Genomic DNA, 144179 nt, shown 5'->3' on the forward strand with positions numbered 1-144179 from the left:
AGATTTTTAATAGCCCAGAATTTTTTTTTCTTTATTGGAATTGTCAGGCATATAACAGTATTTTACTTGAAAAACAAAAATAGTTTATTGCATACTGTGAATCTATCATAAAAAAACCCAAAACAATTTCCTCGTTGCACACAACCTAAGCAGAGCATAACAACAAAACAACTCTCAGGAACCTCTCCTCTGACCTTTTCTTTACAATCCTCTGTGTATTGACTCTATTCAATTAACGTTTACATTTGTTGCCCTGGAAAGAACAAATGTCAGTAGTCCAGATGTCAGGACCTGGAAACTGAGGAATGCAACTTCAACTGTCCAACTGCTTGCCCTCGATTAAAGAAATTACTATTTCAGATTGCTGTGAGACAAACCTGCTAGAATGATAACCCATCAATGATAACCTATATCAATTGCCACTTCAATTTGCCTGACTGGTCTTGGGGGTGTTTGTCAGCTTTTTTTGTGATGGGCTGGTTCTTTGAAGCATGACATATTTTAATTGCTGCCCATTATCTCAATGTTATTACCTGTGTGGCTTTCAGAGTTCTTTGAATAATAAGCAGTTGTTGAGGTCATTCTTTCCAACCAGAGGAACTAAACAAGTTAGCAAGTCTTTTTATATAAAGCAAAAGTTGTTTACTTAGTGTACAAGTAAGTCTGAAGTTCCTACTATTCTGAGTGGATATCAGTGTTTTACAGTTTTACTGATTAAATAATGTATGTTTTCATTGTGCTGCCAAAGGTAATAGCAGAGAGAAAATTTGAATGTTTCAAAGCATTTTTGTGTTGTTTCTGTCATACTATTTGAAAGTCTAATATTTAAAAAACTGATTTTCAAACAGTAATAATTTATTGCTACTGTGTGCAACACAAGTACATTTGATCTAATAATTCATCACTGCATGAAGAAAAAGAAAAACAGAACAATATTTTTTCAAGCAATGAAACACATTTGAATTAGTATGAGGGAACCCAGCTGAAAAGGAACAGACCTAAAACATTATATGACTTCTTGTGATACTTGAGCTGATTCAGAAGACAGTTCCTGTTTGGAAGGGCAAACCACCCCTTTCTCCTCATTCTTCTACCAACTTCTCCACAGAAGTTCTTGCAGAACACAATGAACTTGCCAAACTTGCTTGCTATGAGGTTAGATTTGTTCTGTTCCAGTCCAACACAAATTGATGAGAAGACCAGACTACTACCCATTTGGTAAATCAGCTATTAGATAAGCACACACGAAAGGAGAAATCCAAGTAATCCAAGCAAAAAAAAAAATCTTACACAGGAAGAATCACTCTCTTATTTTTAAACCATTACTCTTCAGTTCTCTGAGCAATTTGCAGCCATTGTAAATACAGAAATATTAAGAACACTTCCACAGCATTAAATTTTTATATTATGAAGGCATTTTTTCTCATGGTCACTTTTTTTTTGAGTCCCGCAAAATCAATACCCAATCAAAGCAGTAACCTCCTAAATTATTAAGCTGCAAATAGTTATATTTACACCCCCCCAAAAAAAGGCCAAACTATTTCGTTGAATCATAATTTCTGCTGACCCAAGCTCACTGTTCTATATGCCTGTTCTTACATTATACTTTATATACAGATTACTCTAATACCTGCTCTTTTTGTCTGCTTCCATATAGCATTTTAATGTAAAGCAGTACAGGACAGTGCTCTCATTTCTCCCTGCTATATCAGCCATTGCATAAGTACCTGTCCTGAGTTACAATACAGAATGTAATAAAAAAGATCTATTCTATCACCATCTGTTGAGGGTGGGGGCAGTGATCCTTATCTCAACAGCAGATATTCTGCTAATGGGCCATCCATTGAAACCAGGCAGGACATTGTTCTTTATCTTTTCACAACCCATCCTTCCTCCAGGGAGTCATTTTCTGCTAATGGCCCATTGAGTCCCACTGTGTGACTGATAAAATTACTGCATCCCATTGGAAGTTGCTCCAGCCAGGGGAAAGGGCCCAACATTTCTTACCAAGATATAAACAGAGGTTTTGGGACACTAAGGTAGCCCCTTTCTCCACTGGACTCCAGAGGAAAACCGGATTTCTCCACATCACCACTGAACCTCTGGAGGGAAACTGCACCTTCTACAGGAGCAGTGCTTCAACTGAATCACATCTGTCACTGCAAGAGGACTGCAACCACCATTGAATGGGACTGCTACCAACACCCTGCCTGATGGGGTGTCAGGTTGTACTCTGACTTTGTCAGGGTTTGGAGTTTGTTTCTTTGTAGTACTGTATTTCTATTTTAATTTCCCTAGTAAAGAACTGTTATTCCTAATTCCCATCTCTTTGCCTGAGAGCCTCTTAATTTCAAAATTATAATAATTTGGAGGGAGGGGGTTTACATTCTCCATTTCAAAGAGAGGCTCCTGCCTTTCTCAGCAGACACCTGTCCCCCAAAACAAGACAGTACCCTTCTCGGTTCAAGCCCTAACTCAATCGTTACCACATTGGTATAAGACACCTGTTCTTAGTCCTGTCCTTTCAAGTGACACAGATCAGTGACCAGCTTGTGTGCCCATTCAAAACACAGTAATAAAGAAATACATCCTCATTCATTGTAGGAATTACAGCTATTGTCAAAATTAATTAATCCACAAGAACATTACTTCAATAGCTGTTCTAATGCTGCAGTTTTAAACCATGAAGCAAATCTAGTAACTTACCTGCAATCCATACTTTGCATCAACAACAGACACAATACCTAAAAGAAAACATTAAAACGGAAATGTCTGTGGTGAAAGAAGCTGAAATAGGCTGAAAGCAGCCAACAGTTTAACAACTTACAAACCTGTAAAAGGTAACAATATCAGCACATTTACAACCAGTTACAATAAACTGAAAGTATCTGAACATTAAACTTGTTACCTAAATATTTTTTTATTCATTGTCATATCTGTGGTAGTAAAACGTCTACAGAACCAGGTGAGATAAATTCTTGCAAAGTAGATGCCCCATCTTCCACAAGAGTAAATTGGCTGAGACACGCTTTTACAGAAAATTGAAACAAATTAAGGGACTGACTGATGTATGCAGCCATTCTAATGTAAATGACCAGTAATTTGGAAGTCTCTGGCAGAAACTTAGGAAGTTCTTTCTTATTGAACTCAATGTTTCCTTCCTTGGCTAGATGAGTATTTCACAGACTCACCAAAACCTTAGTAGGGTATTTTTTAAAGCCAAAAAGTAATTTTTTTTCTACATTAAAAAAATGGTTCTTTAACTACATATTGTGAAGATTTATGTTTTAGCACTCTCAGGTTTTTACTGGAATACAGCAAATATTAGAGTCCACGAGTACAACAGGTATAGAAAGCCGAAAACAAAAGGCAGAAACATCCAGGTGTTGATGCGCTATAAATTCAGAAAAATAGGAAATCCTTTAGGAAACACTGTGTTGCAGAAAAAAGAGGGAAAAGGAAGAAAGAGGAAAAAAGAATGCTGAAATATTACTCCTAAATGAGGCTTTATAACATCTAGCTAATGAGATTTCCCCCCACTTACATCACAATCAAGAGCTGTCCATATCTGATCCCTCAGAAAAGCATTACACAACTTCTGTTGGATTTAGTGAGATTAAATATCTCACCGAGTAAATAAACAAGCATCAGAATACCAGGGATACCTCTGTGATCAAATCCAGCAGTGTGAAAACCAAGTTCATGTATTTCAGAACGTTTTCTGAACCCTTGCCTTAAAACACCAAGAATACATTACTGTAAATACAGATATGAAATGCCAATACACAGGAGAACAAGCTTGCACTTCTTACCATCAAGATAAATGTCACTTCCCAGTTCAGAATCAACCCAGAACATGGAGGCCACAGCTCCTAAGAAATGCAGCATATATACAGGTTCAAAATTGAGATTTTTCCAGTAAACTAACAACATTGAGGTATTTAATAGAAAAACTGTACTAGTAGTGCTAACAACAAGATCAGTAACTAAAGTATTTCCAGCACCTAAAACTGTCCACTTGAAGTGATACGATGCAGTCCTTCAAACACCACTCTGTATCAGACCCAAATACCTGTCAGTTGTTCTAGTGCTTATTCACGCAAGATATAGCAAGGACCACAACATGAAATTGTTTTCTGGTATCTATTGATTTTTTTTCCAAAAAGCTTAATAGTTTTCCAATTTGACTCAAACAGAATTTGTGTGTAACAGAGGCCAAATCAATGCCCTGTCTTTTGAAGAAAATTACTTTATAATGACAACTATTTAGCTTTTAGCTAGAAAGCACCAGTCTCCTAAAGGGAAAACTATTGTATTCCTGGTAAGAATTTCCTTTCCCTCCATCTACAACAGATTTTTTAATGTGGATGATTTAGAGAAAACTGTTTTGGATAGCTGTTGCTAACATGAACTCAAGTTTAAACACCTTTTTATAATAAATATTACTAAAGAGCATAGAAGGATTTTGTAAAATCTATTATTGCTCTTTAAGAAGAATACACTAGTCTGTTTCACAGCATATTTTAGGACTTCACAAAATATAAGGTCTATCAGTGTAACAATACAACACATCCTAACTATTTAGACTATTTAAAAGGAGGAATGTAAAACATTAAAAGTTCTGAAAACTTGTAGTTTCAGAGCATGCTTCTCTTAGATAAGTCCAGTGTCTTCTCGAGATGGAAATACAGGAAATATATTTTAGCTGGATTTCTAAGTTTTAGATTCAACTTAGAGTAAATTTAACAAACAGAAACCAACCAAACACACTCATACTTTGCACCTTAACCAATTCATTGGAGTCTATACAACCATCAAAGCATAGGTGCCTGACAACTCACCACTTTATATTACAACCGTCAAAGTGAACAAATAAGCACTGGCAAACTGGTGAGCAAATAAGCACTTCATAAAAACAGAATAATTATCACGGTTATGAAAATTGTGATGCGAACTACCTGGATCTGCCAAACCAGTTGTTTCTAACAATATATAGTCAAATTTTCCCCTCCTTTGCATCAGGTTCTCAATTGCTTTCACACCACTGTCCCTGTAAGAAGAAACAATTACATCTGAAGACAGAGAAAACAAGCTAAAGCATGTATTTAAATGTATTTTCTGATGCAGAACGCAGTACCAGTATCATCAAAGCAAAAGTCCTGAGTCAAGACATTTGCAGACTTACAGTCTACAATGAAAATTTAGTTATCTGCTGGCATAATACTAGGTAAATTTTAGTTTTCTGTTTCATTTTAGTCTGAAAATAGTATTTGCCTAATCCCACCAGATTAAAGATTTGTTTTCAAACACTGAACAACCTGTGAAGGACAGAAGGGTTGTGCAGATATGTAACTATTTGGTTTGGCAGCTGATATTACAGAAATAAGGGGTAAGGTAGAAGTGAAGTATGTTGCCCTGCTTTTCTTCCTCACCTACACCAAGATTAACACGTGACATTTACTTAAATTAGAGCGGACAAACTCAGCCTGAAGCAGAAATGTATAGCATTTATATAAGAAACCAACGTATATAAAACATAGCAGCAAGACAGCATTTCCATTTCTTACACCCCAGAACAACAGAATCCAATAGAGCTTCTGTTTACCACTTACTACCTATTACTATTTAAGGCAGAAGACCAGTTCTCAGGACAGACAGGCCACAACCCTTATTTACAAACTTAGCACAAACAATTCAGCAAAGAAACAAACGGTAAAAAACATGTCAAAGAAACAAATACTCTTGCTTTTCAACATGACCATCAGCTTCCAGATTTGGATACTGTGTTTCATTAGGTCACAAACGGTTTTCCATTTCCCCTTTTTGATGAATACAATACTGAAGTAGTAACCAATGTACCAAGAAAAAGAAAAGTAAGGACATTTGGAAACCTGAGTCATAGTTCCAGCCTACCTCAATCTTCAGCTCCCTACATGGAAGCATATAATAGAGGGATAGATCCCTGCTCCACAATACCCCACCAGTGTGTATGTTGGTATTTAGATTACCTTTCTGAAAGAAACTAAGTCCAAATCCAGTAAGGCAGTAAATAGGAAAAAAATTTCTACCTCCAAAGTTCCAATTGTTGTTTTACTTGACAAAAGAAGTCTCAATCAATTCTACTATCAGTTTCAGGAATCAAATCCTGGATGCCTTCTCCCTTTATCAATTCCCCACAATATCCACTGTAAGAACCTGTACAGTAGTCCTTACTTACTTTACTGAACAGCACAAGCAGCCATTTCTGAGCTCCAGCCATTCTTCGTAGAGTTCTCCCCCTTGACTGATTGCCAGAGATTTTTCCAAGGCACTTCCTGAAAATACAAGTAGTGCTATATTTTTAATATTCAATCTTGCATGACAATGCCTGCAAGAGAGAGATACGTCGATCAAACTCTTTTCTCCTGAGACCATGTTTCTGACATATTCTTAAGAAATTTAGAGTAACTCTTAAGAGTTATTTCCATTTGCTTGAAACTGAGAGGGACAAATGGAGGTATAGCACTTCCAACAGGGTGATGTATTTACTTACTTTACTCTGAGGGCCTACATCTATATGCAAAACAGATTAATGCATGTCACTATTTTATGAAAACCAGCAAAAAGACTGAGGTATGTTAATAACTTCAGTAATGGATTTAAACTCACAAAAGTCTTGGTTTCCAGCAGTTTTACGTACTTGTTGTTTTGTGGCAAAAAGAAAGATTTCTGCACATTTACATACCTTCTCCAAATTCATTCAGAATAACTGCTATTCTTTTATTATGCTGCTCTGTCAGTATGTAATTCAGAAGAGTTGTTTTTCCAGCTCCTAGAACACAAACCATATTTCTATCAAAATGTTGAAAAAAGACCCACATAAATTTTCAAATAAAAACTAAATACTAAAATGTTATGCATACACATGCACACTTCAAGCAAATTTCCACTAAAGAGGATTTTTCATTCTAATACCCTACAATTATTCTAATTATGCAGAAAGTAATTTGTAGATATATTTGACCCCACAGACCTATCAGGACATTAAATCTCAGCCTGAAATGACTCACATATTTTCCATTCATTAAGCGTCAGTACTTGATAAACTTGTAAGTTCAGTACTTGATAAACTTACAAGTTCCCGACTAGCAGGGCAGTCTTTTCCCACAAAACTAACTATTATGCTTCTCTTAAGAAAAGGCACACTTAATCTCCCTCTAACTGCCTTTTCTGACCAATTCTGCCATCAGTAACCACGGATGTGCTACTAACTGCCCTTAAACGGGGCATTGTTAAAAAACCTGATCACAACCCCTGCAACACCACCTTAGGAGCAGTTTCATCTCATGCACAAGATCACAGAACTGTCAAGGGTCGAAGGGATCTCTGAAGATCATCTAATCCAAAGCAGGTGACCGCTACAACTAGGGAACCTTCCTCACCTGTCCTTAAGAGTCTTTTTCTGCAACACTACGCAGTACAAAGTTACAACTTTCAGAACAGTGACGGCAATCCTAAATTTAACCAGATCTTTATGGTCCATAACTGTGTGCAGCACACAGCAACTACTCTGGTCGAGGGGTACGGGAAAAACACCGAATTTCACGTACTGCAAGGCAATCGGCATCCAACTGAGTCAAGCACGTTGCACTGTTCTGACGTTAAGCGGCCAAGAGCCATTTGTCAGTCATGACCTGAACGAAGAGGCCCCTGAAAGCAGAGTGGCAAAAGCAGCAAGGGGTGCCTACACTGCTGCTCAGAGTTGCCCTGCAAACGCACCGGAGCGGCCGGAGGGCCCCGCGCTGCTCAGCCGGCCCGAGGGGGAAGGCCCCAGCCCTGCAGCCCCGGCCCGCGGAGCCCGGCCGCTCGCCCGGGCCTTCCCTACCTCCACGCAGCCCCTGCCAAGCGCTGCTCCCGCGCCTCACCTAAGTACCCCGTGATGATCGTCACGGGGATCTTCCTGCCGGGACTGGCATCGGTCTGCTCCGCGCCGTCGGTGCCTATCGGGACCAGGTCGGGGCAGTCTTCGTCCTCCATAAGCGCGGAGGGCCCCGAGCCAGCCGGCCCCGCCACCGGCGCCCCGCAGGCGTCACGCTGCGGGCGTCACACTGCACGCACCGCCAGAGCGGCGTCACCGCAGTGACGTCACCGGCTGGTGTCACACACACCCCCAAGGGCCCCCCCCCCTCTCCCGCGCGTGCCGCGCAGGCGCAGCTCGGGGGCCAGGGCGGGGCGGGGCGGGGCGGTGTCAATAAAGGAAATTCTGGTGCGCGCGGTGCTGTGGTGTGCGGTATTTCAGTGCTTGTCTGCGGCAGCCTCATCGCTCGGGCAGCGATGTCGCAGACCACGTGGCACGGGAGTGTGCCAGACGTGTTCTTGAACGTCCCCGGGGAGGGAGACTCCACGCCCTCTTGGGAAAATCTGTTGCAGTGCTCAAGTCACCTGCACCGCACAAGTCCTTCCTCGTGTCCCGGTGGAACTCCGTTGAGTTTCTGCCTGTTGCGTCTTGTCCTGTTGCCTGGCATTACTGAGAGGAGTCTGGCTACACCCTCTTGACACCCTCTTTCGGATGCTGGTGAGGTCCCCTCTTCTCATGGGGCCGTTTCTTGGGTCTGCACAGGCCCAGCTCCCTCAGCCTTTCCTCATGAGAGAAACGCTCTTCTTTAATCACCTCTCTTGCTCTCTGTTGGACCTGCTCCAGCAGCTCCATGTCTCCCTTGTCCCGAGGAGCACAGAACTGGACACAGCACTCCAGGTGAGGGTCACCAGGGCTGAGTACAGGTGCAGGATCACCTCCCTCAATCTGCTCCCAATGCTCTTCCTAATGCCCCCCCGGATCCCACTGGATTTCTTGGCCACCAGGACACGCTGCTGGCTCATGGACAGCTTGTTTTCCACCAGGACGCCCAGGTCCTTCTCTGCAGAGCTGCTTCCCAGCAGGTCAGCCCCAAGCCTGGTTCAGACACACGGGAGCACTGAAGGAGCCCCAGTGTGAATAGCAAACACGGTGCAGGGTGCATGTGCTCTCATCTGTCTATAATCGAATAATCAGCAAGGTGAATGATTGCTTTCTCTGCTCTCTATCAGGGACTGGGAGAGGGCACATACCACTTGTAAGACACAACTATGGTTAATTAGAACAGTGTTCTGTGGGCCATAGGTTTAGCAAATGGGTAACACGTGTTCTATTTCTCCATGTCAGAAGGTGTAGCAGCAGTGGAGAGGCACAGAGAAGAGATTGGCCTGATGCATGCTGATACATGCACACACCTAAAACGCAGGTGGGGTTCTCTACTCTTAGTTAAGGTTTGGTAGCACTGGTTTGAGTTCTGTTATGGTAAAGTATGCTTGGCTTCATCTTGTTTGTCCATCTATTGACTTGTATAGTAATAAAAGTACTTAGAATTTATTCTTGATTCTTCCTATACTTGTGTAAGTTAAAATATTTAATACTGATTATATTTTATGAAATTCCGGTCTAAGTAGTTGGCTTCTCCTTTAGTCGTTTTAATTTTAACAAACATGTGAAAGTCTGGTTTAAGAAATTATAAAATAATTTATTTAATTCATTGATTCAGCTTGTCCTTGGAGATACAACCATTTTTATTCCAACAGAAATATCCACAGTATACAGACTGTTGATTTCTAGAGTTTTAGAACCAATGCATTATAAAATGTATTTTTTTGCATTCTTGTTTCAGTGACCCAGGTCATTGTCTTGTATGATACATCCTATCTTAGAGGAAAAATCTGATCAGCTTTTCAAAGCTATGTCTGCTAGAACCCTACCTCGTGGCAGATGTTTTTGCTGTCCTGGGATTGCACAGCTTTATAAAATGTTGTGATTAAAGTATTGATTTTAAAAAATTACAAGATTGTGTAAAAGAGGAAAAAGGCATTGGGAATGAGCAGTTTTGCATTGCAGCGCATGTTAAAAAATGGGTGTAAGTTGTCTTTCAAAATTACACTATTTGTAGTACTGAAATTTTAGTTACATGTCAGTGAGACATCTGGTATTGGGAAAGAAAGGTGATTAACCCAGTGTCATGGTTCCTTAAATGGTTCTGCTTTTCATCAGCTCATGTAAGACTGCTTATTATTTTTTTCTTTTGAACAAAATTAGCTAAAACAAATACTATAGTTTCTGGGTTTTCTTTTGGTTTAGTTAAAAGTTTATATTCAAATACTAGAATTTTCCTCTAAGTGTTAGCTGTCCTTTCATTTCTTCTGAACCGTGTAATGAAGTTTACTTTGTAAAGAAGATGTAAAAGCTGCATATTTTAGTGTGGTGGCAGCCAAATGAGCATAGCAAATTTAAATCTGGGTGGCACAGTTGGAGTGTTTTATTCTAAGGTATTTGTAGACAAGACATATAACATCAGAAAGAAGTAAGGTGTTGCTAGGAACCAAGAAGTTGTATTTAATTATTATTTTAGTTGGCTGCACTTGAAATAACTCCCTTCCCTAATACTGAAGATCTCAGTGCAAGCAAAGTCGTTTTAATGATGAACCAAAGACTGATTTTAATGATGGACTAAAGTGTTTAAGGGTTTAGAAGAGAATTAGGGAAGAAAATAGGGAATTAGGGAGGAAAATAAGGAAGCGCATTGCAACTTGCTAATTCCTGACAGAGTAGCAAGGGGAGCATGATCTGAGCAAAACAGCAGGAGAAGAAAGTCATTATGGCATGTCAATATTATGTTGAATATTAATCTTAAAGCACAATAGCCCTGTGAGAAAGGAAGTTCCTTTATGGTACTACTAGTCAGTATAGTACAATGTAGTTCAGCAGCTCAGAGAAAGGAATTGCAAATTCATACAATGATACCAGTTAACCTGCAAAACAATAAGAAAATGGATATTGAGTTCAGTCTTGTGATCTGAAAATATAAGCTGGTAGGCAGGTGCATAACTTCAGTGTGATTTGCATATTCCCCAGGGTACGTTTACTTCTTTCTTGTCTGTTATCTGTGTAACTCTTCCTATAATAAGTTATTTTCTTATCTGTACTTGCATTGACAATTTCTCCTGACAACAAGACCGTATTTTTCTTTGAAAAATGCAGAATATTCACATGTCATTTAGGAGATGGAAGATCTTACTTCAGCCAGTGCAACCACTTTTTAATGCTGCAGCTTTTTATGGCTTATGTTCTCAATACATGTTATAATGTGAAACTTAGTGAAACCAGGAGCATTAGAAAAAATGTATGGCTTATGGTAATATAAATATTTAAATATTATATAAATCATTTAAATAGCAGACCTCATCTAGCAAGTTGCCTCATTGTATGTAAGAAAATTATGCCAGTAAGGGAAAATTTTGTGAGTGTTGTCCCTGCTAGAGGTTCATTGTCTGTTTGAAGGTGAAAAAAGAAATGTTTCTGTTTGAGAAACTCTGATGTGAATCTGGCCAGTAGCATTTGTATTCTTCCAGAAGAATTTGCACAGACAAGTAGAAAAAGAAGATACGCTTTCATATAGACTGTTTTTCCTCTTTTAGACTCAAGTGTTTTATTTTGCAGCCTTTAAAAAAAAAAAGGCTGCAAAGTGATCTAAGTTCCCTTTCTTCTGTTTCACCAACATAAAACTGAAACTTAAACCAGGGAGTGCCTTCAAATTTTTTTTTAAGGGAGTTCATTATTTCATTGCCAATCTGTTTAAAACATTAGTAGGAATAATGGAAAATTACACTCATTTTTCTGAGGTTTAGTTTACTAAATTTCATATAACATTTATTTGTTTAAAGCACTTTTGACTAAATTACTTAGATTTTGCTGGATACAGTTGAGATCTGTGACAGAAAAAGCACTGAATTTGATGGCATGTTGACTTCCTTTAAGGAAGGAGCGTCTAGCTCCACTGGCTACATTACACTCTTCTGATGTGTTAGGAAGGTGGAATATGAGCAAATATTAACAGGCACTGTGTGTTCCTGGCAGGTATTGCAAACTCAGATCATCACAGTTTTCCTCTTGTGTGAGCCTCCAGATATTCTTATGGGGTAACCAAATCACATTTATTCGTTAATGAAGTTATATACCACAGGTGGTTTTTTTGCCAAGGATGCAAACTTTACATTAAAAAGCTACAGAGAAAACTCCCACTAACTCAATTGCTGGTCGATCAGCAAAGGTACATCCTTTACAAATAAGCAGGTGACACTTAAGCAGGGCTTTGTTAGGATATAGGCCGCAATTTTGTGGGATACAAAGTTGTATTTAACAATATTCATAGTGCCTTGGTACTCGATCATGCAGTAGCATTCCTCACTGCCAGTGAAGAAAAAAAAAAAAAGATGTTTGAAAATGTGTGCCTTAAAAAAAAAAAAAAATCCTTTGTAGGTGACATGTAGACATGCTGACATGCCAGTCATTTTTTCTTCCAGTGATTCTTTAGCCTGTAAACTCCTTCAAAACAATTTGCAGCAGTATCCATCCTGCCCAGGTACCCGTACAGAACCTGTGCTGGTATTACCACCACTCAGCTGTTCTTTGTGGCTGGGCCTGCATCTCCTCGGCTTGCCCAGGTACAGTATCCAACTAGCTATGGACCCAAATCATGTCAGGTGCAGGAGGAAGACCCAGTTATGGTGAGAGCATTTGAAGCCCAAGAAAAATTACAGGGAAGCATAGATTATGATTGATTCTACGGCTGAGGTGGTGAAGCAATGATTAGGACTACCATTTGGGATGCATGTGTGTGTGACACGAGGAAGGGGATGACGAATGGGGAATGCAAGCATGGTTTCCACTGTATCTAATGCAATACCAAATAGCAGCTACTGACATCCAAGCAACCTAGGTTTGGAAAACAACGGTCTGTTCTGAATTGCACAGTTTCCTTTAATTTAGATTTTTTTTAATGCCTTCACTGCAACCTGGTTTGATGTAATTTTTTTAATCCTCTGACTGGAAAGATCTTGTTTACTTCTTGTTATAAAAGAGTGTTTAGACTTCATTATCTTGTATTGGTAGGATGGTTTGTTGCAGGAATTCAAACAATAGTGTTTGTTTTGCAAAAAACTGGAGCACTCATACTGACAATATTGAATTGGATAAGATAGCTTAAAAAAAAATCACTTAATCAGCTTCTCATCTGGTAGTGCTCCAGTGAGTTAAAACCATGTAAACTTGCTTAATAAAAGCCCATACTTTTTTCTTCTTCTTTTTTTTTTCCTTTCAAAAAAGGCAATGTAACTGCTGACATAATAGACGAAAGGAGTATTTAATGAGTTTTGCTACTCTCATGCCAAGGTAGGGTTCTGATAATTCACCTAATCCAAAAGATGAGAACTTTAAATTATCCAAGTGTTTATTCTGTATCTGCTGAATATATGTGCTGGTTTTGGGTGGGGTTTGGTAGAATAACTTTTCTTCATGGTGGTTGGTATGAGGCTGTGTTTTGGATTTGTGCTGGAAGAAGTGTTGATAACAAAGGGACATTCTTGATACTGCTGAGCTGCACTGGCATAGCATCAAGGCCTTTTCTGCCTCTCACCCCAAACCACCAGTGAGGAGGCTGGGGGGGAACATGGAGAGGAGACAGAGCCAGGGCAGCTGACCCCAACTGACCATAGGAATATCCCAGACCACATGGCATCATGGTCAGCACAGAAAGCTGGGGAGAAGAAAAAGGGAAAAAAAAAAACGCCTTTCAGACTCATGACATTTGTCTTCCCAAGTCACATTACCCATGCTGGAGCCTTGTTTCCCTGGATATGGCTGAACACCCACCTGCACATGGGAAGCAGTGACTGAATTTCTTGTTTTGCTTTGCTTGTGTGTGCAGCCTTTGTTTTCCCTATATCATTGACTTTGTCTCAACCCACAAGTCTTCTCATTTTTATCCTTCTAATTCTCTCTTCCCTGTCCCACCAGAGTGTGAGTGTGAGACGTAGTTGCCAGCTGGGGTTAAACCATGACAACACCCTCTCTCTCAATGTATATATATACTAGCCAAAAGGTTAATGTTTTGGAAACTTTAATTTTGTGAGTCTCCTCAGGTATTTTTTCCTGCATGTGGCAAAACATTTTTGAGCAATCCTTTTGTCCGTGCTGACCAAGAATATATGAAGCTGAAAAATAAACAGTTGTGTCATTAATAAATGGATGTATTTGTGCTCATTGGTATGTTATCTGCATTTCTACTAGCTCTATCTCTATAGCAAGATTTACTAATCAAGTAAGGTCCCTATTTTATGCCACATGAGCTATTAATATGAAGCCTGGACTCTCTTTTGTAGCTTCAATGAAGTATTGTCTTGCCAGACCCAGTATCTATGGCATTCAGAAGTTCTTCTTGTCACCAACACATGTTGGACTACAGCTACCTATCAGTGTTTGTAACTAAGTAATATTTAAGTTTAAGTTACATATAGGTAAGTGGCTTTAGCTTTATCTTGGTGAGGTAAAGACAGGATGGGTGTGGTGGGCAAGTTCCATGCAATGAAGTGTCCAATTTATTCTTCCCAAAGCAAATATTTGTTAGGTAACAACATCCTATTAATAGTAAATTTTAATATCTTCTCTCGTAAGTTTCTGTGAACTATTACAGGTCTTGTTCTGCTGTAGATCCTTATGGGGTTCTTTTCCAAAACCATACCCCATATTTGTTTCAGTTTTTAAATTTTTATTTACCTGTGTTTTCTTAGACCTCTTTGGCATCTCTACATTTCCCTAGGGATCCTTAGCCAGAGGTTAACCTAGAGGTTAACATTCATATTTGAGACTACACATACTTAACAGTACTCTAAAGAATGGTGAATCCTACAGAGAAAAAGATAATTGTTAGTAGAACAATTTTAGGCCCTCACTGTTTGACAATCTTCAGCTCCTTGCCTCATATCCCACTGTTTTAATCAAGATTCCCTCCAGGTTACTGGAAATGGAGAGATAAGCTATGACTGCCTTTCAATGGGTGAATCCTAATGTTCAAATCCTAATACCATCAAAAAACAGATTTAATAAAAACAAGACAATCCAAAACTGAATTGCCTCTACTACCTCAGAATTCATCTGCAGACACCATGTCTGGCTTTTGTTTCCCCTTTAAAATGAAGGGTGAGTTCTCCTTATCTGCAGAAGCAGTGAAAACTGCATCAAGGCAAAAAGAAAAATGCTGTTCAGGAAGCATAATTTTGTAATCCAACCACCAGATACTTAATTAAAACGGCCTTTTTAAAAAGAAGTGCTGGTGACTAGAACAACAGTGCTGAGGTTTGTGCCAAGCTGAGCTAGTATGTGGTGTGGTACCTGTGAGTTTTTCTTACATACACAGTTTAGATAGAAGAGAAACACAGATCGGGGGTGCACACGTGTACTGTCAAAATAGTGTCCTAGATGAAGGGCTGCCATGTATTTACCTCTCACAACTTGCTGTCCTGCTTGCCCGAGCAGCTCCATCCATGCGTAGTGGGGCCAAAGGATGGTCCCTGGCTGTGTCTGGTGCCTGTGGGGCGGTTCTGCCCTGCTCCGAGCAGCCCTACCCAGGCCTGCCCCGCCTGATCCTGCTCCGCCTGGCAGGACGGGATGGATCCTCGGCACCCGGGGCCGGCCCGGCTACGGCGGCGGCGAGCGGCGCCCGCTGCTTCCTCGCCCGCCCCGCAGAGCAGCGCTTGACCCTTGGCGGGTGTGTATATGTGTGTGGGGTGTGGTAAGGCGGAGGCGCCTGATACTCGCACTGCGGTTTCCAAAAGAAAAAGGGTCGTGAGGGATGCTCGTGGATTCCCGCAACTTTGCACGTTCATATATGAACGGTGCCTTCCCTCCCTGTCCGTGCATAAGCGCTTGCCTTGCCCGCTGCTTCCCTCCAAAATGCCCGCGGGGTTCGCCTCGGTAGAAGAGGGAGGGGAAGTTGCTGCTTTCCCCCGTGCTGCGGCAGCCGCCGGGAGGGCGCAGGACGCCGGGCTGGGCGCTGCCGGCTGTGGGGCAGACGCGGCAGGGAGAGCAGCCGGCTGTGCGCTGGGGCAGATCCCTCCCACTCCGGCCAATTTCGGTGAGGAAGGTGAAATGCGGAAGTTGCCACCCAGAACTATCAGTGGATCGTCGGGTTTTTAGCCCGGAGCACGCAATTAAGAAAAATAAATAAATGAAATAAAGCCGCCCTTCGTGCGTACAGCCAGTCCTCGTCGGCAGCCGACAGCCAGGCTGCTCGCCCGTATGGCGACGTTACCTGCCGCAGACAGGAGGGCGTTCGCCCTGAAAATCAACAGGTAAGCGGCTTTGCTCGTACCTGGCAGCTGTCCCTCGCCAGTCTCAGCCCGGCCAGGACAATCGGGACGGCGGGAGCCGGCGGGCCGGCTCCTCCCCTGGAGACCCCGGGGCGGAGAGCCGTCTGACAGCTGCCGATAGCCGGGCTGGCCAGCCTGCCGCGGGCACGGCTCCGCGCCCCGCTGCTCCTGCGGGAGCTGCGGCCCCGGCTGCGCTTCTGCTGCGAGCTTTGCTCTGATCAAGGCACGAAACTGGCTCTGGGTCCGTGTCCTCTGGCAGGGAGGCGACGTCCAGTCTCATCCCAGGAGTTTCTTCCCCATCTGTTTTGTCCGAAGAAGTCCCGAGTTCTTTGGAGGGGCTGCTCGCTGGCGACGGGGTGGGGGACTGGACACAAGAAGTGGCAAAATTACCTGATCCCTCTAAATGACCACTCCTGGCAAATGAGGGGTTTATGTAGGGCATCCATACTGCAATGGCATACATCCCTGGGAATTTTTTTTTTTTCATTCTTTCATCTATGTAAAGTCCCCCAATGACTGAATATGTATTTACCTCCCACATTCCCTCCCTAAACCAAATAAGAGTTCAGCTGTTGGAACACCATACTCTTGAGACTGAACTTGCTGTCTGAAAGACTTTGGTGTCTTTTCCCAGGGAAGTTCTGACTCTCAGTTCGTCTGTGCTCTGTGGCAGCAGTAAGAAACCAAGACAATTATTTTCACATTGCTAGGTTAAAGGAAAAAACAGGCCTTCATTTCAAGAGTCTTGTCATCTGAGACAAAAATTGTGTTTCCAGGGTGTTGATGTAAGTACCAGGTACCTGAGTTTGCTGACACATAAAAGAACAAATAGCATAATGGTAATATAAACTGAGGATAAGTGTCTGTGCCAGAGAGAAAAGTATGCAGAGAAACTCCACCTCCTCAGCAATTTTTTGGAAGACATGGGGTTTGCAGTCAGGGAGGATAAAATTAGCTCCTCTGTGATGTGCCTTTCTCATGGCAGAATATGCATCAGTGTACCTTTCTGTATTCTTTGGGAATTTATTTTAAGTTTATGGTGGAATATTCTCGAGAGTGAGACACCATATTTGGAAGCCATCAGATGAGCAGCACATGAGAGGATCATGGCACAATTCCTGATCATTTGGAGACTTGCTTGAACAGAAATTATAACTAGCTGATGTTTACAGACCTTGAGTTATTTTCTTTCTTCCTATTTTTAGGGTCAGTTTTTTGGCAGCTTTCCCTAGCTTTGGTGATGGTCAGTGTTCATCTCTACTACTAAAGCCTACAAAGTAGTGGAGCCATAACAATCAGTTCAGCTTCATTTCACGAAGATTCACAAAAAGTTTGGTAGTAAGAGCTGTTGTGAAATTAAATTACTGTTATAATTTTTTAAAATATACTTTTCTTTTGATTCAATAGTAAAATACTATTTTTGTAGCAAGTTAAATATTGAAATCTATTAAAAAATATTCTGAATATGATTCCAATTTAAGAGTGTGCCCTTTTATTTTGTGAGCATGGATATTGTCTTTTGCACTTACACTTTACTCTGTTTTATCAGTATAGTAAATATTTTTTGGAAGGATATTTTGTTTCCCTTTCTTCAAAAAGAGCAGGACATTTTTAGATGTCTCCAATGCAGTTTTTACTGTTGACAGAAGAGTGCTTTTCACAAGAAGCATTTTTAATGTGGCAGTTTGGACTTTTTTAAAGTAATTTTCAAAATCAGAGGAATAATAAGTCAGTGTGTTAGGTTTCTTGTCTGTACACAAAGGGCTAATTTAGAGCTGTAAAAGTTTGTTTCTTTCTCTTCAGAGTTGTGACTTCTTCAAAATGTAACTTGTAGTGAAAGTTGAACATTACTGACAAGGCAATATTTTCAGGACCTGGTACATTGCCTCTATAATTACTTTGCATTCACTACAAATTTACATGCAAAACTCTGTCCTTTTTTGTTCACTTTATCTCTTGCCAGTGATTTATGCAAGCTATATATGGTTTTTAAGAGGACCAGCAGAATTTTAGGCTCTATTCTGGCTAAATATCAGCCACCTCCCTGATACTAACATAAGGTGTACCCTGGTGTGTTTGGTGAGCCATGTCAGACATCTGACCAACCTATGAACTGTGTTCTGTAAAAAATTAGCAATAACATGATATGAAATGTCTTAATGGTCTAATTATGATTTAAATTTAGTGTGAGTTCATGAGCACTGGACTTGCAGATGTTTCAGGAACAGCTGTTACATGACAAGCAGCACGTTTACTTAGAACTAGGTCAGACTTTAAAAACAGACCTTCAAATGCCTTCAAACTCTTGTATGCAACCTGCACACGTAACCATGTCTTCCTATCACTTTTTTCTTCCTTCCACCCATCTGGTGTCTGCTGCCCCAACCTGTTGCTTCCTGCCTTTTTTAATCCTGCAAAGACTTGCACATATGTTTTTAATGCATGCATGTCAGTAGTTCTTTCTGCTTTAACAGGATAGGTTTTATGAATAATGATGTTAATTTCCTGTGTAGAAGTGAAGGAACAAATTTTTAGTGTCCCTCAAGCCAGGCAGCTCAAAATCAGCATGAGACACAAAAAGCCAGATCATCCTTGCTGCATTTAATTCAAGATAGTAATTGGAAGATATCTGGATTGTGCAATGTAAGTGTGTCTACTTTCCAATCACAGTATTTATACCAAGGAATCAAGGAAGTTAAAAAAATAGTTTTGTAAACCACTGAGGAGGAAACAACTCACCATTGCGAGAATGTGGGCTCTAGTATATACCAGCTGAGCAGTGTAGATTTGAGAGACCAGAAAAACTGAATTTTAATCAGTTTGTCTTGGCAGTGTCTTAGGATAAATGCAACATTAACAGAAGAGATAGTCTATTTTTATTGGTTTTGTTTAGCTAGGGCAATTTACTGTCTTCTCTTTCACATAGGTCTTGCAGTAGTAACTGTTTGTTTTGACTTCAAGTGAAGAAAATTGTGCTTCAAGCACCTAGCTGGTCACCAATGCTCTACATCCAAAACCTTTCAACACACAAATTATAAAACAGAAGATTATCAAGAACAGCAGTACAACTCCCTAACAAATAACTTACGTTTCAGTCATGTGACTCTTGCAATAAAAACCCTCCCAATAGGTATTCTCCTCAACTGCCTCTACAGACAACTGTTACATATTACATAAGTAACACAAGTATTACATAAGACATTTTCAACATTCATTCCTGTAATTTAATTTCCTCATCCCTGAAATTGCCCAGTTGTGAAACAAACTTGGCTTTTCCTTTTCTTGTTTTATGATGTGTATTTAAGGATGAATACACATTCCAAACCCCTTGTTATTGGCAGAGATATCTTTCTCCAAATCAAATTATTCAGAGCCCCAACAAATCTGGCCTTGAACATTTCCAGTGATGGGGCATCCACAGCTTCTCTGGGAAACCTGCTCCAAGGTGTTACCACCTTCACAGTAAAGAATTTCTTCTTAATATCTAGTCTAAACGTATCCTCTTTCACTTCAAAATGAAAGGCTTCACTTTCTCTCTTGTCCTCTCACTACAGGTTCTTTTAAAATGTCCTTCCCCATAGTTCATACAGGTCCCCTTTAGGTACTGGAAGGCTTTGGGGTCTTCCCAGTGCCTTCCCTTCTCCAGACTGAATAAATCCAACTCTCAATGCATTTTCACAGGAGAGGCGCCTCAACTCTCCTCTGGACTCACTCCAAGGGGTCTATTTCCTCTCTGTGCTGGGACCCCAGAGCTGGATGTGGCACTGCAGGTGGGGTCTCACCAGAGCAGAGCAGAGCAGAGGGATAGAATCCTCTCCCTGCCCTGCTGCCCACACTGCTTTGGATGCAGCCCAGCACACATTTGGCTTTCTGGGCCTTAGGCACACATTGCTGGATCATGTCCAGCTTTTCGTTCAGCAGTACCCTCAGTTCCTTCTCTGGACAGCTGTTCTCAATTCATTAATCTCTCAGTCTGTTCAGGTATTGATGGTAGCCCTGAACATGTTCAATGTACTTGTCCTTGTTGAATTTCATGAGGTTCATATGAGCCCATTTCTCAAATCTCTCAGGGTCTCTTCCCTCTGGACAGATCCCTTCCATCAATTGAATCAAGTGAAGTGTTCAGCTTGATGGTGCACTCATTCCCACCATGTATGTCATTAATGAAGTTATTAAGCAGTATTACTTAAGGATAAGTATACTCACCCTTGAGGAGCAGGTCTTATTTCCATTTTGGACATTGCACATTTACCACAGATCAAGCAAGAAAGCTATCAAGCTAGTTCCTTCTCCAGCTAAGACTCCATTGGAGATATCTCTCCAATTTAGAGACAAGAAAGTTGTGGGGCACCACACAGAAATTCAAGTGGGTAACAGCAGTTGCTCTTCCCATGACCACTGATGCAATCACTACATTGTAGAAGGCTACTAGATGAGACCAGCACAATCTGCCCTAGGTGAGGTTGGGTGGCTGTCTTTAATCACCTATATATAGTCCGTGTGCTTCATTATAGCTTTGAGGAGAATCTATTGCATGACCTTATCAAGCACTGAGGTAAGGCTGACTAGCACTGTTCCTGGATACTGGTTTTGTTTGCAAACTATTTAATCTGGCTATAGGAAATAAATGCTGGCATATACAGGAATATCACTATACTTTTTTCATCTTTCATTCCATTTTTTCCAATTTTTCAGCTGACTACAACATGTGTTTCTTTTCAATTGTCCACAGCATTTATCTCCCATTTATGGGGTTAGATTTTAAACTGACCAAAGTATCTGCTCAATTCTTTCACAGAATCACACAAGAGTAGAGGATGGAAAGGACCTTTGTAGGTTATCTTGTTCAGCCCTTCTGCTCAAGCAGGGCCATTGAGACTTAGCTGCCTATGATCACATCCTGTTGGACTTTGAAGGCCTACCAGGTGGTAGACTCCACCCTCATGGGAAAAGGGTGTTTCACAGGGAATCCCCCAAGTTTCAGGGCAGGCCTATTGCCTCTAGTGCTGTCACTGAGAACCACTGAGAAAAGCCTGGCTCTGTCTTCTTTACTCTGCCCCTGTGTATATAAATTGATAAGACCCCCCGAGCCTTCCCTTCTCTAGATTGCACAGTCCCAGATGTCTCAGTCTTTCCCCACTGGTGAGATGCTCTGGTCCATCACCTTGGTCCCCCTTGGCTGGTCTCTCTCCAGTATATCCATGTCTCTCTTGTACTGAGGAGCCCAGTCTTGGGCAGAGAACTTAGGCATGTCTCACCAGCATCAAGCAGAGGGCAAGGATCAACTCCTTCCACCTGATGGCAATACTCTCCCCAGTACACCCTGGCATAACATTTGTCATTTTTGCAACCAGGACATATTGCTGGCTCATGTTCAACTTTGTGGAAGTCATAGTCTCCTAGAACCAATGTAGTCATGGTCCTCTAGGATTTCTGATGCTTTCCTGTAAAGCTGTTTTCCAGGCAAGTGCCTTCCAGAATACAGGGGTGCATGGAGATGATCCAGGTCCAGGGCTTTGCACTTGTTGAACTCCATGAAGTTTCCTTCAGTCCATTTCTCCAGTCCATTGAATTCCCTCTGAATGGCAGCATGACCCTCTGGTGGATCAAGAAGGTCATGCTGCGCTCTCCTCCCACTTCTGGGTCATCAGTAAACTTGCTGAAGGTACACTCTGCCCTGTCATCGAGATCATTAATGAAGATGTTAATCAGGATTGGATCCAGTATTGACCCCTGAGTTTTACTGCTAGTTTATACCCTCCATCTAAACTTCTTGCCACTGATGATCACCAGCTGTTCAGGAAGTTTTCAGTCTAACTCACTGTCTGCTCATCCAGATCATACTTCACCAGCTTTAGACACTATTCCTTTAGACAGATGAAGAACCCCATCTCTTTGCTTCAAGCTGTTTTTTCCCAGTTTGTGGCATTATTGTCTTTGTATTCAGCATAGGGAATAGATTGTACGTGGCTCTAAAGCAGGTGAAGACGGGAGAGAAGACAGGTTCCTCTGCAACTTCATCTGCTGCTCATAAAGACCAGTCCCCACTGCAGGCTCTGCACATAGATGCTTTACCTTCCACCTGCCCACTGTTTGAAATTAAGGCAGTTTGAAAGAGGAGAAAAGATTAAATAGACTCAATACCATGGTTTCATCCCTGCTCTATCAGTTACAAGTGCTCACAGCATGTGAACAACTAAACAGTTCTTAAAGGCTTCAGATGGCTCTTCCCTTAGGTATATTGACCTGTGTGTCATATTCTGGGACATTTTACAGGTACTCCTCCAGTATAAGTGAGAGATGTAAACTAGCAGAAGTGAATTTTAAATCAGTTAAATGAGTAAGCTGAAGAAGAAAGCAACATCGTGTGTCTAGATTGTGCCATAGGACACAAAAATAGATATTTTTGTTAAAAATTCATATAAGCGTCTCCTAATTTTTTTAAGGTAAGATTATTCAGGATGATACCTTTACTATATTTGGCATCATTGTGTCCATCACAAAGACTGAAAGCCCTTTCCTCTGGCATACTCTGCAAAAATTGCAACATTTAATGAGTAGATTCCTGTAACTTTCAGGAAGTAATGAAGAAATAGGAAGAAAATGCCCTTATAACTACTTTTCAGACAGTACCGGTGCCTTTGGTTATTCTCAGTGGCTTACTTTTGGGTTTTTTTTATTACCCTTTATGGAGTCGTCTGCCTGCTATACAATCAATGTGATAGTAGCCACTTAAGTAGGAGGTTAATGACAAACACAGGCCCACCCAGCCATATCTCTGTGAAAAATTACAAGTGCGGGAAAGATAGGCTCCATAATACAAGTGTAGGCTTTATCAGCTGGTAGGCAGCTGTAGAGACTGTGTCTTCATAGAACAGTTGGTCATGCAGCAGAACTGTTGTTACAGTTGAGATAGGTGTTACTGACAGCTAGGAAGCTCTCTCACTGCAGACAAATAGAGTTTAAAATATAGCCATCTATTTTCTATTACAGTTGTTTAAGCCCAGTATTATACAGCACTTACACATCTGTGCAGTCACTGAACTCAGGTGCAATAATCCCTGTTACATGATTAGAGTAATGGGATTTTTGCTTTTTCTCTGGGAGATGACTGCTGAGTTTGAAAGAGACTTTAAGTTTTGAGCAGAACAACTCAGAAAAGCATCGTAACATAATTTTTTAAGATCTTATGTCCCTCCAGACTTCAGACATTATATGCATGTGCATGGTGAAGCCTAGCCTGAAATTTCTCATGAGGTTCTTTTTTCATACATAGTCAACAAAATCTTAAGCTTACCAAAGGAAAATGTAGATACAAGTAAGAAACACTTTTGTGTCCACCAATGAATATTTCTTATTCATTGTTCCAAACAGTTGTCATTTTCATACATGAAGAGAAAACCAGCAATAAAGAGATATTTAATCTTATATTTTATACCTTCTACCATTTTCAGGTTTTATGGTAATGAAAAATTACAGTTCATAGGCACAAGTCTATATAGTTGTCCTTTTTTTCTATTCTGGCTTGACTATTTTTTAAATTTGGTTTGAGAAACCAGACTTTATTGTTGTCTGTAGCAGTAGGAGAAAGGGTAGTCTGTGAACAGGCTTACCTGACAACACAATTACACTAAAATTTTGCCATTGTAAGTGCAGTTACAGAAAAATAGGCCCAGGCCTAACCAGCTCTTGGGCCAAAGTCCCAAGACCTAAAAGTCCCTAATACCTTTCCTCATGAGTTTTGTACAATTATACTTGCACATGATGAATCACAGTTTTCTGAGCTTTGGTAATAATGGAGATCTTTTATAAGGGAGTCAACACACCTGGACTCAGTATTTTTCCCTAGTGTCAAGCAAACTGGGTTAGATAAGAGCATATATTATTTCAGTTGTCACATGATCAGAGCCTTAAAAAGATAATAGTGTCAAGACCTCATGTTTGGAACATTGAATAAAATGCAACATCTCTCCAAGCTTGAAATTTTCCAGATATATCAGCTTGTAATTTATGATATAAAATGTCTCACATAATCCACATATGTTTGTAAGAGTGTGTAATAACGAAATTTGTACATATAAAGACAACCAGCAGATACAAAAATATATTATTTTTAACAATAGTTTTTAATATATGCCAAATTTAGTGAGCCTTTGTATTTTTAAGAGCATGAGCAAAAGATCCAGCTTTCAAATGTATCTTAGATTCTGCTTTGGCTCCTGCTGAAGTTTAATCAAAATCTCTTGTTCTAGAAATAGCAATACCTCTTCATGTGCTTAAAAGAGAGCCAATTTTTTTTTCAGGCATATTGTCCTAGTAAATGATCCTACTTTTTCTAGTCCAACTTAGCTCTAAAGAAAAAGATGTTGTTCTAAGAAGTGGCTGGGGAAAAAAAACCCAAACCCTCATGTTTTTCCATATCAGGAAAGTCACACTGAAGTTCCATAAATCTGTGTTCTTAGGAAATGAGGGGCAAAATACTAACACAAATTATTTTTCCATTTCTGTCCTATTTGCCTTATTCCCTCCTCTGGCCTTTCATGTACTCAGTATTAAAGACCCTTTTATGAATATATTATTAATTTATTTGAAGTTGGCAGCCACATTTTTTGCTAGTTGATAAAAATAACAATTTTGACCTTGATTTTAAAAAAAAAAGAACCCTAAAGGAGAAAAATTTCCCTCAAATAACATTTACATATTCTTTATTTTAGTATTATTTATTACTGTTGCTAATGTCTGCTTTTTTCCACTTAGTAAAATGTGAAAACAAAGCACGAGAACTACTAGACTTGGTACAGGTTTTACAAAATTATAAGTATTATAGCAGCATGTTCTTAGTGAAGCCATTTGGATGCTCAGATAATACGCATTAGCTGTAATGTAAGTCTTTGCACATATTTAATGATCACTTTATTATGAATTCGTGGAACAGTGCAGACAAAACAAAAATCTAGAAGAGTAACATTATTCTATTGCTTTCAAATCACAGTATAAAGAGAGGGTGGCACGTACAATCATTACTGGCCTCAAAATTGCCATTGTAATTCTCATTGTCATTGTAAAGAATGTAAGCTTCTGGAAGACTTTTAAACAGTCTAGCATTAAAACAAAAACAAAAACAAAAAAACAAAAACAAAAAACTATGTCCTAGCTACAAAGTTTTGCAATGGAATATAGACCTGAGTAGTCTCCTGGAGGCTGTAGGGGCACATTTATTAAAATGTGTATTTTCAGATATCTCAGTTAACAGAAAATAATAAGGTAACAATGTGAGCTTTAGTACTCAAGCAGAGAGTGTTCTGAGCCAGAACACACAGATAATTGTCCTTAGATGAACTGAGGTTAATCCATTCAGAATGAAAGCTTTGTGTACATATTGCTGTATGATGGTAGATACTAAGGCAATGGGGACAATAAAAGAATTCTCATGTTTACACATGTATTTATCTTCTGTTAGCATTATTAATTAGCATCAAATGACATATTAATTACAAATTTTCTATTGCATATATAAACTATCATGACCAGTCTAAGTTTATAATAGGATGACAGACAACATTGATTTATACTTTCTGCTTTCCAGGAGGTACCACTAAACTATCATCTAAAACCTCACATCTAAAACCACTTCCATTGCAAGAGTTAACCAGTCAACAATGCATACACATTGTCTTCTCAAATGTTTTATCATAGCTATTCCTATTATCCATACAATGATTAAAAGCTGCGTAAAAACATTGTTCATCAGGACCAAATCATAGGTCTTTCATTTCTTTACATGACCAGGATTAGAAAATTATTTTTGTCAGTGCTTATGTCTCTTCCCGAGGGAGAAACAGAAAAACAGAAAGGCAGAGAAAAATCTCCATGAATAAATGTCATACATGACCTGGGAAAGAAATAAAAATTGAGCTCTTGCCCATTTTATTTTGTAACAAGCTGACAGCATAATGAAGTCAACAGTTTCCTCTTCTAGATTTTTTTCTTTGTTCCCACACCATCCCTTGTAAGAAGATTGTTGTTAAATTTCAACCATCTTGAATAGGATCTTTATTGCTGTAGCTGATATGGAGTCTTAATGTGGTAGACCCCAAAGTGGGTGTGTGCCAGAGGGTGTACAGCCTACCTGAGCCAACAAGGAAACAGCAGCAGTTCAGATGGACCACTGCTGTAAACAGTGACTAACAAAGTGGAGCTCTGGTGCCTTAAGGACTAATTAGAAACTTAGAAGAAAAACAGGCAGTTCCACTGGCAGTAAGAACAGGAGATCTAAGTGCGATTCCCATATTTGCTAGTTAAAGATCTGGATCATTGCCCAAAATTTTGTGTGTTTGCGTGTGGGAGTGAAAGACAGCGGTAGGTAATTGTTCCATTTTTCTCTTCTAGAACTTTTTAGTTGCTTGTTTTCAGTTGTAACTAGAGAAGTTTCATCTTAGGCTCAGAAAAGAGCAAAAGCTAGTTGTGAATTTTCTGTCAGTGTCAGATGAAAGGGATTACTTTTCAGGGTAACCAAGACTGAACATTTAACCTGTTGGTAAAAGTTTTCACTTTCTTTTTTTTTAAATGATTCTGCCATCCATGTCTATTTAAGTGTGCATGTCTTTGGGGATAGTTCTGGTACTCTCTATTTATTTATTTGTTTATTTTCACATTTCCTTGCTGTCTAATTGCGTATGCAGCTCTTGCAGATGACAATTTCAGTGTGCTGGAAGGGACTGTAAGATCATTAAAGATTACCCTTTCTACCTCTCCTCTAATAGTAAGTAATTTTGGAGAGCTTCATCTAATAAGCATGTGAAGCATACTTTTAAAACTAGGTTTTTTCTTATGAAGTTTCTGATTTTCAGTTAATAGGTGATCTTTAAATCTGTTCTCTTTCCCTTTTATTTTTAAATAGTTTTTCTCTGTCTAAATTTTCATATTATATACATACTAACAAAATACCTATTGTGCCTACTTTTAAATTACATATTTCAAAGACATATGTCATTGAATAGAGGTTACAGTGAAACTGCAGAACCTGCTTTATGCATTATAAGCATTCATATAATTTTAATTATATGAATGAACCAGCAATATTCAGCCATAGATCTAACATATGTTAGAGGAAGAAAATAAATGGCTGTTTTATCTTCCTTTCCTGATACCTCATCTGGGTCCAGCTAATAACCCAAATCTCCAAGCTCACAATCCTTCAATGAGCTCTGTCCTGAGAAACATTCCAGAATTTGACCTACAAGATGAATTTAATTTTAAGAACCTGCAGGTGTAGTCTGTTACTTTGGTTACACTGTTAATATATTATGCAAACTGTATGCTTTGCATTGGAGAGTATTTGTGAAATACAGACTATGCCTCAGCTGTTCCCTAGCAATTGCTGGAGGTTTATATCTACCTGTGGGACAGACACTAGTGAAATTGAGATTGAGAAGCACCAGTTTGGGGTTTGGGATTTGTTTTGGTTGGTTGTTTGAATTTGGCTACCCTCCAGTCCTGTCTGGGTGGATCAGGAAGTCTGGTGAGTTCCAGCTTTTTCAAGGATTGCACCAGAGAAGTATGTCATCATCATTCGAAGGTCAAGACATCACAGAGTGGAAAAATTAGTTCCAATTTATGTTATTTTTCTCTGACACTGTGATTCAGCCAAGGACCTAAAATCCAGGAAATCCTCAGTATATTATTATCTGCCATCTTTCTACAGGTTTACACTATCTTGTGAGTGTTGACAAACTGTGAATTCTGCAGTTATCTTTGTGGAAGTCTTCACTAAATATACACCTTTTTTTCAGCTAGTGAAGAGGAACAGCTATCTATACAAGGGATCAGTAGAGCTATTAACACTGCTGAGTCCCCTTGGTCTTTGAGAGGGTTGCAGTTGCCCAGATGCTGTTTTCCAGATAGTTCAGGGACATCATGAATGGATTCTTGTCACTGTACAATCACAAGATGGCTGCTTGGAATCACAGAATGGTTTTGGCCAGAAAGTACATTAAAGGTCATCTCGATCCAACCACCCCCTTTGTGGGTGGGGACACCTTTCAATAGGCGAGGTTACTCAAAGCCCCATCCAGTGGGTCCTTGAACACTTCCAGGGTCAGGGCATCCACGACTTCTCTGGGCAACCTGTTTCACCACCCTTCGTGTAAAGAATTTGTTCCTAACATCTAATCTAAATCTTTCCTCTATAAGGTTACAACTGTTGCCCCTTTGTCCTATCTCTATTTGCCTGTAACATGTTCCATTTAGGTAGTAAAAGGCTGTGATGAGATCTCCCCAGAGTCTTCTCAAGGCTGAACAACTCCAGATTTCTCACCCTTTGTAGGAGAGATGCTGCAAATGATCCTCTGATCATCTTCGTGACTCTCCTTTGGACCCTATACAACAGGTCCATGTTTATCGTGTGCTAAGGACCACCTAGACCTGGACTCAGTACCCCAGGCAGGTCACAGAAGAGTAGAGAGGCAAAATACGCCTCTCTCAGCCTCCTGGCCTCACTTCTTTAGATGCAGCCCAGGATGCAGTTGACTTTATTTGCTGTGAGCACACACTGCTGGGTCGTGTCCAGCTTTTCATCCAGGAGAACCCTCAGGCCCTTCTCCACAGGGCTGCTCTCAACGAGTTCTTCTCCCAGTCTGTGTCTGTACTCATATCTGGGACTGCCCTGACAAAGAGGGCAGCACTTCACACTTGGACTTGTTGAACCTCCTGAGATTCCTATGGACTTATTTCTCAAGTTTGTCCAGTCCCTCTGGATGGCATCCCTTCCTTCTGTTGTGTCAGCTGCGCTGCTCAGCTTTATGTCATCTGCAAACCTGCTGAGGGTGCATTCAATGTCACTCTTGATGTCATTGATGAAGATAGAGAAGAGCACCAGTTCCTTGTCTGCCCTAAGGAGCACCACTCCTCGCCAGCCTTGATCAGGAGGCTCCACAAGAGCCATTGACAGCAACTCACTGGCTGTGTCCTTCCAGCAAATTCCTTGTTCAGTGTATAATACATCCCTCATAGCCATGCCTCTCCAATCTGGAGATAAACTGTCATATGGGATAATGTCATGGAAACCTAGATACATGACATCAGTAAGTCTTTTGTTGTTGACCATTGCAGACACTCCATCATGTAGGGCCACCAGGTTGGTCAGGCAAAATTTGTCCTTAGTAAAGCTGTGCTGGCTGTCTTGAATCACCTCCTTAACACTGCTTCCATGAGGATCTGCCCCACGATCTTCCCAGGCACAGAGGAGAGGCTCACTATTCTGTAGTTGTCTGTGTTCCTTCTTTCTTCCCTTTTTAAAAATGACAGCAATATTTTCCTTTTTTCAGTCAGCCGGGATTTTACTGTCCACAAGGACTTTTCGAGTATAATGCAGGGTGGCTTGGCCACAACAACAGCCAGCTTCCTCAGGACACTTTTAGTGTCCTACTTCCCTTGCAGTGGAAACTTTGTTCCTACTAACTTATTAGAGCTTTCTTGCTTCAATTTAAGCACATTCCTTATTCTTCTTCCCTCTAGAGACGTGAACTGTTCACCATTTTCTTTACATATTGCTATCTTTTACATAGTCAAGGACAACTGCTGTATCCTGTCAGTCTCCCTTTTTGTGACTCAACAGGTTTTTTCACTCTTTCCTCCTGAGTCATCCTTGCCAAAATTTTTAGCCTTCTGACTGCTATCTTTTGAAGCCTTTTAAAATTGATTGCATCTTACTCTGTGTTGTTGTAAGTGTTTACATCAGCCTAAGTATGTCTCATCAACTTCTCTTAACAGAAATAGCATCAGTTTTTCCTCACCTGTTGTACTTTTATTGGTAAGTGTACCAGTATACTCTCTCACTATCTATTCTGTGACATGGCTATTTTTTTTAGTAGTTAATTTCACTTTTTGTATTTCTGCATTTGGGGTTTTTTTCTTCCTAAGTTTAGAAGTTTACACTCATTTTTATTTAATTTAGCTGTGCTGATTTTGGACTGTTTCTAAAATACTGGGTTGATACAATCCCCAGATTTTAGTCCTGTTACCTATATCGTCATCCATGTTGTAAAATAAAGTATGGACTGGAATTAGATTAAGGAAAAACTAAACTGCTTCTCATAGTAACATTTCCTTGCAATCTTCTTTTGAACTAATGATGACTATGCCTTGAATATGTTTTATTAACCAGCTGTGAGCTCTTTTGGAAACAGTTGTGATGATTCCATTTAGCCATTCTCTCTGCTTATAGGAATGTCACAAGGAACAGTATCAAGAGCCTCACTGAGCCAGTTAAACTATCACAGGAAAGCATGAGACTGGTTTTATGTGACTGCACTTAGATAAATTCATATTGTCTGCATATTGTCTGCACATCATCTCCTAATAATTGCCAATAATATACCAATAATTGCAGAACTTTTTGGACCAGAATTTACTGCAGTCCACATTTTCTAGTTGCCCACCATACACTTCATCATCAGACTTTTAATAAACAGGCATATCTAAGGTGATGTTAAGTGCAATTTCATGGTGCCCTTGCTTCAACCGAATGGAAACCACAAAACTTTTTCAGTGACTGCTTTTCATTTATCCGTAACCACTTGCCTTCTTTCCTTGTTTTTTAGCACACAGATAGACCATTGTTGCAGTCAAGTATGACTGTAGAGCTCTCCTCAGAATCAGACAGGCCTGTTGTACAGACAAGGGGGGCAGAAGTATAGCCAGGCATAGATGGACTGCAGCCTCCACAAAAGCTAAGACATGGCATGCCTTCAATGATTATGAACTACCATTTTCCTGAGGGTACACCAATGGTGCCCAGGGCAGCTCTTTGATCAGAAAGTATGTATGTGAGAGACAACAGCCATTCTGGTATTATCGAAGAGTCTTGCAGGACTTCTGTTTCCATCTTAGTTCTCAAGTTTTCAAAAGTTTCCATGCAGATCTCTGATTGTTATACCCACCTTTCTTCCATGTTGATGTGATTAACTTGTGCTTTTTGTTCTTTTAGCAGTTAGGACTTTCCTTTGTCTAATCCTAGCAAATCTAGGCAATAATTTCTGAGTTGGTTTAAACAAATTTTGCTGTCTTCTGTTATTCTTACTGTACTTTCTTCCTTTAGTTATTGCAAAACTGGGAAGTCAGTCGAATGAACTATTCTTATCTGAGAGTCACCATCACAGATTACAAGGTTTGTCATCCATTTGACTGATTTAGTTTGCAAGTTCTTTCTATTAGTGAGACACTGGAACTGATGTCAATGCTCTTGAGAACTGTATTTGCACTCAATCAGCTACATTTGCCCCAACTTTTACCAGACAGCAAATATGGCCCTTCATACATATGTGTGCTTCCTCTGTACTTCTTCCTTTTTTCCTGGTATTGAAAATTCATATAATTTCCTCTTTGAAGCATCTGGTAACCCCATATTGGATGTAATTTAAAGATGTCTTATATCATTGTTTACAGCAGCAACTTCTGCAACAGACTGCAACACAGTTTTCACATCTGCTGCTACTTCTGCTGTTTCCATCAGATACTTCTGCACAGGGTAGAACAGACTCAGTTTGCAGTAAAATAATAATTTTGAGTACAGTAATTTCATGACCATAAGGCGCACCGGACTATAAGGCACACCCCCCCCTGGAGTCGGCAAAATTCGCAACTTTGTAGATCATATAAGGCACACCGGACTATAAGGCGCACTTTTTTTTTGCAGTGAGGCTCCGCCCCCAGCTCCCCTTGCGCGGTTGCTGGCCGAGGCCCCGCCTCAACCCAGCAGCCATTGGCCCCTGGACCCGCTTGTACCCAGCAGGGGCGGTGCTGCGAGCCACTGGGCCCGCCTTCACCTGGCAGCCATGGGCCCCCACGCCCGCCTTCACCCGGCAGGGGCGGTGCCATGGGCCCCCAGGCCCGCCCCCAGCCGGCTGCCGTGGCACTGCCGGCTCCTCCCACAGCTCACAGCTCACACTTCCGGTTTGGCAAATTTCGCAACTTTGTCCATCAGATAAGGCGCACTGGACTATAAGGCGCACTTCCAGGTTTGAGGGAAAATTTTAGTCAAAAGGGTGTGCCTTGTAGTCGTGAAATTACTGTAATTTGAGTTTTGTACATGCATTCATTATCAGGTATTGTTTGTAGTGGGAAATTGAGAAATAATAACCCTGATAAACAAGTAGCTTTTCTTTGTAAAATAGGTCAGAAATAATCTACAGAATGTACACACTTCAGCACTTTCCCTACATGGCTTCTCACTTGTGTAATCATTGAATAACCTTTAAAACATCTTGGTTTTGATTTTTGGAATACCACTGATGAGTAGGAAATCCTCTTCCAAACGGCTCTCTTTACTTTCTCTATAATTCTAGCTTTGTTCTGTCTGGGATTGTTGCTGCCTTCAGATTGCAGCAACATCACACTCACACCTGGCATTACCTTTTGACCTAAAAGCAACTATTCTCATTTATGCAATTTTTATTTTCTAGGACAAGCCTAATACCTCTAATACTTTCAATACCTTCTGTCAAGTTCCTGTGGCTTCACATGAACAGAAATGTATTGAGTGAAATTCAGGGTTTTGGCATGCTCAAAGATGCAGTAGTGAGTGTCGCAGAATAGGTACAATAGTCATATGAATCAAGAGGCCACAAAGGAGAAAAGGTGCAAGCAAAACTGTCCTGTGGCATGTGGTAATTCTAAGATGCCTATTAATGCTTGCTGCAGTTGAAGGAGTCTCATGTGGAAGAGGGTGTCTTCTTACCTCTGTATTTTCCTTTTTCCCATTTGACTGCTCGGATGGGCTGCAGGCTATTATTTTTGTTTGAAATCTGCTTAACTGCATCTTGTTTCAAAAGTCTTGTCCTGAGCCCTTACGCTAAAATATAATGTAGGTGTTGTGTTATCATTTCATGGCTGATTATTCTTAAACTGATTTTTCTAAATCATATTAAACATTAATTGATTAGTTTCCATGAAAAATTACCACACTACTCTGCGGTATTTTCAGGCTCCATACATTATTATCACCCTGGGATTTCCGAAGAATTCAGTTCTGGTCTCTCTCTGCTGCCACAGAAATCAGTTAATTAGTACTTAAGAAGTTTTTTCCTCAAATGTTTAGCCAGATCGACAGATTTTTAAACTCCTTCTTTGGTTTGCCTTGGGCTTTTCAAGTAAAGTGCACTAGTAGTGTAAGTCTGGGCTTACACTGTTCAGTGAGTGGTCTTGTCCTGTTTTTATCCTTTGTTCAATTAAAAAAAAATATTCACTTATGTGATGTTAGTTTTTTCCCCTCTGCTTTATTATTGTATTTTTGCTTTGCAGAAATGAATCTGCAAGTACTGCTATGACGGTCACAATCACACTTTACTTAAGGCCAAGGTTATTGTTTCTCGCATAGTATTTCTCAGTTGTGAAGTCCACAATATAATGATAAAAAATCTCTTGGAAGAGTGGCAGAACCTTGGTTATATAGGAATGCAAATGAGATTTGCACCAACTACAAACTAAGAGGAGTCTAGACCATTATCAAAATACATTTCTAAACACTGGGACAGGAGACTAAATTGGCTAAATGCTGGAATTTGGAATTTGGAATTTGGAATTTGTACAGGGATAATTGTAATTATAAGGATTTTTCTCTGCTTAATTAAAGGCACTCCTCTGCAGAAATAAGAAAGCAATTTACTCTCCAACCAGGCTTTGCACAGTTCTGTCAACGAAGCTTAAGTACCCCTGGCTTTTCTACATGTAATCTGGTAAGTTCTGGGTTTATCTGCTTTACACAAGTGTGGTATGTACATTGCTTAATGGTTTTAGGGTAAATTAAATTATCTTCTAAGTTGTCTTGCTTTCCACTGGCTTTTACCTGAAACTGTTAAAAAATACTCTGGTGAGCTGAGGAAATGACGTGTTTCAGAAACATGAAACTGTTACTTGGAGCCTGGAATAGACAGTCCCTCTGCATATTACTATGAATCAAAGTTAGTAAGTGTTGGAGTATATTACATTCCTTCCCTGATGGAAACATTCAACTTCTTCAAGTAAATGCTTAGTGTGGTAATCCTTCCTCTTCTACCAGTTTTATATACTGAGCATGATTCCATGTGGTCTGAAATATCCTGTGCTCATCTGGGGTCGCCTGTCCTGTCTATGTCCTCTCCCAGCTTTTTGTGCATCCCCAGTCTCCTTGCTTGTGGGGTAGTATCAAGAGCAGAAAAGCCTTGGCTCCTTTTAAGTACTGCTCAACAATAATGAAAACAAATGTTATTATCAACACTGTTTCCAGCACAAATCCAAAACATAGACCCATAATATTTACTATAAAGAAAAATCAACTGTATTCATGCCAAAACCAGCACAGATCATTGAGTAAAGAGAAAAAAAAAAGAAAGGTAAATGCTCAACAATACTTAATGACTTAATACAGTTTCCAGAGCTTGCAGCAGGGGCAACATGCTGACTGTTTTTCAGTGCTGTAGAATGTGCATGTTAAGTGAGAAATGCTGAAGTATGTCCTCATTGGCATAGATATAATTGAGTCAACTGTTATATGTCTCCAAATCATGTTTAGCCTTTCACATGTTATCACCCTCTAAAGATGTCAGATCATATGACAGTGCCCTTATGACAAAGGGAAAAAATGCCAGATATTATTGCCTTTCGGGATGATGAGTATTCTGCAAACATACCATGCCGTAAATAAAACTGACTATGATTTTGGCACTCCCCCTGTCCCTACAGTTTTATTTTTTGATTATTTTTGTGAGGCCTGATAAGAAGAAGCAGGAAGAGTCTTGGTGCACCAGTGATTGTGAAAATCTAGATGCAAGTGGTTGCTTCCTGTGTCAGGGCCTCCCGCCACTACTCACTTCCTTAATCTGAAGCGCTGTGATCTTTAACTTGTTCCTTGTGGTTACTCAGCCTGACGAGGCTAGGTCCCTTCTGCACACAGACAACCGCTTGTTACACCAAAGAAAACTTGGTAGCATTTCATTTGCCAAGTATTACGCCGTGGCTGCCATTTTGTGTGTGCTGTCACAATCTACATGCCTCTAATTCATCATCCCTAAAAAGGTATGTTTGCAGTAATGATTTGTGGTGTTTTCTGTAGAAAATTGTTTTGCTTGCTTCTATATGTGAAAAGGACTGCTGGCTTCTTATTTAAGCCATTTTCTGTGTTTCCTTTGAAACATTGCACCAGTTGTTAGGGAGATCACTTCCCTCCACCTGCATTTACTTTTTACACTATTTTACATTTGTGTCTAACTTTCAATAGTCAAAAGCGCGTATTTCTAGCGATTAAAGGTTATTAACACTTAAACTTGAAGAAGAGGATACAATGAAATACAACAGATTTGACCTGTCAGAATGGAAAAGTGGGGCTTCTGAAAGGAAGTGCAATGGTTCATCAAAAATTAGATTGTATTTAGCAAAACTATTTTGCATGCAAAACATTATATATTCAGCAGCTGAAAAACTGTAGTATGCCTTTGTGTACTTTAAGCTGTGTTTTACTTTAATCTTCTGTGAATTGCATTTTTAGTAGATCTAAATATATCTTATACATAGTTCTATTTATTCTATGTTGCTATTTATTCTTATACATGTTTATATCTAAAAATTTCTATATAGACCTATTTACATATCTATACACTAACATGCTATGCTTTACCCACTGACCGTACAGGAAGTGAGCTTCAACCATATTATGCTGATAGTTAATTTTAAAAAATAGCAAATAAAGGTTTGCTATTTACTCATAACTGTTGATCCGCATGTTCAGCACTACACTGGTGTGCAAACCAGGGATAGTGCTTATACTAAAAACAGAGTAGCAGAGTATTTTTCTTTGGCTGACTGACTCATAATTTGATGGACTTGCTGGTAATGTTAAGTTTTCCCTTTGGCTAAAAAGAGCAAAGAAAGGGAAAGATTTTTCCCAGAGACAATTTTGAAAATTCAGTGGATGCCTTAAATGTGCAGGCAGAGGATCAAGCTTGGAGACTGTGTTTATGCAGAAACCAATATAGTTTCCCTATAAAAGGGGAACCTGGGGTAGGGGGTGGTACTTGTTCAGGTTCAAAGGTCTCTATTAAAATATTTGCAGGAGTATTTACCACATCTGTGTGGGTTTTTTTTAAACAAGTTTAAATTGGTTTGCTTCTCCTAGGTGTTTCCAGCACGTCTTCCAAGTATGTTTCACTTTCTGCACGATATTTCTGGATTTATGTTATCTGAAAAACTTCCTCACCTGTATTTCCAGAACACTTAAAAGGTTCCAAACCTTGTACTTGCTATTAATTGTTTTTAACACATTTTCTTATCTACTGTGGCTGATGTGGCATATTAAGTGTGTGCCATTTTAGTTCAGAGTTATTGGAGCTTTGCCATTATTAAGTCTGTATGCATGTTTCATAAATTGAGAAATTTCTCACTGTCCCATTGATCTAAAATTCCTGTTGTAGATGTAACAACGGTGTGCACTGGTGTCACTTCATGCTCTAGCAAAATTCCTGTTAACTTCCATGAAAGCCTTGCATGAGCAGGCCGCAGTATTAATGAGGAAAGACTTGCTGATTTTGACCCACAGATTTTTTGTGCAGAACACTGGAGTATAAGGAGGATAGCTTAAGAGCACATTGTATAGACAAAATAACATTGAATATAAAGGTGTGTTGATACCAGTGACATTGACTGCCTTCTTTTCCCCAAAATGCGTCAACAGCACCAGAGATATACTTTTTGCTGGCAGCTTCAAAAGACAGCTTTGTAAAAGATATCTGAGCTAATCAGTGCAATGCAATCCTTACCTTTTACAGAAAAGAGGATTTATTAGCTAGTTTTTGCTAGAATTCTTACTCACAGTAAATAAATTATTCCAGTGATATTATTCTAATGCTGCAACTAATTTTCTTCACTCTTGCAGTGATGAGGTGTCATCGGTCTTTCTGGAACACACAGAAAATAAATTATAGATTTTCTAAAGCTGTAGTTCTTAGATCTACTTTTTTCTTGTCAAGAAAATCAATGATAAGAGATTCTAGTCTCTGTACTCAACTGGACAAATATTGTATTTCCTAAAGAAATACAAGGTATTTTTACTTGCTACATAGCAAGTAAAATAATTTTCAGTTTTGTCTATACATAGAATAACATACATTTTTAATATATGAAGTCACATTTATTTGTATGTGGAACATCATCATCAAATCAAACAAGAGTTTCTGCCTTTGTTTTTTACTAAATAGATAAAAAGCAGACAGTTTAATGGCATGCATGAGTCATAGAGCTTGTACTTGTTTACCTTTTTCTGAGTGGACCTTCTGTTTAAGAATGGCTAATTAAATGTTACCAGATAAAACTGTTGTTCTATCAAGGTGTAATGCTGCACATTGTAGAAATGGGGAATATCTAAGGTTTGCAGTAATAACTTTAGTAGTTCCATGTAATCTTTTACAAAAACACTGCACAAACCCTTAAAAATTATGATAAATTAAGAACTCCAATAATGCAAAAGCCAATAACATTCAGAGATTAAAAATAGTAATTTTTTTTCTGATTTTGAATATATAATGTCCTCAACTTTGTTTGCAGTAGAAAGCACAGAGCATTTCTAATAGTGTCTTTCAGGCACAGCCCCTCAAATGAGTGCATCTTCATGATGGCAGCAGCCACAGTGCTTGCAGTTGGTCCTCTGCTCCATAACTTGGAGTATCTTCCAAGACATGGCCTTGTTATTCCTGGTGTGTTTTGTCTGCTGTCTCCCTCCATTGGCGTTGTCTGTCACTGCCATTTTGGTCACCTCCCTTATATCCTTTCTGGTTTCTAGGTTAGAAGTTTAGATGTTTGTTTCTGATGTAACAAATAATGAGACAATTACAATAGTTAAATTAATAAGCCTAAATTACACTATCAAGAAGAATCTTCTGTTGCTAAAATAAATGCTTCTTTATTTCTCATTAGCCTTCCTTTTATGATGCAGTAGACCCAGTAGATTTTGAAGGCTTCCTGATGACGCAGCTGAACAATTTGGACTTAGATCTAGCACAAGAACTTGGGGACTTTCCTGAAGATGATCTGGATGTCGTCTTTGCACCCAAAGAGTGCAGGACTTTGCAACCCTCTATGCCAGAAGATGGGTAAGGAGACTTTCTGTCCCTCCAAAATGCTGCAAAAATAAATTTAGTTTTGTATAGTTAAAAATGGTTTTGAAGATGTTGATCCAACATCACTCTGACACCCATCCAGTCATTACACAGTTTCTGAATTTCAAATGTTTGAACTTTGCCACTGTGCTTGTTAGCATACTGAAAATTATGCAAGTGTTTACACAACTTCCTAAGCTTGGTAGCAGCAGAAGTGAGGTAGACATCAACCGGCAAGAAGAGTAAAGAAGGACAGGAGGACGGTATGAAAAATAATTTTTGCAGCTGTGATGCCGGAGATGAAAGTTGATTCTGATCATGTTAGCAAGCACAGTATTGAGGTTTGGGGGGGTTCTGGGTTTTTTGCCAGCTGTGTGTTACATGGCATGGATCAGATCACTAAGAGTCTCTTTCTCGGTACCTCTCTTGCTGAAATGGGAGGAAACAATTCATACTTCACAAGGTTTGGGAAGGGGGCTGAGTGTTAATTTCTCCTGTAGAAGTCACATATGGGTTTAGGATGACATTGATTAAATAATTACCCTGTTTTCAACAGCTTAAATTAACTAGGTAGCATGTGATGACGCTGATGCTTAATGGTCCTGCAAATATTTAAGCTGGTTTGAAAAACAAGCATACTATGAGCAAGAGAACTTTTCAAAAAGATAAAATCCATCAGAGAGTTTTCCAATGTGGTATTAGAAAGTCTATGCATTGCATACAAAATACTCTTCAGGGACTGTTTCACTGTAAATGGTACTTTTAAGTAGAACTCCAGAGGCCTGTTGATTTTTGCAAGCAGTGGCAGTGAGATAAATGTGAAGTCAGCACCATTTAGCCCCAAACTGCTACATCTGCAGAGATTGCTAACCAAACAGTGTATTTGGGATGGGGGCGGTCTCCTTCCAGATCATCCAGGAAATGAACAGCACAGGTTATATTCAGTGCTGTGCTGAACCTCCTTGCTGAGGGACAAGTGGCCTTCCTTTATTTTTGTCTTGGCTCACAGGGTAGACCTACATCCCCCTCTGTTCCTGCAAAAGTTGCTACATGCTGCTCTAATTTTTACCAACCAGCTGTTCAAACTAGAGCTCTATATAACAGCAGTATTTGTTCGCTGCTTTCTGCCCAACACAACAAATGCAATGAGGCTAAGCAGGAAACACAGTTTGTGTGATTTTTGCCAGCTATAGACTAGCTGAGAACCCTCTCTCTAAGCAAGATTTCAGTCTGCAAGTGTCTTCTTGGCCCAGTGCTTCTCTCAAAAAGTTCAGGAGAACAAAGACAGTAGAGATGAGATGGCATGCTAGGCATCCCTGAGAACTCTTTGAATCACACAGCTTCTAAGGAATTTTCTAATATTTGCACAAAAGGTGATTTTCACTTGAAGTTACTCATGGAAAAAGTCCCAACAAATTATTCTTGTTTTTCTATGGATTTAGAGAGAATGGATGTGGGAGACAATGATTTTTTTTTTTTTTTTTTTTTTTTTTTACTTGAAGTAATCTCTCATTTAAATGAAGGGCAAAAATATTGAAATAATTACTCAACTTTTGAAATGACATCTAAAATAAGGCCATTTCTTACCTATTTCCAAGGTTACTTCCCACCATGCCTGTAACCTATTTGTTTTTCCAGTAGGAGACCATTCAGGCTCATGCTGTGCAGTCAGTTTTAAGCCTGATTTGCACCACAAAGTTATTAAGTGTTTTATAAGGAGTCTGTGACAAAGCTTAAATAGTCAATACTGACAGATATGCTTTCAGCAAATTTTTTTTTTAGACAGCAACTTGCCACTTAGCCATTCACATTGCTATCGTTGATATTAGTGTTTTTACAGAAAATCCTGGTCAAGGGTGCCAGGATGTGTTAGGGAAGATGAGAACACAGGAGGGGCATGCACCAAGGATTGGCCTGCAGGCAATAGAGTCTTTGATGTCTCTGTGCACCCAGAGCAGGAAACAGGTACCACCAACCAAACTGGGTTGATGTGCTGCCTGCCAGCAAACACACCTCCCACCTGCACCAGAGGCAGGAACCACTGAAGGCAGGGGCACTCACAGCCTGGCATCAGCCAAGGCTGTGTCCCACCACATCAGCTATTAGCTGGCCTTGGTAGCTCCAAAGAGTTCTGTGTGGAAAGTGCTAAAAAATTATCATACCTTTCACCTGTTGCTGTATTGAATGTGTATCATGTGATGTTCCTGTCTGTGACTGAAAGACTTGCAGTTCCAAATAGTATCCAGTCTATCAAGGAGCACTGACAACCCCCTTCATTAAAGGAGGCTTATTTGAAAAACAAAAAATTTAATTATAACATATTCTTAGAACTTAAATTTTGTTATGCTATCTGATTAAAAGCTCAATATGCCTTATTTAGATTTTTTTCTTTGTTTCTGTGAGAAGAGAAAATTGCACGTACCTAAAAACTATGTATTTGCAAGAGTCCAAGGGCTGAGGCCTCTAAAAATATTTTTATATCTTAAGACTTGTTATCAAGTTGTGAAAATCGCTAGGTTGGTTATGTTGTATAATTTATTTAATTTTACTGTATATTATAGCAACATCACTCTTATATTTATGAATAGATGGTGTGGCAAGTGGTTACTTCTGTTAAATGTATGTTTATACATTTATCAGCACAGTACCAAAAACCTGAATAATGGAATTCATGAAGTACAGGGGATTTTTTTAAACCTCAAACAATAGTTTAGCAGTAAAATAAATATACAGGAGAGGACTAACAGAGAGGCCTTTATCTGACTAGCATGTTTAGATAAATTTGTTTGTCCTGAAAGTATGACTTAGGAGCTGAAATATGTTGCTTTCTCCACAGGGTTGAACTGGACTCACATGTCAAAGATTGTGTTCAGACTTACATCCGTGAGTGGCTGATTGTGAATCGAAAGTAAGTGACATAAAACTAAATAAAATAAAAAATACATTGCATTTTACTTATCAGAGAGGAGATGTTTGGTGTTACAAGTAATCATAAAGTATAATGATTTTAGTCAGCAATTGAAGATAAGAACTGAGTTTCAGTAACATAAATAACTGTATTGTATTGTCTGAGATGGTGTGCATTGCCAAATACTTGTTGCAACTGCTTCTTAATTATCAGGCACTCTGGGAATGGATGGGAAGTTGATGGGAAGAAATTCACATCAACCCTCTGTAATGATGATTTATCTTAATCAAGAAAACTAGTACTGTTTGATCCCACTAAAAGGAAAGATAACAGGGATAAAGACTGTATTTGCATGCTCTTCTCTATTCATGCCCTGAAAATTCAACATGATTTGATTTCCAAATGTGTCTGAAAACTGAAGGTTTATGGGCTTTCCCAGCAGTGATTGAGTTATTCACGGGATTATCTGTGTTATACCCAAATTTACTATTTTACATCAATAAATTATTTCTATACTTGAGGTTAGTGTAATTCAACACACAGAGTTGGGCCTGTAGTCATTATAAGTGCTTAGTTTCCTTTCGTTTGGTTCATCATATTTTAATTTCATTTTATTTTATACTGTCCTATTCCATTTCATAGGTAAAATGTGGAGGGAGCTCTCAGTCAGTGCTCTCTGTTTCAGGGATGTCTGTCCCAGACTCTTAGGGAGGTCTGTGGGAAGTTTTGCCTCCTTCCTCATCACCTCATCCTGTTCTTCAGAAAGAGGTTTTTGGAGCTCTGTTGTTATCCGTAGCACTTCCTCTTATCCACTCCTGCACTCATGCCCAGCTCTTGAAAAGCAGAAGTGCTGACACGTTTGCTGCCATTTTGTTGTGCCACTTCACTCGCCCTTGTTACTCTGTGTTTTTTTGACATGATGAACATCAGCAACCAGTGCCTTGTGGGTTTACAATGATGATTCTAGAGGAATTTGCACTTTTTGACTGTGCAGCTTGTGCTCCTCAGTGGAGCATCTGCTGGGGGTTTTTAAGACACTTCCTCCAGGGGTGCTGATGAAATGGATTGAATTCTCAGAACTGCTCTGCAGTGAGTCACTAAAAGTAGGCTAGTGGGTTTTGTGGGCTCTCCTCCTGCACCACTCAGAGCAGAGGCACTAGCTCTTTCCTCCAGTGCTGTTCTGAGCATGCTATGAAGAGCCAGTGTGCAGCTTTGTTTGTGCACAGGAGAAGGGAGTGAGTAGTAAAGTAGGTGAGGTGAAAAATAGAACATAGCTATTTTTGCATTTATGTGTGCTGGTAGAAATGTGAATAGAGCCATAGAAATACATATATGTGGAAAGTTTTGCTGAGTGTTTCACTATTTCACTCATTCAGGTGAGGTAAATTTGCATTCAAAATCTTTATTGAGCAGTTGACTCTGTGGTAAACATGATGGTGGACTCTGCCAGAGAGCTGAGCTTTGGCAACTGTGGCTAAAAGTGCAAGCAAGTTATTAAAAATTGAGAAGAACAAAGCACTTCCAAATACGCTGCAATGTCACATGAATTGGTGGTAGATTGTTATTGGGAATCTCATATTATGCTTGGAGAGTTGTTTTTTCAAAACAGGCATGAGAGGAAGAAAAAATACCAAGATAGAAGTGAGAAGTAATTGTAGAGGGCTTTCCATCATTTTGAGAAAGGCTAGAAAAGCTGTAGCTGCCTACTTGACATGTGTTATAGAACAGGTTGCTGAATATATTCTCTAGTGAGCTACGGGTGTGAGTGACTTTGATCCATTCATGAACGTGAAGGTTCAGAACAGGAGATGGAGGAGCCTCCAGTGGGTGGCATGAGCAGAGACCATCCTCAGGCCCCAGGGTAGAGATGTATGTGGCACAAAGGCTGGGTGCAGCTGCAGTCCCTGTGGCCTTGTGGGAGGCTGAATGGGAAGCTTGTTCCTGTGCCTGTTTCTCTTTTCAGTTGTCCTTTGTTCTTTTTCCTCATCTGATTTTCTTAATTCAGTGTGTGCCCTTTAAATTGACATGTGTATTAAAACTATGGTTTGCCACTTGGTAAATTTTAATTGCTATAATGCTTTTCAAAATAAAAAGACAATATAAATAAAATTTCCAGGAGTACTTTAGGGGAAATGCTTCTCTAGTGTAGTTTTCATACCATAGGGAAAATGTGAACTCAAGTACATAAATTTCTCCATTAATCATTTGTTTGCCACCAAAGGTAGTGAAAAAATAATCTATACAACCTCTTTTGGATTCTTAAACTCATGCAGAATTTCTACCTTCCATTTTGGATAACTACAGTGGTTCCAAAACAAGGTCACATCCAAGGAGAGCTGGGATTGTCTTTTTATGACCAGTTTTCATTGCAGTGAACTGGCAAACGATTAAAATGCAAACAATTAAAATTAAAACACATCAGACCATATAATTCAGTTACTCCCAAAATGTAATAAAAAGGTGTCTCCCTGATCAATAATTGCTTATTGTGTCTTCTTTATGAAAGTACTCAGATGTTCAGTCATTTCTTTGGGAGTGTCACAGAAAGAAAAATGAATGAAGCAGGATGTTGTAAATAAGGAGATTGATTGCAAAAAGACTGTCACAGTATTTAGCAAATTGCATACTAAAGTGAAAGAAATAAAACTCTGGATGCATCTAACACCTTTTTTTCAGGGTACCTGCTGGTTTTTTTCCATCCGCCTGAAAAAATTAACTTGAAATTTGGGAGAATTTTTCAAAACTGCCAGCCTGGGGGGTTACATTGCAGCATAAAATTAGCCCTCTTAAAAATCAGGCATTTTTTTGTATGTGTAGATTGTTGCATGTGACTAACTTGGGATACTAGCTAGGTCCAGGATGAGAGCAATAAGAGCTTTGATGTATATAATTGAAGAAGCTAACCAAGAGATAAGTGATCCTGATCCATGTTCTTAAGGTCACTGAAATAATCACCATGTCTGATGAGGAGATCAGAGCAGATTTTGTACCTAGGTCAGGTTTTCCTGCTGTCTCAGGCTTATACTCTACAGAAAAATAATCTATTTTTTTCCCCCCTTTTAAACTATCCATAATATACATTATAGAGTTGCAATGGTGTGTTAAAACATGTTTAAGTTGTGAAATGTCACATTTTTGCATAAAAGCTGTGCTACACTGTTTTTTGCAGGACCATCCTTTCAGTTTTAAAATAAATTTTAATTTGTTTTCTGTTTTATTTTCCCTTAACGCCTCCTCCTGTTATCCTGGCTTTCTTGGGCCTCTCCATAATAGAAACCAAGGGAATTCGGATATCTGTAGCCTGAAAAACAAGGGATCCCGAAAAGATTTTCACAAAACGCTTCAGAAACAAACATTTGAATCAGAAACATTGGATTCCAGTGATGCAACTTTTCAGGTACATTTTCTTCACTTTGGAAAAAGTCATCAAATACAGCACCTTCCCCCAAAAGAAACCTATGATGTGACCTCCCCTTGAATGTTGTGTGCAGTTTTGGTCACTGCAATATAAGAGAGATATAAAGCTATTGGGGAGCATCCAAAGGAGGGGCACAAAGATTCTGAAGGGCCTTGTGGTGAAGCCATGAGAAGTGGCTGAGGTCACTTGGTCTGTTCAGCCTGGAGGACACTGAGGGGAGACCTCACTGAAGTCTACATCCTCTCCTTGTGAGGGAAGGGGAGGGGCAGGCACTGATCTCTTCTCTGTGGTGACAGTGACAGGACCTGAGGGAATGGACTGAATTTGTTTCAGGGGAGGTTTAGGTTGGATGTCAGGAAAAGATTCTTCACCCAGAGGGTGTTTGGGCACTGGAACAGGCTCCCCAGGGAAGCGGTCACAGCACCAAACCTGAGAGAGTTCAAGAGGCCTTTGGACAATGCTCTCAGGCACATGGTGTCATTCTTGCAGTGTCCTGTGCAGGACCAGGAGCTGGCCTCTGTGATCCTAGTGAGTCCCTTCCAGCTCAGCGTATTCTGTGATCCTGTGATCTGTGATGGCATCAAGCAGAGCACCATGCTTGCCATTAGGCCTCACGGCAGAGGAGGCATTGAGATCCTCTCTGCCAGATCACCAAGAGCCATTCTGTGACACCCTGGGGCCCAAGCCACAGCTTGGTACATTTTCTTGTTTTCCTACAGGCAGGGCCCCACCAGGTGCCTGCTGTCTCAGAGGAGGCCTCAAGGACCACCCTGGCCTGCTCGGACCTGGAGCTGCGCAGCCTGCAGCCAGACCCGCGGCTGGAGCACCTGCTGCGGCACGTCAGCGCCGAGGAGTTTGAGAGGCTCAACGAGGAGGCACGCCGCACCAACAGGCATGCCGAGCTCCTCGCCCTCTACCCCTCCGTCGATGAGGTGAGCCGGCTCTCCTGCTCGTCTTTCCCAGCTGGCTGTCCCAGCACACCTGAGGTTAAGGCAGATGAACACAGCACTGCTCTCAGTATGGGCCAAGCCACATGCTGGGGATATAGCTATGTCAGGGTGTCACATTCCATAGTAGCTTCTACTTGGGGTCCACAACTGCATATATTTGGTGTAAATGCCAGATAGGGGTGAGGAATGTAAATATTCAGAAATAATAAATCTGTTTTCCTTCATCTCTGGAGACATTTAACTGCTCACTGAGTGGGGGAACATGCTAGTCTGTAGCAGTGGCTCAGCTGCTGTCATGTAAATGTTTTATGCGAGTAAATGTTTTATGCGAGTGTAAATTTGCAATTGTTTCAATTGAGTATGACTGTTTAATGATAGGAAGATGCAGTGGAGATACGACCAGTGCCAGATTGCCCAAAGGAGCATCTGGGCAACAGGATTTTGGTGAAGCTGCAGACTCTGAAGTAAGTAATCCTTCACAAGCATTACTCACCATTTCTGAGTTAACAACACTGTACAGCTGCACATCTTGTTACACCACCACAGGTGGCGTATGCAGCAGCATTCACTGCTCAAGTGTTCTTTCTTAGTGTAGCAGAGAATTATTTACAGTAATTTCATGACCATAAGAAGCACTGGACTATAAGGCACACCCCCCGGTTGGCAAATTTTGCAACTTTGTAGATCATATAAGGCACGCCGGACTATAAGGGGCACCTTTTTTTTTGCAGCAAGGAGCCGCGCGGCACACAACAAAGTAACAAATTACTGGCAGGTGCTCAAATGGCAAACATTTTGCAAAGATCGGTGTAGCCTTTAAACATAGCCCCAGGCACCCTCGCCATGCAGCGGGCCCCGGCACTCCCGCCCGCCCCCGGCGCCGTCTGGCACAGCTCACGGCTCCCACTGCGCAGCTACACTGCGTCCCAGCTTCCACCCGGCCAGGGGCGGCAACGCTTCTCGCCACTTTCCCGCAGCGGCACTTCTTGCCGCTTCTCCCCGCTTTCCCACAGCGACAGCCGCGCCGCTTCTCCCCACTTCCCCGGGGCTGCGCCGCTTGTCGCCACTTTTCCACGGCGGTGCCGGTGGCGGCCGCGCTGTCTCGCACCGCCTCTCACTGCTTTTCTACAGCCGCAGGGGCTGCACCGCCGCTGCTTTGCCGCAGCCGCTTGGGCCACGCCGCCGCTGCTCTGATGCCGCCGCTGAGCGGGCTCTGCTCAGGGCTGTTGCAGGCTCACACTTCTCGTTCCCCCTGCACCTGGGCCGGGGCTGCCCAGCTTCTCATTTCCCCCGCACCTGGGCTGGGGCCAGCACCACCCAGCCTCTCATTCCTCCCGCCCCCCTGCCGGGAGTGGCACCACCCGGCTTCTTGTTCTGCCCGCACCCGGGCCGGGGCCAGCAGCAGCTCCCTCCCTCCCCACGTGACTCCTGCCAGCTGAGGCCGCCTGCTCCGCCCCCGTCCCCCCCCCCACCTCGCAACTCGGCACTGCCGCAGCACCGCCCTGCCATTGCAACTCGAACTTCCGGTTTGGCAAATGTCGCAACTTTGTCCATCAGATAAGGCGCACCGGACTATAAGGCGCACTTCCTGGTTCAGGGGAAAAATTTAGTCAAAAGGGTGCGCCTTATAGTCGTGAAATTACTGTATATATCCATCTTTACAGAAGTCTTTAACTTGCCTGGATGAAAACGAGTTAGAAGTGAATCCAAATTATATATTTTAAAAAAAAATTTTAAAAAGGGCAATTGGTGTCCCATACACTGCTGGACTTTCATTGCGGTTTAACTGCAACCAGCAGACAAACCCCACACAGCCATTTGCTCACTCCTCCAACAACAGGATCAGGGAGAGAATCAGAAGAATAAATCTGGAGAACTAATGGGTTGAGACATAGACATTTTAATAGGGAAAGCAAGTGGCACACTGGCAAGCAAAGGAAAACAAGGAATTAGCTCACAGATACCCAAGGGCAGACAGGTATTCATGTTCATCCATCTCCAGGAGAGCAAGTCCGCATGTAACATGACTTGGGAAGACAAACACCATCACTCCAGATTTCCCCCCTGCTCCTTTTACCCCCCATTTATATTCTGAGCACGGTGCCACATGGTCTGGAATATCCCTTTGGTCATTTGGGGTCACCTGTCCTATATGTGTCTCCTCCCAATCTCCCACACACCCCAGTCTCCTCATCAGCAGGAGGAGAAAAAACAGAAAAGGCCTTAGTTTTGGGCAAGCCTTGCTCAGCAAAAACATCTTTATATTATCATTTCTATGTTCAGCAAAAATCCAAAAGTCTAGCCCCACTCTGAAGAAAATTAATTCTCCCTCAGCCAAAACCAGCACAACTTCACAAACAGGAAAAAACCCCAACATACGATAATTTTTAACTGACCTCTGAGACCACCTTTCTGTCAAATTTAGAAAATATATTGCATGCAGTTTTCTACTCTTCTTTTCCTCTTGAAATAATCTAATATAACACACTAATAAAAAAAATCCTCAAGACTTTGAGAGAGCTGAAGTCTGGAGCTAAGTATTTCTATTTTTAATTAAAGTGCCAGTCAAAATATAACTCTTCCATTTTTTTAAATTATGGATAGCCATACGAGTGCAGTATCAATCACTGTCTTGTGTGTCTTTCCCTAACAGGTTTGATATAGAGATAGAACCTTTGTTTGCATGCATAGCTCTCTATGACATAAAGGAAAGAAAAAAGGTAAGTGTGTATACAGTATTTTTTTTTTTCAGTTGACCTGGGTTTTTTTATCCCCAGAGTAATAACTTAGGAAAACTTACAAAAAACTTGCTACCTTTTTACACATGCAGTCTGATCCAGGATCTTGTTATTCAGCCAGTCCCATGCTTGCAATTTTTTATTTTATAGTTGTAGTTACAACTTTTGACTTGTTTTAAAATAAAATTCGAAGCATTTTTGCTTTACAATATAATTTAATCCCTTTTTTCTTTTCAAGATCTCAGAAAATTTTCATTGTGACCTCAATTCTGATTCACTGAGAGGATTGTTGCGTTCTCATACACCCTCCATTGACCTGTCTACTCAGGCAAGATCAGCAGTATTTTCTGTCACTTACCCCTCACCAGATATATACCTGGTAATAAAGGTATGTTACAGTGCTAGTTTGACAGAAGTTCTGCCTGTTCACAGCTGTTTCTGTTGTCTGAGTTTACAGAACTGACAAACATGGCTTTTGTCTAGCTGAGATGAATTATGATAATTTTTAATACTAGTATGTGAGCAGATGTCCAGTGGTATATCTCATTCTCACACTAAGAAGTTATATGAGTATCCTGTGTACTGGTTCTACTAAGTATGTAAAATTTCCCATCTCTGCCTAAGGGAAATAAAAAATATGGTGAAATAACACACTTTCAAAAATTTTATTTACCTTCTGTGGAGGTTTATTTGCATTGGTTTAGTATACTTTGCATAATTTTGTTGCTTAATTCTGAAACTGAGATAGCCTGAACCACTTCATTTGGAATGTGTTAATTATCCTGATTTCAGTGAAAATTAAGTAGTAAGTGACTGACAGTGTTGTCACATATATATTTTCTGCTTTCTAACAAATGGAAGACTAGAAGGTTTAGTATCAGTTACTCCATGGAGACAGTTTTTAGATGTTATATACAGCTATATATCTAAAGCTATTTCAAATTTCTAAAGAAAGAACATATTTCTATTTGGATGATTTTTTTTCTTTAATAATCTTATTTTACTGCTTTTTGTAGATAGAAAAAGTGCTTCAACAAGGAGAGATCGGAGACTGTGCAGAGCCCTACATGGTTCTTAAAGAAGGCGAGGCTGGGAAGGTAAGTAAGTAACTGCAAAGAATATTTAGATCAAAAAATGCATGCTAAAAAAAATTTAAAAAGCAACCAAACAGAAAAACAAACAGAGAAAGAGCAGACCCTTTGAAATAGGATAGAATACCAAAAGCACTGGAGGAAAAGCCGGTTAGATCATCCATAATGCAAGCAGTTTGATGTCTGTGACTGACAGAAAGAAATCAGGAAAAGGCAAGGTGCATTATTATTACTGACCCCTTTGGAAATCAATACTGACAGAGTACTGCTTGAGTCATGAAGAAGGTAGGGGTGAGCAAAGGAAATGACTGAAATGTACTGAAATGTAGACTTAGCAGAAGTGCTTGTTCCTCAGAGACCTGGGAGTGATTTGGATGGGCAGATGGCCTGCTGTAGTGTGCAGCTGTCCAGTTCAGTACTGTTGTCCGTAGATAATGTGAGTTCTGTTCAAGGAATTTATGACCATTTACCTCCCTGCAACAGACTGACTGTGTTTTCTGGGTTTCTACACACCTCACCTTTAGAATATTGCTTTCAATAGAATTTTTTCTTGTATCTGATGAAAGAAGTAGCACCTGCTAATGTTTCTGGTGGCTGGTCGTTGTGGATTTGAGATTACTACAAAAAGATTGGTTTTCTACATTTCTATAATGCAAATGAACTAATTGAAAATAAATTGAAGTGAATGTACAAATCAAAACAGCTAGAGTTCTGTCAGTGATGTAGCAAAAAAATGTGAGAGATACCAATGCAAAATATTTACTGAACCATAAATATTTAACTTACATTTTTGTCTGTGGTAGCATTGCAATAACTAACTGAAACAACCATTATTTTCTTTATTTCAGACAAAAGAAAAGATTGAAAAACTGAAAGCACAAGCTGAATCCTTTTGTCAGAGGTTGGGGAAATACAGAATGCCATTCGCCTGGATTCCCATAAGCCTAACTAATTTCTTCAACGTTTCAACACTTGAACGAGAAATACAAGAAACTGAAGGTTTAAACGGTACTTGTCTAACTTTTCTAAGGCAAAATGACTCTTCAGTAGGACTGGGTATAGGAAACAATGTTATTCACTCTGGCATCAAAAGTGAATCACAAATTCCAAGTCATGTCTTGTCAGCTTTCCTTTTCAACCACACAAACAATTACAAATTGATTGTGTTGTCTCTGCATATTTATTTTTATGTCTGCTAAATATTCTTTCATGGTTTAGTCCCAATTTTCATTGAACACTGCCTTTGTTAAAGTAAAATTCCCTTTACCCCATGGAGTTAGCTAGCAATACTGAGCAATCAAGATAACAAACATCTTGGTTTGGTAGGCAGGACCATTGTTCAACGTGCTTTATAACCCATGAACTAAAAAAATATAAATAAACTTTTGCTCTGCAGCAGAAATAATGTCACTTAATAGGTGTGTCCTAGTATTCCACTATTTCACATAGTCTGAAGTAAAAGAAGAATGTTTTAGGTACTCTATCCTCTGATGTTGGTGAGATGTTCCTGTGGTTTTCCTGTGTATTCTGAGAATCTTTGTACTGCAGCAAAAAGCAAAAACAAGATGATTATACATTTAATTTCCCTTTGAAGGGAAAGGATCCAGTAGTGACAAGAAAGCAACACTGCTGCAGGCAAGAAGGCTTTCTGACAGAAGTTTCAACTCAGAGGACAACTATCCAACATCTAACTTCAAAACAATCTCTCTCACCCTTGGCACCTTCTTTAAACAGGTACTGGATTCTCTTTAGTTCTGATTTCTTAAGACACTTTTTATCTATGTAATATGAATTGCTACGAGCTGTATTTGTGTGGGGACAGAGGATAACTGCAGTCAAGTAAATAGTAACCCACTTGCTTTGGATGCCTCAAGGACACAGTACACTCCTGAACCTTTCTCCATTAGTATGGAGGTACTGATTTTTGTGTTTCTCTTGGTAGGAAGGAGACAGACTCAGTGATGAAGATCTGTTTAAATTTTTAGCTGATTTCAAAAGATCATCTTCCTTGCAAAGAAGAATTAAGACTTTACCAGGTACATAATGCATTTTGGGTGGAAGGTGTTACATGTATTTTTCTCCCTGAAACTGTTCTGTAAATTCCAGCCCCAAAATTTATTTGACTTGGGTTTAAAGCCTATAATATGTGCCTTTGTGGTACCTCCTGGGTTTCTGGTGTCTACCTGAACACAGATGATTTTGAATTTTTTTCCTAGCATGAATGACTATGGAGATTTAGATTTACCTTGATCTATTTTAATTATTTGCTTTTCTCTCTAATTTACAGTGTACCTACTGGATGTCGTTTGTTATTATTCAAACTGTTTGAAGACAGTTCTTTAAAGCAAATTTCTAGGATCCTTGCTATTTCCCTGCAATGCATTGAAATGGTTCATATTTTATAGTGAGAGATAAAAATGTGTACACATTTCAGCTTGATATTAGAGTCAGCATTAGTTAACAAAATAGAGGAGTACAGGAGCTACTGTCAAACACCTGACCTGATCAAGCTCCAACTGAATTTTTCTTTTTAAGTAAATTACAGTTCTACCTCTTCTGCATTGTGGAGGAACCTTAAAATATATGAACTGAGAGCAAAGCTGTTTCTCTTTTTTAGCTGATTGCCAGAAATGACAAGTCTGAGCTCCACAAACGGTTTTAACTTATCACAGCAGAGAGTTTAATTTGAAAGTGCGCTTATAGTGGGGTAAATGTTATTAGTATTAACTTTGTAACTGCTCACCACCGAAAGCCTGGCTTTCCTGTTGGGTGGTGCCTACTTTGGCAGAGATTACTTTGAGCAGAATCTGAGGGGGAGGGGGAGTAGGAGAGAGCTGTATTAGACAGCACACGTTCTGTTTGTCTCCCAGACAAAAGTTAAATTACTTGTGTGTGAAAGACACTGTAACATCAACCAGCATATAATATGCCTTCTTTCTTTCTATTTTCTTTGAAACAGTACAGGATAGACATAAGGAGCTCTATGTTGCCCTGATTATGAAGGGATGTATACAGGCTGCTTCCTCTGTATTTTTCTGTACCTATGCTTCCCTTTTCATACAGCCTAAGAACCAGTTCTTTTTTCTGCTCTGTTGCTGTGTAGTCTTACATATTGCTTTAATTTTTATTTTATACTGCTTTTTAAAAATATTTTTGCTAAGATTTTGTGATTTAATTTTAAAGGAATGCTGAAAGTGGAGATTTCCCCAGCTCCAGAAAACATTGGTTATTGTTTGACACCAGAACTACTCCCATTGAAGGCATTTTCAGAAAACCGTAATCGCCCTCACAAAGAGATTTTGGAATTCCCAATTAGAGAAGTGTATGTTCCCCACACCATTTATAGGTAAGAAATAACATATATTTTTTGCATTTCTTTTAAAAAGTGATTAAAATTATTTTTTCAGAAATAGAAACTAGAAATTTTTTTTAAAAGACTGAAGATAATGTGTTGGGCTGATGATTTAATTTTCCTAGCCATTATAAGATAAAATATCTGCAGGCTATTCCATAATGTGTTTCCTAATCTAATTGTGTTGTCTGTTTAAAAATTTTCTATAACATTAAAAAAAAAAAACTTTAACAACTGTAATTGACTTGGCATATATCTATCTATCTGTTTATCTATCTACTATCTATCTACTATCTATCTATCTACTATCTATCTATCTATCTATATCTATCTATCTATCTATCTGTATCTTTCTATTTATCTATCTATCTATCTATCTATCTATCTATCTATCTATCTATCTATCTCTATCTATCTATCTATATCTATCTATCTATCTATCTATCTATCTATCTATCTATCTATCTATCTATCTATCTATCTATTTATCTATCTCTATCTATATCTATCTGTCTATCTATCTATCTATCTATCTATCTATCTATCTATCTATCTATCTATCTATCTATCTGTCTATCTATTCTCTGTGATCATTTGGTTTTGGGCTTTTTTCCCCAAGTGGATTTTATTATAATTTTTAACACTTCTGGTAAATGTTTATGCTCAGTTGTTTCTATTGCTCAATTGAGTCATCTGAGTATCTGAGGAAATAATGTGTTGCTCGATGAACTTTTTAACTATGAAGGAGCACTCCAGGCTATGTAATTTAACTTCTTCCAATCTGTTCTGTTATGATTGTTTCAAGGTGATCACATTGCTCAGTAGCATGCAAGTGAGCAATTCCTGTCATTTATAAGAAATTTACATCAGAGGAATGTGTTTCAAGATATCTGTGCAGTATTTCATTGCCAGTGAGTGGTATTACAGTAATAGCTAACAGTAATTCTGATGGGGTGTATCACAGTATTATGGATACAGAAATAACTTGAAATAATGACTTTCATCTGACCATTGCGTTAGATATCTGACCATTGTATCAAGACAAGGGAACAATAATGCTTCTAACAATAAGAGTGGATTATTCTATTCTAAGGGGGATTCCTGATCCCTAAAACATTATCTAGATACTGTATTGTATTAGGGGCAAAAATGTGACTATCAGTAAGGAATCACAGAATGAAGGTGCAGAATAAAGTGATGTGAAGCTTATTCATTTCTTGCAGTGGAGATTAGCAAAGAGCCAGCTCTCCCACATGCTCACCTGACCCAACCCAGGAGGAGAGAAGGACAAAACTTGTGGTTCTGTACAACTCAGAAGTGCACTATGGCAAACTAATTTATTTCAGGGAGACGAAATAAATAGAACCTTCAAAGAAAACTAGAGATCTGTTTGGCTGTTGATGACGCCTGGATTTGTGTCTCAGCTTTAAAGGAAAGCAAAAAGAGGAAGTGGCAAATTTTATTTTAGAATAACAACTTGCAGTGTGGTGTCAGCAGGAAATAAGTAAGCCAGTTTGGCTATAACCTCATTAGAAATTTTGGAGCAGTTACTCCTGGGCTCTGCTGCAGTTCAGTGGTATTCAATCTCCTGAGAGCAGCTCACACCACCAGTACAGTAAAACATAGAGAGTTATGGTACTTCTGTCTTCTCTGAGTGTCAAAGATGGAGGTGGATGGTGGTAGAACTTTAATGGAGACATTTCTATAGGGAAAGTAGTTTTTGTAGAATTGAAAGTGGAAATGTAAATGAACATAAGCAAAGATGCCTTTTTTTTAGTTTAATGAAAAACTAAGACAGAATTTTAACTTTCCTACTCATTGTCTGGCCCCAGTAAGTGTCAATTCCAATGTGCGGTCTTACAGTGTCTAAAGGTCTGCTTTTGAAAAAAAAACATTAACAACTGCAATGTTTCTGAACTGTAACAATAGCTGAGTCTGCACAGAATATTCTCTCTTTAGTTCTCATCAGGTTTTCACTTCTGCAGCTGGACATAATGAATATCAAAGCCACCATGCCAAAAATTAATTTGCTCTATTCCTAAAGCAAATTCGTGTGTCTCCACACTATCATTCAATTTCCAGGATGTCTGTATTGAGTACATACATTCACATTAGAGGAAATGCTTGCTATCACTCAACAGTCACATTCTTACAGCAAGAGTTCACACCTTATATGCTTAACCTTTTAAGTCTCCCTTTTGATTTTCACCCTAAATAAAAGTCATGGCAACAACACAAAGTAGGATTTGTTCAGCCTAACTTGTAATAATGAAGACATCTATAAAGAGTAGTTGCCTTTATTAATCTTTACATTAATTAGTGAATCAATGGTAATGACGCTGCTGACATGCATAGTTAGGTGATGCAGGTCAATGAACATCAAGTCCAACTGTAACCTGGCACTGCTGCTACCACTAAACCATGTCCCTTAAGCAGCATATCTGCATGTGACTTCACAACTTCCCTGGATAACCTGCCAATGCTTGACAACCCTTTTGGTGAAGAAATATTTCTTAATACCCAAGCAAACCTCCCCTGCAGCAACATGAGGCTGTTTCCTCTTGTCCTATTGCTTGCTACTTGGGAGAATAGGCCAATCCTCATAAGGCTACAACCTCCCTTCAGGGAGTTGTAGGGAGTGATAAGAAGTGATAAGGCCCTCCTGACCCTCCTTTTCTCCAGGGTAAACACCCCCAGCTCCCTCAGCTGCTTGTCACAGGACTTGTGCTCCAGATCCTTCAACAACTCTGTTGCCCTTCTCTGGATGTGCTCCAGCACTTCAGTGTCCTTCTTGGAGTGAGGGGTTCAGAAATGAGCTCAGGATTTGAGGTGTGGCCCCACCAGTGCCGAGTACAGGGGAGAAATCCTAGCCCTGCTCCTGCTGGTCACACTGCTGCTGGTACAGCCCAGGATGCCATTGGCCTTCTTGGCCACCTGGGCACTGCTGGCTCATGTTCAGCTGCTGTCAGCAGCAGCCCCAGGTCCTTTTCCTGTGGGCAGCTTTGCAGCCACTCTGCCCCAGCCTGTGGCACTGCCTGGGGTTGTTGTGACCCAAGGGCAGGACCCAGCACTGGGCCTTGTTGAGCCTCACGTCATGGCCTTGGGCCACGATCCAGCCTGTCCAGCCTGTCCATGGAACCCTATGACCCTTTGCTTAATTTAACTGTCATGCCATTCTCATTGCTTAGTTTTCCACATGGTGAACACCATTTTGAGTCTGAGTTTAAACTAACTCATGAGGAGTAACTCTCAATTTTAAAAGAGCCAGATGCTAAGTGTTTCATTTTATTTCCTTTCTTCTAATCATCTGATCTTATTTAAGTGATTTGATAGCATGTAGTCATAGATGAGTGTCATGGTTTGCTAGGACCTTTAAGGTAATTTAATGTTTTCTAATTTTTGGATATAAGTCAGCAAACCATATTTTTTTCACCAGTGCTATACATGTAGACACGAGGGTGGGGGATGGGGAAGGTTGTCAAAGCTATTACAGAGGGATGACTTTTTTTTTTTTTTTTTTTTTTTTTTTTTTTTTTTTTTGTAGTAATAGCTTTTTCCATTGTGATAAGAAAAGTGGAGCCTTCTGTTATAGCCTTTGAACTCAGGTCTTGCAAGCTTTTTTTTTTTTACTGGTGTAATGCCATTTTTAAAAATGATGCTATTTCTGATTTATGCCAGAGAGATCAGCCAGCCCACTTTCTTTGTGCACTGTGAAATTGAGCACTTCTTTTTGTTGTGTACTTACATTTCTTTAATAAAAATATTTTCCTGAAAATGTCAAAACATTCCAAAATTTATTTCTTTCATACTCCTCTATTTTTAATAGAAAAAATAATATAATTTAAAGTTTGTTTGTCATTTTATTTTCCCATTAAATATAAATGAAAATGATGCTGTTTACTGCCAGTATGAAATGTTGGTGCTGAGGAAGAGGGATTTGTCACATCACTTCAGCAGTAACTCAGCTTAACCAGGCACAGGAAATCCTGTCTGTGATAGGGTTAGTACCTAATGCTTAGGGGATTTCTGGAGGAAGGGGAAAAAAACCCTTTTCTTTATGGTTTTGTTTCATTTAATTGCAAACCACTTAGCAATGTTCTCAGACTTGCTGCAGTCTGCTGTGTGAGCTGGAGGCCTATGCTTTGGTGGTAATTATTCTATCACATCCTTGACTAGTTTGGGTGAGGAAAGGTTATTGATGAATAATGGTATCTCACTCTGTGTTATTGCTCTCACAGCATTATTTACTCATCTCTGCCTCTCTGCCCATGGAATCCAAAGAGAGCATATCTACTGCTTGTGAGTCTTCTACGTGTGCTTTGGTCTAGTTTTAGATCTGTCCACCAACTCTTTAGATGATTCAAAAATTTAGCAACATCAGAAAATTCATTTGAACTATTTTCCAAATTATCCATCCTAAAATAGAGAATAGATGACTAATACACATTAGTCTTGAATGTGACATGTTGAAGTTCTGTCACTGTTCTATTTTCCTAGTCAATGGCTGACTAGAATGGGTTTCCATATTTGGTTATACATTTGTGATGTGTTTTTTAATTTTTAACCTTTTTTTTCCTGAAGACTCCCCACCAAAATTGTGAAAGAATCAACAAATATTGAAAAGTATAACTGTGGGTTCATCAGATTTTGTTTCTAGCACCGTAATTTTTAAATTGTTAGCTCATCCAACACTCTTCAGCTAAAGAACATTCCTGGTGTGTATGAGTAGGGACTATTTGCACATATGTTGAGTTTTGCTGTGTATGGAATTCTCATCACAGTCATAAATGAAGATGCCTAATATGCATGAAATGTTTGATGACACCTCACACAAGGTGTAATGAAGCAAAGAGAAGGATTCTTTTATGGGCACGTATGCACAAGCAATATTTACAAACACTGAATAAGAATGGTCACAGACTTGAAACTCTGAATACATTTTATTTTGACAGAGGATAGGTCTGTATTGCTTTGCCAGTGGGAAGTGATTAAATCACTGCTAAGGCCCATGAAAGTGTAGGAAGGTCAGCAAATTGACATGAGAATTGCCGTGTGGTGTCCTGTGCCAGGCTAAGGGGACTCTTAGCTTCCCCAGCAGGTAACTGATTCTGAAACTGTCTCTTATCACTCTTCTGGGTCATTCTCTGACCCACAGAAGCTGTCTGCATCTGTGCCTCACCCAGGACTCTACTGGCCTTTGGAACTGTATTCTCAGTGACACTGGGTGTTCTGCCATGACTTTTGTACACTCACACTGTCCTTTGAATAGCTCTTTTGTTTTTTAAACACATCTGACTGTATCTGGAGGTAGAGTCCTGGACTTTCTGCAGGGAGAGTGAGGGGAGAAATTTAATCATACTGACCAGCAGTATTTGCTGTGACATGTTGCTGTAATAGTTCTGCTCAGTGCAGAACCTTGGGAGAGATGCAGTGCCTTCTGGAGCCCACCACTTCCTTATGGGCATCCTAGCTGTCCTGTTATTTAAAAGACAGTTGTATTTGCTGTCCCAATGCCCCTGCTAAATGCCAGGTGAAAATGCTCCTTGTCTTTGCTTCCCCTAAGGCTTTTGGAGTGTATGGATGGAGTGCAGGTGGTAACACTAAGGCAGTGGTCAGTAATGGGTCTACTTTTCATGCCTGTGTGAGGGAGCATCTTTTCATCATCTTCTCACCTTCCTGCTTTAGACATCAGCCATCACTTTCATCTGCAGTATATCCAGAGTCCGCATTTGCCTCTGTTCTTCCTCAGTGCTGATGGTTTTAATACACATGTAAGCAAGATCCCTAAAACTGCTTCAGCATAAATGGCACAAGCTTTAGCTTTTCAGTCAAGTGCTTGCTGGAATAATGCTTCCTTGGTTGTGTAGTCAGCAGAGAGCTCTCTGTGTTTTTACATATCTTTCATCTCAAGTCACATCTAAAAGTAAAATCTAGTGCTCAGGTACATTATATAGATTTGTGACATCTTGTCCTGGGCTGCAGATTAATGAAGCAATGACTATATTATTCAGCCTTCCCTACATGTATTTCTTCACTTCTGGCAGATGTAGTATTGACAATATCCTTCATTTAATATGTCAGTCCCCCAAGTATAATTCAGTAGAGGTTACCAATATATTTTGCTCTTTCACTTAGCTTTCTTTAACATCATCTGGGAGAGAATTGGCAAAGCAAAACTTGTACAGAAGGTAGTAAGGAAGAGAGGGCATTAGTGTGACAGGGAGAAGTGCCATTCTGAATGAAGGGCAAGGCAAGTTAGAAGCTAGGTTTTTTTACTAAGGTTTGCCATGTGCCATGTAGCACATGTTGGTTGAAAAGAGTACCTTAGACTGTGTAACTGAACAGTACTGTCATGTTGTGATACGTAAAAAAAACCACAGTTTTCTGGGTCTTGGGATACAATAAATGGAATATGGACTGTCTGACTTAATGACGATATTCTCCAAGGCTACTTGACTTTTTCAGTGGTACTGAGGAGATACCTATGACAAGGACAGTACAACTCTGTGTGCAGCTTCTGACTGCCACAGATGAAGGAAATCATGAAAGCCCATGAGTAGTCCTCATTGTTTCTCGCTGAAAGCCAGCACATTTTCTCCAATACTAGTCTTACTCCTTAGACTCAGAGGACAAAGTGATTCTCAGTGAGAATCCTGTATCAGACTGGGAAAACAAGACAGTAGATAGACATAATTATGATTCCAGAACCTGTGCATAATCCAGGTTTACCTGAAATCTCAGATTTACCATAAAACTTCACCAGAGAAAAATCTTTCTATTAATATTTTGCTCTTCTACTGGAATTATACATCAGAAGATGACGTCTGCTGCCATATTCCCCACAGAAATTAAAGGTGCTTTTTATGTTTAGTGATATGTTAATGTATGGTAAAGTACTACACAGCGGTACTAGTAAACAGCAAAGTACACCGTATTTCAAAATATTATTCATGTTTTTACTAATAAGAGGTAGCTTGCAGAATTATTGTTTCAAAATTTCTTGTTTATATTTACTCAGGTTAATTGATACTGCTTTTTGGTTTGTATAACCTAGAAATATATACCTTTTTTTTGCTGTAAACTACAAATGTATGAACATTTGTTGTTGATTTCCTTGTTTTTATCATCTCTGAGTGATTCTTTCCCCCCTTCCATAATCTGATTATTCACATCTAGAAAGGAACTGCCTTCTCAAGAGATTCTTGTTTTTCATTACATCAAGCAAACAGAACTGTTTGCAACAGAACATAGCTTAGTGTATGTGAAACCTTAAACATAGTATATTCTATGTGTCACAGCAAATTACCTGTTCTTTGTGGACTCCTGAAATTGAGTTCTGACAAATATTACACTATGTAGGTGGAATTGAAGGACAGGGAGAGGAATTAGCAAAACACTGATTTATGCACTTAATTTTCAAACATGAATGCTTACCATTTACCCATTTTATTGTTCCTTATCTTTCTTCCAGGAATCTCCTCTATGTTTATCCTCAGAGGCTCAATTTTGCTAACCGGCTGGCTTCTGCAAGGAACATTACCATCAAGATCCAATTTATGTGTGGTGAAGACTCATCCTGTGCAATGCCGGTAATAAATGCTGAGATTTCTTAGCAGGCTTTTGTTTACATGCATTCATGAGAAACCTCTGAGGAGAGAAGTCATTGTTTACTTTCCATCACCACAGATTCTACTAGGGCCTCTAGGAAGCCTAAAACAGCTTGAGAAACTTTCATTCTCACCCTAAAGCAGGGCCATACTCCTTAGCCACAACTAAAAAGACTTGTGATTCTAGTGGAACCAGAGGCACATTGCTATCTCTTATCTAAATCTTTCTTCCCTATTTTCAGAAGAATGACATGATATTACATCAGTATCATGCTGGAATTTCTACAGATAAAATTCACAGAGCTTCAGCAACCTTTTAAGAATCATGTAGTCTATTTTCCAGGGTAACTCCTCTGCATGTACTATGTTTACTTACTTGTGTAAGTGCCCAGCCATTATGCTGAAAGGTAAAAGTTGGAATCTTCATTGCCTGAACACGGATGGATGCACTATCATGCAGTATAGGTAGAGCTTTCTATGTCTGAAACACACTGTGTATTAAGGCATGCATGTACACTATTAGCAGAGCAGACAGTCCTATCTATGTTCAGGTTATTCAGTATCTCTCACTGTAAGATCGTCTATTCACCAAGTTTCAGAGGTTCAGTTTGGAGTGTTCTAACCCAGACATCTGTGTCAGCCCAATTTTTTATATTTTCAAGACAATGTTGGCTACTTGAGAATGACATTGAGACAAAATCTGTGATTTTATGTGTTGGAAAATGCAAACAATTAGTGGAAAAACTACTTCGAGGAAACTTTAGTCCAGGGACCAAGGACTATCACGCAACCAGCCTTTATCAGTGTGCTGAAATTGTTTGGTATATACTTCACAGCCTTGCTCTACATAGCCTGTGGACCTGAAATTGGAACATCAGCAGTGTTTTCCAAGACACATTTCTTCTAGAACTAGAGCTGTGTCATGTGAATATAACACCTTTTACACAAGACTGCATTGTTGGTTTGATTAGGATTTGACAAATAGTTAGGACAGGCACAGTTTGTCTGCCTTCCTTCTCCACTGTAAGTGACCTTCTTCTCAATATATATATATATATATATATACTTGCACAATGCAGAGATCCTTGTCTAAGCTCATATCCCAGGGCTCACTTTAAATTATTTGATTTCAAGACCTTACCATGGACATGTGTCTTAGGAAAGCAAATCTAGCACCAGAAATGCCTATTTCTCTTCATTGATTTTAAAGGGACTTTGGACCTCTAAGGTAAGGTGAAATGTATCTCACCCTGAATGAGCAGGCTACAACTGAAAAACAAAACTTCTAAAAAATACTTTTTATTTAACTTTTTAGCACTTAGATAAAGACAGCGTGACAACATGTAAATGGCTTACAATAACTTTTTCCCTATGATTTCTAGGTTTTTAGTTCATGACTAAATAATGTGACATGAGGCAGTCAGTGACTCCAGAAATAATTCTGCTCCATTTTCCTGGTGTTTTGCCTGGAATGGAGCATGGGAAAGGTGATTAATAATAAGACATTTATGCCAACAAGCTAAGATAAAATTGAGGAATCATTTTAAGTCTTCAGATACTGTCTTAAAATTTATACAAAATGACGATAAATAAAAGCCGTAGTCCTGATTGCAGTTACTTTTCTATTCTTCTTAATGTAGGTAATTTTTGGGAAATCTTCAGGTCCAGAATTTGTCCGAGAAATATACACAGCTATCACATATCATAACAAGTAAGTGTTGTTACTGTTCATATTACTTGAGAAGTATTAATCAGATCTCTTTATGTAATTGTTACCCTTCATAGTTCATCAAGGAATACCGTTGTAAACATGTATGTTTTGTGCAATTTATCACATCTAACTAGGATTGCTGGATTCATTTGCATAAGTGAGTGCTGTATAAACGACCATTGCTTTTCTTGTTTGAAGCTTTTTAGTAGTTGCGAATATTCCTGCCATGAAGATTAAGGAGCAGGAAGCAGCACAGCTTTTAAGATCGTTCACCTCAATGAATTCATATATCCAAAAGAGCTGGAGGGACATTCTCATTCTCATGAATGAGAACTTGGGATTTAGGATTTGCAGAATACTTATACAAGAATTTAAAACAGAGATTGAAACCCAGAGATAGGTGGAAGCTGAAACTGTCCAGCTGTTACTGTCTGTTTTCTTCTGATTCAAAGCTGTAGATTGTTCATAAATATAACTTCCAGATTAATAATTCATAAAAATATTTCAATTCCATAAAAATGTGTGTGTATATATGTGTATACTTTGTTTAACTCAACTCTGTTTTCATGATTTTTTTGGTTTTATAACCATAGCATCTAAAAGCCAACTGGCAAATTTGCCTCTTTCTCAGTCTTATACTTACATTGGTAATGTGCTTGACTTTTTTTTTAAACAGATCCCCTGACTTTTATGAAGAAGTGAAAATTAAGCTGCCAGCAAAACTCACAGAGAAACACCATCTACTGTTCACATTTTACCACATCAGCTGCCAACCAAAGCAAGGAACATCTGTTGAAACCCTCCTGGGGTATTCAGTAAGTTCCATGTTATACATAAGAGTATATGTGGTGTGTGTGGGTGCACGTGTGTATGTGTCTATGCGTATCCCATGCAAACAGACTCTCTGCTTGTCAAGAATTTTGACATTTGTTCCCTTTCTGGTTATGGCAATACATGAAAACCAGTGGAAGGTCGTAGTGTGAATTCACAGAAAACAGATGTCGCCAGAGATGTGTTACATCCTCATCCTGTAATTCTACTGTGTTAATTGCCTTTGAACTTAATGAATTCACCTGATTCAACTGAAATATGCACCTTCTTTATCTTCATGTTGAGACTATCGTGTCATAGGTTAAGAAATGCATGCTGTAGCATAGTCTCTCTGACTTTTTTCTTTATCAAACAGTATTTTTGACTGGACAGGTTTTAATACAAAGGGAAAGAATTGAAGATGATGATGCTTCAGATTTGAAAATGTCCTAGATCTGTGGTCAGCAATTGAGCTGTGGAGCCGTACAAGTGCTTTCCATGTGTCCTTGCTATGAAGTTTGGAAAGCTGTTGTGTTTGTGTATTTTTGGTTGTTTGCTTGTTTGTTTCTTTGTTGGCTTTTGGGGTTTTTTAATCACACTACTGAGAATCCTTTCAAATGGTCTTTCTTTTATGGACAGTTACAGTCCCATCAATATCAGTGGGCTTGTTAAGAAATTAATTAGCTCAGGACCAAGATTTGACAGATGAGGACTAAACTTTCAAGTTTCTGTTCACCTAAATAAAAAAAAAATATTTCTCCCCTTTGACATTCAAATTGCCCAACCTCTTTCAGACTTGAATGAAAAATTAAATGTGTCCAAATATCAGTACAGGGATATCACGAGTCAGTCTGGCATGGTGACCATGAGGAAGATGTTCAATTTAATCTCAGAAAAACTTCAGCTGTTGATTTGCTTCAATACCAAGAATCGGGGTATTCAAGATACATGAATTTTTAAATAAAAATGTGGATTCCACTAAATCATTCTGATAAGATTTATTAGAAAAATGTGTGTCACACATGAGAAGCTCTGTGTTTGTTTTCTTCAAAAGAAATGGTTTGTAAAGCAGTCTTGTACATTTTTCTACAGTAGCTATCAGCTATCTTTGAATTTAAAACACAAAGAAATTACTGTTGAATAGGTTAGAGCAGAGAAGCTTGGGTCAATATCTCATTTGTTCTTTTGTTGACTGTATCTGACAAATTAAATAAATAGGTCGAATCATATATCATCAGGAATATTGCTGTGTTTTCATTTGTTTCAGTGGCTGCCAATTCTACTAAATGATCGTCTTCAAACTGGGCATTATAGTCTTCCTGTTGCATTGGATAAACTTCCTTTACACTATTCAATTCACTCTCCTGAGGTAACAAACAAAATTATTAAAAGATAGAATTCTCCTAATTTAGGAGAACAGCATAAGTGTTTTGCAAACTAACATTGCTGTTTGCTGGTAGGCAGTGCCTCCTTTTTTGCTCTTTAAAAGGGGAAAGTCTGGAGAAAAATGTTTTTGTTGGTTTTGTTTTTGTTATTGTCATTGGTGTTATTATTTTATATCATTATAGAGTTTTTTGGAGGTTAGCTATGCAAGCAAGTTTTTGTAAATTGTCCAATCAGGGATACATTTGTTTAGTGAGTGTCAAGAGAATAATTCAATTTCTTCCATAGGATAATTTGTTCTTTTATTCTGTGGCTTTGTGGGAGGGAGAGTAGAGGTGGAATCAGGTGGTATTACTGGAGCAGAAAACCATGCCCTCTCAGTAATCTTGGAATGTAGAAAACTTGTCCAGAGGGTTTAAACTGCATCACATCACCATGAAATGCCTTTGGCAATGCTTTGACCAATATCCCAATGCTTTAACAGTATCTCCTCAGAAGATGTACATTTACATGATCTGTGCTAGACATCCAGTTGAAATTTTCTAAATTTCCCTGTTCAGTGCATCGGCTTCTGTCCAAATGTCTGTGACAACAAGGAGATGCTTAGCTGTCATCCTCTGTGTTGCACTGAATTTGGATGTCTAAAATGAAGTGAATAGTGGGAATACCCTATAGACCCTTATGTAAACAGACTTTCTGTTTGAGCATTAAAAGGAAGATTATTCCTTTTTTTTTTTCTATCACAGAAAATTCCATCTCAGACACCGCCTATAAAATGGGTTGAAGGACACAAGGGTGTTTTCATTGTTGAAGTTCAAGCTGTGTCATCAGTTCACACCCAGGTAATGCGTCAGAAGTAATGCACAGCTGGTAGCTTCATTTCAAAGAAAATTCAGATGTTCGGGCCAATTTAGCAGGTTTATGAAACAGATGTTCAAGCCCACACAGTTTAAAAAAAAAAAATCAGGAGCTATGGAAATAAGCTGATGTGCTCTGTGAATTAAATCCATTGGTGAAATTAAATCTATTGGTAGAGGTGAACAAATAAGCAAGTCACATCAAGCAATAGGGAGCTTGGTGTTCTCTCAGCTCATCAGGGGTCTGTGATTGAAAGGTGCTGGCAGGGCACTGTGCCGATTTCAGCAGTCTGTGTCTTCTGTTCTTCAAGGCTGGTTCATACAATGTGTCCACATCTTCAAAGACATAGCACCTCTCCGCCTCTATGGACAGGTTATGCACCAGCAGTATATGTTAAGTAGCTCACTTATCAATGCCATGTGTTTGGGGACACCAGCTTAGTGCTGGGTGAGACCGCAATGATTCTGGCAATTTAAATGCCATAGTAAATTGGATCTTTGCCCATCTTAATGAGATGCTGGTTTGAGGCAGATCGGTTTTGTTTTGTTTCTGCTGCTTTTTAGTGGCTCTTACCTCTTATCCCATTCTCTCCATATCTCTGGTAAATATGTCCTAACAGCTGAAGGCCCTGTGTTTGAAGCAGGCCCATCACCCCTTTGCAGCATGTTTTCTAAATATAAGTAGGACATACTCATATGGCACATAACTTGTAGGTAGCTGGAACTCAGGTGTGAGTGATAGAGGATCTATAGACCTATGATGTGACAAGAGTTTTATCAGATAGAAAGAAAAGTCTTTTCATTAAATGAAAATCAGAAGCAATAAGTTTACTGAGGGCAATAGCAGTCTGAATTTGAACCAGATGAATAGGAGCAAACAAAGCACTATGACACGTGCTTTACAAGTTGGTCACTCAGACCAGCCACTACTGAAAGCCAGAAGGGTGAAAATCTTTCTTTTCATCACATGAGGTGGCACAATCAGGCTTTTCTTAGCCAGCAGTAGCCTGAAATATATCAGCTTTGTTAACTGTGAGTTCACTGTATTTGCAGGACAACCACCTGGAGAAGTTCTTCACCCTATGCCATTCTCTGGAAAATCAAGTGACATTCCCCATTCGAGTGATGGATCAGAAGATTACAGAGGCTTCACTGGAGCATGAATTGAAACTCAGCATTATTTGTTTGAATTCTTCACGCCTTGAACCTCTTGTCTTATTTTTGCATTTGGTACTAGATAAACTTTTCCAGCTGGCTGTACAGCCTATGGTCATAGCTGGCCAGACAGGTATTTACTGGTTCATGGCCTTCAAGAGGCTTTGCAAGCAACCTAGAAATGTGGGGGAAATGGTTGCTAAAATATTCAGGCTTGGATTTTGTGTTTAGGGTAGCACACTTCTCAAGACAGTTTCACTGCACAATTTAATCAGGCTTAACTGACTTGCTGCTTTTTCTCTTTCCCCCCTACATATAAGGCTCGTAGTCTCTGGTTGGGAGATACATTAAACTGTAGTAATTTACTTATCTGAAAATATAGGTCAGAAAATGGGTTATGGTTGAACTTTGTTTGGAATTGAGTTGTTTTGCAAGTAAAACACCAGAAAAATCATTATCCCGCAACTGACACTACTGTCTGCACCATATCCTCTTCCCAAATATCTCTAGACAGAGTTGAATGAGCACACAACCAGAGAATATAAAACTGAAGATTGATTTTTTGTTTTACTGACGTGCAAGTTGCCCATAACATATGTTAAGTCCGGAAGAATGGCATACTTGCAGACAATTGTGTACTTAATTTCCTATCATTCAGATAATCAACACTTGTAATTCACTACAATATTTGTGCTAAAGCCTGCTAGCTTGTCTGCTGCTGGACAATAATGAGACATAGTATTCTCAAGATGATATTTTATAGAAAATGTATGAAGGCTGCTAGAAATGTAATTAACAGTTACAGTCTGCTTTTATGTAGCACAAAGTGACAGAATAGAAGTGATTAGGTGGAAAGTCAGTGGGTCTGCTGAAGAGTGTTGTTTTGCTATGTAGACTTCAGGTCTGGTCAGGCATAGCAATTACTGTCTTAAACTCTGAATTGAACCTTGTAAGATTAGTTGTTGATAAAAATTAATTATGTTGTAGCCTTCAGTGCTAACTCTAATTATTGCCTTTATTTCACAGCCAACTTCTCCCAGTTTGCCTTTGAGTCTGTGGTTGCAATAGTGAATAGTCTTCACAACAGCAAAGAGCTGAGCAAGGATCAGCATGGAAGGAACTGCCTCTTGGCATCTTATGTGTACTATGTATTTCGTCTGCCAGACCCACAGAGAGAAGTGGTCAAACCAGGTATGGTTGGTGCAAGGGTTGCAAAACTATTTTTTTTCTTGATACATGCTGGTCAGCATAGTGCTTTTGAAAGAAGGACTTAAGGCACAGACCTGTAAGATAGCAAACACAACTTCTCAGACACAGACTGCACACCATTTAAGTGCTACACTCTTCTGATAAACCATTTTTCTCAGAAGTAGGTCAGGAATATCAGTGCTGCAAAGGGCAATATGGATTTAGCCTTCATAATCTCCATCCCTCAGTTATTAATTTAAGATGAGAGGTTGAGGTGTGAGGTTTCCACAGCTACAAGCAATGTTGTAGTTCACTGAAGATGGATGCAAGAGAGATCACCTAAACTGAATTTTTTTCTAGAAGAATTTTTCATGAGTTAAAATGGCCCTAAGATACCAATTTTTACTGATCTGCACATCGGTAAACTGCTTTCCATGTGAAGTAACCTACTGCTAAGTGGTATAGTGCCAAGCTCACCCAATATATCCTTTGCATTATGGATATCATTGTAGGATAAAATGCTCTATGACCAACAGGTTTAGACAGCTGATCGTTCTCCTCTTCTCAACCACGGTGAGGCCATGCCTGGACTGCAGTGTCCACCTCTGAACTCTCCAGTACAAGAAAGAAATGAACATGTTGGTCAGAGATGAGCCAAGGGCCACAAAAATGACAAAGGGTCTGTAACGTCTTTTCAACAAAGAAGGGCTCAGAGAGCTGGCCTCTTCACCCTGGAGAAAAGAAACCTCAGGGAAGATCTTCAGTGTACACTAAGAGCTGAAGGGAGAATGCAAAAACAAAACCTGGCTGTTTCCAGTGGCACCCAGTGACAAGATTGGAGGCAATGGGTACACACTGAAACAGAAAGAACATGAGGAAACAATTTCTCTGAGGGTGACTGAGCACTGGTACAGGTTGGCCAGAGAGGTTGCCCAAGCCTCTCACCTTGGAGATGGTAGAAAGCCACGTGGTTGTAGTCCCAGACAGCTGACTTAAGGTGACCCTACTTGAGCAGAGCGGTTGGACTAGATGGCTTTCAATGGGCCCTTCCAACCTCAACCGTTCTGTTATTCTGTTGCAATCATTATCCTAAAGCCGATAGGATTAATTTGATTAATTGATATGTGTTAAATGACTTACCACAAGCAGCTGTGCTGTGGGAGCTAAAGATATGTAGGCCTTTTTCTCTTTTGAATATTAATTTAGATGCCCCTTGAGGGACATTTCAACTGATGTTAGGATATGCTAAAATCTGTGAACTCACATACACTTGGGAATTCTTTGTCCTGGAAAAATAAGATCTGTGGTAAAACTGAAAACTAGATATCATTTAGTGAAATTCCTGATGGCAGTGCTCCCTTGGATACTTCAAACATGGTATTAAAGCATACGCGTTGAAAGTGGTGTTTTGTGTTCAGGTCTGTGAATATTGTCTTAATCTGCGGCAAATTAAAAAGAGCTGATGGCAAGAAAGAACTATTGTAATAGTGCTGCTACTTAGTTAGCTCTATTAATCTTTTGGTACTGCTTGTGCAATCACCCAGTGAGCTGTTGACTGGGGTAGTATCTGTAATTTGTCATTCCGTGCCTGGGTAGATTGTTAATGAAGCAGTTGGTAGTGGGTTTTTCAGGAGCTTTTCAAAAAGCTGGTGTTGCAACATCACTGAGCAAAACTGGCTTGAACCTCATGTTTTTCTCATATATGTCCTTTAGTGTTAATTCAAACGTCTCGCTGTGGCAGGTGGAGGCAGCAGTGCCATTTCAACAGAATCTCGTTACTACACCTTTGGACGCACTTCGGCAGTGTCTGTTGGAAGTAAGCTCCTGCAGAGCCGAGTGATAAGCTGCAGCAATCCCGACATCACTGTTACACAAGCTGCTGCTGATGAGGAGGTCAAAAGCATCATGTCATCCAAGGTAAGAGAAATAAGTCAAGTATCTGAAGAATGGTGTGGCTCAAAATCAGACACAGACCTAGATCTAGATTTCATCTAGACCAGACACAGATCTAGATTTCGTCTTTGAGGGTTGGATTTGCTCCTTGTAAATGTGCTGTATGTATCACCAGAAGCATTTGCTGATTTGGCATAGAGACGTTCTAAATCCCACTGCTAAATTCTGCTAATTTCTTACCAATGGAGAGCAAAAGCTTAGAACTCTATCTCTTGACTGTGGCTTAGACACTCTGTAGAGGCATTTGCTCTTTTTTGATATGCCTCACTCACCTCTTATTCCAGATATTTAAGTTCTGTTCACATCTGGTGACCTGGTCTAGTTCAAGTTGTAGAGTCAGTGCAGTCACAGACCTTTCTTCCTTTTTTTTTGTTTACTATTAAGCATTTTCCTCTTAAAAAAAAAATTTAAAAGTCAATTATATTACAGCTCCATAAAAGCAGCCCCATAGCTTTTTATCAGCTACAGTGCAGATGCCATGTGCATAATTTGCACTTGGGTCTTTCCAAATACTTCATTCAACCACAGAGTGAAATACAAGCTTCCTCTGTATTCTTGTCCACTGCTACATATACCACCAATGGCTTGCAGGACAGAAAGGTCAGCAACACCCAAGAGGAAGGATTTTGCTTCCCTGATTGGCACCAGATGCTTACTGATCTACAGCATCCCAGCCCATCTCAGAGCTTTATAAGATTGTGTGCAGCTGTCTGGGAAAACTAAAACCTGGAGTTTGCTACTCAGCTGGAATGAAAAGCTGGAGCTTTTTCCTCTGGCAAAAACAGGAATTTTTTTCCCCTGTGGTACTAGTTGCAGTCCTGGCAGAGCTCTACAGCAGTACATCTGATGAGGTCTGAACTGTATCTCCCCTTGCTTTTCTTTGAGTATTATATAAGTAAAATATTGCTTCTCATATAAGTTATTTTCAGAAATATTTTGAAGTACTTTCTCTATTGAATGAACATGTTCCTCTCCATCTAAAATGAATAGATATTGATCCTCAGCTAATTAAGTCAGAACTAGTAAGATACACAGGCTTTGATGATTTATTTGATTTCACATAGGTGCATATATATCCATCCATAGCAATTCTTAATAATGCAGATTTGAATTTTATTACTTTTACTGTAATGTACTGTGTCCTAAGGGAAAAAGAAAACCAAACCAGAGCTCAAGGCATTTTTCTGAATTAACACAAAATAAAAATGTTTGCTATTACAGCTTCATCAAATTGATAGATGTATCAATTTACAACTGGTTATTGCCATTTCACTGCCTATTAAATTGGCATAACTTTAATGGAAGGAAGACTTCAAGGGGCTAATTATTTTCGATGTAGAGCCAGGGATAAACTTACATCTTTTAAGTCGTGAACGGTATCCTCCAAAGTACAGCTGCAGTGCTGCCATTGGGCACGCGATGGCAGTGCTGGCATTTGCACCCTGCTGCTGCTGCTCCTGTGATGTGGTCTCCAGCCTTGAGTGGGAAGGGGGATGGCAAGAAGAAAGGAGGAGAACTGTTTAGATGAATGCATACCCTAAAAAAACCTCAAACAAACCCCCCACTGCGGGTGATTTCTTCTTTGTTAATTAGAGTAAGATACTTAAGAATTTATTATTATGTATTTCTTCCATCTGTGTCCCCCAGCCTGTGGATCACAGCTCCAGTAGGATGTCTTACTATGCTGAAGGAGCAAATGACATGTCAGGCCTTTGTGCCAGCACAAGACCATCCAATAAAAAGGTAGGCTGTGGCTATGCATGAGGGAGCTCCTTACAGAGCCTGGAGCATCCTGAGGTAGTGCTGGCAATTTGCACTTCGAAACGTGGAGAGGGAAGCAACAGAACAAAATATCAACCAGTTTTATCAGAGGAATTAGTGATGAGGTATTGAATCAGTGGGTAAACATTACTCACACTTTTTTGCTTCTGCTCCAGAGTCTTTAGATTCTTTATCCAGATTTAAACAAGTAGCAGCCTGTCTGGATCCTCCCTTTGCTTTCTTTCTCAAGGTCTTAGAGCCTCAGTTCGTTTCCACTGCCATTTACCCTTGGTTACATGTCTTTACTTGTTACAGTAAATTTATTCAGAAACATTTGCCTCCTCTTTCTTCTGTAAAGAATTATTTTCTTTGTCCCTTTTTGTAGCTTTAGAACCAAGCTTATTGTAATCCAGATTTGAATTTCCTGAAAGTTTAGATAATTGGGATTGTGTGTCTTGTGTTCAGATATCACTGTAAAAACTGTTGTCTCCAACTACAAATGTCAGTACAACATCTGCTGTCGTAATTGCTCTGTCCTTCTTTTCCACTACAATCTTACTTCTACCTTCTCTCAGAAAAACACCTACTTAGCAGGTAGTGGGAAGCGAGACTGCTCCCTATCATACATGCAAACAATGACCTGAGAATGGTCGAAAGGCATTTCCCTCTTCAGTTATCTATGATTCTGGATCCACAGAAAAATCAGTCTCAAAGTTTGTTACCAACAGCGTTCTTTAGATGTCACTGTGGTCAAATCTGCCTTCTGATGCCCACAAAGATGCCCACACATCCCCATCCAGCTGCTCATCCTCCAGTATGGAGAAGTTTCCCTCAGGGAAGATGTTGAAAATGAAAGATGAGTTGATTGGAAATCCATTTTTCAACAGTCTGTGTTTATTATGTAGCATTTCCATGAGGAACTGGCATTGCAGATGGTGGTCAGCACGGGCATGGTGAGAGAATCAGTCTTCAAGTATGCCTGGTTCTTCTTTGAGCTCCTGGTAAGACTCAACAGTGATATTTTACAATTAGGTAATGGTGGCATGTAGTAGGTGCTCCACGCACAGATTCAGATGCTGGTAACCTCTTCAGTTATTCAGTCCTGTGTAAAGGAGAGGTCTCAAATAATGAAAGTGTGACCAAAGAATTCTTTGTATTCACCCTGCTTTCTCAGTGTGCCAGTGATGGCAAAGTTCTTCATTAACTACATGAGCAGTAGTCCACAGCTCGCAACAGACTGAGAAACACTCAGACACCAAGCCCTTCCTTATTAGTAAGTATCTGTTCCTGTCTTTTCCATTATGTTAACTACATGGAACAGTGACAAAGCTCCACAAACTCACAGTTCTACAGAGGGCTGCGGTGATGCATATCAGTGGAAAAAATATTATGATTTCCTCTGTCAGCATGTAAACAATGCAACATCAGGTCAAAAAATAAGAATTCCACAGTGTCACTCCCTGTCTGTCATCATGAAGAGCAAAAGTTGCAAGCAGCAGCATTTCAGAACTGCAGATGCAAGGGGTTGGGGGGAGGGTGATTTTGAGTTCAGGTACTGAGAGTAGCCAGCTGCATGAATATGAACAGGAATCAATGTCTGTCTGTATTTGAGTCTTAGACCCTCTATTGTCATTGCCATGTAGGATTTATCACAGCAGCTCTGAGAAAATGAGTGATTAAATTGAGGGAAAATGAAGTAGGAAATCTTACTCTTACAAACAAACTTAAAGCAGTATTTTACCTCCAGTCTGGGCATTTTTTAAGTATTCTTTTTTCTGCTTGGCAGATCAAGAGTATGGCTCAGTATGTTCACAACATAGAGAAGCAAGATAACCCACGAAGAAGTCGGTTCTCCAATCGTTTCAAAGATGATATTACTACTATAGTTAGTGTGATTACTTCAGAGATTGCTGCACTTGTAGTCAAACCGCCCAAGGTAAGTGGATGAAATAAGCACTATGGATCCTTGCTTTCATCTTGTGTTACACTGAGCTACACTTAATCTCATTTCAGTATCAGCAGTGTTGTTAGAATTAAGCCACATGGACCTTAAGGTCTCACATGGACCTTAAGCAAGAGTTGTGGCAGTGTAAAGGGCAGCCTTGTGCTGTCTTTGCAGGCTGGTTTTGTTCTCTGTGGCTGCAGTGTGCAAGAAGAGAATTCCCTTTCCAATTGACAGGAAAGACTGGACACACATTTTCTAGAAATTATTTTTGCCATGCTAGCCAGCACATCAGACTGCAGCCCCAGCAGGACTTCTTCCTTTTATCCCCCTTTGCAGTTACCCTCTATCCTACTGCATTGTGTTTAATTCCTCATTTGACTACTCTGTAGCTTTGGGATATGCCATAGGAAGGCAGTGCTCCTCGTGAGTGTTGCAAAAGCCAGTGACAAGTCATTTAACATGTGATCTCCTTAAAGAGGCACTGGCCACTTGAAAAATTGAAGACAGGAACTAAGCCTTAAGTCCTTAATCCTTTCTACTTGTGATGCCTAAAGAAATACATATATTCCTCAACAGCAAGAAAAAGCTTGAAAAATGAAAAAGTGAATTGTAGCCACCCTTAGGTGCTGCACACCTGTTTTCACTAGTTCAGAGATGCCAGTACAGACAATCATTTTTCTCGGTCATCTGCTCTGTCAGTTTTGAGCATTAAATGTGTGCAGATCCCTCAGGCATCTTCACTAATTCCTCTTGGTGAAGGAGGCTACTGAGAGTTTATGATTTAAATTGGTATGTTTGAAGTAACTGTAGCCTCATTTTAGAGGGTACATGAAGGATTTTGTGATTCTTACTTGAGGCTGTGTGTCTGTGGTAATCAGGCAAATTCCAAGCATACAAGAGTTTAGCTGCTGGGTGCTGAACCCCACAAATTTATCTTACCAGTGTTTTGTTATTAAGTTTTACAGTTTTACTTAAAATTTCTGAACAAAATACTTGACATTCCATCAGCAAAGCCGGTGCAGGTTTTTCTTAATATTTTATGTGTTTTAAGTTCCTAAACCAGCATTCTCTGATGTTCAATCGGAAAAATTTTCATATGCAGTACTGCAGCCAATAGGCAATTTAGAACAGGTCTCAAATTCCATTTTATTGTTGTCTGCCTGAAGGGGCGCACAAATGAACTGTTCATTCATCCCATGACATTCCTCTGTGAAACAGTTGAAATAATTCTGTGCAATTTTAGCAAGATCATGTGAACTGGAGAACTGAAACAATCTTGTCCTGTATTTTCCCTGAGATGATTCTGGGAGCTGACCCTTGCACTATTTTTCATTATTCTAAAAAGTCTTCCACTTTTATGTAAGTTTTATACTCCTAACAGGGTGGTTTTGCTTTTTTTAAGGAAAGTGAACAAGCAGAAAAAATTAATATCAGCCTGGCATTTTTCTTGTATGATCTTCTTTCTTTAATGGATCGAGGATTTGTGTTTAATCTCATCAAACATTACTGTAATCAGGTAGGCACCATGCATGATTGAGATTGCATTTGGCTTACATGTTTTGTTCTGTTTATTTAGTTTAGCTATCAAGATTCCTTGAGTTGCGTTAAAGGACCAGATAAATTTCCTATTTCATATTGCATATGCAGTGATTTTAAAACTTCTTTTGATTTGTTATCTGCAGGAAAAAAAATTGAGTGGAGGTAAAAACTCTTTTAGAAATATCATAGCTTGCACTACTGCAAAACATCCATGAACCACTTTTTTTCCCTTACTTTTTTTACTTCCCTTAGCGGTAGGGTCTGCAGATAGTACAGATCAACTTTCTGACTCCTCCTGCTGAGTGCTGTAAGGACAGTATTTATATTTTAGGGAGTCACTCAAAATATTACATCTGTCTTCTTGCTTTACAAGTATCTGAAAATTAAAACTAGGGAGTATTTTCTTTCTGTTTTGTGACCTGTATGTGTGCAGGTCCATCAGGTATCTCCACAAATTTCTTCTCTGATGTCATTGTTGATAAGAAGGGAAATGATCCACTGGTGTGCTGTGTTGCTTAGCAGGATGTTTTATGACTTTGCCACAGACTCAGAGAAGTTAAGTTTGTTTTTCATTTTTGTCTGCAAAAGACAAAAATATTGTATATTTTTGTTTTGGGAGAAAAGAAGACAGAAACAATTTCTTATCTCTTGGGAGGTTGATAAGTCAGCTGGGGAGCAGGGAGAGAGACACCATCACTGTCAAACAAGCAGCTAATGTATGGAAATTAGTGAGCATTTTAATCAAAGGGCTATGTGTCTATGTCCTTTTCAGGGAGCAGAATATTTCACTACATGGTAATTTAAATAATACTAGCCCATCTCTTGACACCTTTTTGTTTGTTTTTCCTAGCTTTCAAACAAGCTGAATTCACTCTCCACCCTGATTTCCATGAGACTTGAGTTCCTGAGAATTCTCTGCAGCCATGAGCATTACCTCAATCTGAACCTCTTCTTCATGACATCTGCGTCTGCTCCAGCATCTCCGTCCCCCTCCTTGTCCTCCCAGGTGGTTGTCCATTAGATAGATATTGCATGAACATCATATGAAGCACATGTAGAAAATTACTTATATTGCTCTGTATTCAAATACTTAAGTTAGAATCAGCCACTGTTGAATCAGGAAGAAAAATTTCCCATTTGAGAAAAAGGTACAGAAAAAAAAAGGCTACAGGAGTACTGCAAAACTAGATCTACAGGAGTTAAAACTGAACACAGACACATGCTCTCCTGGAAACATGCACACAGAAAATGATTGTTGAGACACACAAGGTTTAAAAGGAACAAGGCTCTGAAGGCCAGTTTACAGGCACACCTTTATCCCATCCACACACAACTGCAAATAGTTATTTCAATATCTGTTTTGGAGAATTATGGCATGCAGCAGTGCACATTTTCAATGTGTTTGCCTTCTAATTGAACTTCTTACTTCCCAGGTGGAAGTAGATGGTACCATTATTTAAGTTAGTGACTGACACACTGCAATTTTCAATATCCTGGAACAGTGAATTTGTTGAGCCTTCATGTTGCTTGAAATAGGATTAGCATGCTTTCTTTTTCCAATAGAAGTGTTATTCTGGGTTTCTCCCCACCCCAGTAGTACAGATCATGCTATATCTTTGTCCATGATTTCTCTGTGGTTTTTTGAACAGTGTTCTTTTTATTTGAACTTCATGATTTTCTCTGTGGAAACACTCAGGTATCCTGAATAGACCATGCAATCTTCATCATATCTCACATATCTAGAAATTTTTCCACACTTGGTCTAGTACTGACACAGCTCTAGATTTCCTTAATGTCAGGACCTTCCATGATCTTCCTGACCACAGAGTTCACAAACATACATTAAAAAAAGAAAAAAAAGAAATTGCTGATTGTCACATGGCACACTTTTGCCAGTCTTGTGCTCTTCTCCTCTACATTCTATGCAGATGGTTTTCTACACTGGGGCAAAACCCCTATCAAAGTCTGCTCACATACCTGTTCTCCTCCTCAGTGGTCTCACAGAGGTCAGCACTGGGCTGAAGCACTTCAGTGCAATGCTCCATAATTGCCACAGTGCTTGGAGGCAAGGGGATGGAATTGAAATTAAAAATGATGGAAGGTACAAAAGCAGTCTGAGTAATGGAACAGTTCAAATTCATGGTTTCTTTTTTGAGTGCCATTGCCAAAGGATTGGTTGAATGCTAACATGTGCTACCTCTCAGACCTTAATAAGGGTTGTCACAGGTTTGTAATAGTAAATAATATTTTCTTGAAGTTTTTTCTGGTCCTAAAAGCAAAGCATCAAAGCCTTAGAGTCAGATGTAACAAATCATTTGCTTAATACTAATCCTGGATGCCAAAGAGCTAGAAATATGACTCTTCTGTTTATGGGTATAAAAAATATCAACATAGCTCTTGTGACTAGTTCTATCAAGTCAGAGCTTGGTCAACACCAATTTAATTAATCTTTCCTTTGAGCAACATCATCAACTCTTTTCTCCTTTAGGGGTAAACTACAGTGTGCAACCTGTGCAAATCAATAAGGCTTTTGTGGCCCTTGCATGACTTAATGCACTAGCTGACTGCCCTTGCCGTAATTTTGACCTGTCTACAGGAGTGCTGCCTAGCTTGAGTTAGACTTGCAGTAGAAATATGGTCTTGTGAATAAATCTTATGAATTTTTTTGAGAGAAGCCAAATTTGCTTAACTGGGTGCTCTACACTTGACATTATTTCACACAAGCGTAGTACAGCCTGTTTGTTTGAGTTGAATAGGAGTATATGGATCCAAAATATGGGGCTACTAGGAGACATGGAGTTCATTTGACCAGGTAGGAAGATAGCTGCTACAGTACTGATACTTCATATGTTTGGGCTCTGGGACTATTTCCAGGTGACTTACAGAAATATTGGAAGCAATACTGAAGAATATGAATTAAAAGCAAAATTTGGACTTATAAAACCCAGTGGCTGCAGTGGGGAGTAGAGTCTAAGACTTATGCTCACCTGAGAAAGGGACAAAAACATTTCAGGTGACCTGTGGCACACATCTATGATTGGAGAAGCTAAGAAGTTCACAGCACATATATAGCAGCAACTTTCCATTCCTGGGCTGGCTGTATATCAGTCACAGCTATAAGTTAGAGCAGTTTGAAGACTGGTCTAAATTATGCCAGCTGCCAGCAAGCTCAGCCAAGGATTTCCAGGGCAAAAGGAAACACTGTTCACATGTCTTTCCTGACCTTACTTCCATATTAGACATCGTGGAGGCTGAAGAAAGCACAGTGAACTGCTTCTGACACCAAAGTCCCTCTTAAAGTAGAGGCAGTTTCTTGCTTTGTGATAGATAATGGCTGCTATGCAACAATAAGAACAAGAATGGAGAAAATTCTGACTTTGCGTACTGTCCAAACTAATGAATACAGGGTTGGAATTTTACATCTCAAAAAGTGTGAAATTAGTTGCTGGCACAGAATGGAAAGGATGAGATTGCATCCTAGCAAGCAACTCATTTGAAATCATGCACAGATTTTTATTTCACACACAGATGACTTCCTCAAAAATGTCCAACCTTCCGTTCTCCTCTGTTAACAATATTGAATGTGACTATGATCTCTTTCAGAAACACTGGTTTTGGTGATCATTTTTTAACACTTCTAATATATTTCTGCAGAATTCCAGCTCCTGCTCTAGTTTCCAGGACCAGAAAATCACTGGCATGTTTGACCTCTCAGCCGAATACCGTCAGCAGCACTTCCTGACTGGCTTACTTTTCACTGAATTGGCAGCAGCACTGGATGCAGACAGTGAGGGGTGCGTATCCTAATTTGCAGATTTTAGAATGGGATCAGGTCACACTTACTCTTGGCAAGGCCATAGTTTGACTCCAGGACAGTCTTGTTTCCCCTACTCTTTTCAGCAAGTTCTCTGTAACACAACAGTGACTCAGTCATGGTTTTATCTGCAGTATACTCCTCCAATGAATAAAAATATGTATTTGTGGTGCTAGTGTTGGCTGAATAAACAAATAAACAATACAAAACTTCAGTTGCTTTTCCCTCTAAAACACCTCTGTCTTTGTCTTGAACTGAAGTGTTTAGCTAAACTTTGGCCAGAGTTTAATGCTTTCCCTTAAGCATCTTTCTTTAGCACAATGAATTTTTATGGGAAGTTTGAAAGTCTTGGGTGCTCTTTGATTGTGGTAAAGTGGCTGTGAGAGTTAAGATACCTATCGTTTGCAGGAAACATGAATCTCTGCTCAGAATGAAAGAGATTATCCAGTGCACATTGGTGTTTATTATTTGTTTCTTTCACCTCCTTTCTGTTTATTAAGTCTTTGATTTATAAGTGATTTGTGCATGATCTATGGATGGTTTCTGTGTTAACAGGATTAGCAAGGTGCAAAGAAAAGCTGTCAATGCTATCCTTAGCCTGCTGAGTTCCCATGACCTAGACCCACGTTGCTCCAAAAAGGAGGTGAAGATTAAAATTGCAGCTCTTTATCTCCCTTTGGTTGGTATCATTTTGGATTCACTACCACAACTCCATGATTTTACAAGTAAGACCTTTTTGCCTTTTAATTTTTTGGCTTCCAAGAGGGAGTTGTCTAAATAATTTATCAAACATAAGAGATCAGTCTAGTAAGGTTGAATATTTCTTTACTTAGAAGTAAACTGGATTTTTACAGACAGGAAAAACTTCATTGTCCTCACTTCATGAGGACATAGACCAGAGATATATCTGTAAGTATTCCTGCATATCTCTTGGTATAAGTTTTATGACCTTCCAAATAAAGCCTGCAAGGTCAGCAAGAAAAATTTAGCTCTATATACACGTAACTGCTTAACAGTAGTAAAAATACTGGTAGTGATACTGACATCATGTTACACCACAATTATAGAAATTGAATTCTCTTTTTCTATTTTTTTTTACTGCTATTACCATGATACCAAAATTAATTAATGAAAGGCATAAGCTTTGAAGAATATATCTTTGTCACTGGTTCTGAAAATATTTTGCATTCAAATGTCTTAACAAAAAACTTAATAATATGAAAATGGTATTTATCACTTTGAATTGGGTGAAGTGAAAACATTTACTATACATTGGCTAATTAGATCTCACACCATTCTTTTAATCCAAGTATTATCCTTATACCACAGATGAAAAGAGTTATTATGAAGAATCCCAGGTGTACCAATATGACTAGGTTTCAGAGTGTTTTCCTTTGAGAATCCGTCACAAGAGTCTGTGATCCCATTCTGAATATATAGGGTCCAGCTGATCACTTACTTCTCTGAAAAACAGTTTGCAAAACACAGAAGGGATACTCAGAAACAGACCAGATTGTTACAAACCTTAGGTATAAATAACTTCATTTGCTGAAATCTCTGGGAATAGAAGGAGTTAGGTGCCTGAAATAAAACTTGAAGTCAGCAGGCAATACTGGATCTGGAAGCTCTTAGCAGACTTACATCTTTGTTTAATATTACCATGTCTAGTTTCTGTGCTTATCCTCTTGATTGAAATTAACTAGAACTGGATGGTTCCAAGTCTTACAAAGCACTGGCTTGGCTTTGAACTTCAGAGATAATTTCATGTTTGCCAACACCTTTTATGTATTTTATGTATTTGAATAATTTGGCAGTCTTTACAGATAGCTGCAATTTCTCTTGCTAATGCTGTGCCTCTTTCACTTCTTGGTACATCAGCCAGACACTCACAGGGATGGAGGTGCCAGTTGTTTCGCTAGGTTACAGACCAGTGGAAAAGTGTGACAAATGAGCAGAAACAACTGGATTGTTCCTGAAGTTCCAATGGGGTATTTCAAATTTAGTTTCAGATATCCGCAGTGGAAAGGGTCGCACGGGAACCCCAGAAGAAGAAGATTCTTCAGGTGCAATCAATCAAAACGTGGCCCTTGCCATTGCAGGGAGTCAATTCAGCATCAGGAATTCTGTAATACCTCTGATGTCACTGGTATGTTCGCTGCTCTGCCAATCTCCTTTCTTCTGTCTGGTTTCATCTTCCGTTTTTTCTCCTTTTATCCTTTCTTGCCACAAATAGTTACAGTCATGAGAAACTGCATTTTTGTCTCCTGCAGCCCTTATGGATCCCTCATAGTCCTTCTGTCATCTTCTCCTATTCTCTTCTAGTTATTTAATTGGTATTTTACCATACATTTTTCACTTTTTTTCTCCCACATACCTATTTCCATTTCCATACCATTTCCAGATCAGCAAATGTCACTATGGCAGCCCCACAGTTCCAATCTCACCTGAATCCATGAATCTAGTATTCAGATGCTTGTTTTTCTCAATATATGGTCTTTCCTCATATGTTCTGGTTTTTTATCTACTATGCAGTTTGGCTGACACAACTGCATGGCAATAAGGAAGCAAATGGTTACAGAATCTTTTTTTACATTTTTATAAGGAAATTATTATACAAGCATGTATAAACTGGTAGCAAACCAGTAGCTAGCAGCAAACTAGTGCTGCAAACTGGTGCTTCTCTCAGTCTTTCACTTGCATTCAACTGGTCCTTTCACTAACTACACATACAGTGAAAATTACAATAACTATCACCTGAAAGAGGTCAAATTTACTGATGACCAGTCCTGAGATTCGATTCCAATAAAATTTAAATAAGATTAGTTCACCCAAATGACCTTCATCTCCTTTTTCTTCTTTCAGTTGACATTTACTTTATGTGTTCCTAGCCCTACAGACAGAGTGCCACATTAGGTCCTGATACTACTCGCAACCTTTTGATCTGTTTCCTCTGGATCATGAAAAATGCTGATCAGAGCCTAATACAGAAATGGATTGCAGACCTTCCATCCATGCAGCTGAACAGGATTTTAGACCTCCTCTTCATTTGTGTTTCATGCTTTGAGTATAAGGTAAGTGAAACCAGACATGTTGTCCTGCTTTGGATCAATTTTTTTTCCTTAAATTCCAGCTGTCCAGGGGAAATTTCTTATTGACAATGGTTAAATTAACACTTATCTAATCTAGACAAACTAGTTCAGATAAAATAGCTGACAATAGCCTTCAAGCGAAATGCTGCCAAAACTTTTGAGGAAGTGCTATGAAGGTGTCCTATGTAATTTAATTATTTTATTTTACCTGGGTATTTAAGGGCTATTTTGGTGGGAGTTATACCAACAGCTCCTGTAAGTACTAGACAGGACACAAAGGATGACTCTTTAATTAAGAGCCAGGACTTGATGGCAGCACTCTTCTCTCTGAGAGGGTCTATCTGAAATGGACCAAATAACCTTTTCTCTGAACTTTAATTTCTTTCTCTGTAGTACTGAACTACATCTTTGTTTCTAATTGCAGTAGATATTGTACCTCTTTCCTCATCTGCAACATTTATTAGACTTTATGTGTTAATCTATCATATTCATTGCTTTCTGCCCCCTCTACACATCTCTGCTGTTGTATTTAATTCTGGAGATGTAGCTTGGTCTCATGAACAAAAATTGAGGCATTAGTGTTGACTGCTTTAACTTTACTTTCAGGGCAAGCAAAGCTCCGATAAAGTTAGCACCCAAGCACTCCAGAAGTCACGAGATGTGAAAGCTCGATTAGAAGAGGCTTTACTGAGAGGAGAAGGAGCTAGAGGAGAAATGATGAAGCGCTGCAGAATACCGGCTGGTACTTCATACTCTTGTATCCCCATGCCTTTTGAGAGGAACTTAACTGGCTGTAGACAAAAATGAGTTTGTTGTGTTTGTGCGCACTATGCATTTTCATCCTTATCAATTTCACCCCATTTTCACCTACAGTCCACCCACAGTTCCTTTTCAGACAATTATTGGTTTTGCATAGATGAAAATATTCTTTTGGTGAGCTATCAGGCTTCACGTGTCCCCTTTTGTTTTAATCTCTCTGACATATGTTGCCCTCTTAGGGAATGACAGATCAGCAGGGGTAAATGAAAATTTGCGCTGGAGAAAGGAGCAGACGCAGTGGCGACAGGCAAATGAGAGACAAGATAAGTGAGTAATTTAATTAATGCATATTGTTTTTGTTAGAACCAAGCTGCTTGGGGTTTTTATGTTTTGCTCTTGCTCCTAGGATGTTTTATTACAAGACGAGTAGTTTCAATCCTTTGCCTCTTTTGTCAAAGAGAAAGAAAAAGAAAATGTTTATGTAGCAGAAATATCCATCTGTTTCTATGACACAACAAAGGGGTCACAAATACTAGAAGAAGAATTTTAAATAGCTATCTACACATTTTTTCCTTTTTATTTACAGTGTGGCAAACATTAGTTAGTGATAGAGTCATATCAAATAGATCACAGAAGCTTGCTAGATTTATTTTGGCTCCTCAGTGTATACTGTGCTATGGAATATATTTTGTCAAGCTAAGCTAGCTTTGACATGCTATGTTGAAATAGAGAACCTCTGTTAGCAGGAGACAGGGAAGATAATGCTTTGAGATTGTAGCAGCTGTTATAAGATATGTGTCATGCCAGAAAAGATCCAGTTAGCATGGTTCGTGTACAAAGCTCAGTGATTGCTGGAAATGGTCCCAATACCTGTGAAGTTCACTAAATTTGTTCAGTTCTTACTATAGCACTTAAGTTTTGGCAGTCCATTCTGGTTTTTGTTGCTTTCAGTTATTGTCGTTAATAACCATGTAACTTCCCTGATTTCCTTTCTCAGCCCTCCTCAGAATTACCTGTTTGTACACTAAAGGATAACTCTTTGCTTCTCTGGTTTTATTTTTGGGTAGACGAATGTAGCAAAGTACCTACATATTTTGAAGCACTCAGAAGTGTGATTGTGTCTTAGTTTGGTGAACAGGTGTTTGCTAAGAAAGGCAGAAGCTTCTTTTTGAAATGGAGAATGTAAACTCCTTTTCTCTAAATTACTATAATTTTGAAATTAAGGGACTCTCAGGCAAAGATATGGGAATTAGGAATAACAGTCATTTTCTAGGGAAATTAAAATAGAAATACAGTACTACAAAGAAACAAACTCCCAACACTGACAAAGTCAGAGTACAACCTGACACCCTGTCAGGCAGGGTGTTGGTTGCAGTCCCATTAAATGGTGACTGCAGTCTTCTTACAGTGACAGATGTGGTTTAGTTGAAGCAGTGGTTTTGTCAAAGGGTGCAGTTTTTCTCCGAAGGTCCAGTGATGATGTGGAGAAGTTCGGTTTTCCTCTGAAATCCAGTGGAAAAAGGGTTCACTTAGTATCCCAAAATCTTCATTTTTACCTTGGTAAGAAAGGCTTGGCTCTTCCCCATGGCTGGTGTATCTCCCAATGGGATGAAGTAATTTTATCAGTCACACAGTGGGACTCAGTGGGCCATTAGCAGAAGATAACTCCCTGGAGGAAGGATGGGGGATGCAAAGATAAAGAGCAATACCCCACTTGGTTTCAATGGATGGTCCATTAGCAGAATATCTCCCATGAAGATAAGGATCACTTAACAGATGGTGATAGAATAGATATTTTTGATCACATTCGGTATTGCAACCTAAGGCAGATTGTAAGGCTGCTGCTCCAACCACAGAAATGCACCTTCGGAACTTTGGCCAAAGTCACAGGATCTTTATTTTCAAGCTCTAGAGACCAGCCTCTAGCCAGGCAATAGCAACTTTTTGAGCAATTTAGGGAAAAGAAAAATGCCTGTTTGCATTTCTGGCATAGAAGGGAGGTGTGAAAATGCAGCTGCTCCTACGCTTATTCAGCTGCAGAGGAACAGTGTTCCAGAACCTGTCCTTAAGTCCATGTCCTTAAGCTAAGAATGTATCATGTGTTGCCTTACCACTATCTCCTGTCTTTTATCAATATTTCAGTTCTCTCTGAAATGGCCTGGGACACTGCTATATGGACCTGCTGCCTTTTGCTGTCAACAGACTCAGGAATCACCATTTTAAATTTCCTACATTAAACAATGCTTCTATGGCGCTGGGGCAATTTCCACTTGGGTCTAGTCTACTATTTTTACTTTTTTTTTAAATGGAATTGTCAGATCAGTTATCCGTTATTACATTTTGGAGTTTTGTGTCCTGCTACAGGAAATGCATTCAGAAATTACAGCATGTTTACTGAACAACTAAACATTAAGTAGTCATTTTGCAGATGACTATTAAGGAAGAAAAGCATCTATCCAAGCTATCTAGAGGCCTAATTTTCAAAAGTCTCTTTTGTGACTGTTCTTCTATGGTAGCAGCTTTCCTAATTTCACTCCATAATTTTTAAGAAACACTTCTGAACACTATTGTCATGGTTTGATCTTATGGGATCATTCAGAATAGTATGCATTTGTATTGGACATTATTTAAACAGCAGGTTGTCTAACTCTTGGGATACCTTCTGCTTACTTTAATTAGAGCTCCTTTTTGCAGGACGAAAGCTGAGCTAGACCAAGAAGCTCTCATCAGCGGAAACCTGGCAACTGAAGCTAACTTGATCATTCTTGATATGCAAGAGAACATCATTCAGGTCAGAAGTAGTAGATGTGGCTTAGTACCAATCCCTGCTCCTCAGAAGTCACTGGAAGCAAGATTACTTTTTCCTTTTATTTCTTGGACAGTGCAAAACATGTTGAGACTTTCTGTAAACTTGTATAGTCTTGAATAGAAAAAAAAATCATAGATAGGGAGGAGAAAACTTCATGCTTGAAAACCTGTTAGTAGAAAAGCATTTATCTGCTAGAATTCTGTTTTATTGGACATTATTTTCACATGACATGACTCATAGCACCTACTCTCTCCATTGTTTTGGTTGTGGATTTGATCAGAACATAGCAGTGTGTCTATATTTAGCCTAGGTGCTCAGGATATCAAGGGAAAGGATGGTGTTTGCCCACCACAGGATCAGTTCCTAACCCAAAATATACATGAAGGATTGGAGAGAACAGAAGCAGAGCTTCAAATATCCCCGCAGAAGCTAATTGAGCTTAAAAATGCAGTGGAGAGTCCTTGGAACTTGGAAAATGTTTGAGACATTTCTCTTCCTGGTCACTACAAAAGTGCTTTGAATTTTTCTGAAGCAGGTGTTAAAAATGAAGAAACTGCAAATTTTAAACTCCTGGATGTCTCATGGGCCAGGGAGCAGAGCTTCAATTCCTGTGTGCCAGTTCATTGCTGAATTACCTCAGACAGGTTTTTTTTTTTCCTCTTTCCCATGTAGGCGAGCTTTGCAGCAGAATGCAGAGATAATCTGTTGGGAGGAGTTTTGAAGGTCCTGGTAAATTCTCTTGGCTATGATCAGAGCACCACTTACCTGACTCATTGTTTTGCCACTCTCAGAGCACTCATTGCCAAGGTATGCTCTAGATAAACTTTTGTTTTCATTCTTCCAGTCAAATTAATAGAACAGCATTTCTAGAGCAGAGCTGTCTGCATTCACTTACCACTATTATTTGGCATTTATTAAATATATTTTGCATATATTAATACAAATTACTATCTATAGGGTTGTTACAGGATTTCTGCATCTGTTGTAAGGTTATTTCATTAACCACACAAGATGGAATAATTAAATCTGGATACTCTTGTGGGTTTCGCAGTCTACTTTTAAATATATATAAGATTTACTAATAAAAAGGTAAGCAATTCCACATACTTTATTTCAAATACATTCTGATTTTAATTAGGAATCTTAATGTCAAGGACTGCACAAGAATTCCATAAAGTCAAATTTAAATTAATGTATTAGCAAGACTAGTTTCCAGTCAGATAAGCAGCAGAGAAATCAAAACTCATGAGACATTAAGAGGATCATTCTAGGTTTCTATTTCTAAGATGGGTTTCAAAATTCTAAGTAGATTCTAAAACATTGACAGTTTTCATCTTTGTTCTTCCTGGAAAAAAAATCCTCATCTCTCTTCCACTTTTGTATCACCAATTAAAAAAACTCCAGGTCAGAAAAAACAACAACAACAAAGGGAAAAAAACCGTAACAAAGCAAAAAACCCCACAAACTTCAAAACATATATGAAGAGAGAAATAGACCCAAAGTATTTTTTTTTTTATAATAGCGGTCATACTGGGTTGGGTGCTTCATAAGAACTCTAAAATCTTTTTAAAATTCATTCTCCTACAAAGAAAAACAGCTCCAATAAGGAAGAATTCATGAAATGTTTGTTTTGCCTAAACTATTGTAAAATACAAATAAGAAACAGGATCCTCCTGTCCAATTAATACCTGTCTGCTCTTAAATGCAGATTGGCTGACAAAGTCTAATTACAGAGTAGATATCTGAATAGTTATGAAACTAATAATTATGTTTTCATTTTACTTTATCTTTAAAAGCTAACTTCCAATTACAGTAATGAATTTTGTGAAGCAATTGTTATTCTCATTGAAATAGATCTTGTACTTAAGCTGACTCGGTTCTGTATTTCATGAAGCAATCATTCCAATTATTTCTATTACACTGTAGGCATATAGATGTTATTTTACAAATAACATAAAACCCTGTGCCAGCAGGCTTGTAATATAAATTAGACACAAAACAGTGAGATAATGGACCGAAGAAAGGCTGAGAACTGGGAAATGGGTCTGCAAATTGGAAACAATGTCTTCTGTTTACTCACCCACCTTTATCCGTCCTGTGTATATACATATGGTGCCGGTGATCTGTGCTGTCTCTGCTGAGAGTTTGTTTGGACAGACATCCTACCCACTGAGTTTATTACCTACTATGTGCATTGGGAAGGCACTGTAAAGGAGGGTCTGGCATGAAAGCTTGGCAGTGGAGGTTTTGTGACACACCATAGGAAGAAGAACATGTTGGAGGTCTGGGGAAGGGAAATACTTGCATGCTTCATCAATCATTAAGTATTCTGAAAACAGCAAATCTCTATGGTTCTAAGAATTTTGCAATATTTGATGTTTTCAAAAACTCCTGAAGCCACCATACTCTGAGTTTATTCTATCTCTTTTTTTCAAAACACACGGGCTATTTTCAAACCCTTCTTTCCTGTAGAAAATCTTAAATATGGAATCTACAGCATTACAGGAATCAAAAGTCTGACTAAAAAGAAGTAGTTATATAGCTTGTAGTTTTTTAAAACTTTAAACTTTTTCTGAACCCTGTGACTTTTGTGCACTACAATAATGATGTTTTATGAGAGTAATAAATGTTTTCTTCTCTTTCCCTTAGTTTGGAGATTTGCTGTTTGAAGAGGAGGTTGAACAGTGTGCTGACCTGTGTCAAAGAGTTCTCCATCACTGCAGCAGCAGCATAGATATTACACGGACTCAAGCCTGCGCCACTCTTTATCTCCTCATGAGATACAGCTTCAGCTCTACCAGTGTAAGATTTTGAGGGCAGCCACCTTTTTTATGATCAGTTGAAACAAAGACTGAAGTTGCAACAGCAAGTGAAATGCATCTGCAATCACTGGTCTGCTGTTTCACACATTTGAGCCAAGAGAAGTGCTAAAAGGGGGAAAGTAGCTTTAATTATTTAATTATTGTTCACTGCTTTGATTCAGGAAACGTGACTTGTACTGCAGTATCTGTAAATGCAGCTTCAAACAGAGCAGCATTAGGCCTGTGACAACAAAGAATGTATAAGCAGCACTCTTCACGTTGTCTTTTTTCTTTCATTCCTGTGTCAGAACTATTCAGTCTAGTTCTATTCTAATGCAATTGCAACCTCAGTAGAACTCCTGTATAGTTGTATTAATGAGAATTCTTCACCAGCTTCTTGGTCTTAGCACTAGGCTCTGATTTTTACCACACAGAGCAAAATACATACATTATCCATGTAGATTAATAAAGTTCTAGCACAAAAGGATATGCATTAGCATTTTGGATAGCATCTGATCTTGCGCAGAATTGCCTCCGCTAGTTATTACTTTAAAAGCCTTGGATATGTAAAAAGTGTAAGTTCTGCAGAAGGAAAATGTACTGCAGACACACAATGATAATCAGGGGTGTAGTGCATCACCAACTGAATCTCCTAGAGGCCTTTCCCTTCCCAAATTTGTCTCTAGAATGTTTTTCCAGTCATTCTTCCTCATCTATTCCTGTGTGTGGCCTGATCCACACACCCGTTGGCCTGTGCAGAGGGGGAAAGGGGTGCTTCTGGCTTTCTCCTGTCTCAAGCAAGCATGCATATTTCCAAGAACGTTCTATCCCCAAAGTACAGACATGTCGGAATTAGGGATCTTTGGATTAAGTGGGCAAAACATGATGAGGTTTGCTGTACCAGAAGTCAGTTATGTGAACAGTGAGTCTACTACACTCAGTCTGGGCAGGATAAAGTGGGTTTGCTTCATAGAGGAGATAGATATGTGAACTGCAGTGCAGCCATCATTCTTTCATGGTTTTGTTTTTTCTTCTGGAAGAATTTTTCAAGAGTGAAGATGCAGGTGACCATGTCGCTAGCTTCTCTTGTTGGAAAATCACCTGAGTTTAATGAGGAATTCCTTCGACGATCCTTGCGAACCATCCTGGCCTATGCAGAGGAAGACACAGATATGCAGGCAACGCCATTTCCCATTCAGGTTAAATCTTTTATGGTATCTGTGGCTTTTATTAGGACCTTTCACATAAGACTGTGCTTGAAGCAAGTCCTAGATCTTGGTCTTCCAAAGCAATGAACATAAGGATGAAGAGGTTATTGCAGGAGTTTATGTCTAGCACAAAAGTAAGTGAAGAAGAAGTGCATATTATTTCATAAAATAAACTCTTAAGAATTTCCTCTGAAATCACATTACAGAAGAATCATGGTTTTGAGTACAGTTTGCTCCTAGACCCCAAGTTTCCCAAGATGGAATTTGATTCGTTGTGTTTTCAGACAAGTCCCATCCAGGACACTTCTCTCTTTTTACCAACTTGTAAGGTGTCAGCAGCAATAATGAAAAACATTTCACACACCTGTCAAATGCTTTGTTAAAGTTCTTAGAGTAACTCAGGGTGTGCTGAAGACTTACAAGAACATCTGGTTTCAAATCAAAGATCAACTAAAGCTGAACTCCATTAGCACATATGATTTTGTTTCATTCAGAAATGAATAGATCAAAGGATTTCAGCTCCTTTGGATTAATTAATATGTGTATGTGTAAGATTTGCTGTGTCAGCAGTCTTTGCTGCATTACATAGAGCTGAAGAAAACATCCTGATATTTCCTTGGGTAAAAGAGGCTTAAAGAGAGTAACATCATCTCATGCAGATGCAGTTGTTTTTCCAGAAGGAAAAAATAAACACCTGAGAATTGCACATTGATCTTTGCCTTGGTTCAGGTGGAGGAGCTACTCTGTAATCTGAACAGCATCCTATCAGATACGGTGAAAATGAGGGAATTTCAGGAAGATCCAGAGATGCTGATGGACCTCATGTACAGGTGAATCCATTTAGAATTGCTACTGAGAAAATTCTGCAGTGAGGTGAACTGAACGATGCATGTTAGGGACAAGCTGTGACAAACTATCTGTTCCTATTTTTGCACATTCCCTCTTTAGCAGAGTTGGTCTGTCACAGGGGTCCCAGGCTGCCGTTGTGAACCCATTGCAGTGCAGCCTGTGGCAGGTGGACATGGATTTGGGCAAGGATAAGAGTAAGGAACATTGAAGAGTCTTGGGTGCAGCAGTTTTACTTTCCTCCTAGCCCCTCTGTCTTTGCTTGGCACTGCTTAACCATTTATTTTGCTTTCTGTTTAGTGAATCATATAGAATGAGGACAGAAATGTCTTCTTCCTTTCAACCCAGGGGAAGAATTACAAAGGTATTTTTGTTATTTGAAAAGTGGTCATTCATACTTGTTTTTTGGCCTGTGTTTTCAGAATTGCCAAAGGATACCAGACATCACCAGACTTGAGGCTGACTTGGCTGCAGAACATGGCAGAGAAGCACACAAAGAGGAAGTGCTACACAGAAGCAGCCATGTGCCTAGTCCATGCTGCAGCACTCGTGGCAGAGTACCTGAGCATGCTTGAGGATCGGAGCTATCTCCCTGTGGGCAGCGTCAGTTTCCAGGTGAAAGGCTTTGACGGCGTGAGGCAGTGCTGGTGTGTGTCTGTTCTTGTGCTAAGCAAAACAGAGGTGCATGTATGAGCCAAAGGTTATATGGCAATCTCCAGCTTCTATTTCCAACAGTTTGATACCGCAGTCTCTTACTTGCTAAGTAGAACCCCTCCATTATCACATGCTTTTTCTAGGGCTGTTACTTACCAACTGTGACAGATGCATCTTTCAAACTTCCATCTCATAATCTAGGTAATTGGAGTTGCTCAGTTCTTCCAGGCATGTTCTCCAGTCCTTTGCCCACAAGTTACTAACCAAACTCTTTTGATTGATGAATAACACAATCACTGCAGTCAATCCAGTATATCCAAGTCGAGTAAAAATGCCCCATAAGTTCTTTCAGCATGAGCCGTAGGTCTCACACTATCTCTCTGAAGACTCCACTTGTCCTTTTGGCATTGTTGAGCTCTTTACTCAGTAATAAATTGATCTTTTCCAGACATTTTTCTTGGATTTCATTTTTCACCTTACTTTTCTACATCACATAGATGAAAGCAAAAGTCTTTGTGGTTAAAATTAGATATTTTTCAATGCAGATATATATACACTTGTTTATCAGATTATGCAGTTTTGGATACCCTTACATGAACTGAATTAATATAAAAATTCCATTTATTTAGTGCTTCTTTTCTCCACATTATTAAAAAAAAGCCAAACCCTTAATTTATTGCCATGTGTTGATAATTTCTCTTTTATCATTATTCCCTGAAGCCACTGAATTGTTGGCTGCTATGATTAAAGTAAATTATAAATAATTTCAACTAATTAGTGGAAATATATTGTAGGATCACCTTAGATGCTATATAGACATCTACTGTTTAGACATTATTGCCTTTATTAGATTGTAATTCCTTCTTTTAGAAAGTATCAGGCTTGTGTAGTCTGATGTTGATTCAGGCTAAGTACAATACCTTTAAGGTTTTCTTTGGTATGATTTTCTATCAGTATTTCCACCATTCTGTCCTGGTGCAGTTTGATAAACCTATTACCATCTGCTCATTTTGTACACTTTAAAGAAATAGATGATCCCCGAAGCATATTGCATCTTCTGGAACTTCCCCAGTTTTCTAAAACATTTGGCAGCTCAGGATTCATTGCTTGAATATGCTTTTGCTTAGCTATTTTGGATCTATTGTGGAGCACATTTTATTGTCAAAGCGAGTTTGAAATAACTAACATTAATACTTGGTATAGTCATCATCCCTTGATATAACCATGCCATCTGGGTATGGTTGTATCCTTTCAAAACAGTGAATGTGAACATGATCGAGCCACTTGGCATTTTGGATTGAATTTAGTTTATTGGGCATCAGTATTTGCAATTCCACCTTAGCAATTTGGTGATGGACAAGTGTTTATTCTTGATTTTCTTTGATATCAAGATAGTTGTATACACTCTTTAATGGTTAAACTTCTGGCCATGGATTTATACTTCTGCTGTTTTGCATCCCTTATCAGTTTGGTATACCTTCAAATTGATAACTTACATGCATTACTTCTATTCACTTCTTTTCTCTCTACTTGTTGGATACTATCATTTGGATATAAGTGAAATCTGCGTTCCCTCCCCAATGTCATCCTGCTCCCAGGCCGCCTTGAGTGCTTGTAAGGTCACACACTTGACCCTAATGCAATTCCTCCCTCCATTGCTCCTAGATTATTGCTGTAAGTGGGTATGTTTTCATTTATGTTAGAGAATTCAAGTCTATTGTACAAGGCACAAGGCAAGCAAAAACATAGGAGTTTAAAAGCAGCAAATCAATTTCTTTCATCAAAATGCTTGTGTGAATACATGTTTATTAAAGAAACAGTTTCCTCACAGGAGAGAGGTAATAAAATGCCCTAATGATGAGAACACAATTACACAACCCTTTATCTGACAGCACAATTTTGAATTTCAGTTTACTCAGTAACAATAATTAACTATAATAACCTTTGCATTTTTACATAGGCTTTCAAGAAAAAGTTTCTCATTCTTTACAAACAGGTTTATGTTTTGTAGCAGCTGTGAAGATCTTATTCAGATGACCTTGTTAAAAGAGGGAAACACTATGCAGACTGGCTTGGCTTTATCTGTAGTTACAGGTCTTACTAACTCTTTCTGTGATAATTTCTTCATTTGGCTCAGATATGAGATCAATTAATATTGGTGATATGCATTTAGTTGTGGAATTGAGGGTGATAATAATGTGAATAAAAATATTATTATGGATGAGTGGAAGTATTATCTCCTTTTTACAGATGAGTAAAATGAATCAGCAAAGGATCAAATCAGTTCTGATTTTGATCTTCTGCAGTGAGTGTTAGCATCCAGAAAACCAACTGTCAGTAGAGTAATACTTTACCTTATATTGCACCAGACAAAACCAGACAAAATGCTTCCCTCTATGCAATCAAAACTACCCCTCAAAATCAGAGTGGGGTCACTTTCAGTGGAATGCCATTTGAGCTCAGTTCATGTTTACACTTAAGTCCTTTTCACAAGCAGTAAAGCAGAATTAGTGAGAATATGCATTGCATAGGGACTGACTTTAAAGCCACTTTGTATTAACACACACAAGTACAGTAATTTCATGATTACAAGCCGCATCTGATTATGAGCCGCAGGTCCTGGTGTTGGCAACATTTGTCTTTGTCCATATATAAGCCGCACCGGATTATTAGCCACACTTTCATTCTCAGCGAGGATCCGCGTGTAATTTCACAAAGTTGCCAATTAGTAATAGAATTGCAGGATCACAGGGTTTACTGGCTCAGCCCTGCTCGGGGCGGCCGCCAGAGAGTGGCCCCGGCCCTGCTTGCCACTGCCACTGGGAAACAGGGGAGTGGTGTGCCTGGCCACTGCCGCTGGGAAGAGGGAGAGCAGCGTGCCCACCGGTGCTACTGGAAAGAGGGAGAGGAGCGTGCCCAGCCACTGCCGCTGCCACACCTCCCGGGGCTGGGTAGCCCTGCCGTGATCCCCAGGGCTGGGCGGGCTGTGGCTAACCTTGGGGCTGCTGCTGGCTCGGACTTCCAGGTTGGGAAATTTCCAAAATTTGTTCATATATTGGCTGCTCCTGAATGTAAACCGCACTTCAGGTTTGGGAGCAAAATTTTAGTCAAAATGATGCGGCTTATAATCGTAAAACTATTGTACTTTGTGTGTGTGTCTACTGACTGAGGTACACGGCTCAGCAGCAGCCTAATTTGCCTGGACTGGCCTTGATGATAAGGGCTGGGGATCCCAGGGGGTTTTGAGTTTACAGAAGTATTTCTTTTCCTTAATGAAAACTAGGTTTGTGAAATCCAATATAATTGCTGATAAAATACATGGTGATTTATGTATTGCTTTTATTATACAAGGGATATGTAAAATGCTTCCATGTGAAAGGTGAATCAAGGCTAAAATTGGGTGAGGCATGTCCACTTTGCAAAAGATCATGCAAGTCCCAGCAGTATGTCACACAAGCTCTCTCCTCCTAGAGTGCATGGGCTGTAAAACATGGAAATACATTCCTGACACTAGTTATTAGAGGCTTAAAGGTGGAGAAGGGATAATTGGTGTCCATTAATTTCTCATTACTTTTGTATGTAAATCACTTCTCTAGATTCTCTTCTCTTTGCTACAAAAGGAAAATAAAATAAAAAATAATAATTTTAAAAACCTATTAAAAATTAAAATTACAAAATTTTAAAAATTAAAAAATAAAAAAAATTCGAAATAGAAAAAAAACCACCAGAGGGACATGAAAACAGTCCTTAATGGCTCCTGTTACAGAAAAGGAAAACCAGAAATTAATCTGCATGGCTTGGGAGTTTCTGCAGGTATGTGCCAATGAGCTTAAGTCTGGTAGAAGTCACTCTCTTCAATGAGACTGGTCCGTAAAATGTGGCATAGGTGTGCTAAGTGTTCTGTAGTTCTTCTTTGGCCAAAATTCAGATGTATTCGTAACTCCTGTGAACGCTGTTCTGAGGCTGTGCTCACCCTTCCAATGGCACTGACATGGTGTGAAGACTAGGCAGTGTGATGGCAGCATGGTTGGAGTAAATTTCACCCATGGAGAAATAAATACATCCATAAAACCCAGGGGGGAAAGCCCAATGCTGCTAGTGGTGTGTGGTGCCAATTCTTCATCTGAAATCTGATCAATAGTAACAGCTCTCAGTGTCTCTGCTGTTTAATAAAGATGCCTTTAAGGACTTGGCTAGCAAGCCAGCTGGCATCCATCCTGCACGCAGACAGATTGTCATTGCCAGTTTCTGCCGAAGTGAGACACTATGACACTAATTTAACTCATTTTAATTAATAGAAAATCGAGGCTTAGCCTTTCTGCTGCTGCTGAAAGTTACATATGCCAGTCTCATGCTATATGTATACATATTTTGCTGTTGTTTTGCAAGTTTCTATATATTATAAAATTTTTAATGTTGATGCCACCCAGTGTCATTTAGTAAAAGAAGTCCTGAAGAACTGTAGACATGTTATTTCATGGTCTAGGATCTCACAAGAATGACTTTATCTAGCTTTATTTAAATGCACAATGAGATCCATAACATTAACAAGAAACTGAGTAAATTCTGCAGGATTAAAGTGTAGTGTGGCAGAGAATGAACCAAGAAGAAGCAATCCATTATTGTAGTTTTTAGAGTTGTATGGTCTATGTCCTACTTCTCCTCTGCTTGGAAAAGGTAAATAAAAACCTGAAAGTTCAATTTATTCAAGCAGGTGGCAGAAGGTCTGGAGTGCAGTTTGGAATTTCCTAGCCCCAAGTGCAACTACAAGGAATGACACATTACTTGTGACTATAGTAGTATTGGGGACTGAGCTCACTGCAGCTCCCTTGAAATCCAGCCACCAGAGAAGAGCTAGTTTGGCACCTACAGGCGTCTGCATTTTAAACCTGAGTCTAGAAGGAAAATTCCTGATTCTTGCAGCAAAACTCCTGATCTGTCATCTGTGGAGATTTATAATGTTACTTTCACTTCTAAAAAATAATGTAACTCTGTGTCCCCTGATTGCCCCTGGAAAAAACTCGTTCCTCTTCTCCTCATGTAAACATGATGAAACAATTTCTTCCTCAATCTTTGTGATGCTGATTTAGGTTTTTGATTTCTGTGCTCTGATGTATTTTAGAACATTTCATCCAATGTGCTGGAGGAATCTGCTGTTTCAGATGATGTTTTGTCTCCAGATGAAGATGGCATATGTTCTGGGAGGTATTTCTCAGAAAGTGGACTGGTAGGGCTGCTGGAACAGGCTGCAGAGCTCTTCAGCACGGTGAGTGACGACCAGCATCACCAGGAGGGAATGGACTGTGGGCTACCTAGGCCAAATCCACAGCTTCCTGCACACGAGGAAACAATGTAGTACTGCTAAACCAGGCATCACAGACCTGCCACACTCCAAATAACAAGACACACATTTTTGACTGTTCAAGTACTGCCTCAGTCAGATTGATTAACCTAGTCTTTTTCAGCTAGCTCAACTACATACCCACCTCTACTGTGCAGATCACAGGCAGCATCAACAGAAAGTGATTATCTCAGGCAGGAACCAAGACTTTCACTTGGTATTATTATGAGATAGTATAATTAAGAAAAAGATCTTGCATAAAGTATATATTTTAGGAGGCAAATGAGGTTTACTCCTGGACTTTTACACAGCATACAACCACAAGCCTCATAACCTACACTTGCTATGTAAGGACTCGTGATTTAGCATCTCTAAAAGTATCACTTGTGTCCCTTTGTGCAGACGCAGCTGTGGTTGCCCAGAGCCATACATGACAGACAGATCAATTTCCTGCTGCTAACCTGCATTTCTAGTTCTTGTAGTCCTGAGGCAGAAACCTGGGCTTTGCACAGGAATTTGAGCTTGAGAGCCGGATAGATCGGAGATCTAAATTATATGCAGTTCATTCTTTGCCATTCAGAACTGCCCATTTACTATTACTAGTTTTCAAAACATCGAAACAAGCAACATGGCAGATTAAAGATGAAAAGATGAGTCCCAGAGATCTGCTTTTCAGCCAAGCCGTTGATGGAGATACAGTTTCTTTCCAGAGTGCATGAAAACTCTTTTTTTTTTTTTTTTTAATTCAAAGGGAGGTTTGTATGAGACTGTGAATGAAGTGTATAAAATTGTCATCCCCATACTGGAAGCACATCGAGACTTCAGGAAGCTTACCTTGACACACAGCAAGCTACAGAAGGCCTTTGACAGCATTATTAATAAGGTACTTGTGAGGCAAGGCACTGCTAGACACATTGCTGGGTTGCACTATTTGTTTAAGACCAGGGTTAATAAAACTGTTCATGTGTGTATTGGGTTTGTGTGGCCAGGTTTTGATAGTGGAGGGGGAGGGTTTAAAGGGTGATGTTGATGAGAAGCTGCTAGAAACCTTATCGATGTCCAAAATAGCCGATGCCAACTGCTTGCCAAGGCTGGCCAAGGCTGAGCCTATAAGTGACAGTGGCAGCACCTCTGGGATAATATATTTAAAAAAGGAAAAATGTTACTGGCCAGATGAATTATGCTCAGAGGAGAGACAAGTGGAAAACATGTGAGAGCAACAGCTCTGCAGACACCAAGGTCGGTGGAGAAGGAGGCACAGGAGATGCTACAGGTGCCAGAGCAGAGATCCCCCTGCAGCCCATGGTGCAAGCCATGGTGAGACAGCTGTGGCCCTGCAGCTCATGGAGACCCATGGGAGAGCAGAAATGCACCTGCAGTCAATGCAGAACCCCATGCCAGAGCAGGTAGATGCCTGAAAGAAGGCTGTGACACCATGTGAAGCTCACACTAGAGCAGGGAGGAGCCACAGGCTGGAGCAGGGGAAGGACTCCTCTCCCTGAGCTGTGGGAGAAACAACATGTGATAAACTGACCACTCCCCCCATTTGCCATCTCCCTGTGCCACTGGGAGAGAAGCTGTAGAGCCTAAGGAGAAAGCGAGAAAGGTGTTTTTGAAAATAGTTTTTACCTCTTGTTATCTTGTTCTGAGTTTGTTTGGTAATAAATTCAATTAGTTTCCCCAAGTCAAATGCTTTTTGCCCATGATGGTATGATTTGTGTCAGCTCATGAACCATTCATTGTCTCTCTCCTGTCCAGCTGCAGGGAGGGATAATACAGTGGTTTTGGTGAGTACCTGGCATCCTGCCATGATCAACCCACCAGAATTTGAAATAGTTCCATTTTCATTTTCAAACAAAAGTTTCCATCTGCTTTGATCTACCTACATAGCCTACAGTGTAAAAAGGCTCTCCATAGGTAAAACTAGAGATGCATATAAAATGGGTTTAGCTGAACATGTCTGTGTCTACCTGGCCACAGCTGTTTAACAGAAATAACTTTATTGTCAATTCACTAGTGTTTCCTGGTATAAAACAGAAGAAATATGAAAACCCATCTAAATTCTCAGCACTCATACTGTTCCTTCTCTTTCTTCAGAAGAACCTTATTGCTGAGCCTAGTCAGTTTTAAATTCATATCAATTTTCATTGCAAAATTGCAAAATTTTGATTTTGTTACATGTAAGGAATTTAAAAAATAATAAGGCATTTTGTTTTGTGAAGCCTCTTTCTTGATCAGCTTAAATTTTAAATTAGATTGCAGTCAAATATCCCCTCAGTTTGTAGGCTTTCTGTCCTGTGTTTCTAATTCATCAGCACTGATGATATATAAAAGTGGCTTTGAAATGGGGAAAATGTAGGACTAGTGGATTTTCGTATACATCAGTTGGGGGGTAAAAAGGGATCCAAAATACTACAATGTCCACATAAAGTAATTGTAAATTTCCTCTTCTTTTTAACAATTAGGGTCAAAAACGAATGTTTGGAACTTACTTCCGTGTTGGTTTCTATGGATCCAAATTTGGGGATTTGGATGAACAAGAATTTATTTATAAGGAGCCTGCAATTACAAAACTCCCTGAGATTTCTCACAGATTAGAGGTAAAGAAAAACATTACATAAACATGATCTCAATATGGTCTATTATATTTTTCAGTGAACCCACACAGTCCTAATATTATTATTATTGGTATATTTAAAAAAACAGTAATAGCATAGATTATTTCCTTAGTGCATATCCTTTCCACAGTATCCCTTTCTAAAGCATAATGATCTAAGTGATCCATTCTTTTGAGGCTATGTCTCTTACAACTAGGCCTGTACTACACTGAGTGATTTTGAGCATGTAAGATATTTGTTTTAGTATCTTTTCAGCTTTTTTAATAGAATTGCTATGTTCCCTTATGATTGTTTTACCTCAAGTTCTGTGATTGTCTGAGAAACTCACAGTGATCTTTGTCAGAAGATGCCTTACCCTGGACAGCTATAGTTTGTGGAGCAGCACACTGACTGTACAAAGCCCAGAAATTGTCATGGTTGTCACTCCTTTCTCCTAGAATTGCATTAGCATTTAATTAAGGACTAAAATTATGGGATAACTCTGTTTCCTTTCTAGGGATTTTATGGCCAGTGTTTTGGGGAGGATGCTGTGGAAGTGATTAAGGACTCTGCTCCTGTAGACAAAAGAAAGCTGGATCCCAATAAGGTAGAGAAAGTACTACTGAGAGGGTTGAGTGCTTTGTCACACAAGAGAAATGAGAAAGTCCCCATTGCAAATTTTATGCTCAAACATTAAGGTTAAACTAAAAGAAACCACCCAATTTGGTATCTCTGTGCCTGGGGATATTAAAACCTCCACAACAGGCCTAGCATGGTAGCTTGTTACAGAATATAGAAATTAATAGTTCTGATCTTTGGTCCCTGCCCTGGTTCTGATCCCCAGGGTTAAACTGTGCCCTCCTAGATGCACATTTTGTTTGGTCTGAATAAGAAAATGATCCCTGAAGGATTTTCAGCTCTGTGGTTTTCCAGACCACCCTTGGCCAATGTGTACTATGGGATACTTCACATGCGCCATTCCTTTTACATTCCTCGGGTTGTAAAGTACTGTAATGGCTCTTCCCTCTATTTTTAGGCATACATACAAATTACTTTTGTGGAGCCCTATTTTGATGAGTATGAGATGAAGGACAGGGTTACCTACTTTGAGAAGAACTTCAACATCTCTCGGTTCATGTACACTACACCTTTCACTATGGATGGGCGTCCCAGAGGAGAGCTTTATGAGCAATACAAGAGGAACACCATCCTGACCACAATGCATGCTTTCCCCTACATTAAAACTAGAATCAATGTCATCCAAAGAGAAGAGGTAACTGGGTTTTGAAGACAAATCTAATTTCCCAAGGACTGAAGGAGTTTCTGGGTGGGAAGATTTCCAAATTTATGCTTGGCAAGAAAAAAAGAATGCTGAATTTCTCAGACATTGCTCTTGTAAACAGGAGTATCACAGAAGGGATGGACAAGGCAAGATAGAGGTTTGCTATGGAAAAGAGATGATAGGCAGTGTACATTTTTCTTTTGACCTCCTAGCTTTAATGCTGTGTAGGAGGATATGTGGAGCTCTGTTTGTAGCTGTACTTCTAGCTGATAAAGCAGAAGTAGGATAGGAGTACGGTCAGAGAACTAGATTGGCTTAGGGCTTAGAAACAGGGAAGCTTTATACTGTATAAAGTACAACACCATTTCAGGCATGAAGTAACTTAGAACAAGAGTGGATTTATGCAAATTTATGCAAATGAATTTATTTAATTTATTAATTTATTCAAATTTATGTACACCCTATTTTTGCAAATGGTAAGACACGTAAGAGCTTTGGATCAGATGCACCGTCTACCAAGATGACCATCTCTTAGATTGAGCAGTGTTAAATTGAAGAGTGTTCCTGGGTTTCACAACTATGGTTTTGTGAATTATAGTGATATTTTTGTATTTAGAACAGGTCAGCTAAATGCATGATTCAGGAAATGGACCATCTTTTCTTTCCTTTTCCCTTAGTTTATTTTAACTCCAATTGAAGTTGCTATTGAAGATATGCGTAAAAAAACACAGGAACTAACTGCAGCCACCAACCAAGAACCACCAGATGCCAAAATGCTTCAGATGGTTTTGCAGGGCTCAGTTGGAGCCACTGTAAATCAGGTAAGGGATCCAAACAAGCCAGGTGGAGTATCTTTTTCTCACTGTGCATTCTTTTTTGCACTCCTATTTCTTGCACTGGAAGAAGTACATCTAGCCAGACACATTTATTACAGTGAATAATGACTAAATATCCACTGATATTTAGTCACTGTCTACTGTTCCTTAGCTATGCTTTTGGTGAAAGTGTTCATGGCTGTCCTGGCTGTAGGTGCAGAAACTGACAGAAGCCTTGTGAATCCATCTGAGGATTTTTCATTTCTAACATGCTAGGCATCTCAGCCATTTTATTCCTTCCAGATGTATCCCTGGGGAATGGGAATAATAATAACAATTCTCCTATGGAACCACCACAAACTCAGTTCCATAGAAATTAAGTCAGTACATCAAGTCAAGACCTGAGTGCCCCAAAATAAAGCTGAGAAGCAATAGGTATAACATAAACATACACACTAACAAATGCCAAGGCAATTAAAAAAACTAAAATGGAATTATGAATACATGCCTGAGAAAAAACTTGGTGTCAGGCACAATTTCACAGAGCTCAGGTTTTTTTGCTGAAAGCCTAAATACTCTCAGGTTCTCCAGATTCATTACCAACCAAAGCATCTATTATGAAATAATGTATTGTTGAAGCTTTGCAAAGAGTGATTCTTTGTCATCTCTGGACTTATTGCCTGAAGGTCTGGTAATACACACACAGGAGCTGTGTTCCTCCAGTATAACCAGGTTTGTCACCAGGGCTGTCCCAGCTTCTCCCTTCTGAATAGAATTTGTTCCCTTTGTTGTGGAACTGGAGGAGGAATAATAACAGGAGAGGATAAGATATGACGGGCAAAAGTTCTGCTTTCCAAAGGAAGTACTGTTGGGAAAAGGGAGCTAAAACTCATCCTGTTATGGTAACTGTGAAGAGTTTTATTTTCTTTCATAACTGCACTCATGAAATAACAAACAGCTTTAAATAAATGTCTGTTCTGTTTTCAGTCTGAGCAGTTGGGTTTGACATTTTCCTGTGTTATTTCTCTAAGGGACCGCTAGAGGTAGCGCAAGTGTTCCTGGCTGAAATTCCAGCAGACCCTAAACTTTATCGACATCACAACAAGCTGAGGTTGTGCTTCAAAGAGTTTATAATGAGGTCAGTAAAACTAAATTGAAATGCTGAATTGCACCAATACATCCAATATTACCAATAATGCAACGATAACATAACTGAGTAATTACCTATGCAAGTTACCGTCATGAATCCCGGCATCTCACACTTTAAAGACTCGGACCACACTTGTTATTTCTGCTTCACATTAATGCCTAGGTAGGCATTGCATTCTCAAAGGGAAGAAATGTTAACACTCTAAACTAATAACGTATAAATTTAGATCTTCCCTTTGTTTTATCTTTCAGTGTCTTATAGAAATCAAACATTTCAGACTATTGCTTTGATTTAATTTTTATAAAATTACATTCTTATGTAGAAAACTGTTCATAAGAAAATCACATCTGTCAAGCAGACATCGTGGTAGTGGCAGACACATGTCATTTGCTTTACATATGTTTGTAAGTCTCAACAAGCATATTTACATACGAAGATATTCATCTCCTTAGTCCAGACTATCCTCCTTGATTAAAGATAAATTCAAGTTAAATCAAAACAAGTCTTACGCAGAAGATACAGCTTCTAAGTATTGCTATTGCCAATTTATCTGTTTATACAGTAAGTAGGCAGCTAGCTCAGTATTCTGCACTGATTAAATTTGCTTTTTATTAGTTCACTCATGCTTTCTTAATATCTAAAAAAAATAATCTCTGTTTATGTACTTGGAAAAAACAGGGCTTTCTTATTAATTCATTATCACTTTAGTCCTGACAAGTTACCAGAGGAATGCCTAGACTAAAGGAACTGGATTCTTGTTCATTTAAATTACCTAACACAAAATGAGGGAGTTTAACAGAAATAGATTATATATTATATAGTACATAAAATATATATATCAGGTCTTTTCTTCCTTCCTTTTGCCTAGGTGTGGTGAAGCATTGGAGAAAAACAAGCACCTTATTACTGCTGACCAGCGGGAATATCATCAGGAGCTCAAAAGAAACTACATTAAACTCAAGGAGAACCTTAGACCCATGATTGAGAGGAAGATCCCAGAGCTGTACAAACCTGTAGTGAAAGTCCATAGCATCAGGTATAGTTAGGGCAGGGTTTGTGGCTGTAAAAAATATGCCATTTTTTTGCAAGGAAGAAAGGGAATTTTACTGGCAGCTAAAACCTAGCCAGAATATGCACTGGCAACTCCATTACTGATTAAAGAAATCTGCTGACTTCCAGTGGAGATGATTGTAGTGTTAGCTGTGTTTCTCACCCTCTGCATTTCCAGGTAGAGGATTTATGTAATCTTAATGCATCATTAGATAAGACTTTCTCCTCACCCTAACAAAGTTACTGGAAACATCTTGTGATTTTTTCACCTTTGAAGCCAGAAAGGAGATAGAACAAGTATGGCACTGTGGTGTTAGGTAAAATTATCCTTTTACTACAAAAAACATAATGCATTTTAGTCACATAACTGATACAGAAGAGTCCAATGTTCTTTGATTATGACAATATGCTTCTTCACAAAGCCACTGTGTCCAGTTTGGGGTGGGAGAAAAAAGAAATGACAACTCTGACCTGCCAACACATGGCATGTTTCAGCTAAGCTCCTTTTCCCAAGACTGTTTTGCATTTGCCAACTCTATTTATGAATCTGTTTCCTTGCAGGGAATCTTTTCGTAACCACAGTTTTAGGAAATACGATGCCCAGACTTCTTCCCAAAGCACCTAAGAACTGGCAGCTTTGGCCAAGGAAGAACTTCATGCTGCAAGACAGAAGTGATGGAGTATTTATTCCACATGCATGAAATCAGAAATCTCTCACAAGACAGCACGTGTGCTTTCAGGACAATATGCAGAAAAGCATTTACACAAGATCACTGAATGAAAACTAGGGGATAAATCCTAATCAAGCACAAGGGCTTGGAAAGGAAGGGGATGCTTTTTAGATACTTCTGTATATATTGTACAATAATGGCCTAATGCAGAGGAGTGGACCTTAGAGTGCTCAGTGGCATGAAGTCACAACCAGGTAACAGACACAGAACTTCGCATGATTTGATTGAGGTGAATCCAATTAACATGTCTATGGAATAACAACAAATTATATGTATTTATGGTCCATTTTCAGACAGCATTTATCTATGTGCTTTTGGCAATGAAGCACATTCTGCAAGTTAATCACATGCTTAAATTTTGTCTTAGTGAGGAGAGACATGGCTACCTGCTCATGTTTGCTGAGCTGGCACTCTAGGGAAGGATAATTTCCTCAGTCAGTTTCTGAACAGATTATCTGGCATGTTTCTTAACTGCACGGAGTTCTGCACAAGTTTTCTCAACCAAAGCATGAAAATCAAGAAGTAGTAATAAATAGTTCTTATAGGTCTTCTAATTTTTTTTTCTAAGTATAGGGACATGCAGTGTAGTGACTTGACATGCAGTTAGTAATCTGTGACATATTTAGCAGAGCTAACAAGTAATAGTTTAAAAAGAAGATGCTAAGCTATGAGTGGTTCTTTATTACATAAAGCTCTTAATGTAGATAACCTTATCCAAAATTAATTACAGAAGCTACAATGGGGATTTCCTGCAAATCACTTGACTCAGGCTTTACTGCAGCTTAAGAGAAATTAGCACATAATTTAAAATAATTTAAAATACTAGTGCTTAGTATTTTTTTAATTGTAAGCAAATATCTTACTAAATAATCTTTACACCACTTTTGTGCAGTATGGAAATGTTATTACAATTTTGTAAATGAAGGTGCAAAGAGAGAGGAGAAATTAGGACTTCGGAACTCATTTAGGACTTTTGGAACTCCTTTAGTGAGGCAATGGAAGAGCTACAATTTTTATTGTGACTGTGCTTGCCACATAATATTTGTATTTTGAAACAAAGTTCTGTGAAAGCGTGAAAGCGTCCTAAATATTACTTCCTCTCCTGCACCTCTTCAATGTTTTGGAAATGATACTTTAATGTTGATTAAAGTAACCAGTTCCATTTGCCCAAGCACAGAGTTTAATGTTAAAATTCAAGGAAATGGTAAATTTTTTTTCCTTTATACTTCATTGTAGAAAATTACAGTGAACTTTCTCAGAACTGCCATATGTTTCTATCAGGAAGCTGTTGCTTTTACTTTTTACTTTTTTACTTTTTACAGTCGCCTGCAGCCTTGCCATTTGATAATACGAATATTCCAAGCACTTCGTGAACATTTGTATCATATTTTGAATGTGCTTTGTTAGAAGATTCGCATGGATGATCAAACAAGATGAGATGTGGAAATAGGTGAAATAAACCCTGTAATTACACAGAACTTGGAGTGTAAGAAAATAATTTTCCTCCTCATTCATAGTATTGTTAAATGAAAAAATCAGGAATAAGTACTCCCTGACTTTGAAGTGAGCACATCCGAAGTACATGAGCAAACGGTATAAAAAGCTCAAAGCCAAAGTCAGAGTGCCTCTATGTCAGAGTGGCTTCTCTATTTCCAAGTTACTTTGAAACAGCTCTAGATTGAAAAATCACTTATTTCCCAAAGTCTTGAAGCTATGAGATCTCTGCCTATCAGAAACTAGCCCTTTATCTATTGGCTTTAACTGCCAGTTGAGGAGAAAGGTCAGAATACTATCATCTGTCAAACTCAGAATTCAACATCACTATTTACAAGATACTCATCCTTTACAGCCTAACTAACAGAAACCTCAGGTAAATAAAAACCCTAACAGGTGCACAACATACTAGATAAAAGTATTTAAGTGGTTCCTTGAACTGAAATAATACTCAGGGTAATATGAATACTGACGGACTCTTCACTCCCATTTTACAAGCTGAGCACCTCACAATGGCCAGTCTTGCCCTCAGTTTGCATTTCATGTTGTCCCTTCTAGAAATGGAACATGGCTTGTACATTTCTTTCAAGAGCTGAACTATGTGAAACAATTTTTCTGTCTTAGAATATTCATTTTGCAATAAAGTGACTGTTACACAGCATGAAGTGCCTTTGTGTTGCATCTTATACCTCAATAGAACACTGCTGGAAATAAAATTTCAGTAGGAAGAGCATTTTCTTGTAGAAGCATCATTTAGCAAAAAAAGCATTTATTTGGACAGAGGATGTGTTGGTCTGTCTTTAGGATAAATTGTGCCTATTGAAACAAGTTGCTTCCCAACTTCTGTTTTTCATTCAATGTATGTGAAAAATGTCAGTGGGAAGCTCAGTGACAGTAGTGCCCTCATTTCTTCCTCTGGTCTGTAGCTGTAGAGCAGAAATATGACTGATTAATGAATTCAGCATCTGGGTGATTCAAGACTAGGGAGAGTTTTGTGTGTCCAAACTAGGTAGATCCAGGGCTAAACTGCTGAGGCTGTTAAAGGGGAGCCAGAAGATAAGCACTTCACTGTCCTAGACGTATCTGGGAGTTCACCAGAGCTCACTCACCCCTTGCACTCACGGCTAGCAAGCACCAGCTTTAAGGAGCATGGTGCTGAATTTGGCACAGGAATACTCTAACTCAGCATGAGTGTCTCTCTGTTGACACGTCAGCCATGCCCCATCCTGCAGCAGCACACAGGTGGCAAGGTGGTGACCAGCAGCCTCGGGGCTGTGCTCGGCTCCACTGCCACAGGAGAGAGCACCTGATCCAGACCAGGTGTCAGCATACCTTTCATGCTACTTGAAAGAAACCACTACATCAGGAGGTGATGGACTGGACAGGCATGACCATGAGGAGGAGTAGCCACATTTGTGATAGTACAGAGCAGTGTTGTCACTTCAATTTGGCAGATGTGGGTTATTTGACCTCTCCTGGGAAGCTGAATGTTTTCTCATCATGTTTCCCACCAATTGGAAAGGTTTGGAAAAGCATAAGCAAACATTTAAACTCTTTTTTTTGGTTGTTGTTTTTCATTTTGTCTGTTGGAAGTATCATTGTCTCAAATATTTCAGAAAGGGCAATTAAAGCTTAGCAGAGAGCCTGACACAGAGCCAGCTAGGACTCTTTTAGATGTTTCAATCTCTCAAAGCAATGCTTGTTACAAAAATGAAGCACACAATAATAGTGTTTTACTGGGGCTTACTGCACTGCACTGCTGATGTCGTCTGGTAGAGAGGGTGTTCATAGGGTGTTGCCATTAGTGCTGAATTTAGGAGTGGGTAGTTTGGGGAGTTGCTTGGATGACTATGTTTTAACCATCTTTTAACCATCTTTTAAACTGGTTAAATGAAGTGATTAAAAATACTCAGCAGATCTTGAATAAGTCATCTCAGGTTGGGTAATGTTCCAGTCTAATCAGTGCACTGAAAGGAGAAGGGGCCCCTGTGGAAAAAGTCCCTTTTGATTATATGAATAAAGGCAAATGCATTCTCACAGTAGAACTAAGTTTGTGTTTTGGAAAGCTACAGTAAATTCTGGCATTCACTGAGCACTTCACATAGTGAGAATTGTTCCTTTGTGACTCTTTGTGTTCTTACTATGGGATTGGTTTAAATTACTCACTTTCATTCAAAACCAGACTGTTTTGCAACCGTTCAAGAATTTAAAAACTAAATTCTACTTTTTTGCAAACGATGTTATCACTCAATATTGATCAGTAAAAGATCCTGAAAACATCAAACAAAGTGTTTAGCTGATCAAACCAAGCAAACTAAACCCCTGAAGATGCTCCATAAACCTTCATTAGAATAATTTAGAAAGCCTTAAAAGTCATAACATTTTGTTATGCTTGTGCGTTCTAAGCAATTTGCAGCTTTGCACCCTTCAAAACAAAATTTTCTCTTTAGGAAAAATAATACAAAGTTGAATTTTACTTTCTTAAAAATTTCTCTTCATGAATTTAAAAGATATCTAAATCATTACACACCCTTTTTCCTATGTTCTTTTAGAACTCTGTCATGTTACAGAATAAGGTTTTTCATTATTAGCCTCTATTCGTGGAATATTTCTAAACATGCAACTATTGGTAGGATGCAAATTACAAAAGAAAATTAAATAATCAAAAGGACTAGGTGTTTCAGCTGGATGGCAAGAGGACTACATCTTGTGCATTTAACAAACATGTGTAAAACAGCTGGACAGCTGGAAGGGAAGATTTCTTATCACACATTTCTGACTTTCCTAAATGTGAACATCTGTGCAAATTTCTTTTCTCCAAGAAGAGCTCACTGGAAATAAACAAACAAACAAAAGCAAGCTTAGCACTACTGATATATCTAGAATTTGAAAGTGCCAGAAAGCCATCTTAAAACCTTAAGAACCTCAAGCAAACAAGTGTTTCTGGACTTAATACATAGTGAAGAAAGGAAGTATGCACAAAATCCCATCCCCTCCCTTATTTGCTGGTCAGCCTTTCAAAGGATGAACATCCCCTTCTCAAGTATCAAAAAAGATTGGAAGTGCTCCAAAGGAGTGTATTGCTTTTTGAGTTAAGACACAAAATCCTGGGCTCAAATCCAGACCCTTGAGGAGGCATTTTTCCCAGAGAATGAAAGGGATGGGGAAGGGAGCAGGAGAAGGGGCTGTGATCGAGAACAACTATACAAAATTTACGTTGATAGCATTTGCCTCAGAGGCTGGAGATTTGTTAGCAGCCTGGAAGAATGGCATCTTGGCTCACAGCTCCACAGGCACATCTGCAGGAGCACACTGGAGGGGCCATGCTGCATAGCTGGGACACACCAGCACAGGACACTGATGGAGCTGCTCAATGCCACTGCTGGAAGGAGAGCGGAAAGCTATCTGAACTCAATTTGTCATTATTTTTTTGAATCCTCAGCATTGTTCTGCATTAGTAAAGCACCAAAATGTGTTTCCTGCATCCAGGGAGAACTGCACACCATGTATGAAAAACTAGGACTCTTCAAGTGTTCCAGAGTGGTCTGAGACAATGAGAGGATACCTGAAACACTGAGAAGATACCTGAAACACTGAGAGGATACCTGCGTCCACACAACCGCTGCCAGGTCCCACATGAAGCACCTGGCTACCAGAATAAAGCAAGGGTTTTGTTTAATGGATGAATCTGTACTTACTGTCTGTACCAGATTAAGTTGACAGTAGGTACATCTGAAGGCTGAAGGCTTACACTGCTAGTCATGAGTTCATTGAAACACAAACACAGCGTTATTAAACCAGACATGTTGCTCCCCTGCTGATGCAACAGCCCGTATTGGATGCTTCAGGATGAAAAACCTTCAGGAGTTATGAAAGCGGATCTACATCCACAACCAGTGCTCTAAAGTACAGATTAATCAGCATGGCATGCATTTGAAGAACAGATAAACTGTCCCCAGTCTCTGCAAAGCAGCTTCACACTGATGTCTTCCACACAGGAACAAAAGACCCGTTGTCTTTTTCAGCTTGTTCTCTAGCCAAGATGAGACCCTTAGTGTTGAGAGTCACCATTATATGAACATCAAATGGGCCCTTGTTAAGTCAGTCAGCAGGTGAGAAAAACAGAAGATGGGTCCACCACCCTTCTCAACAAAATGCCCAAGTACATCAAGTTTTTTTCTTGCATTTTTACAGTTAAGGCCCTCAATATCCTAATTATATTTCTTTAAAAAAACATACCCTTCCTCTAAGTTAAAATCTTCTCATGACTTTGAAACTAGAATGAAAGTTGAGAAATCCAGTTCTAAGAGGATAGTTGTCTAATGAATTTCATGAAATCAGATCATCATTTGTACAATGTAAACAGATTTTGTCTTACCTATCTCCACAATGAAGGAGAAACTCCTCCAATGACCCATGCATGAGGGAAAGAAATGCTGGGGTCATTAGTTTCCTCGTTCTGCCATTCCTTGGCATGGTCATGCACAAATTTAGGATTGCCTCAAATGAGTCAGCTTCAGGAGTCGATCTTACAAATTTCTTCTTCCAGCAGGAAATTGCCAATGTTTTTTCTGTCCTACTTTCTTCCTACAGTTGTTGATTTGCCTTTTACTATAGGTCTTATATGTGCTTCTGGGGTGCTCTAAAATATTTTCTCCCTGCCCAGGCATGTAGGACAGGTATCCTGTGAATATCCAACCTCATTCAGGCCAATTCTACCTCTCGTGAACTGTCATGCAGATGTGTTCATCTCTCCCAGCACAGCCATCCAAACAGACCTTTGGTGATAATTTTAGGTTTCAGCATGATTCTCCCATGTAGTTCAAAACCCCAGTTGCTGTATGCACATATTCATTAAGGAAATTGTTCTACTCTGTCTCTCAGATGAATCACGACAGGCATCACATCCAAATAAGGCCTTTTGCAGAGACTGAGCTTGGTTGTACAACTTCATCATACTGACAATACAACTACATTAAACTGCAGTGGCCTCCTCAGCCTCTTCAAAAACAGGGATCTGGGAAATCAAGTATTCTTTCAAATATTTCAGGGCCAAAGGTTTGGTGGCAACTTCTTCCTCTGTCATATTAGAATTGCTCAAACCTTGGGGAGCATATCTTGACACTGCTTCTCCAAAGATAAGGGGAAAGGCAAGTGCTACATTTCATCTAGTAAATTATTTCTGAAGTCGCGTTCTTGTGCATTCATGCACAAATCAAGAACACTTAAACATTCCTAGGCCCAATGGTGAGATTCAAGAAAATGTGTGGCAAACAGCAACACATACCCTCCAGCATTGAAAACTCCAGTAATGGAAAATCAGGTGCACTGCTGTATTCTTTCGTTTCACTCTGGACTCTCAGACAAGCATATGGTGCTTTTTCTCTGCTGCCACAGATGTGAGCCTTGAAGCAGGGCGGAACAAATGCCCTGCCTTCTTTTGTGTTTGTGTAACATCCCTCCTTTGGAGATGGGGCTCTGCAAAAACCAGCCATGCAGTGTGAATTGACAGTGGTGTCCTGTGCTGAGGAAAGAGATAGAACGTGCATGTACTGAAGCTGCTGCCTCCCTAGAAGCTAGTCAGGACAGCAGATGCACAAAAGAGAAAAAGCTGGGCTTTTACAGACTTGCAGTGGGGAGGATTACTCTGCCTCTCAGCTGCCATGCCTGCTGCGTGGCATCATTCACACCAGTGCAATGCATTAGCCCTGCTTTTCACTGTGGTGTGCGGAATATTCACGACAGCAAATATTCGGTATCTTTTAAATAGGGTTTTATTTAATTCCTTAGGCTGCTATCCAGCTTTGGCACTGGCAGTTGCTTGGCAATAATCAGCACTTCAAAGTGTCCTTCAGAGGCAGAGGTGCACCAGGGGCCTTTGGTGGGGGATACTCCAGCAGCACAGCCCTGCCCTGGCTTAGCCCCTCCTTGCTCCACACACCACAAAAGCAGGGAGGAACTGCGGGGCAGAGGTGGGAAGGTCACTCTGTTCTGGTCATGCTTAGGCGGGTGCTTCCTCATGCCAAATCTTCCTTTTGGATAAAAAAAGAAATAAGTGTTCTTTTCATGTAAGTGGTGTTTCTAGAATGGACAAAATAAGGCATGGGAAAACATTACCATTTCCTATGGAAAGAACATTTCAACTTTTTGTTTTGTTTGGTAAAATCAGAATTATCCTTTTTATAAAATTCTCATAGGATTTTTTTTTTTTTTAATACATCAGGGCTGTTTCTACTACTCCTACAAATCAGGTGAAGTTTGCAATGGCTTGAGGGGCTTCCCTGGAGCTGTGAGCCTTGTGGAACTGACATCATCCTATTTTCTGAGGTTGGAGAAAGGTGGGAGAAAGGAAATTATGAAATCTATGAGTTCGGGTGCTGAGGAGGTGCTTGTGGTGGAGCCATAGACATACATTGTAGCTTGAAGAAGACCTAAGGCCAAGTCATCTAAGATAACTGTGGCCTCTTGTGCTCCTCTACAGTGGCAGCAAAGCAAAAAATTGCTGCCAAATACAGCAGCAGAGGCAATATCTGATCCCCCTCCTTTCCACACTTTCACAAAGGCCGTGGTCCACAGCTGGGAACAGGGTTGATGCAACCTGCCTCTGAATTTAGCTCACAGATCCCCTGCACTCAGGTGCACTTGCAGCACAAAGGATGCTGGTGCGACTGATCCAGTGGCTCCTGAGTGAGCTGTGTGGGATGTCCAACACAACACAGGTTTCAGGCATGGGAAGTGTTAAAATCCAGAAGGATGTGGCCTGAAAATCCATGAGAGCTCTGCCTGAGCCTCTGCTCAACCCACTGCAGAAGGGCAGGATGATTTCTCTCAAGTCCTTCCTGTTTTTAACATATGCTCTATGTGTGCATTGATTTTATCTGTATTGTGAGCAATCTGAAACACCTGTAAAAGCATACCACAATATTTATCTGGACCAGATAATGGAAAAATACAGTGTGTTCTCTCTCTTCAAAGTATTACTTTTACTTACTTACAGACTTACATGCCACTTATCATTTCCTACTCACAGACATAAGGCATTTGGCTTTTTGAAGGTTTGGGCTTTTTTAGGGTGGTAGAGGCTTTTTCTCTAAATGTTTAATAGTCCAGACTTCCTACCTGGCAGGGCAGATTCCAAATAAAAAATACCCCAGGGAGCTAGAAAAGCTGGCAAAAGCACCTATTTCCAGCTCAATGTGGCTTAGGCTGAGCAAGGCAAACACTCACTCCCACAGCCCCTGTGGGAGCTGCACAGGCATCTCTGAGGGTGACAAAGCCAGCGCCAGTGCCCAGCTGGGAATGAGGGACCTGCTCCTCGTGGCTCACACCTGTGAAGAGCAGCAACTCACATCTTCGTCCCCCTTTCTCCTGGAGGCTTTGGCTGGGTTAATTCAGGCAGAGACAAGTTTCTCTCTTTGGTGCTTGACAGGGTGGGATTTATGTCCTCTCTGCCAGCCTTCCCTAAATGCATGTGCAGGGCAGATGCAGCAGAATGGCAGGTGCCTACTGGCCCCCCTCAGTTTGTGCCCCCTTATGCACCCCTCTGCCCCATTTGGCAGACCCCCTGGCTCCCAGTTAGTGCCCTTGGCAGGGCCAGACAAGCCCCAAGGAGCTGAAGGGTGAACCAAGCCCTGCTGGTTTTAATTGCACCTTCAAAGGAAAAAGCCTCATCCACTGCATAACCACACTGAAAGACTTCTGTCATTCTTACGTAGCTAATGCAACAATTGACTTCTTTATTTAATTTCACTTGTTTCAACTGTCAAGAGCTGGCAGCTCTTGAAAGAAAGGATTAAGTGGGAGAAGTGGAAAGAGTTCTATCTGCTTGCTCTGTACACTGCTGTAGTCTGAGTGCTTTCATTCTGTTTGTACAGTTTCTGGTACAACATGGTCCTGACCCAACCGTTCAGATGAATAAGCTGATGGTAAGGAGTTGTTTGCTAGTCTTTTTTGTAGTTAATATAAAAAATGATAAGAGGTGCTCACTGTTATCTCAATTACTTCTTTCATCCCCCCCTTCTTTTAGAGTTGGTAATTCAGCCATAAAAAATAGCATCTAGATGGGAAGTTAACAGTCAGAATTAATAACTATTAGCATCTTAAAGAGCTGCAAGGCCTGTTTGCAAATTTGCTTGTTCTGCCAATATTTCCAAATATATGTGAGTTTGAATTAAAATGTACAAAAAATGCTTTTGTTTTTAATAAAAGCTCTGTGGTTTGAGAGGTGGTTTACACCAACGTCATAGCAGCTTTACTTAGAAAAATACTTGATGTGATTTAATCTCTAAAATGTTTTAATGGCTTCAGAGATTTCAGAAGAAATACTGGAAATTATTTAGATGGAAATGTCACTGAGCCTATTAGCTTTTAATAGAATGAGAAAACCCTAACATTTTTTGGCTACCATTACTTGAGTGTGGTCCACAGAGAAAAAACAAAAACAAAACAAAAAACCAAAAAGACCCAAAAATCCAAACCAACCAAACAAAAAAAACCCCAGATATATTTTCAAATTTCCCTAATATCTTCCTTTGTCTGTTCTGGAATCAATATTAATTGAGAGAAACTTTGATTGTCTCCATTCATGAACTTCAGGTATCATGTCTGGGAAAAAAAAATCTGGAAATATGCAGAGCTTTGGGAGAATTAACTGGAGAAAGGCAGAAGAAAAGCAGAGGAATGACACAGAAAGATGGAAATTAGAAGGGATTAGATGATGCTAGCATTTGATAGCACACTACATGTAAAAGCAGAAAAAGCAAGGAGTGATGCACCCCAGCTGTGTCCTTTTGCTCTGTAAAGTAATTCACAATAACCACTTTGCAGGGCCCTATATCCAGAGATGGAAAAGAAAATTGTTTTCTGTACACTCCTGACTTCGCTGAGTCTCTGGATTCTGGCCTGTGGATTCTGATTTTTATTTGGGAGGGACTGTCCTGTGAAACCCTTCCTGGCATCATCACAAAGCTTTTGAATCATTTGCTCCTGGAGACACTGGAGCCCTGGGGCAATGGAGATAGCGCTTGAGATAAGAGTGGGAGGAGCGAAAGAAACCACCCATCAATCCATTCCGAATATTCAAACCCTTAAGCGAAAAAATTCAAGGCATACAAAGACAGGAACTACGGTACCCTTTCACAGCTGAAAAGACTTTAGAGATAGCCTGTTCTGGCCCATAAAAATCAAGGCACAAGTCTAAAAGCTTTGTTTCTAAAACAATGCAGAAGGAGCTAATGCGTATTTTGCTCTTGGAAAGTCCTGCGGAGGGCCCCATCCAACCCAGTGCAGCCGGAGGGCACATCTGCTGAGGCTCCAACATGAAAAAAGCGTTTCACGCGAGAGCCTCCGCTGGGGAATCCCAATCCCCTGGCACTGGACTGTGCACCAGCCTTGGACAGGTATCGAATCTGACCCCATTTATCGGACCTCTTGGGGCCAACACTCCTTTTGTGGGCCTCGAACCAGTCCCTCCAACCTGCACACATCGCGGACTCCGCTTGGGTTAGCCCCCAGCAGGTTTTCCCAAGGATGATGAATTTCCAGGCGCAGCCCCGACGGTAGCCCTACTGACAAGGAGCTCCCGCATCCCGGGGAGCCGCCGAACCAGGCTCTTAAACTCAGGACAAGAAAACTCCTCTGCTGCCGCTGGCACTCGCACTCCAGCGCGGCACCGCTACACCGTGCCCCCAGCAAGAGCGCCCGAACCTGCCCGGCGCCGCGGCGGGGCGGGAGGGCTGGGTGAGGGTGCTGGGGGCAGCAGAGAGGGACCGGAGGGTGGTCGGGGCTGGAGGGCAGCAGCGGAGGATGCTCGGGGATAGGAGGGCAGCAGCGGAGGGTGCTCGGGCAGGCTGGAGGGCGCACCGGAGGATGCTCGGGGGCAGGAGGGCAGGAGAGCAGTATGTCAGGGGCAGGAGGGCGCACCGGAGGATGCTCGGGCAGGCAGGAGGGCTGCACCGGAGGATGCTCGGGCAGGCAGGCAGCCGCAGCGCTGGGCCCCGGCCGGGCGGGCGGCCCGAGGCGCCGTGTTGGTTTTGGGCAGCGCGCAGCCGCAGTGCGGCCGCCGCGGGTACAAAGCGGGGCCGGAGCGCTCCGCGGAGTCGCGGCGGGCGGGAGGCAGGGGGGGCTGAAGTTGTGCGGGGTCACGGGAACCCCCCCAGCTCCTCGCCGGGACGCGGAGCCCGGAGGTGAGCGGCGGGGGATGCGATGGGACGGGATGGGGCTGGACGTGGGCGCTCGGGCTCCGGGCGAGTGTAGCGGCGGCGAAGCTGCTGCCGGCGCTCCGGTGGAGAAGAGCAGCGCAGTGCCCCGGCCCGGGAGCTCCGGCTCTGTCGGGAGCGGGGAGCGCACGGCGGTCACGGCGCTGCCCCGCCGGCGGGAAGACGGCGGTCCCGGCGGACTGGTCTGTGAGCGAGTCGCGGAGTTGTTGGTCCCCCTCCCCGTTTTGAGTAGAAATGCTGGATTATGGTAGAGTCGGCGCGGAGGCGCGAGTTCCGTGCATCGCCGCATCCCGCCCGCTCTCGGCGCGTCCCTGCCCCGCGCCCGCCGGCCGGAGTGACCCCCGGGGGCTCCCCCGGCCCGGGAAGCGCTGCCAGGTGCGCTGGGAAGCACCTGGGCCGGGGGGAGGAGGGGATGGTAGGGGTCACTTGTGAGAACACTGTTCACTGTCGCGTTGTTTAAGCGGACCGTCACTAACTTCTGAGCCGGCACTACTAAAGGGTAGGGAATTTTTTTGGGATAGGGTAGGGGGGAAGGTCTTGAGCTTTGACGCTCAGTATACAAAAGTGCCTTAACTTTGGCTGCTCTTCGCGAATCTCAAAAGAAAAAACCCCAAAAACAAACAAAAAAACCACCCCAAAACCACAACAACTCTCAAACTGTTAAAGGCATCCTCAAGTGTTGGAAAATAGTCTTAATTTTTTCTGAAACAACGTTGTGGGACCCAATAACTTGATGCACATTTACTTGTAACAACTGATTCAGGCTTAATTACAACTCTCAGGAATGATAGTGACTTTTCTTGTGACTGCTTTGTCCCCGAGTAACACATAAGACCAAGTTGAGTTTAACTTTCCTTGTACCAATGTTAGGGTCAGGCATATTGTGCTTTTGATTAAATCAAAGCTCTCAAACATTTAAGTACCAGCAAAGCCCGTTTGGCACTTCAGTAGCATAGTTGACAACCTTGTATCTTGGCAAGGCATGAAAGATCCCATGACAATTTGCAGATTAAGCATATCGGCTGTACCTTACCCTTTTATTTTACCCCTTCTGTCAGAGTGACTGGGTTCTATTAAAGGTTGCAAAGGAACCTGTTGTGAAGTAAAGAAAATATGAGAAAGGTGAGAGGATCGGGTTAATGTGAATTTTAGAAAGGCCAAACTAATTTAGTGAGTGTTCATGATGTGCAGAGAAAGCCCTGACATTTTTGTTGAGGCGGTGTTTTAAGTCCTTAGGAGTGCTGCTTGGCTCTTCGAGTCCAGGGTCAGTTTTCCAAAGGGAGTGGATGCCGGTAGGGCGCAGTGATTCTGCCTGTCAGGAGTAGGGCTGCACCCAACCCTGCTGCAAGCAGTATCTTTGAAGTCTTGTCTCTCTTCTGTCTGGGAACATCTGCCAGATATTAGTGACTAGGTGAAATGGGATCCCACCCCAAAGCTGCCTCCTCAACAGGAGATGAGATATTGTCATATGACGGAGCAGCCTGTGTCCCTCCTCTGCTGGTTTTGAGTGAGAGAGGTTGCAGCTCTGCTGCATGAGGGTGTGGGGCCTTTCATGCCCCACATGGGATGGGGTGTGGGAACTTGCTGCATTCCGCACAGTGCTGAGTGTGGGGCAGAGCAGCACAACGCCAGGCTGTGGCAGAGTGCAGCTTGGGCTGAAGGATGGGTGGATACAGGCTCTTGTGTGCCTCAGAATCTGTAGCTTTGCTGACCCTGTGTTTAATGGAATTTGGTGCTACATTTGACTCTGTTTCATTTGTCTGACCCCGCAGCATGGTTTGCCCCTTTGAGTTGCTAGCAATCTAACCAGAAGGAAATTCATATTGTAAAATGTATTTTAGTGACAACTTCTGTAGCACTTCACCCCATATGGGAGTCCCTAGTGTCTTCGTTTTTAAATTTATTCAGGCCTGCTTCCTTTGAAGATTGGACTTTACTTTAAAATTGCACTGGAGAAATCTTCCTCCACTGATTGAACACTGAATGTGAACTGGTTTTAGGTGTCAGTTCAGTGTGTCTTTAAAAATCCCACCTCCCTGGGAGGACCAGCACAATTTGTAGCACAAATGATTTCAGTTTGAGGTGAATTGGTCCAGTAGCTCCCCCTCAGTATCTGTTTGCCCTTTCTCACTCTGGCAATTTTCTCAGGTTGTAAGCTTGTGGTACAGCTTGTTGTCTCAATTTCTGCAGTGAGCTGCATGTCTAAATAATAGATGCTGAAAGTGAAATGAACACGTCCAAATGAAGAGTCAGTTTTGCAAATGATGCAGAGCTGTGAAGAACTGTCAGGAATGGGCACCTGATCATGCTTTTAGTTGCTAAAACATTAGTTGTTAACTGAGGAGAGTTGCAGATTTTCTTGTGGTGTCAGCACCTGTTGAAGTGGTAGGTCATGGAGAGGGTTTTTTTTCTACTCATTTAGCTAATGGAATTGACTAATGGGCCAAAAGAGGTGTTTCAGGCGTCATTGCTTGTACTGTTTATCCATCCAAATTGTCCTCTGCCCTTTAGAAAGGGAAGAAACATAGAACTTGGAAAGTGGCTTGAAAGCTTGTATGTATGTATGTGCACAAGTATGAATTTTATCTAAAATTGTTGTGGATTGTGTCAAGATGACAAATGTTAAGCTGACAACTAGATTTTCATGTTGTAATGATGAGGAGGAGTTCATGTGGAATTGCAACAAGAAGTAGCAATGAACTGCTTCCAAAAAATTATGATTCCACCTAACTTCCTAAAAATGCAGTAAATGTAATTTACAGATGTCTTGAAATGCCAGCTGTAATTTTTTACAACATTTATTTGAGAAGTCCTTTGTTTGAACTGTATAAAAATACCTAAAAATCACATTGCATTTTTATAAACCTTATGTATATAACCATATTTCACAAACCTTTATGAAATAAAAATGAACATGAACATTATTAAATAAGTTCATCTTGACTAGAGATTGAGATTTATGGTGAGGTTTATAATGTATTTGAGTCTAGTGGGAAATGATTCATTTTAAGTATCTTAATAGTATCTGCTTGCATGGTTGAATAATTGGCAGTGCTGTAAAAAGGCATTTAGGCATCTCAAGGGAAACTACTTAGACTTGTCAACTCTGACACTCCACAGTTCTCTTGCTCCTATTATAGGAGGCTATATATTGAAGGGAAATAACATGCAAATTATATGACTGTTCCCAGCTATCAAAAGACTGGTACCTGAAAAGAAATAAATACATGTCAGGAATGAAAAATTGGCATAATTGATTTTTTTCTTTTCAGTTTACATATTTTCCTAGCAGGATTGTATTGTGAATTATACTTGTAAGGTCTATCTAGCATGTTGTCTAATTCTGAATTCTGCCGTGTATTTTATTTGGGAAACTGTATCTGCAGTCATGACACTAGTGTTGAGACTTGTGGTTAAATTTGAATAGTGATTCAGGCCATGTTTATATTTTTACTTTGCCAAAGGTTCCCTGGCAAACTCCAGATGGCAGAAAGATGTATGTGGTGATAGTCACTTTTCACCATTAAGGGTGTACTTGTCCGTGATGAGGAAAAAAGAAAATGGCTTGTAATGTGCCGTAGTGAATACGGGAAATGTTTTCTGAGCTTTGACAGTAAAGAGAAAAATTTGTCATTTAGGAGGGGTGGCAAGAGCATCTGACCTCTCTTTTGGGCTTCCACAGGCTCTGGGCTCTTAACCCTGCATTAAGGCCAATGACTACTTTGGCTAAAGCATAACTTAGAAGGCGGCATCCTGTTGGACTTAAAGCACTCCCACAGGCTTCTCTTGTCAGTTAATGCCAATTTTTTGTGTCTTTCTGAGCTCAAAACTGTGTTTCTGATTTCTAATTAGAGCTGTACTGAGGAAGGACAGCTGACAATTAAACATGAGTCATGAATGCATGTTTTCAATGTCCCTTTAATTCTTTAGAGATGTGAGTAGACTGAAGACAGAGGAGTCTGACAAGATTAGTTGGAACTTAATTGTGGATAAGCATTGTCAAACTGAGTCTGGTCTTTTCAAAAGTCAAACTGCTGTTCACATACTTTCCTGATGTATGGGCTCCCTATTGCACACAGGAGCCAAAAGTAGATGCAGATATTTGCCCTGATGGGTGGGAGGTTATAACTACCTTTCCCTAAAACAAGGCATTTACAGAAAATATTCTGGTGAAGGTGATGGTGGGAGGATGTTGGGGGTGTCCCAGCCTGCTTTGGGGCTCAGGGATGGTGCCTATGTCCCATTCCTCACACAGACAGAGGTGTCTGTGCTGTTCTGGAGCACTGGGATGTTGCTGTGTGACCCACAGAGCTCAAGAGAAAGAGGCGTCAGTCAGAGAGGTCTCCTACATGCATAATATGTCTGGTTTTCCATCTTCTCTAAAGCTGTGTATGCTGTGAGCTACAGACAATTTTTTGTGGTGGTTGGTGTCCAGGAGGGTAGTGGGGGGCACCTCACTGGGTTTCTTGGACAAATGTTTGTGACAGCACACTTACAGGATGGATTAGTGGCTTGTGCTGGCCTGGTGATATATCAGGCCTGTTTCATCACATGCTAGTGCTCTGGAGTCCAGGATGTCCCTCCTGCCTGCAGATGCCCTGAGTTGCTGGTTGCAGAAATCCAGAAGGATTTACTGTTGAGTTCTTTGCTATCCAAAGGTACCCTTTCCTCATCCCAGGGACCTTACTTTTTCTTACTGGTCTACCATCTTCTGGGCCCAAAGAGTCCAGCACGTTTACATGAAACAGCAGTGCCCTGGCAGGAGTGGGGTACACTACTGCTAAGGTTTCCAGGAAGATGCAAACAGTCAAAATCTTGGTTATTGGACAAGGCACTAGCCTTAGTAAGGCTGCTTTGGGTTGAGAGGTTTCTTCTGTACCAGAGGTTTTTATCAAATGTGAAGTACCCATACATCTAAGACTGATGAGGGCTAATCAATCCTGTATGTCTGGTATGGGTTTGTAATGAGTTAACATTGACTTCTAAACCCTAAGTCCATGGACTTCTTTTTCCTACATTTTTACTACTTCAAGTAGCGTTCCTGAGTTTAGCTCCAGATAGGGCTGTCACACAAATGACCAGTCCTTGTCTTGGTCTCACTGAGCTGGTAGCCTTTATAACTCAACAGTTCTGTAACATGTGTGCACACATTTCAGCCTCCTAATTGTATGGCTTGATCAACAATTCTTGTCATAAGGACAAACACTGATTTAGCTTTCAGGCACCGTTCATTATTTTACGTCATCCACAGGCCCTTCCAAATAATGCCGTTTGGTCTGTTAAAGACTGAACTATCTTTTTGAAGTCTCTTTCACGATTTGTGTTTCCAATCCCTTCCCAATTCTGCAATGTCATTATTGAGGGGGAGGATGCTGCCCAGATTGACTCAGATAATTTTGCACCATGAATTGCCGAGTGGCGCCAGAAATGTTTCTGTTTTATTCAGCCGTTTCTGTATTCAGCACCCACACCAATCTCCACACCTCCTGGCTCTTTCCTGCTCACCCTGCCTGTGCCACAGGAGCTGCAGATGGGGTGTAAAACCTGGGCCTGGCTGAAAGCAGCCAGCTCTTCTCTTACACTTTTGCTGCCACCTTCTTTCTGTTGGTGCTAATATTAATGTGGCTGTGGGACAAAACAGATTGGAACAGTGATCTGGTTGGAAGCAAATGTGCTAGAATGCCTCCCTCCCCTCACCCTCGGCTATTTGATGTGTGCAGTGTCCCACGGGCTGTGCCAACATAGCATGAGAGGCTGGGAAGCCTCAGCGGTAGTACTGGGATGTGCTGGAAATTAATAGGTACTGTGATTGCCTCCCGAGCCTGTGGACAGTTGGAAATCCACGTGATGTGTTTTAAACTTTTTTTGGCAGATGATGATCAGAAGCACTGATCATCAAAGCTTTGTGGGTGGGACTGGGAGAGCTCCTTGTCTTGCGTTTTGTACTTGTCATGCGACCAGCCTGCAACCTGGTCTCATTCACGAAGAGTTTAGTTTAAAACAATTATCTCCCCCAAGCTATTCCGATCCTCCTTTCTCTCTCCCTTTTTTTTTTTTTTAATTATTAATTTTGTATTAACCACAGCTGTTTTCCCAGTTAATGGCTGTAAGTCTTCCCTGAAGTGAGACGAAGCCAGAGGTTGAATGTGTTTGTTTAGGTGCATAAACATGGCTGTGCTTGGTGGGGCTTCCATCACAGTGTTTTCATTCACTTCATGAGCTGTTAAATGAGAGAAGGATGGTGCTCATTCTTGAGCTGTTTCGGAACAGCTGTGTCAAAAAGCCCCCAGGGGCCTCTGACAATAGTGAACTCTCTGCGAATGATGCTCTTTTTATCTCTGTCGCAGCATATCGCGATGCAGAGGATCTCCGAGAGTCACACCAAACTAATCTAGTTCGGATAGCGAAAAAAAGTGTTTTATGAGGCTCTTCTGTGTTTCTCCAGAGGGAATTTGCCAAGAAATGCAGTGACTGGGGAAAGTAAATTTAGATTTAGACTAGGAAGCCTTTCTATTTATGTAGACACTTTTGAGGGTTTTAAAATTAGAATACAAAAAGTAACAAACAGTCAAGATAGGGATCGTGACGCAAAAGCACGGGCACTTGACTCATGCATAGTTATTAAAGGAAACAATATTGAGGAATTTTTCTCCTAGTTTCCAGATTTCCAACAGGGAAGAAATCAGAAGGAAAGAGCTGGTAGGTCTTCTCAGTCTTGCAGCTCGGCAAATGCAATTTAAAATTGTGGGTATTTTCTGACCAGTGCTTTGTTATTAACACACCTGTCAGTAAACAGGTTGCACTGTTTCGATTCTTCAGTATCCTTTGCAGGGTTAGTAGACTGATACATTAAGATATAATCTACTTCCCACTGCAGTTCACTTTTTGGAGGGCTGCACTAGAGCAGAGCCTTGCTTTTCTTTCCCCCCCCTCCCCGGGATGTATCTACCTCAACAGACCCAGCAAAATACCTGCGAAGAGAAGATGTTTAGTTTAGCTGAATCTTTCTTCAGAGTAGAAACCGGTGTTTCTATCAGGGGTCAGTCCTACTGTGGGGGGTTGTTTGTTTGTTTTGTTTTTAAGGAGAGCGCTTTAGTGGGTAATGACTCATATGTTGGAATCTGACTTTTCACTTCAATTAGCCACAGATACACCCAGATGTATCTTCCATTCTGCAATAGATAACTTCAGTGTGCATTGTTTGCATTTCAGATACCAAACCAGGGTGAAAATCAGGCTGTTCATTCATTGCGACCTGTCATGTAGCTGAGCATGAGTGCACGTCCCTTCAGGCTCCATTAGCAGGAGTTAACTTTGTAATTGGGTTTCTGGGGCAAACAGGGACAGGAAGCAGAAGTAATTTGGCAGGCCAGGCTTAGTTTTTTTGTTCTGTGCACATGTTCTGTGTAAATGCACAAGAGAGCAGAAGTAAAAGATGGGTGCAGAATGGCTGGAGAGATCCTAACAAAGCAGAGGACAGTTGTCAAAACTTCATCTGGATGTTATGGAGTATCATGCAGCTTAGGCAAGGTGGGGCTTTACAGCTATAGTGAAGCAGAATTTCTATAGCCTCCTGTGATTTTCAGAGCCCTTCTCTTGCTGCTCTGTATTTTTCAGCTCTCTGGCAGTAGCACTTTGTCTTGTAGAGTCTAGCAACAGAAAATAGGCTTGCTGAATGAAAAGCAGTTGTCAGTACTCAGTTTTGAAACTGCTTCACAATGAACTTAATAAAAAGGTAGGTTTTGAAGTTGCTCTAAACTGTTTGTAACACGTAGTTTTGAACAAACAAGTCAAAAAAGGGAGAGGGGAAAAAATCCAAACCAAGCTGTAAAATGCTGCAGTTCCTGAGCAGGGGAGACAGGTTTTGATTTTTTTCTACAATTTTTTAAGGCATTGAAAGTCATCTGGCTCTTTTGAGGTGTTCAGTCTGGATTTACAGAATATGATTAGAATTAAGCTACTTTATAGCATTTTAAAACCACACTTCACATTTTTCAGTTAATAGCTTCACTTTTAAAACAATAGTCTTTTTCCCAGACTAATCTTAAGACTTAAAAAATGCAATACAAGAAGAGATTTTTAGCTTAAGTTCCATTCCTTCCTGATATGTGGGGCTGAACTTGTTCTTAAACTTTCAAGCTGCTGCTTTTTTTTTTTGTTTTCCCTGGTGATGAGCTCTTGAAGGGTTTTCTTTCCTTAGATGAATGCTAGTCTTCATCTGGCATCACTGACCATTTTCTCAACTTACATTTCACCAGCAGCCTGCTCAGGCAGCTTTCTGTGCATACAAGTCAGTAACATTCAAAGATGAGATACAATCTCCTGCAAGACCAAGGTGTAATCTCTCTGAAACAAAGAGGTGCTGGAAATGATGTAGGCATTAGTAGCTGCAGTTTATATATGTTGTCAGCGTCGTTTAACTCGGCTGACACACTTGACGTATGCCTCTTTCTTTGTTCTTGTGGTGTTAAGGGTTCCACTTCTGTGTAGTGGAAGTTGCCTTGGTCCTGATCCCATCTGTGATTTAGCACTGAGTTAATATTTTTTCCTTGCAATTTCTCATCGCATCACTACTGCTGCTTGTGCTCACTGTCATGCTTTCAAGCGATGTTGCAGGATCACATCCACGAAAATACTAGTGTCTGCCGGGAGCCTTCTCAGAGAGGAAATTTAGGGAAAACAAGCCCCTCTTTGTGTCCATGCACACATCATGACTGTCACGAGTTCCGCGGTAGGCGAGCTAAGGAGATGCAGCCGGTGCTCACCCTGGCTCTCAGCAGCAGTGGGAGGTGCACCTCCTGGGAGGCTTGCTCCAGACAGAGAGGCACTGCTCCGTCACTAAGTGGTTGGACTGGGATGTGGGGATCGAGAAAATGTGATAGAAATAAAATGGATTTATTCAAGAATCTTATAAAGAAGCAGTCAACAGAATATTGTTCACATTTTAAGGGGTGGTTGGTTTTGGCTGAAGTACATTTGAGAGGGTTCCAGGGCTGTTGTTACCTGTAGCCATTCCATCTTTTGTTAGCTTGGGAGAGAGAAGGTTTGTGCATGTACAGCTGAATATTAAATCTCTGGTTCAGGAAGTGTTTAGTACATGGATTTATTAGTCTTGATGCTGGCATATTTTTCATGCCAGCAACTAGCCAAAAAAACAGGAGGACCTGCAGTCTATTTTAGCAGGTGGAGATTAATGACAGTTTTATTGCAAAGCTACATTTGAAGTTTAGTTTCCAAAAGCACAGGGCGATTGGGACAGGAAGGGATCTTTGTTGGTTCACAGGCTGCAGTTGAGCCTTTTGACCCCTCCACAGACCGTCCTACCCCCCTTAAAAGGAGCCCTACAACTCCTCAGCAACCCCAGCTGCCTCTTGTAGTGTTGTTCCCCTAGTGCCCCCTCCCATCTCTCTCTCCCGGGCAGCAAAGCCCCCTGGCCCCCAGTCCACATTGCTCACATTCCCGAGCTCTGTGCACACAGTGGGGTGAGGGAGACAGCTAAACCGGTCCTCTCCTCTGGCGAGGAAACCACTGTTGTGAAAGCAGCCTGCCTGCTCCTGTCCTCCCTTTATACCCGTCAGAGCCCCCCTGCCCACATAGCTCACATTCCTGAGCCACATTTCATTTGAGATGGTGTTTTGCTTTGGAGGCTGTTACTGCTTGGTCAAGAAGTTGTTTCGTAGCTACATCTTCATGGAAGAGCAGCGGTTTATGTCCCCTGGTTTAACATACTTGGTGGCTGTTCTGGGTGGTTCAGGGTCTGTTTGGTGACTGCAGGCGAGTGAAATGGCAAATGGAAGCAGCAGTGAGGAGTGTGCAGTCACAAGCCAGAGGTTTGGCTGTGCACAGGCTGAAGGAGAATATTGTGGTCCTGAAGGAGACACCACTGGAGCTGGTGACTATTGTGTAGGGAGGAAGTTTCATTGTCATTTCAGTTAAAAGACTTTTCCTCCCCACCTCTTCCTCTAATCAACTTAATTTGCATCACAAAATGAGCCAGGGTTGTCTCTTTACTGTGTTTCAGAAAATAACAATTGTCTTCAACTCTGAGTCAAAATGAGACAATTTATGGGTTGCTTTGTGCATACTGGTTCATTCAAATACAGCTGTTAATTAAACTGCCTAATATTCTTTTACCACAATGTCCAGTTACCAGCTAATCTTTCATCAGTGCTGAGAGTCTCATTGCAAGGAGGAGGATTGTCTGGCCTGTGATACTGGTGTTGCCGTGTGGAAGAACCAGCTGGCTATGTCAGGCACTTTCCTGAACATCCTGTCTTAAGAAACAGTGGGCTGCTTCCCATGTCTCACCACTGCTAAGCCAGAGATTATTTGAGGAAATAAAAAATAGCGATAATGTATTTATACACGGCTAAGGGCACTAACAATTTTCTGCCAGCCAACAGCCATTCTGTATCTATATTAAAACAGTCAAAAAAAAAAAACTGGCCTTGTTGGAGCTGGAGCATCTCATCACTTCGATTTCAGTGCAGAAGTTGTCAAGACACAAGGCTGCCCTGATGTTCTTGCATAAAGTTGCTGTAAATGGGTGTGTGACCAGTTTGTATGTACTATAGATCAGAAGCAGTAGGTACTCCATATGTGTTTTTACTTTTTCCTGTCTACTAATCCCTGGATCTTTCTGTAAAACCCAGAATATTACAGAGACTGCAGGAGGGGCCAAAGTAAGGGATGGAGCCTGCATTCAGTATTGCCTCAAGGTTCATGTTTGTGCTGTGCTGCAAAATGGTCCTGTTTAATGCTCTTGCTCTGAATAGAAAAGCCTTTTGTGGCTGGCTAAACTTTGGAAAAGCACTAGGCCCAAGGAGGAACATTTTTCTTCCTTTGTCAGTAAAATCTTCCCTTGGACCAATGCTTGAATAATTAGGTTGGGCTGTGTTTGGCCTGTCAAAATTCAGCTATTTTTTTGCCAAAACTGAGGTAAGCTCCAGATAGAATTTACCATGTGTTTTCTCTCAATGAATTACTCACATAAAAGCACTTGCTAAACCGTGTCTAGACTGCAAAGACCTGGATTTGACAGAATCTAATTAAAGCAATGGTGGCTTTCAGGTACGGATTTAACTGCAATATGTTATCCTGGCTTTTGCTAGAAAGAGGCTGACCATGGCTGAGGTGGTTTTAACTTGAATACAGAGGTGAATTCAAGTCAGATACCTGAAATGGTACTTCTGCCCACCTGCTTAGCCTGCCACACAGAGAACATCACATGCCCAGAGCAGGATAGCCAAGCAGCTCATGGCAATATGGGTTTCAGCACAGTCTTCTCAGAAAAATTGAAACCAACTTCCTGCTTGTTTTGGAGAATTAGGTGAATAATTCTGAGAGTTACCAGAAAGCTTGAGTGCACTGCAGAGATATGAAGAGGCTGAAAATATCCCTGCTAGAAATACTGGTTTTGATACTGGAGGTTAAACATGTTGAATGCACAGCTTTAACTAGTCCGTGCTGGCCAGCTACCCTCATGACTGAGCTTGTGTGTTCATTGCCCATCTGTGCCCATTGCCTCATCTTAACTCAGGTTGATTACCAGCTGCTTATTGATAGAGAGGGATTAGGGGAGTCATGGATGTCTAACACAGCTGGTTTCTTCCATGTCTGAGTAAGTTGCTGAGTGGAAGTTGTGGTGTTGCCCGTGGGTCCCTTCCTGGGGATGTTCAGGGTAGGTTTTACTGGAGTACAAAGAACCCTAATGTAACTCCTGGCTTCTGGTAGTTTTACCTCGTGGCCTTGAACATTTGCCCAGACATGTCTGTGAAGCATCTTGGCTGTTCTCATGCTTTTGCTATTCCCCTGTCTCAGCTCCCCGGACTCCTTTTATTTCCTGTAACTTTTCTATCTAGCACACACTTTGTTCAGTGCCCATCAACTCATGCCTGCTCCTTCTCTTTCACCCTGCCCCTGAATGCTTGCTCTGTTCAATCAAAGTCTCTAAGACAATACAGAAAAGGGGGGGTGGGGGGTGGTACTAAGAAGAAAATGGAAGAAATAAAAGGGAGAAGTGAAAAAGCTGTCTCTGACAGAATTCAGGCTCCTCTGTCTAATCTGACAAGTATAACTTTTTCTTGAGAATCTGTCCTTTGCTTCACATTTTCAGCCTGTCATCAGATTTCTGCTAGTTTTGAACTCTGTCTCATGAGGCTGTTGCAGGAGCAGGAGTAATGAGCCAGTAGTGCAATTCCTTTTCTTGCTGTTGGAAGTTGGAGGCGGGGGGAAAAAGACACAGCTGCCTCTCACTGTAACACAGCGGCAGTGGGTGGCTGCCATGACTTTTAAGGCTGTTGCAGTCTTACAAAATGTTCTAGTTTGGAAATGAAAAAAGAAGATATACTGGCCTATTCTTGGTACCAAGTTCAAGGCTCAGCATTGCAAAGAAAGTTTGTGTAGCTAATAAAAGGTATACATACTACTTCTTGGCAGTGTGCAGAGAGAACCTTTTCTGGTAAGGAATGTTGGCATGACCTTGTCTTGTCCCTGAGTGTCTGAGAACTCGCATTTTTGTCTTCATCTCAGCAGAATACAACCTGGGATAAACCACATTGTGGCCAGGGGTCACAGCACAAATGTTTAGACTGCCACGCTTGCTTTAGTAAGCACTCTTGTATGCAGCTAGGTCGTGGGGGCTGTGGATTAGCCCCCTCACTGCCCTCTGCTCTGGCCATGGGCTGTGACCAGCTGTGCCTGTGGCACAAAGCACCTACTTGCTCTTTTAAGCTCTTCCTGCTTGCTGCAGGAATCTGGTGTTTTCTCAGATGTGAACACTCTTCTAGGCTGGTTAAAGTATGATTTTTTTTTTAAATTTCTAAAAATTTTTTTACACAGATTTCTTGATTTCCTTTCACTGTTAACATGCTAATTCACAGCTGGTTGTTACAGGACTGCGTATGTTCTGGGTTAGGAATAGCCCCAGTCTGTGTTGGGACTTTTCCTGTATGAATTACATTTTGCTACTGTGGAGAGATGGTTGTGGTGCTGTGTGATTGATTTGCAATCCATCTTGGATGGCCCAGTCAGGACTCAAGCTGGATGCTGCTGATGGATGAGGTGATTAGTGCTGATGTTGAAGATGGAGTTACAGGCAAAGAGGTTCCTAGCTTCATGGCTGCTTACCATGAAAAAAGGGGAAGTGTTTGTCCTGCCATGCTGAGCTTCTCTCTGTTCTAGGAAGTCTGTTAGACCCATCCACTTCCTTGTTTCCTTCTTGAAAACTTCATTTTACATCATGATTTATTGATTTTTTTTTCCAGAATGAGGGGGAACCCTCCTTACTTCTGTCACTTCAATAGACAGCAAGACAAAAATTGCGTCAGAGCCTGGATGGGTTTTTTTTGTAGATGAGTTTGTATTCCCTAAGGCTCTGGCATTTATCAGCCCTTGTTCATGGTGGAAGTTGCAGGTCACTGAGATATTTTAACTCCTGACCTAATAGCATGTGAGTGCTTGCTGTTGCCCAGTTTGCTCAATTCCCTGTTTGGTCAGCAGCTGGGGAGCTGCTGGGAGCTTGGCTGGCCTTGGCTGCAGGTCGCACACAGAGCGGGCTTGCTGCTGGCATTAGCCTCGTCTGCCGGAGGCTGCGAAGTCAAAATGCTGTCAGTGCTCTCAGCCCACGGGCAGGGCTGCGTGGCACAGTCGTCAGGCTTATGGGGGAGAGGGTGATGTGAGTGCACGGCTCGCTTGGCCCTGCTGAGCCCAGCTCTGCTGAGCCAAGCCCAGCTGGCTGCGGAGCACTGCGGTCCTCACACCTGTGCGCGCCTGTGGGCTGGAGTGTTTGTAAACAGCCCTTTCCCACTTTCTTTGTAGGTCATTCCTTGGTGTTCCTTTTAACCCAGATTTTCCTTCAGCCTGCCAGTTACTTATAACTCCTAATTCCGGTTTAATGACTTTTTTGTGTCTGGGGATTGTACTTTATTTGCATCACAACAGAGCCCTATGAAAGGCTTGCAGTAATGTCAGCTCTGGATCTGGTGTTAGGCAGTTCAAAGTGCCAGGCATGAGTTTTATCAAGTTGGTCCCTTTGTGCTGCGAAGTTTGAAGATACTGATCTCGCTGGAAGTAGGCAGGTGGCAGGTCAAGCAGCACATCTGAGAGCTGCCTGCCGAGAAAACTTGTTTTAATGAGAAAGAATAGAAAAGTAATAAGTCTGTCACAAGGAGAGATTTCAGGAGTTCAATTTTATGGCATCTCTAGTAAAAGTAAGTTAATAAACACCAAGATACCAAGAGCATCTCAAGGGTTAGTCAGTCTCTTTTATTTTGTGTATTGTGGCCTATTGGTTTGAGATTGTAGAACCAATTTCTCAAAGCCTGGTAATAAAACACATCCGATAAAATGAGGCTGTAGTTTTGAAGAAATTATTTTGTTTTGTTGACTGTTTCTTTCAACACCTTGGATTAATGAGGTTTGGGTTTGTTTGTTTGGTTTTTTTTTTTTTTTTAAGTAAGAGTTCATCATACCAGAACTATGTAGCAAAATATGCTTCTAATCTGCATCCCCCCAAGCTGCATTTCTTTTTATTTGCCAAATATTCTATTTGCCAGTAGAAATACGGGAAAATATTAATGACTGAAAGACTATCTGATGAAGAATGTTGAAAGAAGTCTGCTAGCATCAGAGCTTTTTTTTTTATGGTTATAAGTAACTATGAATGCTTCATTTTAGTAGGAAAAAAGGAGATGACTACTAAACCTCAGCTCTGCCTTCACTTTTCCCAGCTGCTGTCTCAGATCTTTGTTAAGCTTATTTTTTGTTTTCTTCTCACTCAGCTCAGGCCCAAAGGTTTCGAATGGGTCATTGCATTTGGAAATTATTCAGTTTCTAAGCATGCTTTGGAGAGCAAAGCAAAATAAACCAAAAAAAACAAAATACTCCTCTAACACACAACGTCCCCAGCTGTAGTACATCCAACAAGTTTTGCAATACTTCGGTACTACCAAAGTGTCCTACAGTTGCTTGCTTTCCTTTTGGTGAGTTTTGATAGTTCCCTGTTCTGTTAGCTTGCTTCAGATAGGTAGCAAGAGAAGGAATTGCCTTTCCAGAAGGAACTTCTTGCATGCTGTGAATGCAAATAGACCGTTTGCTCCCCTCCCACCAGCTAAATCTTTCCTCCCAGGCTTTGTGGGATTTAGTGCCAGCTCACAACACAAGTGTGACAGCTGGTTGGTGTCCAAAGTCCTTTTTGTTGTTTCAGCTTTAATCAGGAAATGATTTGTCAGAGGATCAAAGCGCTCTTGGGTGAATTAACTTTTTTTTGCCAAACTGTGGGTTTGATGCATATGTAAATATGGTGTGATATTTATTGGGACAGAGTGGTCCTTGCACAGGAGTGATTTTTGGCTATTACCCAAATAAAACTGGGGTTGACAGTGCCAATTTTACAGAGCAGCCTGCATGGACTGTTAGAGATCATGTTTGGAAATTAGATCAGGTGTGCCAGTAAGTTGCATGCATGTGACTGAAGGTCTCTTAGCTCATCTCCTGATACAATTCTGAAAGAGCAAACAAGCTTCCAGTGCCCACAGTGACTTCTCTCTTTGCCTCCTCTTCTGCCTCTGTTTCTGAAAGACAGCTGCATGTCACTTGGCACTGCATTGGCCTTTGTAGGCTTTAGTGACACTATGGAGATGTGATTTCACCTGTGCCCTGCTCTCAGGGCTTCTGGAAATTGCAGGTGCTCCTTGTGCCATGCAAAATGCAGTGAAGTAAGACCCTCTGGGCAGTGTTCACAGCTTGTGTGTCTGTGTTTGCAAATATTTCATTGGAAATGCCATGCTGTGGGAGTAGAGTGAGAGAAGAGGTGAGATCCTGTGCCTGGGATTCCTTTGTTGCCTGTAACACAGGTAGGGTCTGTTCTTGGGACAGGTGTGTCTGTGCAGGTGCCAGTGTGGTGGGAGAAGCACGAGCTGCAGGCACAGGTGGAGGGAGTCTTCAGCTAGGGAATGTGTTCTGTGAGGAAATAAAGCTGAGTGAGGTTGTGTTGATGCCTGAGGAGAAGGTGGGAGGGGGGGAAGGTCAGGCTGCAAGGCAGTGAGGTGGTGGTTGGGTTACATCACTTTTTAGAAGCTGTTACAGGAAAGCTTCTTGGGCGTGAGGAGTGATTGCTTTTGTCCATGAGAGCACACAGCTCTAGATGGCTATTTGAGACAGCAGTCCTGTTATGAAGGATGGACACATTCTTTTCAAGACTTAGGAACAAGTTGGGTGGTTTTTTTCCTATAAAAATTGTATTTGGGTGAAATGTACCCAAAACCAAAGAACACATTTTTTCTCTGCTCTCTGATTTGAAGTACCCTGTTTCTTAGCCACTCTAAAATAATTCCACACCCTGTGTGTGCACACATACCCTCTCTGGGCAGGAAGGGCAGCCCCTGCTCTCCAGAAGCAAATGGATGGTGCATTGCATGGTGGCTCAGCTGCCAGTATCTCTCAGGCATCTGGAGATGTCTGACCTGACGCCTCTTTGTGACTCCACATGGAAGGAAAGGAAGGCATGGAAATCTGGGGTGGCAAACCCTGTTCTGCTGCCTCAGTGCCTTTGGGGATGTGAAAGGCTTGTGCTGCAGCACTGTGCTGCTTGAAGGAGGGGGTTTGTGCTCTGGAGAGGGGAGAATAAAATTGGTGGTACATGGTGAACTGTTGAGTTCCTGTTTGTCTGGTACACCTGAGGGTAAAATGGAAAGAAATACATGGTGTCAGGATGCCTGATGGATGTGAGAAGAGTTGGATTGAGGCACACAGAGAAGACATAAAGTGAGATGTTAATCAGTAACAAGCTGAGTCATCTTGCAACAGCTTGCAATGCCAAGTAGAAATGTACACAGCATGAAAGGAAGGAATGTGCACAAGTGTGTTTATTCCAAGTACAGAAGGACTTTCCCTCATTCTCATACTCAAAAAAAAGGGCATTTTATTACTTTTGAAAAGAAGTAACAGAATGTAGTAGGAAATGTGTCCCTATGCCTTTTGTCCTCTATAATGTTCTTCAGATGAAATAGCCTTGGTTGAAGTGCCTGGTAATCAACCAGGGCTGCTTACCCAGCCTGGGTTCTGGACATCAGTGCTCTTGATCCCACCTGCTGCATCTTCAGGGTCTTTTAAATGACCTCTTCCTGATTTCTTGTCCGAAAAAGGGCTTCAAGCCAGTCAGTTTATCAGAGAAGGGCTCATTAACCTAGAATGATGTATCTTACTATGAAGGAAAGAAAGCAAAACAAATAGTATTCCTATTGTTTTTCCAGCACAAAGTCTGGTTTGTTTCAAGGAAGTATCTGGTCCTTGACATTTCATTTTCTTACTGTTGGCTCTGAATTACTCACCTGAGACTGAGCTGCAGGTGTCTTCAGGTTCAAATGGAGCAGAAAAATCTTGCTTCTCAGATTTCAATGAAATTAGTGTGCTGTAAGACCAGAAACTATATATATATTTTTTTTCTTTTCCAGCAGGAGAGATAGGTGGCTGAAATTGCAGTGTGGGAGAGTAGAAAGGAAAGGATGGGGACAAAGGGATGAAAAATTTGTGTACAAAAACACAGCTGGCTAGGCTGCACATCTCCAGTGCATTGAGCTGTGTGTATCTAGAGAGTGATAACACCAAAAAAAATTGTTTCCATTGCCTGTGTTTGTTCAGTTGGCCTGTTGCCCAGTTGTATTCATGCAGTTGTGAAGATGTGGTCTGGGTGCTCCTGCTTCACTCTGGATAAAGCAAAGATGAAGAGAAGTTACTAGTGTAACTGGAAAGGGGCAATGAGATTAGAGCTGCTTTGGGTGTGACACAAGTTTAAAGCTTGTCCTTCCTCATTAAAAAAATACGCCCAAAAATACTCATTTAAATAACTCCATGGTTTTTGTCCTGGCTAAAATGAGGGACATCTCAGTCATAAATGGAATGAAAATGAGAAATATATGTTGGATTACCAAGTCCTTGTTCAGGCAGGTGGATGTTTTATTTACATTTTTAATGACTGTGGTGTCCCTTTGCCACTCTAAAATGCTACAGCTAAGTGTAGATGTTTCAGAGAATACTTAGTTCAGGATGTATCTGCCTAATGACAGTCCAGAGTTTTGACGTTTGCTATTGGAACTTTTATTATTTGTATTGTGATAGTACTAACAGAGCAATCTTTGCAGAATGCCTGAGATCTGTAGTGTGAAAAGTGTGCTCAACTCTTTTTATGGAGTATTTTTTCCATTGTTTCTTCTGTGTGCCTCATCTCTTGTTTTGGTCCTATATCCAAGTAGCTTTTTTTAGCCTTTGATCCAAGATAACTGACACTTAAAAAAACAGTCTTGCTTCCTTGCTTTTAAAGTGCCTTAGCTACCCATGTCTTAAACTGGCATGTCACTTGCAACTGCATTCTGGTCCTGCCCTTACAGCAAGGCATGTCTAACCTGTTGCAACTTGTTCAGAAATAGTTTATTTCAGGGAAACTCATTCAACTAAGAGATATGAGATCTCTTCTCATTACACGTTTGAAAGCATCTATGCCTTTGGCATGCTGACCTCCCACCAGACTCGCTGTGCAGGGTAGCTTGGTGCTCTGAAAATTAGTTAGGAGAGGACAATGGCGCTTTAATTTTTCCTTGCTGCTGATAGAGAAAATATAAAGATGATTGTGTCTTTTAATGGCTTTTTTCAAAACAAATGAAGCCCATTCTTAAAATGCTATCAAGTGCTTATTCCTAGATAAGCAGGGACTTTTCAGCTAGCTGCTTTGCAATGCCTGCGTGAGGACGAATTAATTAGCAACCTTCTTGCTAGGGGGTGTCCTCTTTCACTGTTCTCAGATTGCAGAGGGTAAGAATGAGAAAAAAAACCCACCTGATTTTCTTTTCGTGATTTGATACTGGCCCACCCGAGACAGCTTGTGCCGAGCATTCTGGTTAGAGTTCAGCAGAAGTTTCCACCAGGCAGGGCCTTGGCAGACCTGGGTGTTGCCATTTCCACCTTGCGCCCTTTGCCTGTGCTTGGTGCGGTGCTGCTGGGAGGTGTTGGGGACAAAGACAAAGGGCATGGCTGCTGCAGTGGGAAGGGTGAGGATCAGCATTGCCACTGCAGGCTGCAGCTTTGCTTCTGCCCATGAGGTTTCACCAAGGGGTTATTGTGGCTCGGGGACTGAAAAACCCAACACTTTCTCCAAACCCTCCCAAACCCTCCCTCTCTCTGTAGGACTTGACTGTTACAGCAAGAAGTTGCCTTTCCCTTGGCTGCATTTTGTTCACCAAACGTTGCTCTAACAAAGCAAGTTTTTAATTACTGTTTTGATAAACATGGATATTTGTTGATAAAAAAACCTTTTTCCACCGACACAGGAAAAATGAAATTTCTGCAGCAACCTCTAGAAAAACAACTTTTCACTTTTGGTTGTGGTTGAAGCTGTTTCGTGGCAGTGTATCTTTGAGTGTATCTACACGTCTCGCCCGTCACTCCCTGAGACCTGTTGGTGCTATTGTTGCAGGAGATTTTTTTGTTTATAGTACAGCTATATTAGCATAGCAGGGTACAGGCTACTGCTCTTGTCCCCTGGGGTTTCTGCGAAGGTCACAATGGAGGGGCTGGAATTCCTGCCTTAATTACATTGCAGCAGAATATCCATGCTGGTTTTCCCAAAAGATTAACAGAATGATACTGCACTGCTTTGAAATGTGATCTCAGAGCATCCAGCTTTCAGGACAGCTTCTTTCATGTTTAACACATGCTTGGATTTTGTGTATTTTTAAATAACTAATTACTGCTCCTTGGAGTAAAATGTCAGTGGTAGTTTATCACGTTGGTTGTTTGCTATTGCTTTTGTCTTTCTTACCAGAAGCCTTCAGTGCTCTCCTGTGGACTCGCAGTGAAGAGAGACTTTGTTTTCCTGGTAATATTTTGAAATAGCTAAACTGCATGTGTTATGCAGTTGCTGTAATGTCAGGTAAGGTGCATCTCTATGGATTTGAAAAGCAGATACACGGTGATTCGGCTTGATAGGCTGCAGAGATGCCTGCAGAATTGCAGTGAAACTGAAGGCACAAATGTTGCTGTTCTTTTGGGGAAAGCATGCTAGAGAGAACGCTGTACCTTTTGCCCCTTTATATATGGCTTGGCTCCCAGAGCAAGTAGATTGGCTCCAATTCAGCTATACTGTGAAAATACTGTGGTATCAGAGTATCTGCTCCATTGTGAGCAACTGGTTTATTGGTGGTGAGCCCTGGCATGGTCACAGAGCAGGGACACTTTGTAGGTGCCCTTGTTTCATATGGTGTCTGGTTTTTCTCTATGGTCTTGGTCTGAGGTGGTGCTGGAGTACCTCAGAATGATCTGTCTTTATCTTAACTTCTGTGTGCTAAGAGTACTTCCAAACCAGGCTGCACCTCCAGGGAAAACATGAACAAATGTGTTTTCACTGCTGTTTCCCCCCAAAGTAGTTTAGTCTCCAATCGCTCTGGAAATACCCATTCTTTTAATAATGATACAAGGATCTCTCTTTCCTTCTTTCTCTGAGCACTTAAGTACTGAGAAGCAAGACTGGAACACTTGTTTATGCACCTGAATTACCCCTCCTCCCTTTTACCCCAAATTCTCGTGCACATACAGACAGGCTATACATGACAACATTTTTTTGGATGGAAGCCTGCAATAATATTGTTTTCTTTTTGTCACTGCTGATGAAAGTGCCATGAAGACACTCGCTGCAGGGCAGAGCAGGGAGGTGTTCAGGTTTCTAGTGCCTACTCCAGATGTTTATGCAATGTGCCTAAGCTTGCTGTGGAATACAAAATATTTGTGAAAGGCCCCCAGGTCTATCCATGGATAAGCTATTTGTCCAGGTTTTCTGAACAAAGCAGGAGAGAGAGCTTAACTGACAAGCCCTAATTAGCTCAGTTCTCTAGCAACTCTTTCCCAGGAGAATGACTTGGGGAAGGCTGTTATCAAACTACTTTGAAACTGGATTCTTAAAACTATAATGTTGACTTTTCCCTTTATTTGTGTTTACTGGAATAGCAAATACTGAAACAGACTGGAGAAATTCCTGCTCTTGAACAGTGGTAATTAAATTATTGCAACCAACACTTGATGCAAACTGAGATCTTTGTTCTGTTTCTTTGCTACAAGCCACTTTTGTTTGACTTAAAGCATTTTCATTGCATACCTCAGACCTTTTGAATAGATACTTTAGGTTAGGCTCAAGATGGTCGCTCTGTCATCTTTTAAATTATTTTTTAGTTTATGTGGAAGAGGGAGATAATCTTCAAAATAAAGCTGTCCACATTTTTCACACACGTGTAAGAAAGTACACAGGTTTTTTACACTCTGCCCTAATCATTGTTTACAAGAACATTTAAAACTTAATCTCTAGTAAAATAACACTGGTTAAAATAACACTGATCAATTTTCATATCTTGAGATTTCAAATACATGTGGAAAAGACCGCCTTGGAGTTTTACTTTCTGTGAAGTTACTGTGGCAACTTGCATTCTCTGACATATGTGGTTATCCTGAATAAAGGGAAAATGCATTGCTGATGCTACAAAATCTTGACTTAAAATATCAAGAGATGCTTCACTGTGTGCATTGCTGATTTCCAAAGTTTTGGAAGTATGTGATGATGAACAAGAGATGCAGGGACCTGGACTACTTGAAAAACAAAGCAGAAGGATGATTGTAGAATTATTCATGTATCTTTGTGGGAATAGTGTTCCAGATGCATGCATTGTCCCTGATGCCTGGGGAATTAGCTGAAATTAATACCTTGTATTCCACATATATTTGTGCCAAGCACCAAGAGTGAAACGGGCTGAACCAAGAATGCTGGAAGTTCCATTATAGCAAGGTTAGTCAGGTCAGTTGACCAGAGCAGCAACGTGTAAATGTTGGTATTAAAGTAAGTTCAGGGTTGAGTTCGGAACGTCTATAGATGTTGCTGCATCTCTCTTGGTCAGGAGTGCAGCTAGGTCTTGATTTTGAGGAATCTTAGAGCTAAGTTTTGAGAACTTAGCTAGGGAAGACTATTATTTGATATGTGTATGCCGTTCATCTGTCTTGTGAGCAGCATTTTTCCCTCTTCAGAAAAAATTGCATTTTGTGTTGTTAGCCTTAAAAAGTACTGAAAGCCTTATAACTACTGAAAATGTTGTATATTTCACAGCTACAACTGTGAATATTGGCTTGTAGTATTTAATTTTTCTTGTAGTTCTGCCACCCAGAAGTTGAGTGCTGCTTTATACTTGAAGGGAGGACAAGGCTGTGTGCAGAGGACACTCAGTATGCCTGGTGTGAAGGAGGAGGCAGCTATGATGTGAGCTGTGGATGCCTCTGGAGTCAGGAGCAAGCACGATCTCTTTTCTTTATGTTTCATCTGTCATTTACCTTCCCGTGGGGTTTTATCCCACCCAGCCCTCTGGATGGTCTGATTGTGCGCTGGGTTTGCTGAGGACAGGCAGGCATCGCACAAGTGTGTGGGCATCACCTGCAGAACGGGCGGATGATGGATGATGGGATGTGGTTGGTGCTACAGCAGGCCTGCTCAGAAGTGAGCATCCACATGAGTGGGTGCAATGGGTTTGTGGGGTTGAAGGAAAACAAAATTAAAATGTTGTCAGTGGTGGGGCAGAAAGCTCAAAATTTATGGTTCAGCCCGCTGAAGTCTTGGCTTTGAGTTGGCAGCACTGACATTTTATCTTGGTAACATATTCACAGTTAACTCCAGAGGAAATTTCTCTGGCCCTAAGAAATTTTGTTCTCCTGAGACCTCATGAGAAAATCTTTGCAATTGATGGTTGGGATATGATCTAAGCCTGGAGTGTCAGTGTGACTTTTCCATTCATATTAGTTTACGGATGAAAGAATGCGTGGCAAATACCCAGAGTAATTATGCATGTTTCTAATGTTTCAGCTTGAATAATACCGCCCACCTTCCCAGAGAGGTCAAGTTACTGTTTCAGGCAGTGCAGTTAAATAATGTACCGTGTGCCAGAGAGAAACGGTGGACTAACAGCCCTGTAAGTTTTTAATACCGTTGCTGGTTTTTTGTTGGGTTTGGTTTTTTTTTTCCTCTTTCAGGAAATAGTGAAATCAGATCAGGTTTGTGTCACTGGGTAGGTTTCGGATTTACAATCTAATGGACTATTTAAAATGTATCTAAATGGGAGAGTACTTGTGGCTTGAAGTAGGGATTTGTTTTTGAATGGCAGTACTTAATGTCAACGGAGTATTAAATGTGTGTGTGTGTGTGTGTGTGTGTGTGTGCCTGGTTGGGTCTCTTTATGGTGCAGAAACTGTTTGCAAACTGCTGCAACAACCTGGACAGCCCCACACAAGTCAAACTCTGCTCGGCAAAAGCAGTAGTGGGATGGCAATTTAAATTGGTGATTTTTCATCCGTGGTGACCCAGAGTACCTGCAAGCACGCTGAGATGATAAAGCAAAGCTTGTGCTGACTTTTTCATCTGCATTTCCATTCTGTGCTCTCCCTCCCCTGCCTTTTGCTGGCTACCCTCGCAAATAAGAGCCTGGAGCTTTTCAGGAAGAATTGGTTGAGGTTCGCATTGCTTACTGACCTTCATGTTTTATGCACTGTGTGGGTGGATGGAACTTTTGCATGTAGGTGACACTTTTTAGCTGTTCAAGAGAAGCATACAGCGACAATCACACTTGTGCACACGTGTGTTTTCACCAATCTACTTTGAAAGATTGTTGTTAGACTGCAACCTTAATGTCTGTGAGCTGGAGCATGAAAATCTAGTGTTTAAGATTCTGGGAGCAGGGGCAGTGGTGTTCTGTATGTGGAGAGAGAGAGTGAGTGTATTAATATTTTAAGAAGAGTCTCTCTACTAAAATTTTGGCAGAAAGGACAAGGAATATTGATGGATGAGAGGCTGGACATGACCCAGCCATGGCACTCCCAGCCCAGAGAACCAAATGTGTCCTGGGCTGCATCCAGAGCAGTGTGGGCAGCAGGGCAGGGAGGGGATTCTGCCCCTCTGCTCTGCCCTGGTGAGACCCCACCTGCAGTGCTGCACACAGCTCTGGGGTCCCTGCATGGGAAGGACATGGAAAGGTTGGAGTGAGTCCAGAGGAGGGACACCAAGGTGGTTAGAGGGATGGAGCACTTATCCTATCAGAAAAAGCTGAAAGAACTGGGATTGTTTAGCCTGTAAAAGAGGCTAAATTCCTGCCTTTCAGTATCTGAAGGGAACCTACAAGAAAGATGGAGAGGGACTTTTTACAAGAGCATGTAGACAGGACAAGGGGAATGGGTTAAAATTGAAAGAAGATAGGTTTAGATTAGATACTAAGAAAAAATTCCTTACTGTGAGTGTGGTGAGACCCTGGAAGAGATTGCCCAGAAAAGTTGAGGATGCCTCATCCCAGGAAATGTTCAGGGCCAAGCTGGATAGAGCTTGGAGCAAGCTGGTCTAATGAAAGGTGTCCCTACCTGTGGCAGGGGGACTGGAACTAGGTATCTTTAATATCCCTTCCAAGTCAAACCATTTTTTCATTCCAAAAATATTTCCATTTGTGTATGCTGGCTTTAGTAGAGTTCCTAATCAATGCCATTGCTGAATATGCAAGCCATGGTAAGAAGAGAAGAACATCCTGACCACCACTGCCTGGTGTCCTGCTTGTCCTTGCCTTGTCTTCCTTATGCTAGGACGAACTGCTTTATTTCTTAGGGACACTGACAAATGTCTTACCATGACTGGGTTTGAAGTTTAATTGAGGGAAGGCTGTTCTGTTGAGACCTGGTGGTGGAATTCTGGGGAATTCTCTGTCCTTTTCCTTGGAGGCCAGGTACTCAGTTATTTAATTTTCCTGGTCATTGAATCCTTGGAAATGCTTTTTTTTTTGTCTACCATCTCTCATCTAAAATGTCTGGTTTACTGTTTTGTCTAGAACATGGTGCTCTTGAAGGCACAAGAACATAGAGGACAGTAATTTCACTATTATAAGCCGCACCTGATTATAAGCCACAAGTTACAATACAGAGTGTGATAAAAGGTATCTGTTCTATCACCATCTGTTGAGGGTGGGGACAGTGATCCTTATCTCCGTGGGAGATATTCTGCTAATGGGCCATCCACTGAAACCAGGCAGGGCATTGTTCTTTATCTTTTCACAACCCATCCTTCCTCCATGAGTCATTTTCTGCTAATGGCCATTGAGTCCCACTGTGTGACTGATAAAATTACTGCATCCCATTGAAAGTTGCTCCAGCCAGGGGGAAGAGCCCAACATTTTTTACCAAGATAAAAACAGAGGTTTTGGGACACTAAGGTAGCCCCTTTCTCCACTAGACTACAGAGGAAAACCGGATTTCTCCACATCACCACTGGTCCTCCACAGGGAAACTGCACCTTGTACAGGAGCACTGCTTCAACTGAATCACATCTGTCACTGCAGGAGGATGCAGCCACCATTTAATGGGACTACTACCAACACCCTGCCTGACAGGGTGTCAGGTTGTACTCTGACTTTGTCAGGGTTTGGAGTTTGTTTCTTTGTAGTACTGTATTTCTATTTTAATTTCCCTAGTAAAGAACTGTTATTCCTAATTCCCATCTCTTTGCCTGAGAGCCTCTTAATTTCAAAATTATAATAATTTGGAGGGAGGGGGTTTACATTCTCCATTTCAAAGAGAAGTTCCTGCCTTTCTCAGCAGACTCCTGTCCTCCAAACTAAAACAGCAACTTTTTGTACTTTGTCCATATATAAGGCACACCTGATTATAAGCCGCACTTTGGGTTCGGACCAAAATTTTAGTCAAAATGGTGTGGCTTATAATCGTAAAATTACTGTAGTTATTCTAGATTAGTTTGCTTCAGAGGAGGTAAATTCAGAATGACCTTAGTTTTAGTTCTTCAAGTAATTGATTCAGAACATCTTATGAAACAGCTGTGCTTTTTTCTTTTTTTTTTTCTTTTTTTTAGTCACAAGGGAAACAGTATTGCTGTGACAATGGCCCTCAGCAATACGTGACTTTTGAAGACCCTTCTTGTTGCAGTCTGCTGTAGTGAGGAGTGTGCCACCCAAGCACTGTGCAGCTTGGGGCTCATAAATTCATTGTGTTTTCAGAGCTTTAGGCTGAAATTATGATGGAGACTTTTCTTCTCATCTTGGTTCAGTGTCACAACTTCCACAGAACTATTAGCAGGAACGTGTGGAGAGTGTTGAGGATCGTTCCCAAACAGAGCTGGATTTTGAATGCTAGTCTACCATGGCGCTTCCAAAATTCCTTTAGGAGTATAAACTTTAGCATATCACTAGGAAGATTTTTGTAAGAAACACTGGAAAATCCCTAAAGGCAGCTTGGTAACATGTATATGGAAAGCTCAAGCTGCAAAGAAGTGACCTGGTCCAGGGTTGACTTGGTGCCAGAGGAAGATGTGAGCTCTGTTGTTGATTTTTCACTCTGACTCAAAGTCTCAGGATATTGCTTGTCCCTAAGTAAGGGGAGCTTCAGGCCTTCAGGCCTAGATATGGAGATGGATATGTGAGGGACAGGAATTCCCTAAGATGCAGGTTCTTGGCATGCTTCTACAGCAGACCAGCTGCCTATTGTTAGCTATGGCTGTGTTACACTCATGAAGATGTGTAGTGATGACTGACATCTGGGGAATGTTTTCATATTCTGTGAGCATGGGGAAAGAGCACAAAGAGGAGTTTTTATAGATATTTGCTTTTGTCACTTGAAATCTAGCAACTAAACATTTTTGGGAATCACAAAGGTTATTAGTGTTTTAGATCTGCTGCTGCTGGAGACCATGTCTATCAATTCTGTATTTTTAACTGAATTTTAAAGGTTAAGATATTTAGTGAAATATCTTTTGCCTTCTAAAAGCTTCTGGGACCCTTTTCCTCCCTTCATCTGCTTGTCCAGCTGTCATGGGACCAGAGGAGTAAGCAAGTGTCTCTCCTCAGGAGCATCATGTGTCTCACCAACAGGTGAGAGGCTGTCTCACCTGGGAACAAGGCAGGCAAGATAGTGTTTTATAATCCCTTTCAGTTTTTATTCCCTGCCTTTGCAGCTTCTTTTTATTGCAAGACAAAAGACATACCTTCATGCCCTTTCCTAATCTCTGCTTGCGTTAAGGAAGCAAGCGCAGATTCATCATGTGTGTTGTTGCTTATCAGCAGTATTTTATGGTATGGTGATGTAAACAAGCAAAGGATATAAGTGGATAAGAGATATATAAGAGATAAGTACAGGACATAATTGGTGTATGGAGGAAAGTTAAAAGCAGAAGATAGGTAGCTGGGGGGCTCTTTCCAGTTTTCCTTCTTTATTGAACCACTTTTTTAGGCAACTTCATGTCAGTGCTTCTGCTGTGACCCTCTCTTCTCCCTCTGCACTCTTCGCCTAACATCAAGTAACCCATCTAAACTGGTCTTGTAAAATACATCTTGCTTTGAAACCATAGAAAATTCATTATATTTTAAAATCTGGGCTAAGATTTGATAGCTGAGTTTTGCAGTTATAGAACAAGGACTTATGTCTGCCTGCACATAGGCATGAGTGGAAAAAAAAGTCCTCACAAACAAAACTTGGGTGTGTTAATGACTTCATCTCCTCAGTCACTGGGTGTGAATCCCTATGCAGGTGAAGTCCAAGAGCAGCAGTCCCCTGCAGACGAGAGAAAAGAAAGTTCTGGGTGAATTTTAGCACTGCCGGTGAAGCTTCATCTCTGGCAGCAACCTAAGTTGTTGGAGTGGATCTTTGTTCTGTTTGTTTTCACAACTTTGCCCATATCTGGTTAAGACTCAGATCTGTCTGCCAGCTGAAGGTCTCCATTGCAGTGGTGGTTGTGTTATGGTATTGCTTGTCCCACCAAGCAAAGGTCTCCTCTCACAAAGCCCAGCGTGAACTCCAGAATTTCTGTGGGGAGGGTTCTGGAGGAGGGAGTGGAACATGTGTCTGACCTTTGTGGAACATGTGTCTGACCTTTGAGTGTCCACTGAATGCTGAGTTAACTTCACCTGATGTGACAACTAAAGCTATTAAGATTCAGTGCACATTTGTATGGCTTGCTGGGTTTTGTCACCACCTTGACTAGTTTTTGTTGTTTGGTGAAGTGTTGACCTATATTGTCACTTTTACTGTGTACAATTCTCAGTCGGCCTGTGGGTAAAAAAAAATAAAAATTTGAAGGAGGGAGTCTTTTATTGGGCAGTGTTAAACTCAGATGTACACCATATGTTTTGACAAAATTTGCGAATATTTTTGAAATGGGTTGGTAGCAAATGTCTTTTTATGACACCTTTCTATTTTTCTATGAGCTGAAATACTAGTAAGTGTGAAAGTGTGAAAACTGCTACTTTAACACTTATTTATCAATGGAATTTAATTTTCCATAAGTGAATTATTATAGTTTTTATAGTGTTTTATTCATCTGTGCTGCATCTGGCAGGCTTAGAGTGTTTGTCCTTTCTGCTGAGACCATGAAAATCTCAAGGACTCTTGATACTGTTTAATCGATGTGATTTCTCCCTGTCTCAAGGCAATGCACTCTGTTAGACTGTTGTCCCTGTGCTTTTGCTGCAAGAAACAGCCTGCGTGTTGAAACCAGCCACCAGCTCCTGAACACTATGGTACAAACCCAAGGTGAAGCTGCCCTTCGTTGTGCTGTGACCTCTGTGCAGAGCTGAGAGACACGTGAGAAGCCAGCCTTGCCCGCCAGCTTCTAGCTGAGCTGGTGTATCCCATTTACCTGCAATGTGAGCCATCTCACTTAAGTACATCCTGAATTCATGGGACTGTGTTTTGCAGGAGGTCTGTGTCTGTCAAGAGAGGCCATAAGAACAGGACTGTCTCGGAAATTACTGATTTTTAAATATGTA

General features: G+C 40.5%; 3 protein-coding genes across 6 annotated transcripts in view; 2 read left to right on the top strand and 1 right to left on the bottom strand.

The window, feature by feature from the left end:
* LOC117010918 (COBW domain-containing protein 1-like) overlaps positions 1–8108 on the bottom strand; it is a 22717-nt gene extending 14609 nt beyond the window's left edge. For 2 of the 4 annotated variants that reach the window (XM_033086009.1, XM_033086008.1), the window contains exons 1-6: positions 7905–8105; positions 6725–6811; positions 6218–6314; positions 4959–5050; positions 3813–3872; positions 2707–2744 (exon numbers count right to left, since the gene is read on the bottom strand). In XM_033086009.1, coding sequence (XP_032941900.1) covers positions 2707–2744; positions 3813–3872; positions 4959–5050; positions 6218–6314; positions 6725–6811; positions 7905–8016 — 486 coding nt within the window. In that variant the 5' untranslated portion in view covers positions 8017–8105. Of the gene's footprint in view, positions 1–2706; positions 2745–3812; positions 3873–4958; positions 5051–6217; positions 6315–6724; positions 6812–7904 lie in introns of all 4 variants that reach the window. The other 2 variants (XM_042780166.1, XM_033086010.2) reach the window with 1 other exon arrangement.
* Positions 8109–16011: 7903 nt separating this feature from the next.
* On the top strand, positions 16012–105797 carry DOCK8 (dedicator of cytokinesis 8). Its single transcript, XM_033086119.1, has 48 exons — positions 16012–16191; positions 33839–33941; positions 38149–38324; positions 41167–41238; positions 44512–44635; positions 45376–45588; positions 45985–46070; positions 48260–48326; positions 48583–48732; positions 49361–49441; positions 50284–50443; positions 51030–51169; positions 51378–51471; positions 52619–52781; positions 60259–60376; positions 62035–62105; positions 62782–62920; positions 64183–64284; positions 65045–65140; positions 66209–66443; positions 67337–67501; positions 69240–69415; positions 71099–71194; positions 72118–72213; positions 72999–73148; positions 74560–74673; positions 75547–75702; positions 78351–78490; positions 79066–79235; positions 80514–80656; positions 81399–81581; positions 82206–82341; positions 82598–82685; positions 85053–85149; positions 85840–85974; positions 87817–87969; positions 89009–89167; positions 89906–90006; positions 90445–90637; positions 95799–95942; positions 96769–96900; positions 98483–98617; positions 99132–99221; positions 99651–99887; positions 100574–100717; positions 101743–101849; positions 102730–102897; positions 103473–105797. Exons 1-48 carry the CDS (start codon positions 16139–16141, stop codon positions 103534–103536), a joined length of 6315 nt encoding a protein of 2104 aa, XP_032942010.1. The 5' UTR covers positions 16012–16138; the 3' UTR covers positions 103537–105797.
* Positions 105798–115202: 9405 nt separating this feature from the next.
* KANK1 (KN motif and ankyrin repeat domains 1) overlaps positions 115203–144179 on the top strand; it is a 133789-nt gene continuing 104812 nt past the window's right edge. Inside the window, exon 1 of the mRNA XM_033085722.2 lies at positions 115203–115320. The gene's annotated coding sequence lies outside the window, so the exon portion shown is untranslated. The remainder of the gene's footprint in view (positions 115321–144179) is intronic.

Source organism: Catharus ustulatus, chromosome Z (assembly GCF_009819885.2).
Source record: "Catharus ustulatus isolate bCatUst1 chromosome Z, bCatUst1.pri.v2, whole genome shotgun sequence".
Lineage (NCBI taxonomy): Eukaryota > Metazoa > Chordata > Aves > Passeriformes > Turdidae > Catharus > Catharus ustulatus.

What these genes read in the sequence shown, in the direction of transcription:
- DOCK8 (XM_033086119.1), top strand. Translation starts at nt 16,139, where the DNA reads ATGGCGACGTTACCTGCCGCAGACAGGAGGGCGTTCGCCCTGAAAATC. An exon ending in GCGCTGCAGAATACCGGCTG is followed by an intron (nt 82,342 to 82,597) that starts GTACTTCATACT and finishes TTGCCCTCTTAG; the next exon opens with GGAATGACAGATCAGCAGGG. An exon ending in TTGACAGCATTATTAATAAG is followed by an intron (nt 96,901 to 98,482) that starts GTACTTGTGAGG and finishes TTTAACAATTAG; the next exon opens with GGTCAAAAACGAATGTTTGG.